The sequence below is a fragment of the Hippoglossus stenolepis genome, chromosome 2 (genome assembly GCF_022539355.2).
Source record: "Hippoglossus stenolepis isolate QCI-W04-F060 chromosome 2, HSTE1.2, whole genome shotgun sequence".
Taxonomy (NCBI): Eukaryota; Metazoa; Chordata; class Actinopteri; order Pleuronectiformes; family Pleuronectidae; genus Hippoglossus; species Hippoglossus stenolepis.
The window spans coordinates 23,740,551-23,882,704 of NC_061484.1; the positions used below are offsets into that span (position 1 = coordinate 23,740,551).

General features: G+C 42.8%; 8 protein-coding genes across 25 annotated transcripts in view; 6 read left to right on the forward strand and 2 right to left on the reverse strand.

Annotated features, from left to right (window-relative positions):
* The first annotated feature begins 48,412 nt into the window (after positions 1-48,412).
* frg1 (FSHD region gene 1) lies at positions 48,413-55,807 on the forward strand. The gene is made up of 9 exons (XM_035168479.2): positions 48,413-48,573; positions 49,666-49,733; positions 50,391-50,513; positions 52,395-52,452; positions 52,791-52,905; positions 53,960-54,064; positions 54,210-54,301; positions 55,076-55,186; positions 55,660-55,807. The coding sequence occupies exons 1-9, from the start codon at positions 48,515-48,517 to the stop codon at positions 55,694-55,696; spliced, it is 768 nt and encodes a 255-aa protein (XP_035024370.1). The 5' UTR covers positions 48,413-48,514; the 3' UTR covers positions 55,697-55,807.
* A 1,605-nt stretch (positions 55,808-57,412) lies between these two features.
* asah1b (N-acylsphingosine amidohydrolase (acid ceramidase) 1b) lies at positions 57,413-61,336 on the forward strand. Its single transcript, XM_035168468.2, has 14 exons — positions 57,413-57,565; positions 57,668-57,714; positions 58,298-58,388; positions 58,481-58,567; positions 58,656-58,734; positions 58,848-58,922; positions 59,012-59,057; positions 59,144-59,288; positions 59,379-59,433; positions 59,503-59,584; positions 59,810-59,941; positions 60,330-60,453; positions 60,560-60,616; positions 60,715-61,336. Exons 1-14 carry the CDS (start codon positions 57,497-57,499, stop codon positions 60,802-60,804), a joined length of 1,179 nt encoding a protein of 392 aa, XP_035024359.1. The 5' UTR covers positions 57,413-57,496; the 3' UTR covers positions 60,805-61,336.
* A 597-nt stretch (positions 61,337-61,933) lies between these two features.
* On the reverse strand, positions 61,934-82,365 carry pcm1 (pericentriolar material 1). 10 transcript variants are annotated; one of them, XM_035168398.2, is made up of 40 exons: positions 82,199-82,365; positions 80,425-80,532; positions 79,933-80,181; positions 78,471-78,797; positions 77,628-77,798; positions 77,025-77,144; positions 76,576-76,762; positions 75,339-75,448; positions 74,776-75,049; positions 74,546-74,696; positions 74,081-74,293; positions 73,781-73,947; positions 73,369-73,598; positions 73,003-73,145; positions 72,732-72,861; positions 72,221-72,391; positions 71,954-72,135; positions 71,531-71,755; positions 71,134-71,431; positions 70,834-70,979; positions 70,459-70,751; positions 70,035-70,215; positions 69,624-69,934; positions 69,213-69,374; positions 68,935-68,991; positions 68,609-68,781; positions 67,622-67,753; positions 66,870-66,996; positions 66,253-66,411; positions 66,032-66,129; positions 65,390-65,524; positions 65,095-65,298; positions 64,923-64,982; positions 64,686-64,824; positions 64,378-64,526; positions 64,225-64,288; positions 63,888-64,099; positions 63,684-63,776; positions 62,795-62,918; positions 61,934-62,606 (listed from the first exon to the last, which is right to left on the reverse strand). In XM_035168398.2, exons 2-40 carry the CDS (start codon positions 80,518-80,520, stop codon positions 62,581-62,583), a joined length of 6,489 nt encoding a protein of 2,162 aa, XP_035024289.2. In that variant the 5' UTR covers positions 80,521-80,532; positions 82,199-82,365; the 3' UTR covers positions 61,934-62,580. The 10 variants fall into 10 exon arrangements, with proteins under 10 accessions (XP_035024289.2, XP_035024314.2, XP_035024341.2 ...); XM_035168423.2 differs by having other exon boundaries at positions 71,954-72,132; positions 80,425-80,535; XM_035168450.2 differs by having other exon boundaries at positions 70,600-70,751; positions 80,425-80,535.
* A 1,274-nt stretch (positions 82,366-83,639) lies between these two features.
* On the forward strand, positions 83,640-86,453 carry sart1 (spliceosome associated factor 1, recruiter of U4/U6.U5 tri-snRNP). Its single transcript, XM_035176288.2, has 2 exons — positions 83,640-83,809; positions 83,963-86,453. Exon 2 carries the CDS (start codon positions 83,974-83,976, stop codon positions 86,311-86,313), a length of 2,340 nt encoding a protein of 779 aa, XP_035032179.1. The 5' UTR covers positions 83,640-83,809; positions 83,963-83,973; the 3' UTR covers positions 86,314-86,453.
* A 983-nt stretch (positions 86,454-87,436) lies between these two features.
* Positions 87,437-97,751, forward strand: LOC118119607 (oxysterol-binding protein 1). Of its 7 annotated transcripts, none has more exons than XM_047342194.1 (20): positions 87,437-87,713; positions 88,292-88,462; positions 88,696-88,904; positions 89,038-89,200; positions 89,324-89,435; positions 89,530-89,719; positions 89,847-89,961; positions 90,082-90,145; positions 90,256-90,423; positions 90,514-90,759; positions 91,021-91,141; positions 91,304-91,407; positions 91,526-91,621; positions 91,843-92,027; positions 92,118-92,347; positions 92,474-92,512; positions 92,701-92,748; positions 94,244-94,282; positions 94,411-94,443; positions 95,157-97,751. In XM_047342194.1, the coding sequence occupies exons 2-20, from the start codon at positions 88,329-88,331 to the stop codon at positions 95,297-95,299; spliced, it is 2,439 nt and encodes an 812-aa protein (XP_047198150.1). In that variant the 5' UTR covers positions 87,437-87,713; positions 88,292-88,328; the 3' UTR covers positions 95,300-97,751. The 7 variants fall into 7 exon arrangements, with proteins under 7 accessions (XP_047198150.1, XP_047198149.1, XP_047198153.1 ...); XM_047342193.1 differs by having other exon boundaries at positions 87,438-87,713; positions 89,530-89,728; XM_047342197.1 differs by lacking the exons at positions 94,244-94,282; positions 94,411-94,443 and having other exon boundaries at positions 87,441-87,713; positions 89,530-89,728.
* Positions 97,752-98,553: 802 nt separating this feature from the next.
* Positions 98,554-106,429, forward strand: casp3a (caspase 3, apoptosis-related cysteine peptidase a). The gene is made up of 6 exons (XM_035183811.2): positions 98,554-98,771; positions 100,697-100,830; positions 104,045-104,173; positions 104,265-104,440; positions 104,543-104,654; positions 104,750-106,429. Exons 1-6 carry the CDS (start codon positions 98,704-98,706, stop codon positions 104,977-104,979), a joined length of 849 nt encoding a protein of 282 aa, XP_035039702.1. The 5' UTR covers positions 98,554-98,703; the 3' UTR covers positions 104,980-106,429.
* A 1,790-nt stretch (positions 106,430-108,219) lies between these two features.
* Positions 108,220-125,607, forward strand: stox2a (storkhead box 2a). 3 transcript variants are annotated; one of them, XM_035145671.2, is made up of 4 exons: positions 108,220-108,776; positions 117,822-117,974; positions 120,300-122,823; positions 124,651-125,607. In XM_035145671.2, exons 1-4 carry the CDS (start codon positions 108,404-108,406, stop codon positions 124,850-124,852), a joined length of 3,252 nt encoding a protein of 1,083 aa, XP_035001562.2. In that variant the 5' UTR covers positions 108,220-108,403; the 3' UTR covers positions 124,853-125,607. The 3 variants fall into 3 exon arrangements, with proteins under 3 accessions (XP_035001562.2, XP_035001569.2, XP_035001579.2); XM_035145678.2 differs by lacking the exon at positions 108,220-108,776 and adding an exon at positions 115,101-116,427; XM_035145688.2 differs by lacking the exon at positions 108,220-108,776 and adding an exon at positions 115,101-116,143.
* A 3,207-nt stretch (positions 125,608-128,814) lies between these two features.
* Positions 128,815-142,154, reverse strand: part of tll1 (tolloid-like 1) — a 44,085-nt gene continuing 30,745 nt past the window's right edge. The window contains exons 18-22 of the mRNA XM_035181870.2: positions 139,153-139,278; positions 135,683-135,810; positions 133,548-133,761; positions 132,486-132,736; positions 128,815-130,732 (exon numbers count right to left, since the gene is read on the reverse strand). Coding sequence (XP_035037761.1) covers positions 130,598-130,732; positions 132,486-132,736; positions 133,548-133,761; positions 135,683-135,810; positions 139,153-139,278 — 854 coding nt within the window. The 3' untranslated portion in view covers positions 128,815-130,597. The remainder of the gene's footprint in view (positions 130,733-132,485; positions 132,737-133,547; positions 133,762-135,682; positions 135,811-139,152; positions 139,279-142,154) is intronic.

Consider the following 142,154-nt stretch of genomic DNA (forward strand, 5'->3'; position numbering starts at 1 on the left):
GATCAGATCCTGCAAGACGCATGTTAACGCCAGGTATGAACCACAGAGTGTATAAATGAACAGGGTCTTTCCATACTGAGCTCCCCAGTGTCGCATAGCTCGGGGCATTAGCAGTTGCGTTCAAGGACTAATCCCTAGAGGACGTGTTGTTATTCACGCTATTACTCTTATTATTTATGTGTTTTTAATATGCCTCTGTATCCGTGATGCATTATTTACATCACTCCAGTTATAAAGTGGATTCAATGGTCATGAACCACTGTCTCTGCAGCGTTAGGACTTGGACGTGGACGACAGCATGTACAGGAGAAATGATTTGAAATTAAATATTGAACATTGAGGAGGCATAAAAACGTGCGCCTGCCCATAACTGCAGAACGTGTGGCTGCTGGGCCCGGAGCGCCCGTATGGAAATCAGCCGCCGCCTCCAAGCCACAGACTAATGTAAACGGAGAAGCATGTGCAGAGTTAAAGACTGAAGCAGCCTCGGAGTCTGCACTGAGGTGAAGCCTATTTAAGGCGCAGACAGGCCGACTCCTGCAGGAACCAAGCAGACTAAATGACAGAGTAACACATCGGAGCGGAGAGCAAGACTCGCTCTGAGGAAAGAAGAGGAGGAAAGAAGAGGAGGAGGAGGAGGTGGAGAGAGAGGGAGCGGTTGGACTGAGCTGAACTCTTCAACCACACAGCCAGTCACAAGGAACTCCTGCTTACATCATCTCGTGAATGCTGGTGTTTACACTGTCTTTCTATAGGTACACAAAAAGGATACGAGTGCAGATGTGTTGAGAGCGGTGTGTGCGTGAAGGATGTATTCTGTGTGTGTGTGTGTGTGTGTGTGTGTGTGTGTGTTCACATGAGATGGAGGGTGGAAAAGCTGGAGTGAAGGCGAAAGAGTGTGAGTCAGAGTTTACACAGAGTTCAAAAGCAAAAGAAATAATGACTCCCCCTTAGACAGAGGAGTCCTGATATTTCACTTCCTTCGTCTGTGTGTGTGTGTGTGTGTGTGTGTGTGTGTGTGTGTGTGTGTGTGTGTGTGTGTGTGTGCACCCTCATATATCTCTCTTTGTGCTTTCGACCTTTAGAGTGAAAACATATTTGGAAAGTCGGGACATTTTGACTCTTCGTATCTTCTTCTCGAGGTTAAAGTGAGATAAAAACATTTTGTTCAGCACCAGTTATACATCAATACACAAAAGACAGTTTGGGGACATGGGGTTAGTAGCAAGGGATGATGGGAGTTGTTGTCCTGGTGGGATTCCTACAGGTTTAATTATTCTTTATTGTTAAAAATAAGTAGAACCAGCAGTAACTAATGTTCCTTGCGACTTCTGGAAACATAAGCGAGCTAAGAAATAACATTCATTCTCTAAAACACCATCTGAGAAGAAAAATTAAATACTCAACTCATACTATTTGCACTAATTTTAATGGACCTTTTGCACATTAGTGTCATCTGCACATCACAACATGTCCTTATATTTATCTACAAAGTTTTTTTCTACTGGCTCGTGCAATAATCCTGTTCCACTGTATTTTACTTATAAAGTTTCTATACAAACCACAACAGTTAAAGGTGTATATTATTTTTGATGTAATTTAAAATGTTTATCCCATTGCCTGTTTTTATATAGTTATTCTCTTGTCTGCCTCATTCTGACCTGCCTTCTGCCGTAACAACTGAATTTCCCGGGTGTGTGGATCAATAAAGTCTTATCTTATCTTATCTTATCTTATCTTATGATGCGACCCACCTAACAAGCATCCAGCAGCCGAGGAGCAACATTCATCTGGAGTCGTGTTCCCCGGCCTCCTGATGAGCGATGAAAGTTCAATATGCTGTCGGTTTCTAAAAACCCCTGAGGGAAGAGTTTGGCTCTGCAGCTGCTAAATGCTTCACCGTGTCCAGCAGTTAATTGTAAATTCCTTATCTGCCATTTGGTAATGGACAGGTAGCAGCGAGTGGATTCAAGAGAGACTTTCAGCCTCCAAACAGCTGCGTCTGGGAAATTACGCTGATGAGAGCGGCGAGTGGACGAAACAACAGCGAGGTCGCGAGCCAGAAACCAAACAACGAGCTAAAAGATGCCATTAGGCCCCGTAGAGCTGAGGGGGGGCTGGAGAGTGAAGTGATAATTGTCTTTTCAGTTCAACAATACAAGTGGCTCCTTTCACATAAAAACAGTCATGTGATTAGTTTTGACCGTAAAATAACTGAATCCAGCGAACGCATTATGTCAATGAAGGTCGGCATGAGCATAAAAGCACAAGCATGCGCCCCCCCCAGATTAAATCAAGCTCATTTGCAAACAAGGCTCAGTTTTCTCTGCTGCCGTTTGTCCACAACATCTGATATTTCACATAATTGGAAACCACATATGTATCTTTCATAGATTAGGTCCATAATTGCAACGTGGCCGTCGCACCACTGTCTGTTCTGGTTTGTTATGTGACAGCTGATGGTGGGTTTGAAAACGACGAGCTGAATTGTAATTTATCGTCCGTCAGAACAGGATGGACCATGTAAGTTGTTTCGTATACTTTGCATCTGAGAAATAAAGCAGAATTCACACGTCAGAGAAAGAACAAAGTGCAGCCTGGAAGCACAAATATATATAAAGTGTCTCCTCTGTTTTCCAGTTGCTCGCACGTTTTCCTGTGTTAAATGAGAAGGTGGTAAAACCGACACTTTGTGAGATGAGAATTATGTTGAATTTGGAAAAATTCCTCTGACACACTATTTGCACTTTTGTGTAAATGCTAACTTGACACCTCCGCTTGAGAAGAGAGGAGCTGATAAAAGCAGAGGCCAAACGTAGGTGAGTGGGTAAACACTGTGTGCGTCCTGCTGTACGGCGATGTGTTTCTTTCATTTACAATATCGTCCATCCAATAATCCTGTAGTTACCTTATGTCATTTTTTATTGAACAGTATTTTTGTTCTCTGTATCACTGCATCTGGACCATTTGATTATTTTAAAGTGCGTTTATTTTAATTCAAATTTGAATCTGTCATTTCTGAATTGATTTCATTGTTGTGTTTCATTTGTGTTTATTTTATGAATTTCCTCTTTAAACAGGATATTGACACAAATAGGAATCATTCACATCAATATCAGGATAGAAGAAGTAGATTTTAGTTTTGCTTACAACTGGATTAATTGGACTGATCCATCTGAATCCTGGAGCATTTTATCCCCTAAATGTGGTAAATGTTGTCAGGTGAACACCAGCATATTTACAGTTACTTTGCATGGCATTGGGTGAGAAGTGTATGATGCGATACATAATTTACTTACTGTATTTTTAGATATTGTTGTAACATACTAGTTACAGACATTTACAGTATAAACACCTTTATTCTCTATTCTTACTTTAGCCACAATCTTAAACAGAAAATCATGTCGTTGCTGTCAAACTTTAAATCAATTCTCCTGATTTCATTGATTCACTGCGACCCTCCTCCACCCCATTCACCTCCAGTCTCCATATTCAGATCCCTGGTCGAGCTCCTCTGAGTCCACTCATCTTCTCAGTCACATCCGCAGCATCTCTCCATCACTTCCATCAGTGTCCACGTCCCAGGGGGCGCTGCTGTACTTGCACATGCCGCTGGCGCCTCCGTTCACGAGGGGTCTGAACACGAATAAGACTCTTATTTATATCACTCTCTCTTCTTGAGCTCAGCAATACAATTTTGGTTAATGGTCAAAAGAAGTGTCTCCTGATTGAAATGTTGGTTTCTAATCTTCCGTCTGTCTCCGTCTCATCACTGGGGACACGTTGACCCTTCAGCTACCGGCCCTCTGCTCCTGTGGTTAAACTCCAGCCTCTGTGAGTTTTCGCTGTACACACCCGTGAATTATGCAGGAGCACGAATCCACAACAAGAGCCTTCCTGCACCCCCCCCCTCCCTGTAAAGTCTTATAGATATCTGAGGGAATAAATGCAAGGACATGGAGCTACACTGAGTCTCTTGTTGTCAGAGTCGTCTCTCTCTCACCAACACGGTCTGAGGCTCTTGATTCATTCCTCTCAACTATAATGACACCGTTTCCTCTCCCTCCACATTCATTTGCATTCTTCAGAATCACTGTGGCTCCTAATGGAGGCACAGTAATTAACTCAGAGGAATCAGCGTCCCCCCCATTGACACACTCTGTGTTATCTTTGTTGTTCGGATAAGTGGCCAATATAATGGAAATAAAAGCCCATTTGTTTATTTGGGCTAATGCCAGTGTAGCAAATTGCAAAATTCATGGGTCATACAACAGTCTATTGTTCAGCTTGATATAAGAAAAGAGGTAGACGGGTTATGTAAGATCGATAGCAGGTAAATAAATCTGCCGCGTGTCCTTCTCCTTATTTCCATAAAAGAAGAGCTTCAATAATAAGACGGTAAAATTGATTTATAATTCTCTGACGTCACTGAGCTGCTGCGGAAACCAGAGCAAAAGTGTAATTTACTGCAATCACACACGCACACACACACAAGCTCAGCGATGCAGAAACATGTCTACATGCAGAACAGATTACATATTAGTGAAACCTCTACATGCGTATACGGTCGGACGCGAACGCAGCCGGTAATTTAGATCCGTCCGACTGATCCTCCTCTGAGATTAGAAAACTCTGTTAAACCGATTCTCACAGTCTCCTCTGACGACGCCTCCAACTTGTTATTCCGGTCATTTTCCTTCGGAGCCGAGCGGCTGCAGGAGGTGTCTCCTCGGCTCCTCGGCTTGAATCAGGGGGAAATTTATGAAAAATATTGGTTTATCAGCCAATTTCTAAAACAACATTTAACGGTCACTCTGCCGTTTCCCTTTTTCTTAAATCAATTTTTCACACCTAAACGCAAACAAGAAACAAGCTCGGAGGCTGCAGGGGATTGTGGGTCATCTTCAAAGCAACATCAGCTGAAGTCATGAGGAGGGTTTGGTACTGAATTGGAACTGGATCCTACACGGGGGGGGTGATGATGAGATTAAAGCCGGAGGAGTTTGTATTTGGTTTTATTATCAATGGGATTTTGTTTAGAGTTCTGCACTCATTTATATTTGTATATTTAAAGTAAATGTGTTCAATTTCAACATCAAATTGGTTGTGGAGATAAAAGAGCTGCTGTTATTATCGACTGTCGTTTTGTGTTTTTATTAAAGAAAAGTGTTTCTAGCACCGTTTGGCCACCGGTACTGTTTTAAAAGTAATGATTTAGTATCAGAAAGAAAAACAATCCCATACTATGTAATGGTTATTTATAGATTATTAATTGTCACCAGAGCTGCACCTTGATTCTTTTAGCAGCTTGTGGGCAGACATGTGTCTTCATTGGGAAAACATCAGTCGCGTGTGTGAAATGAGAATCTTCATAATAACAAAACTTGTTTGAGAAAAAAGTGAAAAAAAGGGTTAAAGACTAAAATAAAGTCAATGGAAGCGGTGCAGGAATAACAGAAAGTGCAGCGAGTTGCCTTTACCCTGAAGTTAGTTTGGCTTGGCTGTGGCCTCTCCTCCTCTCGGAGCCTCCTGCTGCTGTGTGTCCACTAAACACTGACATTAGAGGACAGTGTCCTCCCTGCAGCCTCCTCCTCTGATACCTCCTCGATGTTTGAACCTGAGGTACAGTATCGTTGGAGCTCGGGCCGCTGGAGGAGAACTGCTGTTTAGCTGCGGATGTTATGGGGGAAGAGATCGAACGACGTCTCCCCCGTCTTTATTCTTCTCTGGGAGGAAAATGGATGTAGCACATTAAAGTTTGATGTGTGCGCTGGCATGTTTGTGAGTGTATGGTGCTTTCAGACACCGAGCTCCTATCACTGCATCTGCTGCCAGGCATTGTTGTTGTTGGTCTTTATTTTTGGAGGGGGCCACAGTAAGCACAGCTCTGCTGCCACAGCTACTGATGATCCCGTGATCCTGCCAGCAAATGTGTCAGAGGTTCCCAAAGCTCATAGCTCACTTTGTACCACAGGGTGAGTCGGGTGCTAATAAATACAATCGATGCTTAAATGTAGGTACAATGGTAGAAAAGTCTATGGAAGCAACACACGGACATTTTATGGGATAGAAGAAACACAAAGAGGCATAAAGTGAGAACAGCCATAATATCACAACTCAACAGACTCATATTTCTATACATGTGAACTTTATTCATGCTGGTATTGGGTATAAACATCATTACGCTGGTGGAAAAAGGTCCAGACCAGCCTTCGCCTCGGGCCACAATCTTCTGTCCGAGCCCGACTGAGCCCGAGAGAAAACCAACCGAGCCCGACAAGTATTCAGCCTTTTCTGTCTGAACCCAACATGAGTCCAACGAGGGCAAACGAAATGAATGGTGTAACCCAGACAACTGAACCCGACCCAACTGTCATCAAAACGTGTCTGAACCCTGAACACAGTCTGGCACCAACAGGACATGGACCCACATGTGAGAACTATTAGAATTATGTCCATGTAGATAAGGTTTTAATTGTTGTTTGTCTCATTGTTTATTTTATTATTTTATCGTTTGTCGGTTTGGCAGCAGAATTACGCTAAGACAACCAAACCAATTTCCAATTTACATTTTGTGGAAAGGTGGGACATGGCCCAAGAAAGAACTCATGAAATCATGGTTTGGATTTAGCCTGAGCGGTGTATGCACTCGATCAACTTCTAGTTTTGTGTGCATTTGTGAAGCTTGTGTTTGGTTTAACACTGCAGAAAGAAACCTTATATATGCACAAAATGTCATTTAGATTCCCAACATTAATTGAAGTTTAATGTTCAATTCCCTCTGTTTGCTGTGAGCGAGGAGAAAACTGTGAAACTGTCTTGTTTCATTGTAAACCTGCATGTTCTTCACGAGAGAGAGAGCGGTGGCTCACCTCCACATTTCACTCTGCTGGGACTTTGGTCGGCTGCCAACGGGTGTGAGCTTTTATGACATCCCTTCCTCATTTTTTAACTAACAACCAAAGATGATTGCTGTCACATTTTCAACAAAACCCCAGCGTTACGGTGGGGAGGGGGGGGCTTCTCCTTCGCCCGTCTGTCTGACAGTGAGCCGAGTCGTTCTGGTCCCGCTGTGCGGAGCCGGGCTTTTTATGCCAGGAGAGATTATAATCCAAGTCTGACACCATGAGCACAGCCCCGCCGCTGCCATATCTGCTGCAGTGTAAACACTCATGAGCAGCAGACAATGCAAATAATTATGCTGTAATGAGCAGAGAAAGCGCCAGAGTGAGATCCCACCAGGGAGCAGCAGAGAGAGGAACCCCGCTGCCAAACATTTGTTGCGTCTGTGATCACTTGGACTCGCTCCTCGCAGAATGGAGTCGTCCTCTTTCTTTTCCAGGAGACAAAACAAATAAATCAGGATTTTGATATTTTTCCAGAGCTTTTGTTTTTCAACATGGGTGTTGTTACCCAGTCCAGGGTTGACTGAGTGTTAATGAAGCAGAGTTAACCTACATGTCATTTAAAGACATCCAGCAGACTGGTATCGAGTAGCTTCAGTTTGTTTGTAAAGCATTTTTAACAATGCTCAAAGTTATACAATGTAAAAAATGTATTAAAGATTAGATTAAAACATTCAGATTTAGAGAATAATACATACTAAAGCAGTCTCTAATACAAAAGATGATAAAAGAAAGTTAAGATAAGACAAAATTGTAGTCAAATTGAATAAAATTATCATGATACCTACTTTTACATCTACTAACATGGAGGAGGCAGGGTTTATGACCAGTACTGCAGCCAGACACCAGGGGTCAATCAAGATGGGATGATGTGGCTCAGGAGGAAGAGCGGGTCGTCCTCTAACCAGTGGGTCTGGGGTTCGATCCCAGTCTTCCACATAAACACCTTCACTGTCAAAGCTCTTTGAGTGGTCATCAATTAATATGCTATGTCTTAATAGAACAGACAGGAGCGCTGCATCAAACTTCTCAAACTATTTGGAATCCTTTTGGAATCTTGGTGAATAGAAAACAAGCAATGGAATATGAATTGTCTGACATTTCATAAACTAAACAATAACAAAAAATGTTACCTACAAGTTTACATCTTGATCCGTTGAACCACAGCTGAGCAGCTCCAACATCTTGGTCTGAACTCTTTTCTGTTTTCGGTGAAGAGAGAATCTGAGAGCGCTGCGTTAGTGGGGTGAATCTGCTTCTTAGCGAGCTGCTTAGTAGGCACGGACCGGCTCACACGGCCGAGAGCAAAGAGTGGGCACAGATTAGGGCCTTGGCAGAGCCGAACCGCTCTCTTGTCAATGCGGGTGCTCCAGCGAGTTCAGGGAGTTCCCGGATTTCTGTCTAACACACTGACGAGTCAAAGTTCACACAGAGAAGTCAAGTTAAGTGGCAGACGTGGCTCTGTGAACTTCTCCTCTTCGGTTACATAGACTCATTAAAGATGTGTTCATCCGATTTGGTTGTTTTTGTGTTGGAAATACAAAGATTAAACAAGTGGAAAGCCATTTGCAGACAGGAGCTCCCGAAAGGTTTTGCTCGTACAGACGTTTCTCCCCAAGTGCTTATGAGGATCGAAAACCTCACTGTCCCTCCACTGACTACCTTCATCGCAGCTGTCTTCCATGTTTGTTTTCACCCTCACGCCCCTTCGCCTGTGCAAAATTATGAGGAATGCTGACTTAAAAATATGAACGTAACATATAAATTCAGCTGCAAGATATCACATGTCTTTGTTTACAGCACATTAATGTCTTTCCAAGTTCTCCAGAGTTTTTTATTCTCTTCGGATAGTTGTGGCAAATTTCGGGAGTTTCGTGCATGTCTGCAAACAGCCTCAGTATTTGGAAAAGACAGATTTTTGCTCTGCGCTTTTGTGCTGCCGACTTTCAGCTTTAATATGAGGCACTTTCAATCGAACCCTTGTCATTGATTCGCTCTGGGGTGCAAAAATTGAAGACCGTATATAAAAAACGATTTGAGAAAAAAAAAATCCCCAAGCTGCGAGTCAGCACTTTCACGTCGGTGTTATCGTTTCAAATCCAATGTGCTTTATTGGAAGAACCGAACCTGCAGCAAGCGAGCCACTGACCGAACACCCCCAGCCTCGCACTGTAGATAATAACAATATATAAAGTGTTATATTTAAGTTATTTCTAGAGTCCATTCAGTTGCTGTAATATCTCGCTCCACCTCAGGTGAGGACAAGGACGTCCCCTAATCTTTTCTCTCTCTCTCTCTCTCTCTGTTTGTGGAAGAGCGGCGCTAAATTCAACCAATTTTCCCTCAATAAACAGCATAAGACAGATGGAGTGCTTTCATCCAGTCAGCAAATCACGTTGGCCAAGATTGATGTTCCTTCGCTTTTCTCTCTCACACACACATTCGCGCACAATCCCTTTCTCATCTCTCTCTGGTCGTTGTGCGAGCGAGCGTGTGTGTGTGTGTCTGTGTCTGTGTGTGTGCGTGCATGTGGTCAGCAGCAGGCGCTCTAAATTGGCAATACAGAGAGAACTCTGCCACTCCCGGTTCCACAGCCGCCTTCTTATAATCACATTGTTGAGACACACAAAAACGAATATTGACGCAGTTTGAGGTAAGATGCCACTTCCCTGCTTCTTTCAGTTGTAATTGATGCTGTGATTATAAAGGACTGATTCATACAAAGAGGTTGAGTGAAACTTCATGACACAAATCATCTGACGGTTCCTTTAAATTCTGCACCGATTCTGTTCTATTTAGTTGGACATGAAACTACTGAAGATACATATAAACTGTTGATTCTCCTTTAAAATCCACATTATTACAGCTACACATTTGTGGTGATTACATGTTTGTAGCCCTATTTGTTATCCACACAAAATTTGCAAATATATATTAGCACTCTACACATGCCAGGTTTTTTCGTAAAGATCAAACAACAACGTGAAAGAAAGTAGAACATTTTGTTTAATATCTGCACCAAAACTCAATGGGTTCTTCCCTGATCCATAACTCATACTTCCACCAAATTCCGCGGTAATCTGTCCAGTAGGTTTTGAGTAATCCGGCTAACAAACAAACAAATGGACAGGGGGAAACATAATCTCTCTGGCGGAGGAAACAAGCGAACCTCAACTTCACAAAAGCAGCTGTTTGTCCGACCGAGCAAAATACATCATCTTCACGTCATCTTCCTTTATTTCTTTTGGTAAAAAATGATAACAAGCAGTTCACAGTTGATTCCTAAAGATTTTCGCGCTGTTCTGTAAATTCTGTTCACTGTCACAAGCAGGTATTCGGAGTAATGGCTGTAAAAATCCGTCTGCCGTTGTATTGTGGTGACAGCTTGTCAATAATCCCGGAGGCTTCCTCCTGTAGCTGCGGGCGTCTGTGATCCACACTCGTCTTCCACATTGTGGGTTTGGCAGCGAATTCACTCGAGGTCAAAACTCTTCCACTGTCGTTTTGTGCGCTGGCGGTGCTTTCCTGGTGAATGTGAGACGTCACGCTCCACAGAGGCTTTTAGACAAAACACTGGAACATCACCAGAGAAGGGAAAAGACGAGCAGCAGTTTTACAAAGTGACAAGAGTCTGCGTAAAAACACACGACTGCCATTTGTTTCCTTTGATGCAAACGTGGCTTTATTAAAACAGCACACTGTCCTGGAAAAAGAGCAGCTCGGTCAAAACAGTTAAAGAAGCTATTTACTGACCGAGCGCCTCACGCGATGCAGATTACGGCCTCGCCAGATGGCAGGGAGCTGATGGTAAACAGGAGGTCACGGCTCAAGGGAAGTGTTTGTAAACATTTGCAGTGGTAAGATGAATACAGAGTTATTACCGTAATGCACAATATATGTAAAATGCGTGTAATTCGCCCAGACTTAACCCCGAGTGGTGCCGGCGACCCCTTGCAGATCACCGCGACGAGAAATCACTCACTTCCAAATGCAAACGCGCAGAAAAAGGTCACAAGAATTCCAACAATTTACAACAGAGGCCGACTCTTTCCCTGAGGGAGACAATTAGCAGAAGCACAATCCTCCATTTCATCTCAGAAGAATCTCTTCTTAATCTCAGCAGTGTTTTCCGCCGGCGCCTCTGCCACGGCTTCATTCACATTCCGAGCAGCGCCGGATTTATCGCCGGCTGGATTTCTTGCGAAAACTTCAATATGGATCTGGGCTTTTGACTGACTTTGTACTCTGGAAGGTCACCGGCAGGTTGAGTCCGACAGCGTTCAGAAAAGAAAACCCTAGTTAACTTTAATCCACTATTACGCCGTCTTATTCTCAAATAAAAACCCCTGTGGCAGTTTTAGCATGAGGGCATTTTTAAGTGGACAGTTAAAGCACAAAAGCTCTGCCAGACTGAAATCAGGTGATGTGGATGTTTTTCGTTATTTATTAATGCGCTGAGAAATGACATGAAATAGATTTGCACACGTCTCAGGTGAGAGTGGGACATGCTGATGGGAAACAAAGAGCCTCGGGTGCATGTAGGTTTAAAGTTAAGACAGAGATTTTTTTGGAACCTTCCAAAAACTACTCAAATTAGAACATTTCCTGGTAGATTATTTTAATAAAAGTAAATAATTCTCAATCTCAGAGGCTTTTAACTGTTGTCTGATGATGAATTAGCAAATATTTGGGGGGGATTTGGTGTAAACAGCAGATATCTGACCGTGAGTGGAACATTTCTCCACACAAAACATGAGTGGCCTCTTCATAAATCGCCTCCAGTTTGCAGAATCTGTTTATAGAGATTATTAAATTCTAAACTTTTCTAGTAAATTCAAAGGAAATGTCATTTGGTGCCACTACAACAAAAGCAGGAAGTGCATCTATGAACCAGCGGATTATCAAGGTCAACCTTGATAATCTGTCATAATGCAAAACATCACCGCCAACACATGTATTCGATCGCCTTCTACAAAATTAGTTGACCCACAGAGGATTTGCGTGGAATTGGGTCTTTATTTCGACTAATCTTTTGGCAGATGACCCCTTTACGTCTTTGATCCGAATTTCTGAAAGTGAATATTTGCCAAACGTGAGTGCAGTTTCTTGCCAACGCAGCATAAATCCCCCCCCCAAGTCTCTTTAAAAGAGAGAAGTGCTGTGAAACAGTGCAAACGATAGTGGTGTGAAGAGGACCAGCGCTCAGTTCCCCCGAGCTTAGGAGGAACAGATAAAGCCAGTGAAAAGGCTTTGTGTCAGGCTCGATTAATCCGCGGCTGCGCTTAAGAACTGGTTGTTAAATCATCTGTGAGTGTGCAGTGAGGTGGCTTAGTGCTGATGTTGCACCTCATTCCACAAATGGGAAAAGACCTCCACAAGTTCCTCTGCAGCTTTTTTTATTCTCCAACTGCCAAGATCCACATTTACCTGCCCAGAAATATTAAAGCAAATAGTGGACGGACTGACATTAAATTCAAAGGCGATTAGGATGTTTCCTGATGACTTTGGTGATTCCCCCGGACTTTTCCTCTCACATCACGAGTGTCTCTACAGCTGATCAAACCTACTGTAGGCTGACATGCATGCTTTCTACATACAGGATGAATTGCAATAACAATAACATTTGTATTCGTCAAATTCTTTCTTAATGACCAAATAACTGAAAAACAACATTCCCATCGACCTCAGCTGTATGACTATGAGCAAATGTTAAAGCAACACTATGCAGCTTCTTTTTTTTTTACCCTAAAATAGCAGCTTCAAAAGTAGTTTGGTGGTTCACTGACTCGGAATGAGGTGAATGTTTCCTCTTTCGCTCCTCACTCCTCACCCTGAATACCTGCAACATACCTGCACCGATGAGGTTCGGATTTGTTTGATATTTAGCAGGACTGCACAAAAACTACTGAACCGATTTCCATTACAATCTGAGACGGGTGGGACGTGGCCCAAGAAGAAGAACCCATTACATGACGGAATGGATGCAAATTCGTTTATAAACTTTTTTGACGTAGGCAAGACTGGGCCTTCGCCTTGGTCGAGGTAAACACAGTCACAGTTCGCCTGTAGTTGCTCCGTGCAATCTCCTGTGAGAAGTTTGAGAACTGTCACAGGTGAAATTGTCAGAATCAGGTGAAGCAAAGGTCCAGTTCAAGAGTAGTGCTGAGGTGTAGATCAGACAAACAGACTTGAAAATCATTCAAAATCTGCTTTTATAGGAATATGAAAAAATATATATGTTTTAAAAGCATATGAGGTTCTCTTATAGTTCTCTCAACAATCCCATAATGCAATTGTGATGTATGTTACAGTGTGATTTTCGAGTGTGATCATTTTATTAGACATCCCCAGCCTTTCACTTTGGGGTTCAACGCACATCAACACACATTTAATAACCGGCTCCGAGCGCACCCCACCTCCCCACCCTCCTTTAATTAGGAGAAGAATTTAAATTTAGATGCATGGTGTGTGTGTGTGTGTGTGTGTGTGTGTGTGAGACAGAGGATTAAACCGATGTGTTGAATATCTTGTCACAGTTGCCATTCTGGGTGTCAAAAGTAAAAAAAGCCTGAGGACGGATAAATGACTCCACTCAGACTCTCCCCTCCTAATGGCGGCCGCACCGTGTGGCTGTAAAGAGGGAGAAGAGCCCGCGGGCCCCGACGGTGACGCTTCATGCAAACAGGAGCAGGAGCAGGATTCGAACTCACGACCCCCTGTCCCTCAGCGGCGCGCTCACGTGCCACTCATTTGAAACAAAAATCACTGTATTTAAAAATCAATACAAAACTCTCTCCGAGGGGCCCATTGTGCCTTATGAATCTATGAATGTGTAATTTGGAGGGAAACCTGCTCACAAATTAAGAGATGAATGGGTGATATTACGCCGCATTTGTGTGGTTTAAGAAAAAGGATCCGTCTGTGTTTATCTATCGGTAAAAAAAAAAGACTATTCACGTCTTTATTTAAAAGCCGGGGGAGTGGACATGAATAATTCATGGCTTCAACAATGAAATATCGGCCCAAGTGACACGACGCTGATTTTCCGTGGCAGTTATCACCTCGGAGGATTTGATAGGAGGCACAGCAGAGTAAATGAAAATATACATTTTAGATATAATACATTAATGCATGTGACATAAATGTGTCAACCTTATCAAAATAAATCTCAATGCAGCTCTGTCATATGTGGATTAACGTACAATGAAGAAATAGCTGCACAGCAACTCTGCTTTGTGACTTCTTTTCTTTCCTAACTTGATGAGACTGAGGATTATTTTTTCTTCGGGCCTTTTAAACATTCGTGATAAATATGAGTCACACTCTGTCACACTCAGAGCTGATATTTCTTTAGTCTGTAGAAAGGTTGGTTTGACCCGAGGTTTGTGTATTTGACTTTATCCGAACTTATTTAAATAGGGTGGAAGACGAACTGCAGTGGAAACTCTGGGTATTCTCCAGACACATCTTTGTCTGAGGCGGTGTTAGCATCCTGCTCTCTGTCCTCTGGGAAAGCCTCTGCAGCTGAGGGCAGATCACCTCTGCTTCAAACTCAATACTCAATCAAATATCCACACAAGGGTGTATAACTAATGAAACCAACATTTGAAGAGTGTCTTTAATGGAAGATGAAAGTGGACGAGGATTTCCATGACATGCCTACAGGTGACTGCAGGGCAAAGAAACACTCCTCCTTCCTATCTGTGGCCTAACACTTATTTATGGTCATGTCAAATCCACCTGACTGTGAATGCATGTGTCGTGTATCCTTCAGAATGTAAACTAGTGTTTCCCACTGTGGATTTCTGCCCTTCCATCACTTAGCGCACACGTCTACTCACCGTGTGGCCATGTGCGTACGGAGCTCGGGCTTAGAGGGAGGCAGGCAAGGTCATATTTCATTTAATAAATATGTTGCCTCCTCTGAAGGAACACTTAGAGTCAGGAAAGCACAGCAGAGAGAGAAACTTCAGGCTGGTTTTGTTAAGGGGGATAAAAGACTCCACACGCCAGCCGGGCGAGGATGGAGAATTATGGCCTCTGATGTGAGAGTGACAGTGTAAAATCCCAATGAGCAGAGTGAAAAAGCCACGACAGGCGAACTCCATAATATTCAGTTGTCAAAATGATGCCTCGAGATAAAGCCAATGTGTTCACGCAGCCGTGCACCAGCACATTAGCCTGGTTCCAGACCTCGGGAATCATTGCACACGTCTACATTTTGATTTACAGACATATCATTTAAAATCAGCACATTTCTTTTGTGATCCATATTTTGTATTAAAAGCAACACTTTGCAACGTTTTAAACTAGTGGCTTCAAAATTAATTTGATGGTTCACTGACTTGGAATGGTGCTGCGTTCAATCCCACTGTTCACAACCAAGAACCTGAGCAGGTACGGCCTTCTGTGAGAAAAGTGCAACCACAATCAGAAAATCAGGGAAAAGCTTACGGTCGTTTAAAAACGTGTTTATCTCCAATATTCAGCGAGGAAGCTTTTAAAAGTATAAAGAATTATAAACAGAGTTTGGTGCATTTGCTACAGCTGCAGCTCTTCTGGTTTCAGGAAGCCGGGGATCGTGGGTAATATCTGAACGGTTCCTGTTGTGTTTCAGTTCAGGGAGTGGGATGCTAGTTTCAGATGTGCATGCTCCAACTCCTTCTGGAATGAAATGAGGATACACATGTGTACTCATTTAAAGGTACGAATGGAACCGTGGGCGTATACATGTGACAGGAAGGAGTACGAAATTCTATAATCCCCACATGTGGCTGCAGGGGGCGCTGTTGCTCATTAAAAGTTACATACTGTTGCTTTAATTTTAGCTCAACTTCATGATACTACATGAGCAAAGTATATTAGCATCTTTCAGCTCATTGTTTTGGATTCACAGACCGTTCACTTTCCCTTTTCTTTTGTCGATCTCATCGTCCTGACTCCAGCCTGATAAACCCCCTCGACGCTGCCAACCCAGCCCCGAACATTAGACAGACAAATTTAACAACTGCACAAGGCGGAGCATTTAGATGCTGAAGAGCCGGATATTTCCCTCGAGGGTTTGGAGGAGAGAAAAACAGAAGAGGACCTAGAATGAATATTGGACTGAAATTGATCACGCGGCCTAAAACTGGGCTGCAGATGCATACTAATTTACTGGATGTGTAAATAGGAAGTTGTTTCCTCGTACGTTTGGCGTGACGAGTTTATAAAGTGATATGTGTCAGTGTTGTGTTTGCAGCTTGTTTCACTGCCTCAAAGGCTCCAGGAAACAATTAGAGTTTAAGTTTAGGTAAACGGCGCCCGGCACTGCAGCCGCGTCCGTGTGGACTGAAAATGATGTTGATGTCACTCATCCGTCGCTCCTGCCTCCTGAACAATTTGTTTTGAGCGAAATAACAAACCAGTTCCCTGAACGGGTTGCTGATCATGTACAGTGGAGAGAAAATGTGTTATATCGATGTCAGTGGATGGCAAAGCAACACCTACACGAAATAATAATAAAAAATACAAGTTCATATTCATGGTAGAATGTATGATGATTACAGTTAAAACATATTTTAAGTTCTAACCATAGTTATAACCGTTCATATAACTGTTCCCCATAAGTGAAGCCAAATCGTCTTGATCACCCCCTGGTGGCTGGCTGCAGTACAGGTCGTAAAACGCACCTCTTCCATGTTAGTGGATGGGACATGGGCCAAACTAAAAAGTCAAAGTACACAATGAAAAAGAAACGGGGTGAAAGGTCATGATTGACACACCACGGTCCCTAAAGTGCAAACTCTGGATATAAATAACCTCAAAAGTAAAAGATGGCAGCACCTCTAACCAGGATATTTTAGCTTCATTTTTGTAGGATGAGAGAAAGTGGAAATGCGTCGTCATCTTTATTTACAGTTTATGATCATAATAAACAGAATAAACTGGAGCAATTGTTTATCACAAAGTGAGTATAACATTGAATTTGCATTTGAGTTAATAAATGTGTTTCTAATCAAATTTACCTCCAGGTATCAGCATTTCCTCTCCTCTCATATTTACAGCTTTATTCATGGTTCTGACGATACTGCTTGTAATTAACGTTGCCTCACTTGTTCATGTGTAAGAAGCAGGATTACCTGAGATAGCTGATAACCAGCTTCATAGGTCAGACGAATGTTAGCTTCAGAGAATCTAGATAATGAAAAAACATATCCTGGGTATGTTGAGACCCGAGGTTTCATGCAGCCGAGAGAAGAAAGAAGGTCGGATCCTGATGTGTCCTTGTGGAGGCACGGCCACCATATCTCCTGAGTCCTTATTCTTTTAAGCGGCGGGATATTATGTCACGCGTTGAAAACATATCTAAAATTACATCGTGTTTATGTCCTTTATTTTAAAGTTTTCCTATGATTTCAAACTCCTCTTTCATTCATTCATTCAAACTCAAGGAAATGATGTTGAATTGTCGTCAGGGATTCATTTTGTCCCTCGTAATCTGAAATGTTGTTGCAGTTTGTGAAATCCCGTTATGCGTTGACCTTCAGGGCCACGGTATTCATCTCATCCCAAATAGTATCACATCCTCTCATTCAGTCCCGCGATTGCTCAGATTGCTGCGATACGGACAGAGGGTCGAACTATAATAAAACGAATGAGCGGTGAGCGACAGGTTTTTTTTTTTAGGCGTCCTCGGAGACACGCTGAACTTCTGGGGCAATAACGACCAAGATGAACCCCTGTGATTGAGGAGGAGGAAACCGCAGGCTGTCCTTCCGACGATAATTCAAGTTTAATCTGAGCTCTGCAGACGCTCACGCTCACACACACACACACACACACACACAAGGAGCTGTGATGTGCACCACTGCAGATTTACTCCCAGTAGTCTAATGTTATCAAACTGCAGCAAGTAAACACACACACACACACAGACACACACAGCTCTAAGAGAACTCTGGATATAACCTGAATTACTCTGATTGCCAAAGAACTTATGGTTGATAAGGGAGGAATTGCAAGGAAATTGTGTTTACATGCTGGGAGCTGATACAAGGAGCTATCTCCTGCAATACAGAGCGTGATACCGATCGCGTTCAGCCACCAGCACGTTTGAAAGAAGTGTTTCACAGACACTCCCCCCCCCGAAAGAAAAGTGGAGACTGGCAACATCGAAGTACAAAAGTGATGATAATTGTTACCATGGTGACACTGATTAAACTGACAGGCTGTGATTCTGCCATTGAGCTACAGGTCCAAACACATTTTAGATAAATACACGACACGATGAAAAAGAGATAAATCAGCTGCGCTTCGTTTTTCTGAGAAGTTTCTGTATCGTTTCCTCGGTGCACAAAAGGAAGTACAGTCTTTATTTTGTTACACAGGGAAAGAAACAGTCCACCCATGTTTATGTATTTCTGAAAAGGGAGAGAACAACAGCGTTGGTTGTGTAATGAAAAGACACACGGATGGGCAAATTAAAGAAAAACCCTGAATAATGCCCCACTCAGAGAAAACGTCCTTCCAAGAAAACTGAGAACATCAGTTCTTTCCATTCTCCCCCCCAAGAAAATGACTAGATGTTTACATTCAAGCCCAGAGGCAGCTGTAGTAATTATGAGTATTTTTGGGTACGAAGGAGGAAGTGAGTTGGTTTTATTTTATATTCCGCAGAAGAAGGAGGGTTGGGTCAACTCTTCATTTCCTGTTATCTCCCCCCGAAAGTCAATGTTTTCCTCTTTTCACCGCGACTGCAGTCGTTCCCAAAACGTACCCAAGTGGTTATTACTGTCCCCATGATGAAAAGGGGTCGCTTCTCAAAGTGGTCATTTTAATCCGACCAGACGTTAAATCATATTTGAGTCTGTGGCTTCACCAAAAGCAAAGTATGGTCAGAATACAGCGTTACAGTATGTTGTTGTTGTTCCAGAGAGCATGGACCGATAATTCACTGTGTTGTTTAATTCTCAAGGACCTGTTGACAATCCCATCATTTGTGGTCGATCTGAGTGGAACCACGAATGTGAACCAAGGCTCCACACTCTTCTTGGCAGGGTCAGATTCTGCCTGGATGGTGAACAGCCAACTCTGCTTGGGGTGGAGATTAATTCAATGATATTTAAATGTTAATTAAAAAAGGTATAAATAGCCCAATTTCATCATTATCACTTTTATTGTCATTGTTCACAAGGACAACGCTGCTCATTTCTGATATAGATCTCAAAGAGTGAGTGAAACTAAGAGGTGTTTACAGCGACTTTGACACATCCCCTCTCCTGTCAGACTCCAGACACTAAACTTCACTTTATCCATGTTGCTTTTTGAGATCACGTCCTAATTGGTTGATGTTGAAGCCCCGAGAGCTGTTTCAGTGTGTTTGCCCTTGGGTAATGTCGACTCTTTTGTCAACAGCAGTTGATATACCTTGAGTTATGCCCTGTCGAGCTGATTTGTCACATTTGGCAAGATGAATGATCACGGCAATATATTCATCCTCACTGTAGCAATCCATCAGGTGTCAGCGTTGTGAGGGGAGCGCAGTCTGCTGCAGGGCTGCAGGGAAGCACATGTGAGAGAGAGAGGGGGGGAAACAGCATGTGGATCACACATCAACAGTTGGGAGTTAGAGGAGTTTGTTCAACGTGGACTTAAACAACATGAAGGACACAATGAGATTTTAATCACGCACAACACGTTAAGCTGCTGATCCTCCACAGTTGAGACGTGTGGGCTAATTCAATGAACATAAAAAACGAAGGCGCTCCTGTCATGACAGAGAATTATTATCACACAGCTAACGAGTGGATTTATTGCCGCCTTCTGACCTACAAATCACCGGCGAACATTTTATGAATCGTGTCTCTTTGTGTCTTACTTGAAGAATATATGGGCACAAAGTTAATCATCCGTGTAGCGGAAAGTCCATCAAGCCACTCAGGTCTCTGCTGCTTCTCCTGTTACCACAGAGGAGTCCGAGACCACATTAGGGGAAAAGTGGCCCCAAAAGCCTGAGACCACTACCGAGTGTCTTCCTGAGAACTGGCTACAGGCAGTGTAAAGTGTTTGGGAGAGTGAAGGCCGTATTTTGTCCATTAAGGGAAACGGGTAGGAGGCAGCGTGGCTCGTTACTGTGATCAAACACAAAGCTTCAGAGTGAAGAATCAGGGCCGAGCTGCTGTTCACAGCCTTTTGATGGGGGAGTTGGAGGACAACTTTTTGTTTGGTCTAAAAACCCACCATCGACCATTCACTAACATCTGGCTTTGGTCTGTGGGAGGCTATGATGCACACTGACCATCCGGGCGTTGGCACAAAAATAGCCATGAACATTTAGTTCAGGGGCGTCTTAAAGAGACAGAAGCTAAAAACCAAGTGTTAGAGACAGAGGCTGAAGAGAGGAGCTACAGCAAATATCTGAGGGGGAAGTGATTTGTTTTCTGAACATTATTAAACGTTTTCACGCAGTAACACAATTAAAACAATGAACCTGAATATGAGATGATGTTTCTTTTATTGTGACATATCAAAAGAGGGAGACAGGCTGAAAAGAATTGAAATAGTAACAAATTAATTTAAGTCACTCGCTGTCACTGAAGAAGTCGGTGATAAGAGGAGTTTTGATAATTGGTTGTCTTTCACATTAAGTCTAAAAAAAACCTCTCTTTGTTTGTTTGTGGCTTTTATTTATTTTTCCTTCAGTGATGCAGATATTTAAGAATCAAATTATTCATTGAATTTAAATGGCAGCTCTATCAGCAGCAGTTCATTACTGAGCTTAGTTGACTGAGCTCTCAATTGCTTCTCAGAAATGCACAAAGCTAATGATTAAAAAATACTTTAAACTTTTTCAACAACAGGCAGGAATGAACAAAATATACTCTGCAGTTTTAGCTCAATTACTGTTGTTTTATAACCTAACGGAGAGAAGTTTAATTAAAGAAAACAGCATAAAGTGTCTCCGTCAGGTGCTGGTTTGGTTGGATTATTGAACTGGCCTAACTGGTAAAGTTCCCAGGAGCACAGAGGGCCACTGACTCCAGTCAGATCTGCCTCATTTAACAGAATTATTTAATCAGCGCGGTGACTAATTTGTGGCTATTTCAGTTTTTTACTTTTCTCTGCCTCCTCCTGGAGTAAAAAGTATTTACTATTGAAATGAAAGATAGCAATACCTGAATTGTCCTTAGATACGTCCCTCAGGTGCTGGCTGGAGATGTGGTGACTGCATTGACCATATGTTTCACATTAAAATCATCATTTTCATAAATAATTAAATTTCAAACCCTTCAGTGACTCCTCTTGTCCCTTGCATGGGGGTCAAGGTCACATGGGGTTGTTCAGCGTCTCTTAAATTATCATAATGTATTATCATAAATTATCATAGCATATTGTTTCTATTAAAGTTTCTGCATTCATTAGGTCTCTCCTGTGATGTCTCCGGGTTTCGCCTTTGATTCGTCTGAATCTGTTTGTCGTTGGAGACAAGTGCGATTTCAAACCCCGGACTTTAAACGTTTGTGCAGCTCACAGCAAAACACCAGTCAGGAACAATCAGGCCCCCGAGCGCCTGCAGGAGGTCTCAGTCTTTTCTAAAGTGCTTGGAACAAGGACGAGGTGAAGGTGACCCACAGTGTCAACACGACAAAAAGCAGGTTTGGGACAAACTTTGGAGAAACGAGTCACTCTTGGAGGAAGGAGTATTAGAGGAGAGTGTTATATAAGGATATCCTACAAGAACCTGGTGGGATGTGGGAAATATGTGCCGGGGTATTAGTTTAAAACTTCTTAAACCCCGTGGCAGGCAGCTCAGTGAGCACTATATCGGGAGGCTTACTTGACAAAATGTCAGGCTTACTTTCTTCCCCAGTGTAGTTGATCACTTCACGGCTCAGACTGTAAAACAGCAGTGTGTCGCTGCACTTGAGAGAGTTGTTATTCATGTGAAATGTTATTTGGAAGAATTCTCCACACTTCGTTTGAGGCAAAACCACATATAGGTTTTAAATATATGTTACCTGGAGTCTACAGGAACAAATTGTGTGATTGGAGAGCTTCTTCTGTTCAATACACTCAATGACATCACTAAGACACTAAGCAGAATTCTTTCAAAAATTGTTATTGATCTCATATTTTATTCTGCTTTTGAATATTTGATTTTGTTTTCTCCATTTTTTATTAATGCCATTTTTTATGCTCTTGTTTATCGCTTCATCTGTGGAGATTTTATTTGTCTCCTGAGCTTTGGCTTGTTTTGTTTGTTTTGATTTTAATTATTGTTAATTTAACAACCACTTACATTCCCCTAAAGAAGTTATGTTAATGAAGAAGAAGAAAAAAGTTACATTAACGAAGAAGTTATGTAACTTACACAGCTTTAAAGATAAATATAAATAAATAATAATAAATAATTTATGATTTTAGTACGAATGAAGTTGACTTGACTTGTCTGAATGAATGTGAATGAAGATACTTGATTTTAACATGTCAGTTTGAGATAAACAGATATTCAATTTTTTGCATGACTAACTCATACATGCATGTCTGTGAGATCAAATTAAATGCACATACTGTCAAAACAAATATCAGTAAAGAGCACAAACAAATAGCAGAAAATGTCGTCAGAAATGAGTTCAACAATGAGACCTGCAGAGGCAGAGCGTTCTGAGCTGTGTTCTCAATATATTCAGCCAGAATCCCATCCATCCTGACAGCTTATCCTCTTTTTAAGCTTTCATCACTCCTCACTTCCTCCTCAGTGAAGGCAGCGGTTGATAGACCTGCGAGCATTTCAGAGATCAGTGCCTGAATTGGACAAACTTTACTTCAGTTAAAGAGATAGAAGTGGAATTCAGGTGAAAAAAAAAATAATAAACCCCATTTCCAGTAAAGGGACCTGGGCTTCCATGAGAGAACGTCTTCACACACTTCATACTGGTGGATCTTCTTCTGAGAACTTTGGTTTGGAGGATGATGAGTTTTCTTGTTTCCTGCTTGTTTTGCAATAACTGACACTGTGACTGTGCATGTTTGGTGTTGAGAGTCTCAGTGTGTCCTTCATTCCACCAAAGTCAGACAAAGTGCTGCAGTAACAACAAGCAGAACTTTTAATCACAAGTACTATCGTTGTTTGGTCAGACCGGGTCAAAAGGGCAAAAATGTCCTGTTTGATATTTCAGAACTGTTCTCGCCCTCCAGCCTGTTGTAGGGATGATGTGTTATTTTCTGACTGTCTGACTGATATCTGAAGAACGCCTTGAGAGAATTTTTTCCAATTTGGTACAAACGCTCACTCAAGGTGGAACAGATTAGACATTGGTCTAATCTTATGAACGCAATATCTCAGGAAACACCTCGAGGGAATCCTCTAAAATGTGGTGCAAATGTTTGCATGAATTCACACATGGCCTGATTAGAATTTGGAGGTAAGGGTCAAGGTCACTGTGACCTCAATACACCCTTCTGTGCCTCGTGCACGTGTTATCTTAAGAACGCCTCGAGAGAATCCTTTCATACTTGGCACAAATGTTAATTTAGACTCAAGGATTGACTGATTCGATTTGGGCGAGCAAAGGTCAAGATCACAATGGCGGCATGTTTTTTGGTCTCTCGAACAGAATATCTAATTTCTTCAAATCTTGGCAAGTTGTCTCTTTGACTCAAAGATTAATAGATTAGATTTCAGTGGTCAAAGATCACAGTGACCTTATGTGAGTCTGGAAAAAACCTTATGTGGACTGAAAGAGCACTGGTTGGCGGAGACATACAACTGCAGTGTGGAAATTCATTTTTCAATATAAACCCCCTAAATAGGACCAAATAAAATACAGCTTTTATTCTCATTTGCTCTATCTATACATGCAGCCACAGTAGTTGGCATGAGGAATAACACTTTGGGTCATGTGAATTAAAAATATCGGCGTCTGGCTGCTGGAGGTTTTCACTCGATGTCCCCACTGTTCAGTTTGCCACCACCTTCTGTTTGGTTCATTTCTCCATATCAGTGAAATGTCTCCTCCATCATCCAGCGATTCTCCTCGGACCACAACAACAAAGTAACCAAATGTGTTATCTCTCTTAGAGCTGATTTCATGTGGAGCCCCAGATATCCCCTTGGGGGCTGTTCTGCACTTCCCATACAAGGGCATCAGATTTTGTTCCACGGAAATGTCTGTGGCGGGATCCAGACTGTTTTTGCCATCGCAGAGAAGTGTGCCAGTGACATTGGACTAAAAAGGAAAAAGGAAAGCACTGCTCTGACAGACAAAAGGTTGGTCGCAACCTCTCCGCGCCTCTCGCTGTTTGTTCGATTGCACTTTGATGTCGGTGGAAGACAAGGAGGCAGTTTGGGACACACGCAAAGAGTTTTTTTCCACACAGCACCTGCTTCATGTTCCATTAACTGTGCTTTATGTCAATCGTGCTTTGATTCTGAAAAACTGAGCCTCAAGGCACAGAAGCTCTTATAAATTCAATCTGTTTACAAACGCTGTCTTCCACGACAATATCTTAGGGAAAGACTAAATCGCGTATCCACAGACAGGATGGGATGGGAACTGGACCTTGGATATCTGACGTGAGCCTGTCGGGAGCTGAGTCAGGCCGAGTTCGGACAGAAGTCTTGAATGGTATTGGACCTTTTGGATTGGTCACGTTGGCCGAGCTATCTACTGGATTTTGTACGCTGCACATGCCTGTAATCGAGGAAAAGATTGGACTTGGGTTGGATTTGGACACAAAAAACTGAATTCCTGTCACGTTCTGTTCGGCGTCGGCTAATTTTCTCTCTGACTCTGTCGGCTGCAGACAGGAAAGAGGAACCCAGGTCTCGAGTGTGAGAGTCATATGCTTCGTATGCCCACCACCGAACCAGTGACGACTCCACTGCCTTTAATAAATGTAGTGCTTCAGTCATTCGAAACATCTGAACGAAGTCATCTGTCTATTTGTATTAACTTCTATATGTATAATATTAGGTATTTAGCAATAGCTTGAGGTTTTAAGTGTTTTTTTTGTTAATCCACAAGGACACGGTGAGGAATAAACAACTGAAGAACTGACGGGAGAATTAATTAGTTTCAGCAATGTCTGACATGATTCTCAGGATTGTCACTCTCCATTTTATCGTAGCTCGGAGGTGAATGTAAGAGTTTAAGTTAAATGTTGTTTTTTGCTCGATCTCACGCAGAGCATACATATCTCTTCAGTGAGATAATCACATTTTAGTATTTCTTTGTGCAGCACCACTTACTTTTCCAACCCACTCGAAAAATAAGTACATAGCCACTAACAGCACCTTGGCAGAAAAGGAAAAAGTGCTTAATTATAGTGCGAGGTTAAAAAACCAAAGACATTCTTAGGACAAACTTTTCACTATTGTTTCTGGGGGTAATTGCAATTCCAGTCTCCAGTTAATAGGGAAATATGGAACATTTAACCGCCTATAAAATAAATCTCCCTTAAGAAAAGCTCCACATTTTTTTTCCATCCCTTGGTGACTGGTATTAGACATCAAAGCAAAATCCAATTAAGAACTGTTGGGTGAATTAAATACCACCGCCTTCTCCTCCTGCCCCTTAATTCGTACCTCTTCAGTCCTGTTTTCGAAGCACCTCTCTTATGCTGTACTTAACTCTCAGCTTAGCTAAAGCCCAACACCACGCTGAAGTTGTTCACCGTTGTTTCTTTAGTGGGTCTGACTTTGGATGGCACACTCGGAACAGATCACAAAAATTGTAACCAGCTGTTTCACATAGTGGGAGAATAATCCATGGAAGCCTTTACCAGACCTGCATATGGTTTTTTTTTCACACTGCCAATAATACATTTCTGGTGGAGAAGTTTTTATTTGAAATTTTTAAAACATGAGGAAAAGTTCACTGCTCAGTCTGTTATCTCCATCCATTCATTATCTACACTGCTTGTCCTTTATGTGTCGCTGGGCTGGATCCAATCCTCGCTGGCATTGGGCGAGAGGCGGCGTACACCCTGGACAGGTCACCAGCGTATCACAGGGCCAATATACAGAGATTCACACAATTTAGAGTCTTATTAGCCTAACCCCAGTATGCATGTCTGTGGACTATTTGAGGAAGATGGAAAAACCCATGCAGGCACAGAATGGACCCGACCATGCCAGGATTCAAAGCAGGAACATTCTACTTAAACTTAACTAAACTAAACTATTTAACAGTACTAACCTCTGCACCATTGTTTTACCATCAGCCTGTAATGATACAAAACTATGTTACTTATACAGAATTTTCATCTGTTTAACTCACATTTGAAAACCACCAGCTTTTATTTTTTTATTCATACATATTTTTCGTTTGCCTGAAAGGAGGTCGATATTGGAATTTGTCTATAACTCAACCACGGGGTGCAGGGTATAATTATTAAAGACAATTCTTCACACAAATTTCTTAAAAACGACCAAACCTATGTTATATTTATATTTGTGTCGTACATTATACAAAATGTTTCCAACAATGTTTATACCCAGAGAAATCCACAATTTTAACCAAGGTAACGTGACGTTTCCTTTTGGTTGGTTTTATATTGCGTCAAATTGGCTTTGTCCATCTCTGCTGTAGCTCCCGAGGCATATGACGTGTGAGGAAGGAAAACCACACAGCTAGCCAGTTAGCTAGTCTGCTTTTTCCCCCTTGCGCTGTGAAGAATAGTTCAATACGTTACCTCATCTGTGAACATGATTCGCGCAATGGTAGTGAAGACAACAACTCCCATAATCCCTGCTTCACAACGTCATCAAACTATGTCTGTTGTTGTTGTTTTGGCCAAAGTTGCACATTGTTGTGACGTGTAATTACATTTGGCTGCTAAAAACAGTTCTAGAGGCGGCTACAGTGTTGAACAGTGATGATGCACCACGGGGGGAAAGAAATCACTTCTAATAAAAATCTGTTGGACATTTCTAAAATGTATTTGTATGAAAGATTTCATCAGTCGTCTGTTGTCTGACCTTGGTATCGTTGGTACTCTGTTACTCCTCTGACAGTTTTACAGCCTTCATAAAGTAAGACAGTGACATTATCAAAGCTTTATTTCACCAGCCCCCACTTCCAGCTCATCTCCCTGTGCAATGTTTAAACCCAGTGAAGAGACAACTTGACAAAGGCTGGATTAAAACAATAGTGAACAGCTGCTCAAGAATCACTGAGTGATCTTATACCTAATGCCTCTCAGCTGCCCCCCCACTGGAGGATAATTGGGCAGATTTTGGATTCGTTTCAGTCGCAGAGGTGTTTCAGATTCAAGGCTGGTCGGCCAACATCATTGTGCAGTGCTGAGGTGTGGATCCTCTCTCCTGACCTCCACACTAACCTCTCTTATGTGATGTCTGGAACTGCTTCCGTCTGGTGTCTGATGTCAGATGGTAGTGATGACGCTGATGATCAGCTGGTTTTCCAAGTTTGGAAAAGTCAGTCTTGAGCGCAACCAAGTCTTTACAATAGGCCAGATAGAAAAATGTGAAACGTCAAGCAGTGTTTTTTTTATATTTTATATTTCATATAGACTTTGTGTAACTAAACTACAGATCGCAAGCTTCTAGATCTTGAATTCCCCATAAGACTGATTCATGCTGTAGTTTTTCTAGTTTGTGCCTGGCCTTCAAATAAATCCACCATCCCAACTCACAGCATAATAATACAAATGATTCATATTGCACGTTTCCAAACACAGTTAAAGGTGCTTAACAAGTTAAAAAATGAAGAATTGAAGCCAAACAATAGAGAACAATTGAGAGAAATGTGAAGATCACACAGCATTAGAACACAAATCTAAGAATAAAAATGATACAGTTGATTTACTTATATATATATTTTATCATATTATACTTTAAGTCCTCACATATACGGTTACTGGACCTTTGGATTAACATTGTATTCTCTAGTTTTGGACACGGAAAGAAGAACAGAGTGTTTTCTCTCTGTGCAGCGGTGGGCTCCCACTCTGACAGGCCCACACCACTCTCCCAGGAATCTCATGAATATATTTTGGCCTATTAAACCATTTTTAAACAGCTATTTTGCATGCATACAGTCTAATCATTACAATGCAAATGGGACCGGTGGGATGGTAAATAAGGTGTGAATGGGAAAAAATGATAAGGAAAAACCGTGTGGATGCACATCTGTGGGAGCAGAGATATTTGTTTGGATGCCGCATTTCAGACAACTTTTATTTGTGTTTTTGTTATTTTGATGTCAAGCTGCATATATTTACGCACTGTAATTTTCTATAACAACACAACCTACCTGTGTATATACGCTTGTGTCACACACTGAACAATGCTGCACGCTGTCCTTTGCATTTGCTATTAGCTCTATTTGAGAAAATAGAAAGAAATCAACGACCGTGAAAATGAGAAACGTCCTATTAGAAATGGAGGTGACGTTTGTCACTGCAGCAGCGTGTGGTCGTGATCTGCTGGGAGGGGAGACGGGCCTGTGAAGAGACGCCTAAACTCATCATCCTTATAAACCACCGGGGGTCCTGCCACACAACCTACACACTCAAACAATGAGGAGGAGCTGCGCACAAATGTTGTCATCCATCTTATTTTACAAACACGACTCGTGTGTGTGTTGGCGGTGATGGGGGTGGGGGTACAAAGCCATATAAAAGATGTGGGCTAAAAATAGCAGACCAATAAAACTCTCAGGAAGAGGTCATGAAAAATGTGTCTTCGATAAGGAGATTTTTAACAAATGACAGAAATAAACTAAAGAATCTGGTGCAAATAAAAATACCTTAATTTTGAGATTATAACCATGTTTCTTTTTCAGCAAAGTTCCAGGCAGTGTCAGCATTATAGACGGCTCTACCTGCCGAGGTTGTGGCGTGTGTCAACGCCCTGGCCTCTGCACATTAGAGACAATTTTTGGATTCAACTGTGAAAAACTCCCATCATGGACTTGATTCTGCAGTTGTGGAATCAGAATGTATTGTTGTGAAGCTGTCAGAAGGCTCCTGTCTGTGCAGCACAAAGTGATAAAGGTCACGTCGAGTGTCTCATTAACTTTTTGTCACATTTGTTGCGTCTGCCACCACGTGTGGAAATTCATTCTCTAAAGAACGTTCTGACCGATCACAGACGTGCAACAGCTTCTGCAACTTGTCTTTGGGTATTATGTGATGAGGATATTCAGTGAGATACATTCAGAAAGCGTATCTGCTGCACTGATTGTTTATTAAAAAAGTGTGGCATTGTTTGTTCTGACGTTATCGTAGCCATAGTTTGTATTGTTGCAATAATCCACACTGAGTCTTGGTGTTGCTCAGAGGACGTCGTTTTAAAGATGGCGATTTCATTAACTTAATACAAGCTATGTGAGGTGAACAAACTGATAGTCCGTCCGTTCCCTGCAGAGTTGGATCAGGAGATACAGTATCTGTTAAATTAATTAGTCAGGAGACCTTAAAATGTTAGGATTCGACCTTTTGCCCTATTTTCCCTTGTGTCTCCTTTCCCCCCTGCCTCTCTCCTCATGTGTCATTCGTCCTCGTCTGTGTATACGTGTGTGGAGCCGGACGGACAGAGCGTTCTGTCCCCAATTCCCTTCAAAATCATCTGCACACCTGATCTGCATTCATCAGCCGAGCAACAAGACTCCTCCACATCGTCTTTCTGACTTTGCGGTCAGACGCTCTGCAGCTGCGTCTCAGTCTTTCACTTTGAAGTTTTTTTATTTTTTTGTACTCTGCTTTTCATCTGCCTCACTTGCTAATACCTGTTTTTGTCTGTGCCCGGGATGCCCCCTGTTCACCTCAGCGATATCCGCTAAGCCCACCTCGCTCTGCCCTTTTCTCTCAGTTTCGACTTCTGCTTGGTTCCATGGCTGCTTCCCTCAGTTGGAACTCGAACCTGTCAACCTGGCTGCCGGCTCACATTTTCATCCTGTTATCAGTATTTTTTTTTATTCAACTCTTTAAAAAGCTCCTCTTTTGTCTCTGCATCCTGGTTCATGCACGTACAGAGTCCAGCCACAAACCTGGATCTTAGCATAAAATCGACCGAATATTGACAGAAACCTTCGATCCTCAATGCTGCAGACACATTTCAGTTGGCACTCACTGGGTGTTGAGGTTGAACTGAAGGTTTTGAAACAGCCTCAATGTTGGGCAACAGAATTTACAGATTAATTCATTGAATAAATAAAACATGAAAAGGACAAGGACGCATCGCCTCCAGTGTATCTGATATCCCGGTGACGACCATGAATCCAGTTCGGGGGCAATAACTACAATAGAATAAGTCTCATAATATCATAATCTATTTCTTAATTGATCTGTAAATCCGAAACTCCATCAAGACAGATCCTGGACTAAATGCTAAATAATAGTGCAAACACTGGATGGGCGATAATTGGTTCTTCGGCCCCGCTCGGTGTAAAGATTACACTGCTTGGCAGCATCTATAACAGGGAGCTATACTATTAGATATGTGATATATCATGTGTCAGTGCGGAAACAGATTCCGGCGATAAATCAGGGCGACAAGGTTCCCTGCTCCATTCGCCCAGGACGTCATTAATTAACACTCGTCTGCATAACATCAAGCCAGTGATCTTTGCCTCTTTATGAACACCTATTTTAATTAAAAGGAAATACTGCCCGCGTGCGTAGATTAGCCACTTCCTTCACTCTAACCTCTTCAATTAATCTTACTCTACACATTGGGAGTCATTACAAATTGCTTTGGTCCATTTGTTTTGATCATCTGTCCACACTTAGATGTGTCCAGCTTTAATTTATGAACATGTCCTCTTTCTCTATGTGGCATACGAAATGGCTTAAGGTTATGTCCGTACATCCATTATCCGTACCGCTTATCCTTTGGCTCAATTCCCTTGTGTCCCGCGATCTCAAAACCTGGTACACAGGGGACGCTGTCGGGGAACTAACGAAACAAAACAAAACGGGTCCTATAAGGTAACGGTGGGAATATAGTTCCCAACCGTCACCCACCAAATCTATCAAAAGGATAGAATAACAGAAGAATTGGACATAAACCAAAAGATAGTGGGAGTCACAGAGAAAAGGGGGAGTTTAAATTTAAAAAAAGGGCACATGACAAACTCTTAGAATAAGCACGACCAACAACACAAACTCAGAGAAGCAGCTGAAGGCGTTGACCCTCTGACAGCAAACATCCTTATAAACCCTCCCAGCCTCTGATTGCCACCAGCGGAGGGAGGTCCCAGGTGCATCCCATTGCTCCAGATGAGCTGAGGAGCCTGTGACCTGGACTCTGATCTCCATAAGATCTCCATGGACGCAACACTACTCACCACTGGGGTGAAGCAGAGGGTGGGTGAAGTGTTTGAGTCCACAAAACACTTCAGGGGTAAACAGTGTTGCGGCCAAATCCAATAGAGCTGAAGTAAATGGTGACAGATTCTTTAAACGTAAAAAAAAAAAAAAATGCCTCCATTCTGCTCCTGTGGTGTCATCCAAGTGTCTGGAAGCCCCGAAATTCATATTCTACTTGAAACTGTGTCATTTACACCATGTTTTTAGCCTTAATGTCCAATGTGATGCTCTGGAGCCACGTTCGCGTGTGGATCATCTACCTCATCTACTCTGAAAGTACTCAAATATTGAATATTGAATATGAAGTGTGTAAACCTGACATGTCTACTGTAGGTCAAACTGCTGGATGTTGACAATGGACAGTGTGGAAAAACATGTTCACTGTTTTCCCCGTCAAATTTTGGATAATCTGTATTATTATATATGGTTGACTGAATCGTGGTGGATGGATACTCATACCCGGGTTATTAAAAAAAAAAAATCCCTGCTCACTGTGCAGGAGCATGTCAAGCTCAGAATGAAGAGCAGAATACATGACAGGCTCATTAAACGACCTGTCTCCAGGTTTCCTGCAGGTGAGCGCAAAACAAACTTAAATGATTAATGCTAATTAGGTAAATAATGCAGGAACCACAAACAGAAACCTGCCTCTCTGGCACTGAACCTGTTCTCTGCCCCCTCGGAGGTCTGAGGCCCTGGGACAGTTCCTGGCTTGACATGATCCAGCTTTTGTGTTGTGAGCTGAAAATAAACACGAGAGGGCAAAGAGATTTGAAACCGTCTTTTATACACTGATCCGGTTCACGTGTAGCCGTTAAGAAGACTCCTCATCATGCTGCTCCTCTTCGCCTGCTCACACTAAACCAAACAAATGGGCAGCGAGTGTGTGTGATTTTTAAATCGCGTGCCTGCGCTCTGGAGCCGGGACATGCGGCACAGTAGCGTGCTACAGTGAGGCGGAATAAAGGCAGATATTCCTGCCGTGAACAGGCTGTGTAAATGAGGCTTTAGAGGGTCCCAGGGGAGATGGAGCCGATCTCCTCAGACATTGGGTCAGAGGCCGGGTGGACGGGTAGCCGGCCCATCACAGGGTCAACTTAACCATAAGAAGTCCTGACATTTTCTTCAAATTTTCTTAAAAAAAGAATGCAAATATTAGAGTCCAGGCATTTTCCAGAATTATACCCGGCTGCCTCCTTGTAAGATGCCCAGAAAATGTTCATGTGAACCCATGTGAGAAAACAGCAGGAAGCATTCACCTCTAGTGAGTGGGCATGTTGATGATGAGGGACGCAAAAACCGGACGAATGCAAACGTCTCAGGATGAAAAAGAGGTGCCATTGACCTAGAGGACACCGACACAGATATCAACGAGATTCAAGAGCTTTTGTCGGACATGACGGATTAATCCCGCTGTGTTTTTGTTTACAGCGCATCAACAAAAAGCGCCACCCCCTCGCCTGAATGTATCGGACAATTTCCTGTTCTCCTAAACGCGTCTGACCCAGACAATCTCCTGCTACGTCCTTCATATGTGAAAGACAAACACATGTCCGGACCCAATTTAGCGTCTCTGAATAACCTAACCCACGATCTGCACGTTTTTGGATTGTGGGACAAAGCTTTTAGTTAAATGTAGGAATTGTCCAAGCAGGTGACATTTTAAATGGTAAGAAACACTCATCGACCCTGGGCAGGCTCCTGAAACTCAGAAAATAACCCAGTGTCTCAATATATCATTGTCTGTAGCTGATGGCACTGAATTCATTTAATTTTATCACTTGATGGACCGAGTGATCAAATAATGGCCATTAATGGATGTTTTGTTTTCCAGTTATTTTCCTTCTCCAGCTCTGATGTGCTGCCTGATTCCCTCAGAGCGCCGGGCTGGTTAGAGTATATTAATATGAAGTTATGCAAAAAGCCCGTCCCCACGTACAGAACTAACCCAGAAACAGGCCCAGTCGCCTCCGTCACCTCCACGCTCTCCCCTCTCCCTCACTCAGAGATGACTGCTCGTCTCCGGCCCCCCTTTAGCATCTCCTCACACCCGAGTCTTGAGATGATTTGGCCCCATCAAACGAGTCAGAGTCATTCACTCTGTTGTCTGTGGGATTGTTCTGCAAAACCACATCCGCTGCGTGATTGAATTCCCCTACTACACACCCGTCTCCTCTCCTAATGTCACTCGCACCTCACTAACGCAACGCTGCCATCGTACGTTAGCCAGTTCAGTATCCCCCTTATCGTTATCTCGTCAAACTCGAGAAAGAAAAAGGGAAAAACGAAGTAAGGGAATATTCTCCTTGTTATTTTCAGTCGGCAGCGAAGAAAAGGTTTTTTTGTTGTTTTGTTGACAGAAATACTGAGTGGCCTTCCTCTGCAGGGAGTCGACTGTCATCGCATTTTTTGATACGGCCACAGTCGCATTAATGATCGGCGTATCAAACTGCCGGCAATCGTCAATTACGTTGCATCACTCAACAACAGCAGAGGCTTATTCGCTCTCCGGGGGAACACTCGGAATGAAGTGCGTGTTCAGTTAGTGTTGCTCTCTAATGGCCGTACCTGCAAAAACCTACTTTTCTCTCTCTGACGCTGGAGTGTGTTCAAGAGTGCACGTGTTTTATGTGTCGGCGTGTGGGAGGTGGATTTATACTGTATACAACCCAAACTGAGGACCCACTAAAATGATCAATAAACTCAAATTCTATCCGTTGAATGTGGTTTTATTTGTTTGTAAGAAGAAAGAGGAAATATTTGACTTCTAAAACTACGCTTAAAGGTCAACGCTGAAGAGCTGCAGCAACGGGGAAAGTCTCCGCTCCCTTCATTAGTCAGATTCCACGCGTCTACCTTGTATCTTTGATGACACGCTCCGTCCTCCTGGGCAGGGATGACACCTGTCTCGTTCAAATCTGCGGAGAGATGTTCTGACATTCTTCACAGATGGTTCTTTCAGCCGCTCTCTTTGCTGGAGGGGGTTTGTTGCTCTGCACCTTCTGCTTTAATACTCCAAAGGTGTTGTGCTGGATTCAAGTCAGCGGGACATGCCTGGTCAGGTGTGAGTTTTTCCTTTTTTGAGAAAGCTGCTGCTCGCGGGTTCTTTTATGATCGTACTCGTGATGTTATTCCAAAATCACAGGTGTACTTACCTCTGTTGCGTGGGCGTTGTATACTTCAGGGCTGGTTTTTTTTTTCAGTGTAACCTATTTGTTTTTAGTCGTACATTAAAATAAATACGCTTTGACTTAAAAGGAATGGGCTGTGGCTCAGGGGGAAGAGCGGGTCGTCCACTAATCAGAAGGTCAAGAGGTTCGATCCCCGTCGCCCCCCCATCACAATGCTTTGTGAAGTTGTTGAAGTCTGCTACTTGTCAAAGTAAATCCACCCAAAAAATCCCTCTGGCAGACTGGTGTCCTTGTTACACTACTTTTTGTGTTGAGTAATAATAATAGTAATAATCCTCGTGCGAACACGCGATTATTTGTGAGGATTATTTTTAGTAAACTCAGGCGTCTTTGTCTCAGAAGCACTGGTGTGAATTCAGAGTGGAGACACTGACCTTTTGTCTTTGACATAACTTTGGGCTGTTTGGCTTCGCACCTGCATATTCATCACAACTTCAAACGGAAGGTGCAGCGACGCCTCATGAAACACCGGCTCCTGGAGGGATGAAGACGAGCGGTGGAGAGGACCAGGGGAAATATTCCACACGCATGAGTGTACATTCACTTACTCTTCGTATGTAAAACGTACTTTTCTTCTCTTCCCGTCTCTTCTGTCCTCAAACATTCGTAGTTTATCCCTGTCCTCTTTACTTACTCTCCCTCTTCTTCTTCGTTCCTCCTTCTCCCATCTCTAATCTGGGTCTGTCTAATGCCTTGCCAATCAGCGAGGCCCCATCAGCATACTGAGAGGCTTCGGAAGAGACAGAAGACAGAAGCAGGCAGGAGACATCTGGAGGGTGGTTACTAATTCATTCGCACATGATAAATGACTGATTGTGTGTTTTGTAATGGCCGAGAGAACTGGAGACGAACAAGAAATGGATTTTCTCAAATTGCGTAGAGGGATGGTGGAAATCTTTGTCTGTCCTCCAAGACATTTGATCCCATTGATTGAGTTTAAGAATCTGTAAGAGGTAAATTAGAGACGGATTCAGGCTGAGAGGAAAGGCTCAGCAAATGGAGAATATGCTCACGGTAAATTGACTTAATTCATATCATCATATTGTAGTACAATTATCCTAAGTATCAGGATATCAGTGACCCTGTCTTTGTCTGCACCTTGGCTGCTCCTCTTTCTTCCTCTGTGTGTGTGTGTGTGTGTGTGTGTGTGTGTGTGTGTGTGGGTGTGTGTGTGTGTGTGTGTGTGTGTGTGTGTGTGTGTGTGTGTGTGTGTGTGTGTGTGTGTGTGTGTGTGGCCCAGAATCATCACAGTAGCCTGTTCAGAAACTTTACATTCAATCTTTTATTATACAAGATTGGCAGTATTGGTTCCTAATCAAAATCACAGTGCACAATGCAAAGTAAGTCATTTGGAAGTTTGAGCCAACTCATTATACCTCGTTTGTTTTCAATATTACAGATTTGTTTGGTTATTTGGTTGAGAATGAGGCTGTTTCCCTTTTGTTTCCAGTCTGTTTGCTAAGTTCAGCTAATCAGCTGCAGGATGACGCCTCAAGTCTGTTTGTTGAAACTATTCCTCCAGAGTCTCCACCTTGCAAAATGGAAACGGTTCAACTGTGACTCCTCACTGCATTTTTAGGTCTGATAGAGTTTTTTTAAAATATGTCTTAAAATCGATTCTGCTGTAAAAGTGTCTCAGTTTTCCACTGTGACCCATTTCGTTTTAATTTAAGCTGCGCTACCCTCCTGGACACGGTGGAATCTTTCCCTTTTTAAATGCAGCAGACTTGAAGTTGTAAAGAGCGGCAGACTGCAATGGAATGACTAAGCAACCTGTGGCCTGTGACATGTCTCTCCTCAGTGGATGGGGAATGGATAAAATACGCCCTGCATCATAATCACCGCTGACCCTCATCATCCTAAGACTTGATTGGCTCCTCCCGTGGCCCCCTGGGTGTCCTCCGAGCAAGGAGCAAGGTCCTGACCGGCCAATGGTAAGAGACCTGATGAGAATATTCACGAGCGAGTGTGTTTGAAAGCTATAGGAGGCGCACATTGATCCGTCCTAACCCTGCCATGGGCGGACGCCAAGACGAAGACAACAAGTCTGATGAGTGTGAAAGTGAGAACATTCTGTACGAACCTCACAAATTCAAGGGCTGTTTGGGGGATTATGGTTTAGCTTGTGTTGGAGGTGTGTGTGTGTCAAGTTATATTTAAGTAGGGGCTACTGTAGGGAATGCATTTCGTGTAATGTGTGTTGTTTTAAAGATAAAACTACACAAATTTAATTTCTGAGGTCCTGGTTAAGTTTAGGGGGAAGATGTGAATGGTGGTTATAGGTTAAGGTTTGGGTAAGGCAGGAATTGGTCATGGTTAAGGTTCGGGGAAAGGTTTTGGTCAGGCTTTCCCTTAATGATTAGAAGTCAGTAACTTGGCAGAACTGCTTTTAGTTTCCTTGCAGCTACTGCCTGGAACTCAAAATGAACCCTTGAGTCCCCCTCAGGGAATTTAAATCCTTGCTTTAGAGCCATTGAGCTTTATCTTTAGTATGTATGGGTTTTACCTGATGCTTCATGTTTATATACTGTGTTAATGTACTCACTATATCTGTATTTTATCGTGTCCTGTCACTTGACATATTTGTAAATGAGGGTTTTCCTCAAGGAATCTTCGGGTGTAAATAAAGGTGAATAATAATAAAATAAACATTGCAGAGTCCTCACAGGGATAGCTGTGTGTGTGTGTGTGTGTGTGTGTGTGCGTGTGTGCGTGTGTGCTGTGTGTGTGTGTGTGTGAGCGTTCACTTGTCCATAAATATGCTCCCATACATCTCTGTGTATTTACCTGTATTTAAGCAATCATTAATACTCTGTGCTGAATATGGGTCATCACCATATTTTACAGACACTGGTTATTTATCTCTCTTCTAATAAACATGGTAGCGAACAACATTACTCACATTTTCTGGAGTTAAATACAACACCGCCACTTTGAAATCCCCACCACTGTTACTGCGTTTGTTGTACTGTGCTGAATACAGATGCCCTGTGTCTGGTGCCCGTGGAGCTGCCGTGAACCAGAACAAGAACTGCACGTCCACACTACGTTTTGAATTTGTACGTCTGTCAGAGTTCACACTCAGGGTCATTTTTACACTGTGGCTTTTTTTTTTTTATTACGGAGGCAATTAAAAAGCAGTTATGTGTTGATTAGTGTAAAGCCACGCTCTATGTAAAGCTACGACATCAATATTTTATATTAACAATGGAGCAAATTGATATGTGGAATGTGTGAGGGGGCCCTCGCAGGGACAGACCCACAGAGAGTTAAAGGAAACCAGAGACGTCCTGACCTGCATCTATTTGTCAGGAAGCAGCATCACAGTGGTGATCTTATCATTTTATCAGGGGTTGGTCCACTGATAAACACATTCCAGGGATCCGTGCTTCAGCAACCTACAGAAATAAGAGGCTCTGTGCTGTTTACATGTATTCTCGTAAAAAAATGTTTCATAAAAACTATTAAAAATTCATTTGTGTGATGTGAAGTGTTGCTCATTGTAATAAACTCATAGAGCAGAGTCTTTGATTTAGCCAAGGGGGGGGGCGTCTGGCTAGAACATAGCATCCAGGATAGAAATGTCATCAACACACCCGTCACCCACTCAAGGCAATCTTCTGCCCTATTCACACACACACACAGACACACACTCACAATCAGATAATACACACACCAGGAATCTGGCAGTTACTGATTCAATCACTGAAATCAGCTTAAATTAGAAATTAGCATCTGTAATAGTGGCAAATTTAGCAGAAAGAGATGTTTTTATCTCATCAGTGGATTGAGGCCAAATCAGAGCTTAAAGGACAGAGAATATTAGACTCACTTTTTTCAGTTTTGTTTAATACTGTGAAACGATTGGCAAGATTGTGTTGCATTATATGTGTGTCCTTGTGTAAAAGAAGTTTGAAAAAAAAAAAACTACACAAGGTATCACTAACAAGGTGATAATATGTGTGTTGTGGCCCTAAGGATAAAAACACAACAAAGTTTCAGCAAACACAATAACGTTCATGAAATATGTAGTCGTCTTTTGACCCAAAATACGCAGCTGCAGCTTTAAATCAAAGGCGAAACTTAATTCGATCTGGCTCTCCGCTGTGATTGGTCAGTCTTCACACACACACACACACACACACACACTTCCATTGTTTCCCACAGCAGTAATAAGAGCTCAGCATCTCCAGTTGCCCACAATTGCATCAGTTATCAGACCTTTACTATCGTCAACAAGTCTGACAAACAGTGTGGACGTAGCGGGAAAGGAAGGAGGAGAAGTTTGTGTTTGAACAGCTCTGCCAAGCAAACACCGGCTGTGTTCAGTATTGTGCTGATTGATGATGTTAACTCAGAACACCAGATATAGATTTGTTCAGACAGGTCAAAGACACAATCATTTCTGTTTTCACACATCATTAACTCCTGGTTCATCCACACACGTGTCTGACTAACTGACCCAGACACAAGATTTGTTCATTTAACACATTGCGTTCGTGTTTTTTTTCTTGATTTAAATAAAACTGATTGATAGAAAGAAGAAAGCGAGACAGACAAAGCGACAGCGGCGGCGGCGGCGACATAACTTGTAACTCTTTGTTTGTGTCACTTAGATCTGTGGCTCTCACAAGCTCGCAGCGGATGAACAAACTGTGCTTACAGAATCCCGAGGACACCTGTCTTTACCTCAGCGAGCGTTTCAAGAAAAACAGCAACTTCTCGAGCAGCTGCTTTTAAGCATTTCAGTCCGGAATCGCTGTAATTTGTCATTTTCTTCCTTACGTTCACGCACATTGTGTTGCCGATGTGTTGGAATCCGGCAGGGTGTCGTCTGTGGGTTACCGGCACACAGAACACCAACACTCAATTCTCTCTCTCCACGCCTGGAATGCAAATGAGCGCATTTGATCTAGTGGCTGTTGTTCACAAGACATTCTAGAGGCAAGGAGATTGGCTACTGAAGTTGATAATTGAAATAGAAAAAAACTCTTCCCTCCACTTCCCACATTTATCAGCAACAGAGCAAATTCCTCCCAGCGAGAAATTATCTGTAGCGGCAGACAGACAGATGAGTAATGTGTGGTAGTTAAAAGCAGAGGCAGCCACGCGTCGGTTTAGTGGATGTCAGAACAAGATGGTGGCTTTCTGCATGCCTCCATTACAAGGCTTTTCTAATCCAAACATGCAAATCTGTGTCTAAAAAGCGCCTTTTGTGCATAATCCTAACGCAGTTTCTATGGGATTAAAATGGGGGCAAGAAGAAGAGGAGTGGATGCCAATACAGTATCAGTCAGTGCTCAAAAAATAATGTAGCATATAGCTGAACACAGAGAAGCACATTTTGAGTTTATTTATCTTTTATGTGTGTGTGTGTGGGGGTAGAAAACTATTCAAGTGTGATGAACTGGCTTTAATTTCTGCGAATAGTTTAACTAAATTGTATTTTCACAATGAGCTGAGTCATTATCACAGTGAGTCCCACGTTTACTGGCTCGGAGAGTGGTGGTTAGTAAGCTCCAAAAATCTTTTTACATTGATTTCCCACTTGAACTGTGTCAGTGGAGCTGATTATTTTCTAACAGCGGTTTGTCTAATTGAAAGGAACGACGTGACATCTCTCCGGCTCCCGTCAATACTTCAGTCGTCTATAACAAACATGCAGCAGCTTTTATTTAACCAGCGAGTTCCCCCCCGCGGCATCCAGGATGTTTGAAGACGCAGTTTGTGAATAAAGACTTAGTGAGTTTATATTTACATAAATAACTAAATGTATGAACCTGTTGTGCTTTTGTTTTTATGCCCCTGCATCCATCTGTTTGTGAACATGATATCTCAAGGTCTCTTTGAAAGAATTTCTTCAAATTCGGTACAAATGTTCCGTTTATCGTAAGGATGAATTGATTAGATTTTAGTGGACAAAGGGTCAAAGGTCAAGCTGCCAGCGAATCCTTTCAAATTTTAATTCACTTGGACTCACAGATAAACTGATGACGTCACCGTGACTTTAAAAATCGTTTCATTGTTTCCTTATGAACGTGATATCTCAGGAGCACCTGAGTGAAATGATGAACTCAAACATGAGCTGATTCGATGTTGGTGGTTGAGGGTCAAAGGTCGAGATCACAGTGACCTCATGTTTTTGTGAACATCATACATGAGGAGCCCCTGTTGTGAATTTAATTTCATCTGCCATCTACATTCAGCTGAACTCGTGGATTAACTGTTTAGATTTGTGTGGTCAAAGGTCAAAGGTCACGTTGGCCGAACAAAACATGTTTTTGTCGGTGCAGACATAAAACCGCAGGGCTCTAGAATATGTTTATGTGGAACAGCATTTCAAAACCCACAACCCCAAATGCACGTCTCTTTATTTCCCTTTGATAGCAGCTTGAATCCCTCTCACCCCCTTTCCCGTAAGCTACATTAAAATGCAACTCATTTGCAACATGAACTTCCATTCATTGCTAATTGCAATTAATTTCTGCAGGGGAAACCAAAGGTCTGGTGGTGGGATGGAGCACCATTAAAAAAAAAACAAAGCCCTGAGTTTACATCCTGTCTCCTCCCTCTCGTATTGTAAGTCAGTTTTAATACTAAACTGTAAACACGATCTTAACCTCATCCAAGTGGTTTTACTTACCTAAACATAACCGTAAATACTCTCGGTGTTGAAAGCAGCTGCTCACACAGCTGCGCATGAGATTTAATAAATACATGAACCTATTAAGAATACTGGCACGTCGCCTCGCAGTGTGCCGCGATTCACTTTTGATTTTGATGTATGAGTCCAGTTTTCGTCGGCACCTGGGGAAGTAATCTTGTGAATGTTGTGCGGAAAGCAATCCCACCTTGTTGATAGCCATAAATGTCCTAATTGGGCTTCAGCTGCCACAACAGGAGGCTGTGAGGGAGGAAAAATGGTCGGAATGAATTGCTCTGCAAAAAAAATATGAAATACACAAGTTCATCCTGAAGGTTTTGTCAGTATGTTGATGGGGGAAAAAAGATAATGAACAATCACATGTTGGTTGCACACGTCCACTTTATTCTTTCTAATACATATTGTTAATGTATAAATAACAGGCTGTTGTGTGCCGCAAGAAATTGAAAAATTGCTTATTTATTATCAGTGACATTTTCAAAGAGAGATGTAAGCCTGTGTGTGTGTGTGTGTGTGTGTGTGTGTGTGTGTGTGTGTGTGTGTGTGTGTGTGTGTGTGTGTGTGTGCGTGCCAACGCCGCCACAATATGAACACTCCCACTGCAATATGTTAGGGAGAACACCTTGCAGAGAGCTCAGCAGACAACAGTTCATTATTGCATGATTACCATATGCTTGGGAGACTGTGGGTTCAAACCTGGTTCAGATCCAGCTGGTGATTCATGTCCCTCACTCCGCCTCGTGCTGCGTACCAGTGCACACCGCCTAATAATCAGAGGTGGAGTAATTACAGAGACACGCTGTCTTTAAATCTCACAAATAACTTAATATGAATAATCAAAATACAATTTCTCTGCAACTGGTCACTTTGTCCGATTGAAAGCCGCTGATGGATTCCTGCCTGTTTGGTCGCAGGTGATGTCAAACCGAGTTACTTCGTTCTGTGAGAAAGAGGAGAGGAAAAACACAAGGCCATCTGTGCTCGTGTTGAGAAATGAAAACAGGCTTACACATCTCACACTTTTTTCAGAAGTGTGTGTGTTTGTGTGTGTGCGTGTGTGTTTGTGCGAGTGCATCCGATGTATTCGCTAACTGGCAGTGATTCACCGGTAAAAGCCTACAGAGACGGGCAGACGCTAAAAGATTAACAGCATGTCAGTGTCATATGATTCTCTGCATTATAAATGTAAGGATGAGTTTAAAAATACACAAGACTGTGAATTATTCAGCCACTCCCCTCACATTCTGAGAGGCTTTTCCGACTCGATGCTGCACAGCCACAACCGGCGAAAAGGGCAAATTACTGCGGAGAGCGCGTCAGAGATGTTATACTGGAGGTGCCATGTTTGATGTGAAACAGCATTTATCATCAAGTGCTACAAAACCTTCAGCCGGGTTTAATTGGAAACAGAAAAGGGTGCAATCAGTTTATTGAGAGAAGTGGAATAATTAGAGGGAGAGAATGCACCACCCATGGAGTGTGTAAATGAGGTTGTTTATTTGCCATCGCACGGCTAAACTCCAGAATAATCTGATTTATTTCACCTAAAGCTAGATAATTTGCGGGGATTGGAGACACTTCCAGTTGAATTTTTGCAAAGAAAACCAAGTTCCTCGAGGAAAAATGAACCCTTCCCATACGTCTGCTTTGTTCATCTGACCCATACATATATGCATGGGTCCAAAAATATCTAATTTTGACTCAATACAGGGTGCTGCCTGAAATCCACATTGGCAAACTGTGATCAGTGGGGAGCATGTCACGCTGGCCCTCAGGTGGCTTCCTGCCTGACTGCATGGAGGGAGCGACGTGTGAACACTGCCACCCAGTGAAGACGTGCAGAACTCCAGCACCAGAGTGAGTCATTAATGCAGCCTGACTGCCTTCCTCCATCGGCCCTGCTGCAGAGGGACCCGGGTTGGATAATAAATTAGTCTCTTTTAACATTCACAACTGATGGAAGGCAATCTCAAGGTCTGTGAAGATGGAGTTGAAAAGAGTGTTTGGACGGCGAGCGCAGGGTGGAAAGACAGGGGAGAGGAAGAGGGGGGTGACAGACGGAGTGGAGCAGGGATTTGGGGAAGCTCTGAAGCAAGAACAAGACTGCGTAAGCCAGCAGAGCAGAGCCACAGATGCTAACCACTCAGAGCAAATACCACAGCCACTGTCACTGGTGCAGAGACAGCAAGAGAGAGAGGAGGGGGGGGGGGCAGATGTATGCAGGTCATCATTTAAACTGGGAAAACATGCACGCTCGCTGCAACCCTGCAATGCTATATGGAGAAGAAGGTTTCCAACCCCCGCCAAAAAAGAAAAAGCTGAATTCACTGGCTCACAAAATGACTGGTTTCAGGGAGTTTATAATTAGACAGGAGCCCGCGTGCTTTTTATAAAAACCTGGCACTGAGCACAGTCATCAAGGGCAACAGGCTGTAAAAGGCTGTAAAAGTGTCCAACATCTTTTTATTTCCTCCATAACCTTGACGAGAAACATGTGTTGGAAAGACGTCATTGATAGCACGATGGTTTATGATTCTTGATCTCGTTCACAGATCTCTTCAGGATCTCGTGCTTTATTTACTGTTCAGGAGGATATTTAGCTCGGGCTTGTGGCGAGGAGGTAGAAGCGGATCGGAGGCATCATTCAGAAGCGATTCCAGAGCCAGGTTGTCAGTAAACATCACATTCAGTGCAGAGAGATTTAAGAGAAAGCATTAAATACGGGGTGGAGTGGATTCTGTTTCTGCAGGGGAAATGTCACAGGTGTTTATCCGTCCTCTGAACTCCCCTCGTCCATATCCTGCAGCAAAATTGCCATAAGACCTCTAAGTGACTGTAGACTGTAGTCAATTTCCAGGCCCAGAGCTCCATGAAGTCGAGTAATACTGCAGCCCAGTCCAGCATGAAATGTATTTAGGCGGGCGCTCCGTTCATCCGAGGATAAATAGCTCTCCTAGCACCTCTCAAGTTAATCTTTTTAATTGTGTCTTGTGATGTTAATAAATGCTTTTGCGCCCCTTCATTTAATAAATGCAGGAGTAAATATGTGCGTTCGCTGCTTTCTCCTCCGAAACATCCTTCCTTTTCACTTTGTGTTCAATCACAATATTCCATCACGTAATTACCGTGTGACAAAGTCCTTTTTATTCAAGGGAAGCTTCATCGCTGCAACCTTCATGATATTATTTTTTTATACAAAACAACTTGAGGGAGGATGAATACGATTTAATAACTGTCATTTATTAAGCTCTTACATGGACCTTTATGTGCGGTGATTTGTCAATTTGGTGAAATGTAGAGTGAAAATATAACCACACATCACACAGGCTGAGTGGCTTAAACAGGCCACACATTTAAATTCCCCACCTGTCCGACATCTCCGTCTCCTCCCCAGCGTCACTCTCAGTCAGGAAATTACATCATTACGACCTTTTTTAACGAGGAGGCCCCCGGGGGGCACGGAGCTGCACGATCCATCTTCATCTGCCTCCCACGCTCAGATGTCCACATCATAAAACCGAGGACAAAACCTGCAAGAAACACGCGTCAGGAACAAGCAGGAGAAAACACGATGTGAAGGAGCGGTGACATTGACAAAGTGAGAGTGCGGCCATAGTGCAATGTAACAGCAAGCTGCCACTTCTAAAAAACACCTGCTTCACACTGTCAGCAACTTAACCCCCCATCACCTAAATCCCCGGAGGAGGATTATAAGTGACAGATGTGGGAGGGCAGGGGGTCAGGGGGGGCGGGAGGGTGAGAGGGGTGAGGTGAGCAGAGGGGAGACGTCGTGAGTAAAAGTTTTTTAGAGAAGGGTGAAAATAGAGAAACTACAGAAAGGAGGAGAGAGGAGAGACAACGAACAACCGAGAGAAGTAATTAGACGATGTGGGAGAGGACGTCGAAAGACACTTCATTAGCTCGTGCAACATAACGACAAGCAGGAGCCATTTAATGATACTTTCCTGAAGATGGCTTTGGCTCCTCTGTTGTGATGCCAATTAAAGATTCCCACTGTGTGAGGCTGTGAAGTTATCGCTCCTTCATCCCTCAGACAAGGCAAAGTTTATCTGTGTGGCACATCTCAACAACAAGACAATTTAAAAGTGCTTCACATAAAATACAAAAGGGCACCAGGACAAATTGTAAAAGCAACAGGAGACGATGCAAAAAGAAGCATTTAAAAAGAAATTAGAATAGTTAATTACAGAATTAATAAAATCAATGAAGAGCCGTTGTTTATAACGTAGCAGGAGACCCGAAATATATTTTGGCCCTAAACAATTCAGCGCTTTATAAACCAACAGCAGGATTTTGAAGTCAATTCCTTGACGGACAGGGAGCCAGGGTAAATTTCTCAGAACCGGAGAGATACGATCCACTTTCTCTGTGTCGGTGAGGACTCGAGCGGCAGCCTTTTGAATTAGCTGCAGCTTTCCGATCGATTGCGTTTGAGAGACCTGTCAAAACAACATTACAATAGTCAAGTCGGCTGAAGATAGATGCAAGTTTTTCTAAATCCCGCTGAGACAAACGTCCTTTTCTCCTCGATACGTTCTGAAGGTGGTGATGAGATGACTTTGTTAATGTGGCTGTTATAGTTATAATAGTTATAATGATTTCTGACTTGGTTTGTGGTTTGTTGCTTAAAAGATTCAAGCTGAGCACTGACTCTTTCATCAGGCTATCTTTACCTCTTATTCTTTGAGGGTCGCCTTGGGGCTGGAGCCCATCAGAGCTGACATGGAGCGAGAAGTGAGGTAGGATCCTGGACAGGTATCGCGGAGCTGACGTCCAGTTAACCCAACCTGCATGTCTCTGGATTGTATGGGAACTGGAGTACCTGCAGATACAGGGAAACAAGATGTAACAGCTGCTACTTAACGTTCATGCATTTTTCATTTGTCACTTCCTGTTTTATTGTGTTCTTCCCTCCGTTCGTGGACTCCAGCTTCACTTCCTGTCAAGTCGGCAGTTTCTCACCACACCTTCACCTCATCACCAATCAGTCACAGTGTATGAATACACCTGCTCACACACCTCTTCTTCACCAGATCGTCTTGTGTTGCCTCTGTGATCTAAGCTCGCTCGTGTGTTTCCCAGTGTTTCTTCTGAGTAGGTGACTAAGTGTCAAAGATTAGTGATTATGGCCATTCAGAAACGTCACCCTCTCATATTTTGACCCGACACCAAACTTGTCTTAAAACAAAATCCTTCGCAGAAACAACTCCTGTTTGTGTTGTGTTCCTATGTGTGCTCCAATTCAAGTTTTCAATTATCAAGATTGGCCTCAAAAATCCATTATATGGACATTAATTATGATCAATCACTCAAAACCAAGGTGAAAAAAAGACTGATTCACTATATGAATTGGGATGTATCCTCTAAAAACCATGAATGGCTCCAGGCAATCTTTGTCATGATATTGTGCACTGGACCAATGGGCCGATTTAAAAAGTATGACCTCAAACAGAAAATAAAACTTGACTTTGTCATCATTTGTACGCAGGTTTCTGGACAAAACAAACAAGAGGAAGATTTCACCTCCACGAGAATGAGTTAATTCCTTGTCAGCGCCGGTCGGGGCTTTTGTACTTTGTGTGCATAAGGATGATAGATGTGCTTTTTCACAGTTGAGAGGCAGCTAATGGAGCGGGCAGACTTGTTAGACAAAAAGCACTTTAACAAGGACATGAGAGACACAAAGGACATGGGAGTGTTCCTGGATTAACTCATCCTTCACCGGATGACAGATCTAACATTCAGACCGCGGGTAATACTGTTCCATCATGATTTGCATCACTTGTCTCGTCCCACGTGTTTTGCGAGGAGGATTTTCAGTCCATCAAACTTTTCTTTGTTGGGTTCGATGTTGTGATGCATCTGTGATAAATTTATGACAGGAGGTACAGTGTAGGCGATGGCTGATTTTAATTTTCTGTCAAAATATTGTTTTTCTGAATTGTTATTCTAATTGGACATTTAATTCAGGCTGTCACTTTTATTGGACGTTCGACACGTGAACAGATACTTGGATCTTGTTTATATTGTCACCAAGAACAACTTGTTAATTAATTACCACCAACCACGAACCTTCTGGAAAAGAGCCGATAAAAGGTTCTATAACAGAAAGTAGTGTGTAGATATTAAAAGCCTGAAGAAAGATGCTGCTGTAGCTTCTCTGCATCAGGTGCTGTGTGAGTTACACCACTTTGCTTGACACTGGCTTCCTTCAGCTCCTCCTAAATACTTATGGGCTTAGCCACTCAGCTTCCTTGGAACAAGTTACGACTGCTAAATCCCATCAACAACCGGGATTGCTGTCAAAGCATCATTGAATTTGACAAACGACCGGCGCACAAATACAGCTCAGGGGGAAAAAAATGTTGAATCATGACTTCTAAACACCCCACTGGCCAACTTCCTCAAAGCTCCCAGGACTTTCTCTGACCAGATTAAGCTTCCGAACTCCCTGACTCAAACTTTCTCTTTCTCCGGGGACGGCAGCATCAGGACTCTCGCTGAGGTATTACTGTAGTTTCCCTCCTGCGTCAGTCATGACGTGCTCTGTTGTGGTGAATCTGCCTGGTTTTGAGCAGCTCTCATCAGGTTTTCATCACTCACGCAGTTTCCTCTCCTCTCTGTCAGATGATGGAGTTCTTACCAGGTGAGTTTTACTGCAGTGGGCAGAAAACACAAGCCACTGTCCAATTTGTTTTACTTCTTGACAGTGTCTTCAAATGATTTATCGCCTCCTGTCGCAGGGCCCTGATTGGGCCATTCCTGTTTAATGAGGCAATATTAGCATCAACAGTTATATGAGGACACCACTCTTCAGGTCCCCCCCTGTCTACCTTACTTGAGGTGACTGTTTTTGAGGGAGGGGTGTGTGTGTGTTTGTGTGTGTGTGTGTGTGTGTGTGTGTGTGTGTGTGTGTGAGAAAAAGCCACCTCTTTAGACCCTGGAGTCGTGAATCTGACATATGGAGGATGGACGAAATGTATTCAATGTGATGCAGATGACGCTGAACGACAGCACAGATTATTATATTCTTAGTTAACGTGACTATACGGCAACAAAGGTCACACAAAGGTGCAGATTATAAACCATTATGGTTGTGAAATTCATGTGGACTGGGGAGGACTCTGGGTTTTTACTGTCTTGACTTTGAGGGTTAAAAAATAAGGAAAGTAAGGAAAACTAAGAACACTTAAGACTAAGAACACTTAAGAATGTTATCCCTTTACATTTACTAAGGCAGTACCTGTAATAGAGTATATATGTATAAGTACTTCTACTGTATCCTTGTTATGAAATCGCCTTCTGGTGAACTGGTTTGGTGGTTTGGACTTTGAATGTCCCTCTGCCGCCACCGTAGTAGCACTCGTTGTTTGCTAGCTGTGCTAAGTTGCTAACCTCCGGGCTAGCTGCAGAAAATGGCTGAATATTCACGCGTGAAATCAACCAAACTGGTTTTGAAAGGTCTCAGCAAAGGGTAAGTTCCTCTCTCGCGTAGCAGCACACGTCCCTGCAGCCTACATTACTTTATTATGAGCTAACCGAGTGGATTCTCTACAACCTGTGCTAACTAGCTACTGTAGCAGAGGCGAGAACGAGGAGGCTTTGATCTTTGCTTCTCTGTCTGTGATCAGTAACTTAGTTAAAAGATCAAACCGTTAACAGCTAAATATGAACACGGTGTTGGTTCAAATGTTTTCACAGGCTGTCGAGCTCAGTCTGCATTTCGAGGCGAGCTAACACATGGACACTATTTATGCTAACAGCTAACATCTCAACCATCCTTCAGTTTGGTGCAATCAAACAATGCTTTGTCCTTAAAATGTTGAATGGCACATTGTTATGTTATTATTGTTTGTGTTATTACTAGTGGTATAAGTGTCCATTTATATTTCCGAGGTAAAATATGATCACAGAGAAATAACTGCCTAGAAAACCTATACGTTATAGGATAGCAGAATATTATCACAGCAGACTCTATAATTATAAATACTAGAAGAATTAAGTATTTGTTCTTCTTATATAAGCCTCTTTTTTATACTTATTGTGCTAGTAAACATTTATAAATTGTATTTATTCATAAATATATAGGAGCCACTTTGACAAAAATATCCAAACTTAGATGTTTTATTTTGAGGCACTTCTGTGTCATTCTGCAAATAATGACATGCAATTGTTCAAGTAGTCGTTATTTTCATATAAATGCATAAACTCGAGGATATTATTTTTATGCATCACCCAAAAAAATCAAACTTTCAATTTACACCGTAGCTCCACAACATGCATTAAGAGTCCTAAGAGTCTTTTTTCTGGAGGCTCTGCAGCTCAGGTCATAAAACTTTCATTCATGATGAAACTTGAATGATAACTCCTTGATCAGGTTTCGATATTCAGAGCCTTGGAGTTGCATTTCAAGAAAAATATATTCACCTCTCCCAGAATCAGCAGCTCCCAGAGTCTGAATGTTTGCTTATGTTTTACAAGGTCAACCCGTGTAGTTAAACATTTAACAGCCACATCTTCAATTAGCATTTGACGTGATTGCAATTTTGTATTTTTTTCCTCACAGGAAAAAGAAGAAGCACAAGGATAAGAAAAGAAAAGCGACAGACGATGAACAAAAACCTGATGTAGTCGGTGTGTTTATCTACTTTATTTATAAACTGTAAAAGCCACCTAGAGACGATATGACATCACCATTAAGCTGCGTGCAGGTGGCTGAGATGTTAAGGATTGGACAGTTTAGCATAGTTTCCTCCTCAAGACACTTAATTGTATGAATCAGAATTTGTTTTTATTTATACTGTTGCGGATAATTGGAGAAAACCTTGCCCACATGTTATTCGTGTGCAAAAATCTGCCCATATTACCATTCAGATTTTTTACGACCACATAACTTACGATTTATTTAAATGTGTGTAATGGAAAAGTTTGCAATATTAACAGAGAAACAATTTCATAGTCATAAACTGTTAGTATTTATAGATGTGTGCCTGATACCAAACTTCTAGGGGCTATATTATAATATTTGCTCACAGTTTGTCACAAAAATGAGAAGAACCAGCTACAAGTAATCCGCTACCCTGAGGTAAACACATTTTTAGCTGAGGAAGCATCCAAATCAAGATTTTCATAAACTCTAATCCTAAACACAGCTAATGCCTTACATCAGCACAGTTTACTGCAAAAAAAAAGAGAGAGTGGAGTTTCAACCTTTGTGTTTCTGTGACTTTAAAGCAAACAGTGATGACGTGTGTTATTGCATATTCTGACCTGGGTGTTTCTGCTCACCAGACGGGTGGTGGTCCGTCACCAACTTTGGAGAAATTACGGGTTCCGTTGCCCTAGAAATGCAGAACAACGCCTACATCCATGCCATGGATACCGGACTTTTCACAGTCGGTGCACCACACAAAGGTGAGCAGGTCATTTCGCAGAAGAGTCGTCTCCTTCACACGGGCCTCGTAGCTTGTATCAGCACTGTAGAAAATGTATATATTGTTGAGGATACCTGACATAACATACGGTGTAATCACAGAATGAAAGAGATATTTCTGAGCTTCATACTAAGTTTCCCACGAATGTTTTGTGCTTTAATAACAACATCAACTACTTTAAGAGTTATTATTCGTCTCACTGATGCATAGTATTATACAAACGCCATTCTCCTTTATTAGTAATTCCATTTCTACACAAATTCCTTGAGCTTATATAGTGTAATGTCTCAGACATCACTACCTGGGGAGAGACTTGTCCATCACATTCTAGTGGAATTGTATTGTGTTTGATAGAATCATGTTGTGTTACCATTAAAGAAAAAAAATGTTGTCCAGGTAATGACTCAAAACAAATTCTAATTAAAAACTAACCATCACTCTTTAGGGTCTTAGTTTATTAAGGGAGATAAAATAAAACAAGATGATTTTAATTCATCGCCCCCGGGCTGTGGAGAATTTTTCAATATTTCTTGACATGTTATAGACAAAGCAATTAATGGAGAAAGTAATTACCATCCGTAGAGCATCCGTCTTTCTAAAGCCAAAGCATGTCCGTGCGAGTAAAGATGATCATCTAACAATGTACATTGTGAGTGGTGCAGTTCTACTAGGTCACAGCATTTAATTGTTTTCTGCAAAGTGAATGACATATTGGATAATGTGTATAATTAAAACAGTTAGGACAATATTGTAAACAACACCCTGAGGCTTCAGGTGATTGGGGGGGGAGTGGGGGGTTTACATTCAGTCCAAAAAGCTAAAAGTATTTAAGCAGGAAATCCAGACAGAAAAGCAGGGGTTGACTTGAGGGGAAGGGCAGAGCTAACTAAGTGTTTTCACCCACGTCTGAGGGAGCGTTGCTGCGTTCACGTTGCACCTGTCTGCCCGGGAAGGAGAGACGCTATTCACAATTAATTCAGCCCACGTTTTTTGTGAGAACCAGTGAAAACGGTTCGGAGACTGAAGCATCCCAACTCCCTTAGTGGGCCCTCGTCATCTGCATGCACATAGGCTTGTTTCTAGGAGATGAAAGGGAACGTGAGCCAGCAGTATAGAAAGAGAGATTATAGATTTTCCGCACCAGCAGCACAGTGTGTATGATGCAGCCTTTTGGAAAGCTGCAAAAAATGTTGCCATTCACCTGCAGGTCAAAGGAAACATGCTGATGGTCTCTCAGCCAAACCTGAGGGTCATACTCTGATATAAACAAGAGATAATAAGCCTTTTGAAAAAGCAGCTTATATCGTATTTTACTCTTTTTAATGCTTCTTGTGTTGATGTCTAGTCGACTCTGCTCCTCCTCGACCAGATGCCCGTATCACGCTCTGATGCATCGTAAAAAGACAGGAAGTGACCTGATCGCAGGCGGGTCACAGTTCTATGAAATCACAGGGCGCCCAGGAGACCTCGGTGTTTAAAACAAAGCATTTAAATGCAACACAGCAGTTCCTTCCATATCATGCACTGGTCTGAGATCTGCACAGCGCTCCACAGCCAGAGGGTTTGAATGTATAAGACAAATATGGGATTTGTCTGAAGGATAATCTTGATCTGAAAATAAATTATGCACATTTTCAGTATATGATTCTTGCACAGTGAATAATTCAACACTGCATTATCTGTTTTGTGTGGCATTTCCGTCACAACTGACAAATCAGGGTTGAGTAACAAGTCAAAGATCTTGCGTCAGAGAATATTTTATTTAACTTTTTTGTCATCTTAACAACATCTGTTTTCGTAGCAATTTGAAAAGTAACACTAACAAAGATTTAAAAGGTCAAACTTGTTCTATGTATTTCAGATGATGAAGGACCAGACCCTCCAGAGCAGTTCACTGCCATCAAGTTCTCCGATTCACGGTGAATACACACAAACTGCTCCTCGTGTTTGCATCCACAGATAATCCTCCACCCACAGAATTATTACCCTACTTATGCATTTTATATGAAGGATTTGTTTGTGTTGTCTTGATGTAGAACAGTAATTTATGCTTCCACCAGCAGCATCTCCTTGCAGAGGTTCTGTCTGTTAGAGATCTATTTCTCATGTGGTGGTTTCACCTTTCCTGTCGTAAAGAAAAACAATCTGCAGGAAAAGCTAATGATGTCGTGAACATTAGATTAGCATCGTTTGTGTTGCCTCCTCCGGTGCCAGGGGAAAATTGTGATCTTTTTTGTTGTTGTTGTTGTTGTTGCAGAATAGCCTTGAAGTCTGGATACGGCAAATACCTGGGAATAAACTCTGAGGGTTTGGTGGTGGGCCGCTCGGATGCCATCGGCGCCAGGGAACAATGGGAACCAGTCTTCCAGGATGTGAGTGAATCTTGTCTGTTCTGATCTAATGAGGCCATCGGTTAAAGTAACACTATGTAACATGTATTGAGCAACAGCGCCCTCTGTCACCACATGTGGGGATGAATCTGTTGGGCTCCGTGTCTGAGAGGTTAATTGGATTTCATGTAGAGAAAGAAACAGTTTGTGTGTTTGTGACTGTAGCTGTGACTGTGTCGTCCCACTCACTGAACTGAAACACAAGTGAACGGGGGATATTACCCATCATCCCCAGCTTTCTGAACCAGAAGAGCTGCTGCTGTAACAAATACACCAAACTAGAACTCTTCATATTTTCTCGCTGAATATAGGAGATAAATGCAAATATTTAACGCAGTGAGATTAAATACAAAGTCAAGGCAAAGATGCAAATTTCCCGAAAGATGTTTTATCTGTGTTAAGTTGAATTTGTTGTAATACTTAAAACCAGAATCAAAATTATTGGCCAAGTATGTTGATGAATTTAAGGAATTTGATTTTACTCTCTGACTCACACTGAAATTGATTTTATTATATAACCAAGATTGTGATTTAATGATAATTAACATATAAACACACAGGCTGTGCAACATACAGGACAGGGTCTATATATAGGTCACATGTTACAAATGTTTATCCATAAATACTTTACTTAATGAAGTGTATTTGTGTTTAAAAAGGTTTAATTTGTGTGAACGCCCATGTGACCAGTGATTGATGTTTGACATCTGAATAAGTACAAATGTTTTATATTTGTGACATCATGTAAGTGCTCCCCTGCCTTTCACAGCTCGCCTCATGCTGGACTGGAGTTCAGCCTGTGAGACACTTTGCTGTAGCCATGAGAAGCTACTTCACTATGCCTCTGCCTTAACACTGTGGCACGTTGCTCCCCTTGTTGCTTTGTTGAACCTATAAACAACCTGCCTGGCACAACCCTGAGCCTCTTTTACATCAAATATCAGGCAACATTTCACGCCTGTCACAACAACCAATCCCACTGCAATTCTATCTAATCTACTGCCTTCTCCTCTGTTTTCTCTCTGCTCTGCCTCAGGGCAAAATGGCTCTCATGGCAGCAAATAGCTGTTTCATCTCCTACAGTGACATCGGGGACATTGTTGCCAAGAACAAGACGGCGGGGGACGGCGAGATGTTGAAGGTGATGTGTAAATCGTGTTCTTCCGCTAGGTTGCATGTTAATCCGAAGAGGAAGAGGGGACATGTTTGCGACCCCTCACTTCAGGGGACTGCAGGTATTGAAATTTAATCTCTTTCTGTATTTTTATTCGTCCTCCTCTCTCCAGGTCCGATCAAGTGCGGACCGAGACGTCAAGCGTAAAGATGACATTGCAGACGAGGACCAGGGCAATGTGAAGTCGTGTGAGATCAATTATGTGTGAGTAACGTCGCGCTGACTCATTACACAGGCAGCACAGTCACAAACATGAGGGACACCCATGTTGGAACTCTTATTCTCTAATAAAGCAGTAAATCCTTACACAGATATGACCAATTTAATTGATGGAGTGTTGTTTGAGTGGAATGAGGAAGCAAACATTACCACAGTTTAGCTTCTGATGCTGTTGGTGCTTTTATATACGACCCGTCTGTAACCGATCCAGTTCCAGGCAATAAATCTGAAGCTGTTATGTTGTTTTTTTTCGCTCTGCGTGCTTTGGCTTGCGCTCCCGCTCTATTATTTGTTTGAGATGAATGCTGGGGAAATGGACTCGTCATGTTGACATGTTGATAATGGCTGCCCTTGAGCCTGTGTCTTGATGTAGTGTTTAGCGTCTGAAATGCCTTTCAGGATGGAGTGCAGCCGGGGAATCATAAAACACAGACAGGCGAACTAACTATCCAAGAAGTTTCTGACAAGGTGCCTCGGTTGTTTTATAGCAAGATATTTAATAAAGTTTAATTTTGAAGCTGTTCAAGGCGTATTTAAAAGAAACAGCATTCATGGAGGAATAAGTCTTTACAGCCTGTGACGGTGCAGTGTTACCTTGAGACTTTAGTGTTTCTGGGGATATCAGTTGTGTACGTGTTGTTTTGTCGCAGCTAGCAGGCTTAGCCGCTGTCAACATTTAAGTACTCTGTGGTTTCTAACCATTTTCCTTTTGTACGAGCATTGGTATTTGTCGTATTAATGTTGCCGTGTGAATTACAGGAAGAAGTTTCAGAGTTTTCAAGATCGGCGGCTCAGGGTCAACGAGGGCGACGCCGTCACGTTAAAGAAAGCCAGGACGGACGGGAAGTTCCATGAGTCTCTGCTCGACAGGTGTGAAAACAAGATCATCGTATATTTATTGTAAAATGTCTGCTGTCATTCTGCTTTTTGATAATTCTCCTTTTTAAATGTTCTTTTCTCAGAAAATTAAATTCATACAAAAGGTTAACTTCCGAGTGTTTCCACAGATGCATGATGCTTATCAGTGTATCCATATGCAAAGCAAGCCAAATCAACAGGTTGACATTCAAGATCAATTCATGTCTGTTCCAAGATCCAAATTATAAACCTTAAATAAAGTATGAAAGTAAAGAAGTGCACTTTTCACTATGTTCTTGATGTCCAGTGTCAAAAGAAGCAATAAACAAAGCTGCAATTTCACTTAATGTTCAAACTGTTAAAAACTAAATTATCTGTTTTTTACTTTATGATACAATAAAGTCAAAGAGTCATAATTTGGGAAATGATGATGAAATAATTGTTTGCATACTTTGAGTTTAACCTGATCTTTCTTTTCATTACAGGAGAAGCAAGATGAAAGCAGACAGGTACTGCAAGTGAAGATTCAACTCTGCTGCCATGTCTTTGTAAATGTCACCTTTTCATTATTGTGGTCTTTTAATCTCAGATTAGATGTTATTTTTTAATAATAATAAACATTACAAGGTCAAATCTGTTTTGTCTGGGCAATTATTCTACTCTGCAGCAAGTTGGATTCACCAGTGTGGTGACCTTTCTACACGTCAGCTGATCCACAGTGTAAAGAATCATCTATCGTTTCACTTTGCTATGAATCAACTGGATGTCTGTTCATTTTTGTATTTGTTTGTTTGAATGAGGATTAGAAAAACACAATAAAAAAATGGTCATAAGTCCTGCACGTCAACACAAAATTACGACATAATACATCAACAGTAAAAGTGCTAGTTATACAGAAAATGTCTACCTTGAAATACATACATGTAATATATTACTGGGCTACTATGAGTGATGCTTCATTGTGTAAACAACTACTTTTATTGTTGGTTGAGACACCAAATATTAGATATTCTGCAAAACCATCAATCTCATGAACACATTTTAGTACTTACATTACGTGGAAAGAATTAATGTTTTTAATCAGTGTTTACTTTTAAATCAATGTGCTTGAAAAACTGCTTGGAAGAGGAGAAGTAAATCTGCTGCACAAGAAAAAGGAAAAATTAAGCTGCATTAGAAATCTTCAAAATCTTTACTGCACTGTCTTTCCCCCTTAATATCTGATGACTTGAACAAGAAGAATCAAATGAATTCTTACCAGGAGAAGTAACTAGATAGATGTCATGGAGTAAAATGAACATTTACCTCTGAAATCAAGTGAAGCAGAAGTATAAAGTGAAATAAAAAATAAATAAAAATCTCCCTGAAGTGCAGTGTTTGAGTAAATGTGCTTCGTTACTTTACAGACTGTGGAACCAAATGTGATACACTGATGAAGGTTTGGTCTTGTTTTCTTCAAAAAAGACTAAACACAGAAAGACACAATGTTTGTATGATTAACCTTCTTATAATATAAATAAATTCCATATATTAATAAATGTAAAGTCACTGGTAGGAAATTGTGCTTTGCTGCATTCATCTGATTCTAATCAAAATTCTACAAAACTAAAATCTATCAAAACTATAACTGCTTGTAACATTTTTAATTAGCATTATAATGCATTCTCAATTCATTTTATTTTTGTATATTTTGATTGATTATTTTATATTTTACATTGTATTATTTTCTGTATTTTTTTGCCATATTTACTTACTTTATTGTAAACAATGACTACAAGTACAAACATTTAAGGCTTATGTCATCATTGCAAAGCTTTTACTGGTGTCGATAAAGTATTAGGAACAAAATAACCCAATAAAAATAGCACAATAATATAAATAATTTTAAAGAATAGAGAATTCCAGTAAAATAAAGTAGTCTTATTGTAGAGAGATGTTTTTCTGTGTATTTGTACCTTGATGTTATTGTTTCTGTTCTTGTCTCTGTTGTGAGTAATAAAGAATAAAAAAAAAGTGGTCATGTAATTTTACTTCCGTGTGGAATGGACGAATGTGCGTCGAGGGGTGTTCGTTATCCCCGTGTTAATTATATTCATCGAGTTTTTCACTTTTATGGAAAAACCACATAAATAATATCGTTTAATATTACGATTAATGGTTAATTATTTTAACTTGTGCCTTTTTATTGGTTCAGACGGTGTTTTATTCCTCCTCGGTGACTTCCGCTTCCCCCTGTGTCACAGTCATTTCCGCTCGCCGTCACCTGATATACTTCACGCCGTGAACGGAGCACAAACAGTTTTGGTCGAAACCTCGTGAAAAATGTCTCCGTGTGTTTTCCTGCTTTCTGTGACTTTCCTCTCAGTCGCTGCGGCTCAGTTTGTTCCTCCGGTGAGTTCCTGTTCACTCGTGTAAACTCGTCAACAGCAGGAAACACACGAACTGGGTCGAGTTGATGCTTTTACCCTGAACTTGTTGTTGTATTTCCCACAGTTCACTGAGGACTGCCGCTCCGACATGTATCCGCCCAACGGACCCACGTAAGTAGCGTAACACTCCCGAAGCTAACGTGAAGATATTAACGTTTGTATCGTTAACAGATAGAGAATCTCTGTTTCTTTACGTAACTCGTGTTTGGTAACGCCTGAGCGCTGCTGCCTTCACTTACCCCTCGTTAATGTCCACGTTCAAATTCCGCACCTTGTACCTGATGGTTTCTGGTTAAATTCCGCACCTTGTACCTGATGGTTTCTGGTTAAATTCCGCACCTTGTACCTGATGGTTTTTGGGTTAAATTCCGCTGCTTGTAAAAAATAACGTTTGTTTACTAGTGGTGGAAAACTGCCATAAAACAAACAAAATATTGAGTCGTTTTTTGTTTTGTTCTACTTCATATTTTTATTTTACTATAGTTAAAAGAAAAATGTACTTTTTACTCTGCTCCATAAATCTAACTCTAAGTTTGAGTTACTCTTTTAAAACAGTTTATTGATCATGTACAATTAGCCTTCATGGCCTCAAACTGATCAATATTAATCCCGTTAAATGAGTGATGCTGCGATCGGATGTTTTCTTTGACGTTGTTCTGCTGGAGTCATTTTACATCCGTTTCCTTCTCACCAGGTTCCGGGGACCGGTCAGCTGGTACACAGTGGACCTCGACTTGCCCCCCGGGAAGAGGTGGAGCGCTCTGATCGCCGACAAGAAAAATGATGTAGGTGAACTGCAGAGTACTTGACAGTAATTTACCCTAAAGTCTCTCAGAGTTTCTCCTTTTTATACTCGTGGTGTTTTTCTGTTTTTAAGCTGGTGACCATGATGCAGGCCGTCAAAGACCTGGCTAATGCCTTCATGCCCAGTGGAAGACTGATCGAGCTGGTCGACGTCACACTGGTGAGTCTCGCTTCTCCTGGGAACGGGTGTCATGTCTGTATTGTCACAAAAGTTCTTATGACTGAAGCGTTTTCTCAATTTTCTGCAGCCTTTGATGGCGAAGACTCTCCCAAAGCCGTTCGGTGAGGAGATGAAAGGAATTGCTGATGTTTCGGGGATTCCTCTTGGTGAGAATGCAAATGTTCAAATGTTTTTGAACTCTTTAAAAAGTCTTAAACTTAACTTAGTCTCCCTGTTTTGTTCATTGAATTTTCTTCTTCTCTTCATTTTGATCATGTAGGTGAGGTCGTCTTGTTCAACATCTTTTACGAGGTGTTCACCGTGTGCACATCAGTCGTCGCCGAAGATGATAAAGGTGGTTCATCGTCCGAGACATGTTGAATAATGAACTTTAAAGAGATGCTACATCAGCGCTGAAAGGTTTTTGTCTCTGTGCTTTCTCAGGTAACCTCATTCATGGCAGAAATCTGGATTTTGGATTATTTATGGGGTGAGAATTTCAGTTTTTAAGCTTGATCGTACTCAGGATGAAACAAAACAAGACATCTCATGACATGAATTTGTCCCTCCTCACAGCTGGGATGTGAAGAACAAGTCGTGGATCATTAGCGAGAAGCTGAAGCCTCTGGTGGTGAACCTCGATTTCAAGAGAAACAACAAGACCGTCTTCAAATCCACAAACTTCGCTGGATACGTCGGCATGTTGACCGGCATCAAACCGGTGAGATATTTACTCTTAAACATTATCTAACATCACATGATGGAGTTTCCACATGTCAGAAACTTAATGACTTTCTCAATTTCCTCTTAGCAAACATTCACTCTGACTATGAATGAACGCTTCAGCCTTGATGGAGGATACATCGGTGAGTAAAACCCGCTCAGCTCCGCAGTTTGCACTGATTCATGATTAATGACGACTCTCATCAATGCAGGAATCCTGGAGTGGGTCCTGGGCCAGAGAGACGGGATGTGGATGAGTTTTCTCACTCGCTCTGTGCTCGAAAACGCAAACAGGTATTATTTTCTGATACTTTTACCTGGAAAAATCAAATGCAAATACTCGAAGTTATTAAGAAAAATTCAAAAGGACACACTAGCAATTTAATTTAATAAAATCCAGTAGCAGACATCATTTCTATGACTTTAGTTCTAAATGTTTTGTATAAAACCCGAATGGTGTCGCTCCATGTCATGTCTCTGTCCCCCCCCAAAAAATAAATGTCTCTTCTGTCCCCTCAGCTATGAGGAGGCCAAAACCCGCCTGGCTACGACAAAGCTGCTCGCTCCTGCCTACTTCATCCTCGGGGGAAACCAGACGGGGCAGGGCTGCATCATCACCCGCTCCAGAGAGCTCAATATCGACTTGTTGGAGTAAGAACTGGAGCATTTAATCCCAACAACACACAGTATTTGTGTTCTTGGATCTCAAGTTGAGATTCCAAAGGCCTCTTCTGTTAAATTCTGTCTGTAAAATCACTGTTTAAATTGACTTTATATAGTAAAAGTCAGTCCTGGGTGTAAAACAATCTAATGTAATCTAGTGAATGGCAGCAGTAGAGGAGGTGGATCACAGGTCACCATGACTCGGCATTCCTCGTGTTTGTCTTGTGAAACATTAAACTGCTTCCTTAACCAGGAACTGATGACAGCTCTGGTTTCAGATCAGCTGATTTGATCCTGTTTCACAAACCTTTTCTTCATGTGGAGCAGCTGCATGTCACATGTCACACGTCAATGTTTTTTCATCTGATTCCTTCAGGCTCGACCTGAAGCAGGACCGGTGGTACGTCCTGGAGACAAACTACGACCACTGGGAGGAGCCTCTGTTCCTGGACGATCGCAGGACCCCCGCCATGAAGTGCATGAACCAGATCACACAGAAGGTGAATATCCCGACGACACCTACTTCCTGTCAAGAGCTGGACCAACGTTTGTCTCTGATTAGAGGACGTGATACAATCATGTGACTTTGTTTATCTCTTGGTGTAGAACATCTCTTCAAAGACCATCTACGACGTTCTCTCCACCAAACCTGTGTTAAATAAGGTGAGTCTGTCCTTTGATCTACACTTCAAAGCTATTTAAATGATTTCAGATTAAATAACATTTTTGCTTGTCATTTGTCCCCGTGTGTCTTTTTCCAGTTGACCACTTACACGACACTGATGCAAGTGTCTAAAGGGAGCCTGGAGTCGTACATCCGGGACTGCCCCAACCCCTGCATGCCCTGGTGATCATCTGAACTCTGATCAGTTTGTAAACGCTGAGCCGTCGACAGAAGCACCGATTGAGACGAGCTCAGCTGATCTGGAGACAAAACCACAGATTGTCTCTTGGAGCACACAAACCCAATCTCCCAGACCAAAGTTTGTTTGTCTCGCTGATGTCACTTTGATGTTTGTCTTCCCTGTTTCAGACAATTCAGGAATAACTTTGACGAAAATACTAAATATGGCTTTTTCTGTTCATGAGGGAAACTGGTACGAAAGTGAATTAAATGTGTAAATGTCTTTCTATTTTTACTGTGATCCTACATTGTTGCACATGTGTATTATTAAATTAAAAATTTTAATGCTTTATATGGTAATTGTCTCTAATGCTGCCCATGCTCACCATCTTTTAGTGCCTGATCACTCTGAGTGTTAGGTCAGCTCAGTTCCAGGAACAGTCCTATCACATGACTACTGATGACGTAACACTGATAAATGTACCTCATTGCTGAACATGCTTTTTTAAAGATTGTTATTAAAAGAATGTACACAATTACAGTTGGTGATTTTTATTTATGAATGTGTTGATTATTGGTGTTGGGAGATTTCTCAGTTCTTGTATAGTCGTATTAATCATGGCTGACATTAACTTAAAACCATAGCCTGTATAAAGATGGATGACATGACTGCTCCACTAAAGTGAAGCCAAAACGTGGTGCTCTTTGAACCCTGCCCCCTCCATGTTAGTGGAAGGGACATAAACCAAACTAAAGTCTCAGGTCAAATACATTTTTTCAAAGATTGTTTTTATCCTTTTAGATGGATCTGATCAGTTATTTTTTCAGATATGATTAGTTATTTAATGCTGTAACAGCTGAGGCTGACTCATTGGTCGAGCGGGTGTATCAGAGGGGCCTCGCGTCGTCCATCTTAAGTCTGTTGCAAACCAACCGGTCCTGCTGAGCTTGATACTTATTACAACATTGTAATGTTAATATTGCACATACAGTGGACCTGCCTTGTTAATGTAACCCTTATGACCGTAACATTTTGAGAGCAGCAGATACGTACGAATGACACACAGGGTAGTAGCTCCACTTCTAAAGAAGAAAGGCGTGATATTGAATCAGCATTAGAAAGACTCACACCATCATTTGAAGGTTCCAGTATTTTATTAATTAAAACTTATGACAGTAGTCAACGAATTAATTACAGGGAAAAATAACTCACTGGAGACTAAACATTGACAGAACAAAAACAGGGATAAAAGTAAAGTCTGAGCTCGTTAGGGAACAAGTGTTGAAGCTGGAGAAACGAGACCGGCTGCATCTGAACTCCCATCACACCCTAATCTCTTTATAACTAGAAATCAAGTGCAGAAACGACAACTGTACAAGAGTAAGGCGACACAAATAAAACATTTTAAAAAACTGAAATCGCAACTCATGTCAAACTGATCCCAGAAACCGAGGAGGAGACTTCAGATCAAACGGAGACTTAACCGTCAGAAATCAGCAGCTTAGAAACAAACCTAGTAACAGTAAATGACATAAAGCAACCATGAATAAAATGAGCTAAGTGTTGACGATGTTTAGGTTTATTTAGTGTGTGTGTGTGTGTGTGTGTGAGTGTGTGTGTGTGAGTGAGTCAGCTAACTTGTGACCAGTATTTAGAGCTGTTTCTCTTTTTTTTTAAACTAGCAGAATAAAGAATCAACAATCATAAAACCGGAACAGATTAATGGTGAAATCATAGTGTTGCTAAAAACAGTAGACTTTGAGACGTCGCCTTTGTGTTTCCTCACACACTCTCTGCATCGACAGTGTCTGGAAAAAAAAGACGAAAAAGAGAACACAACATTTACTCAAGGAGCGGCAGGAACACCGTGTCAGCTCAGGCCCGTGTGGATGTAACCATGGCACCAAGATACGGTGGCTTGGCTTTTGTAAAAAAAAGTGTTTAGCAACAGCACAAACAAACTGTAATCCTGACCGACAGGGACTGTAAGCCATACCTGGTTTCTTCAGCGCCTGAGCGTTCCCCACCAGCACCGTCAGCGACTCCGTGTTCCTGCTGAGGATCTCCACAGACAGGTTGTTGTTCTGCTGCTCCTCCACGATCCTCTTCTGGAGCTCCTCCTAACATCAAAGCACACACACACAACATCCATTGGATTAAAGAAATGGTTTTTCACATGGCTGTTAAAAAAGATGCACATTAATTACCTCGACCACTAAGGAGGTTTTACTTTCACCCCCGTCAGAAATACTCAAAAACTACAGAATGGATTTCTATGAAACTCGGTGGAAGGACGGGATGTGAGCCAAGAAAGAATCCATTCAATTTTGGCGAAGATCTCAACAAAGGGGTCGATCCAGGAATTGTTCTTTTGTCTCTCTTTAACATTGTGAGATTGTTTATTGACATTTTCATGGATCTTGATGAAATCTAGAAATACCTCACTGGGGTTACACAACAGAAACCAGTGCAGTTTCAGTCTACAGACTTTTATCCAGAATCATGTGGTCACCGTGACCTTTGACCACTCAAATCTAATCCAGTAATCTTTGAGTCCGAGTGACAACTGTTCGAAATTTGAAGACATCAACTAAAGGCAGATTAGAGATATCATACTCAAGAGGCCAGACACATGATTGGTGAGGTCACCGTGACCTTTGGCCGTCCAAATCTAAGCAGTTCATTTGTGAGTCTAAGGGAACATTTGTGCCAAATTTGAAAGGATTCTCTCGAGACCTTAAAGTTTTTATGAAATCACAGCGACCTTGATTAAATTAAAATCATATGAGGCATAATTAGAGAACTGATGCATCTTTATTGGATTTAAGGAGAGTGCTGAGCCTGATGCAGAGGTGTGTGTGTGTGTTTGTGTAGACGTTACACACCTCACACATCACTGAGAGCTGCATTGGTAAATCGTCCAGCTTGACAAAATCTTCCTCATCAGACTTCTGACTTGTGTTTCCTGACCCCATCTCCTGCATTGATAATAAAGAAATTAATACAGAACAACAAGAAGAAAAGAAGAGACTTTACTTTCAAACTATTTCAGTAACGATAGGACGACCACAAATATAAAATGGACTCACGTCTACGTTGACCATGACGGGGGAGTCAGAGTCGGGGCTGCTCGTAGTGGACGACTTCTTGGGGACATCCTGACCATCACAGACTGTGGTATTTTCTTCTGAAGCAGCAGCTGCCTCCTCCTCCTCCTCCTCTTCCTCCTCAGGACTCTGGCACTCCGCTGTGCTACATTCATCCACTGTGCAATTCATATTCTCAACTGTTTCATTAACTTCTGCAAGACAAAGATTTGGGATAAAAGGTATTAGGGGTAAACAACTGGTGTGAATTGGATTGACCCAGTTTCAAAGTTTACAAGTTGGAGATTTCCCTCTAAAAAAAACATCCAGAGGGCCTCACCGTCATCGTTCTCTGAAGTCCACTGTCCAGGTTTCGTCTCCCGGGTTTCACCGGCCGTTGTCCCCTAGAACACGACACAGTTACACAGATCAGACTGAGACACTTTTTCTAATGTGCTTGTTTATGGAAAAACAAATGAACGGTGGCTCTCACCTCCTGCTCCACTTGTCCGTCAGCAGAAGCCTGCAGCGAGGTTTGGACATCAACAGGTCCGGCCTCGAACTCCTCCATTTCCTCCTCCTCGTTCTCATCCTCGCCGCTGCCGTAGTTTGTCAGAGCCTGAGTCTCTGCTTTGGAAAGACCTGCAAAAAAACAAAACAAAATGCACGACTGACATTTTTTTCATTTATTGGATATTCAAAGTTTGATTTTGAAGAGAAAAGGTAGGAAAGAGAAATCCAGTAAGACACTGTTTCCTGTGTAATCTCAGGGGCTCTTGACATAAAGTAAACGTCTCTCACTGATTGACAGAGGGATTCCCTGTCCCGCTCCTTCATCTTCGTCTTCGGCCTCCGAGGCTTCACTGCTCCTGTTGTTCTTCATCCCTGTCTGCAGGTAAAACTGTGTAGAATCAATTTCCTGCTCGGCTTCATCCTGGTCCTGGAAGTAAAAAGAAAAAAAGAGAGATATTTCCACCACAGTTCACTGACGCATCACTTGTTACTGATAATGTCATTGTCAGAATTAAAGAGACTCACCTTGTCTTCATCTGAGTAGACAGGAGAAACTGATTTATCACCACCAGCTGCTGTATTTTCCTAATTCAGGGAATAATTTAACAAGAGTCCAATTAGTTTCATTCAAAATTAGTTCGGTGTAAATTTTAATCATATTGTTAAAGAGTGGAAACAGACAAAACAAACAACTGACCTTGAGACGGTGCTTCTCTTTACTCGGCTGCTCCGTCCTCTTCTTATTTTTCTGTTTGGTTGCCGAGGCGACGACGCTGCCGTTGTCCAGATCCTGCATGAGCCTGAAGAAAGCCAGTTCGTTGAAGAGGATCTCAGAGATCTCCACCAGAAGGTCCTCTCCGCAGTCCTTCAGAGTGCGGCCCACGAACTTACTGAGAGAGTCCTGGTGCCGGAAACAAAATAAAAAGAACTGTCAGAAAGACGTCCTTCACACGCACGTCACAGGGGTTTGAGGAATGCGACGGCGGTTGTACCTGCAGGATTCCTCCCAGCTGTCTGTGGAAAAAGCGAACAAACTCCTTGCTTTCGTCGTTTTGCTGCGTGAGAGCAAGGACCATGCGCCGCACAGACGTCAACAGCTGCAGGGAACACACCTCGTCCATGTTCTCCTGGTTAAAGGAAAAAGAAAGCAATATAAGAACTGTTCACATTCGCAGTATAAACTCATTATTGATATAAGATCAAATCTCCTACAGGAAATTTTGATATCTATTTTTGAAAATGATCAAAATTCAATATTTAATCTGAGCCTTAAAGCAACACTGTGCAAAATAGCAGCTTCAAGATGAGTTTGATGTTTGACTAACAGTGAGAATGTTTCCTCTTTCATTCCCACGCCTCATCCTGAACATTCTTGCTCTATGTGACTTTGGTGAGTGGGTACGATCTCCTGTGAGAAGTGTAGAACTGACTGATCGTCTTTAATTGCGTTTATCTCCAATATTCAGTCAGGAATCTTTTAAAATATGAATAATTATAAAACAGAGTTTGGTGGCTTTGTTACAGCAGCAGCTCGTCTGTAAACAAGTAAACGTTACAAAGTGTTGCATTAAAAAATTAGTTAGGTATAAGAGATTCAGAGTTTCTCCTGCAGCTGCCTGTGTTGGTGACTCTACCTTAAGGAAGGGAATGACTTCTGTCATGATGGCTTTAATCTGACGATCCAATTGCTGCGTGTCGATCTGGGGACAGCGCATGTCACCAGCTGCTGCTCCTGCTCACACACAAAATGTCACCTTTAATAAGAATTTTCGAAATCAGCTAAATCAAAGAGCACAGTGTTCTACAGTCGCTACAGTTCTTTGCACATGTTGCAGGCGGGCAGGGGATCGGGTACCTTCCACGGGTCGAGCAGGGTTAGCAGAAGGATGTTCAGCATGTGAGACTTCAGAGCCACCTGCACCTGCAGCGCCGGGGTTAAATTCAGCTTTTAGCTTCATGCGCTCATACTCCCTAATCCTGGCCAGAGCTTTGTCTAAATGAATCACCGTGTTGCCTATCGGAGCAGCATAGAGAGGAAGGAGAGCAGGGAGAAACAGAAATGGGATATGAATATTTCAAAAATCAATGCAGCAAGAGGAGAGAGAAGACAGTGATGGCTATTAATGCACCTGCAGAACAACCAGGCTGACACTAGAGGATCAAACACAGTATCCCAGGCCTCGCTTGTTAATATGATACTGATATTCCGCAAATTTGAGAGTCTGCCATTCAGTCCTCTTCTGAAAGGATATATTCTTAAATTTGGCAGAGTAGAGTTGATCCTGTGTGTAAAAACTGATTGTTCACCCAGAGAAGCTCTGCTGGAAAAACTGGGAAGGGGGAACCTCAGTCAAAAGGCAAAAGGCAAAGCAAATCAGCTCAGCTCAACACGGAGATGTGGAAAGTCACAGATTCCTCAGCTTTGAACCCTCGCTTTCCAAAATCAGAAGCTTTACACATGCAGAACCATACCCAGGTCGTCACTGGCGAATGGTTCCAGGTTGGAGGAGGTTGACATGGTGCTGTCGTTGTCCACCGACTCTCCATCATCCCGCTTCTTCATCCTGTTCTGTGTGTTCACATTCTTCTCCACCACCTCCTGCAAAAGACAAGCGTTCTGTTCTGAGGTTGTTTTCAATATAAGACAATGGATGATTCACAGATCCACTTAATAATCAGCACCCTAAGAAGTCACAGTGTGTATGATAAACAACAGCCATGGTAGCGTCTCCTGCTGTTCTACAAATGTGGAGAATGAGACATTTCATCCGTGACTCCTGAACAAAGGCATTATTTAGACAGGAAAAAGGCCTGGCTACCAATTAGCAGAACTCTGGGGACCTTGGCCCAGAACAAAGGATTTGTGTCTGATCTGGGAAACAGAGACATGGAGAGATGAGGGTCACTTTCTCTACAGACAGGCGTCTGAAGCTTCGCTGTCAAGTTGAATTCAAAGACAATGAAAATGGGGTGAGGGAAAATTCAAATCAGAGAATTGAGAGAGACGTGGATGGACGACAAGAGACAAGGCAGAGACAGATGAAAGGTGACAAGTCTGAGAGAGAGACTGATCAAAGATGTAAATGTAGAATGGATAGAAAGTTTAAAAAAGGGTAAGTGAAACAATAGATTGCAGAACAGGCTTCAGCTTAAACAGAAAATAAGAGAAAAGAGGAAACATGATGGAGGAATCTCATGCTGGGAGGCGATGACGCGTCTCTTACTGCATCACTGGTAGCCAGACTCTCACTGGGCGTCAGCTCGGAGTGGGAGCCTGCGGCCCACACCACAGGGCCGAGGGGGGGCAGCCGGTCTTCAGCTGCACTCTTCTCTGCCAGGTGCCGAGTCACTATATCCTGAGACAGACACAGACAGACGCTTGTAACCATGGACTGAAGTTAGCAATGACAGATCTGAGGCCAGGGTCAGATCCCATGTGATTCTAATATCAAAGTCAGATTATATCACACAAGCAAAGACACAGTTTGGATTAAATCAAATATTAAAAATAAAAGATAATCTTATCCAAACCACCTGTGCAGGATTTGGATTCTCTACATCTCCCTCAGATTCAAACTAGCATCTTACATTATTGCCAAAGCTAAATATAGTATCACTGAATTATTAGATTTACCAAGAAAACAGATATAATCTGATTTAAAAAGCACAATTCATTAGAACACGTTTACATTTAAACAAAATGCCTGAACTAATTGGAAGGGAGTGCGTTTTATTTTTGTGATTCACTCATTTCCTCTTTATCTCTATGGTTTCAGACACGTTACCCAAAATAGTTCGAGGCCGCCAGCTTTACTCTACATTTGTCCTTAAATCCCAGTCTGCCATTTAAAAAAATACCCATTCTCCTAATTGTCTGTGGCCGTTGTCTCCTGAAGGTCTGTTCTGCACAGACAGCACAGACTGTCCAATATGACCAGAGGCTCACAATTATGATGGCAGCCCTAAGAGGAGAAATCTAAATCTTCTGTGTAACCACTGCCAGATATTCTGTCATAAAAAAACTCTTCTGACCTAGAATCTGATGAATAATTATCTTAAATGGCAAATCAAGGGATAAATCAGCTGGGATATTATATTATTATATTAGATAATTAGAACCCAGTATTAAGAATATATTCAGATTAGATTCAAAAAACAGTTTTTTTCTCCACACAGAGGAGCAGTAGGCAGATGCATGTGTCTCTGCTCACCTGGAGGGAGTAGAGCGCCCTCTGCCGTAAGTAGTCGGTGTTGAGCAGCTGCAGCTCATGAAAGAGCTCGATGAGGAAGTGGGGCCGGGACTCATTCTGGGAAATCAAGGTCGCCACCTCAGAGTAGATGGTTTCCCTCAGAGCCTCGAACAGAGAGAAGTCGCTGCTCGCATCTAGGTTCAAGAGGAATTAACGGTCATCTACAGAATCTCCCCCACGGGTGAAAACAGTCCTCGCACTTAGAAGCTTTAGTTTTAGATTTGCATGCATGTGATGTTTAGGTGACACAGAACTGAACAATGGTTGGATTTGCACTGTGACTTTACCTGGTGCTTCTGTGCATGCAATTCTGTTAGAGAGGAAGGGTGTCCTCCAAGCATAGGCTGTGAGTAAGATAAATTAAAAGTGACAAAGTAATTTGACCCAGAATTAAAATAAACATGTGACAAATGAGCAAAGAAAATAAAAAATGATGTAAAATGACAAGATGAATTAATTACATTTAAAAAAACATTTTGATGTAAAAATAAGCCAAATGTGGATATTAAAGAAAGATTTGACAGACAAATGAGTGCAGGTGCAGTAGGGATATTTCTATCCATACCAGAGGAGAGGTCATTTCTTTTATTCCCAGGCTTCGTCTTGCTGTTCAGTTTCTCTTGAGTCAGCTTGTCGAGCAAACTCTGATTCTGGTTCTTCTGACGAGTCGGGGCCGCCCTCTCCTGGATAAAGTCCACAGTGCTGCTGACGCTGTCGCTGTCACGGTCTGAGGAGCACACAACAAAATTAAACAAAACCACGAGTGAGAGCACATTGACACCTGCGTCGGCCATCACCAGGGTGACATCGCTAAAAACTCTCATCTTCTTTGGTTTGTTTTTTTAGTTTTGCGTCTGTTCTGTGTTAGAAACATCATCACTTGAGGTGAAATGTCCAAACAGCTTTTACCAGGTGACTCTGTGATTTGCATTCTCACCTACAGCCCCGCCGGATAATTTCAATTCCATTCTCCTACCGTCGCTGTTCTTCTTGTGCCCTTTATTCCACCTGCGACGACTCTTGGAGTTGGGAGTCTTGCTTCGGGAGGCCAGGTTGGCTTGTGCCGAGGCCTTACGCCCAGCCTTGAAAGTCTTGGTTATAGTGGTGGGGTCAAAAGGATCGGGCATGCTGGAGAAGCTCTCCAGTGATGCCTGGTCAAAGTCTTGTGGTCTGGAGAGGAGGTTCCCAAAAGTGGGAGAGGAGGGGGGCGACTCTTGGGGTCGATTCTTAGACGGGTGAGGCTGGACGGTGTTGTTTGCGTAGGAGGTGTTGAGCCAGCCAGAAGCTCTAAAAGATGTAGATCATGGAGAAAAATAAATATTCAGACCACAATTTTAGATTATTAAATTTTAAAAATGTCTTTTAAGGCAAAGTATGGCGGACATACCCTCTTTCTGGTGTCTTGTTAAGAGGAGAGCGCTGCAGCGGAGGAGGGAAACTCATGTACTCTGTTTTGATTGAAGTGTTGGGGTCTAATTGCTGCTTCTGGTGGTCGGACGCAGCGTGACCTGCTGCGTCCTGAGGGAACTCAGCCATGGGAGCTGGGAACAGTGGATACAAGTTGAAGCCTGTAGAATGAATGAAAAAAAAAAACTGTATTAGCTTCTGCTGGTGCATTAATGATCCAAAAAAGCTATTAAATCATGACAGTAGGACATTTGGACTGAGTCACTTTAAAATATATTCATGACTTATACTGTATTTTTAGCGAAGAGGGTTATTGGAACTCTACACTACATCCAATCCAAAAACCATCTATGGCTGGTCTGTCAAAAAAGCATTTGTTTTAGAATGAAATGCGTGTGCCATACTGGGAGGGAACAGGGATAAGGCAGCTGTAGACATGTTGTTGGTATTAGGATGCAGGGCAGAGGAGAAGGGGAAGACGCCAGGAGATGCCGAGGGAGCAGAGCTGGATTCCTGGGATGAACTCTGCTTCTGTGTCTGCCAACCTGCTGTTGAAGAGGACGGCTGCTGCTGCTGCTGCTGCTGCTGCTGCTGTTGTTGTTGTTGTTGTTGTTGTTGCTGCTGCTGCTGCTGTTGTTGTTGTTGTTGTTGTTGCTGCTGCTGCTGGCGAAGGAGGTCGTTCAGGACCTGCTTTAGTCTGGAGGAGAAGTTTGACATTGAAAAAGATGTACCACTTGTTACAAATAAAGTGGTGTGTGTATGTAGGCTATTGCTTTCACCTTTGTATGTTGTTTTGCTGCCAAGCCAGCTGTGTGTAGCACTGGTTGAGCTGGTGCATGACCAGGTGGACCTGTGGCGATGGCAGGTTGTTTGGCAACGCGCTGTACTGACTCGTCAGCAGGGTTTGCAACATGTAGGACAGGGTCTGTGGACAGAGAAAAACACAAAAGGTTAATTACTTTTTGTTTTATTTTGGAAGAGAAAGAAAATCCACTGAAACTTCCAACTAAGAAAATGCAGACTTGTGTCCATTAACCATTCATTGACTGGGTGTGTATGGACTTGTTCAGTGCACCAACCTGCTGGTCCTGCAGGAGAGTCTGACACATGCCGGTGCTGAAATCCAGCTGTCTCTGCAGCTGGCTGATCTGATCCTGCCAGGGACACGAGCCTTCAGCAAAGGACAGCTCTGAAGCCCAGCGGAGGTTTTCCTGCCGCCGCGCACCTCCATGTTGGTTTGCAGACTGGTTCAAACTCCTTGACGGCGGCTGCGGCTGCTGCTGCTGCTGCTGCTGCTGCTGCTGCTGCTTGACCTTCGTCTTGTTGTGAAGATTTCCACCACACTCACCTGAGAAAGCTGGTGGAGGCTTTAGGTTACTGGAGACACAGAAAAGCAAGCACCTGGTTTTAAAATACATATTACAGATATCAGAACTGGAAAGTGACATCATTCATACTGGCTCCAGTGTATCTCACCTTCCTTGATTATTCCTGTTACTGTATGAACACTGGTTCCTGCTCGAAAGGTAGATGTGGATGTCGTCATCAGAGGTGCTGTCTGCACATGCTTCCTGCTCGTCTTCCTCCTCTGCACCTATCTCCGTGTGATATTCATCATCATCATCATCGTCGTCATCATCATCATCATCATCATCATCACCATCGAGGTGGCACGGAGAGGAACCCCAGGTTGCCATTGTCCTAATGACACATCAACAAAATGGTACAAAATTTAGCCGTTTGTGGACGACTGATAAGTTCAAATTCCTTTATCAGTTAAATAAAATGATGAGTGAGAAGTGCTCTACAAAAAGAAAGAAATACCAATACTGAAATAAAGCTAACAACTCTTAGCTTGGACATTTATGAGACGAGCCCCTGGAACAATATGCCTCATACCTTTCATCCCTGCTGACAGTTTGCGAGGGCGTAGCAAGGCTGTCTTGGTCGTCGGTCCGGCGAGGAGAATCCCCGACGCCACTACGCCTCTGGTGTTCAGCCATCAAGGACTCTAAGTGCTTCCTGCGCTGGCGCAGTTCTTCCCGCAGGATCTGGTGGCGACGCATCTCTGACCAAAGCTGCTGGCGAGGCAAGAACAAAGGGGAGTGAATTCTGAACATGCAGATCCCATTTTGACCATTGACTCGGTGTGGTCGAGGGTGTTACCTCATTGTCAGTGACTGAAGACGTAGCTGCTTCTGGAGCAGTGGGTTTGAGGACACCCGAGTTGGTTTTTAGTCCGGATGATGAAGAAGTCTGGATAGTGGCCGGAGTGGAAACTGCAACTGGGACCTTCTTCAGCAAACCCTGCTGACTCACCGTGCTGGACACAGATGACTAGAAAGATACGGATATTTACAGTATAAATTACAAATACATAACCCACAGGTTTAAACAACAGGTTTACACAGAGTTGCCAGATTATTAAGTCCACTTAGCTCAAACTAAAGCAGTGCAATAATCGTACAATGAATCCAAAGATTAAGTCCAAACTGAGGTGTTGATTTTATTTCATGATTATTTCAGAACCTGCAGTGGGGTCTGCCATAACTGCTTCAAATGAGGTGGACGATTCAAAAACATAATCTAATATCAGTTCTACTTACTGATTCCAACTATTCTGAAATCCTAGTTGAGTCCCATGGAGTATGACAGGAAACCTGTGTGTGTGAAATACCTGGAGGTCGGGACAAGCCCACTGGAGGTCGTGGATCTTGCCTTGAATTTCAGTGAGTCTCTGACGCTCCTCGTGGAGCTGCTTCAACTCGTGTTTCTGCTGAAGCAGCTTCTCCTCATACAACTTCTCCCTGTGTCCAGAGTAGTTTTAAATGCAATGTGAATTAACCAACTTTAAAACACAATGACAAGAAATAAAACAGAATATACTGAAAATAATGTTTTGGAACAAGTGTCAAACAGGCTTTTTTCAGATCTTTCATAAGCTGTACCTGGCCTTGCTGGAGAGAGTCAGGTCTCTGGAATTCTGTTTGGATCCAGATCCCAGTGGTCTCGCTGCAGTAGCTCTGGTATTATTCGGCTGTTGGTGTAAAACCTCATCCTCGTTAGCTGTTGTAGCATCTGTGTCATCACTCTGATGGAGGCAAAAACACACACTTTAAATACGGGTTTGCAAATCTGTTTGTCCTCTATTGAACATGAATGCAGCATCTGTTTGATGGTATAAACAGGAGTCAACAAAGTCAGGAATGTTCACATCCTACACTTTATACTACCACTTTATACACTACGCTTTACCTTGATTTAGAAAACCCACAACCACACTACAGGGACAGGATACAGTACATTAGTCTCACCTGAACCATGGCAACCAGTTCCTGCAGCTGCCGGAGTTTCTGCTTCGCCGTCTGACGATGGACCTTCTGGGAAAATCCTCCATTGTTCCCCAGGCTGCTCCTCCGACTGGACCCCGATGCTTCGCTGTCCGGAGCCACAGCCTGTGCCCCGGTGTCTTGATCGAGACTTTCCTCGTCTTCAACCTCGTGGTTCACCTGATTATAAGGAGTGTCCCTGTTGTACTGGCACTCTAAATAGGAGCAAAGTTACAGAAATGTTTAGATTCGGTTGGTCTGTAAAGTCATGTCATGTAAAAACGTGTTGCTTGCTCCCTTTAAACTTTGAATTCAGGGTTTGTTTTCATGCAAACACTCATGTGTATATTTAAACACACACCAGATGTGAAAGTAGTCAGTGTGTCCATGTGAGTACCTATGGCTGAGGGAAGTTTGAAGCTGCGGAGGTTGGCTGCCGACCGGTTGTTGATCTCACACTCAGTGTTGAGTCTGCCGTCCCGGTTGTTGGTACCACTGCTCCTGACACTGCGCCCGTTGCTCAGGCTGTTCAGGTCTGTCCAGTTCCCTCTGCGCTGCGGGTTTCTAAAGATCACATGCAGCATCTTTTACGGTTACATGCCAGTAGTGGAATCATGCACATCAGATTGTAATCCGAGTTTGTTGATAACTTTTTCTCCTCTGACATTTAAACTAATTCATGTATTTACACACTCACCTGATATTAGTCACAGGCTGGCGGTTCTCCTGCTCAGAGTCAAACATGCCTTCAAATAGGGAACCGTCGTCCGTTTCATCTTCCTCATCTTCCTCATCATCATCCTCTTTCACATTCTCATTGACCGCATCCACCATCATATCAGATGTCTGCTCGTAGTACTGAACTAACTCCCGCAGCTCATTCAAACGCTTGTGGACCTCCTTCAGCTTCCTGTGGGGGGTGGAAAATTGGAACCCAAAATATGTGAATGAAATTAATGTATAAACATTTCAGATTTTGTGAAGCAAACCCGAGCAATGTCTCTATTAACAGGGGGCACAATGTAACACAATGTAGGTTTTGTTGCTACCAGGTTACAGGTGCAGCACCCTGTGTTACACACCAGGCAACCTACAACACAATGCTGCTAATACACAACATTCCAATTAAACTGCTAGAAGCTGGGAGTAGTTTTGAGCGTACCTGAGCTTGTCTGTGGAGTTGGCGCTGTCCTGGTGTTGTGCGAGGGAAGGATGAAAGGAAGTGGAAGCCGAGGCCCCATTAGTGCACAGAGCAGCTGCACCATCTGAAGATCCTCCAATACTCAGGCTGAACTGTGCCGACAGGCCACGACCTGCAGGGAGCCATGCGATGCTCATCAACAATTTACAGGAAGAGATGTTACAGAATGTTCTAATAAGCAATATTCTTACTTGAGTTATTGTTGAGAGTCTGGTCTCTCAGTGAATGCAGCTCCTGCAGGATCTTGTCCATAGTTTGCTTTTTGTCGTGGAGTTCTTGGAGCTTGGTGAGTTTGGCAGTGGCAGCTGTTGCTCCAGTGTCAAGTCCAGTGTGTGGGCCGGAGGCCGAGTGGAGCAGTGGCCTGTGTTGAGGTGGGCCGACAGCCTGGGGAGCCCTGGACCAGCACAGCTCCCTGGAGAGGGAAAGACTCTGCGCCTGGCGACGGTTGTCTGGCACCGCTTTAGTCTACAGGACACAGATAATGAAAGTCTTAAACTATAACTTCCTTATTAAATTCAACAGTTACCTTATATTTTTTGATAAAATAAAGATTGTGAAAGCACCAACAAGACTTGTCAGAGGGAAGAGACGGACTGTGGCTGTTCATGCCAACATCATAAACAAGGGTCTTTACAAAATTGTACAAAATGCATTTCTTTTTTAAACTGCAGCACATTACTGTATGAAATATTTCATAAATGACATAATGGTATTATTCATGGAGAATATGGCCGCCCAGCTGTGTCTACTATACCTGAGAGTCATGTAGCTGGTTGTGGAACCTCTGGATCAAATCGTTTAATTCATCATTCAGTTCTGATGTGATGCTCAGGCCGGATACACTGCCTGTGGTTTCTGTGACAACTAGTGACAAGAACAAAAAGTACAAAAGGAATCAAACACAGAAAAGCATAATTAAACACACAGTCAAGTTCAGACATATTTGAATAGTTACAATATTTGTTCTATAGGCTTTGAGCCTCAGCACTTTTGAAATAAAATAATGGGTACTTGATTAAAGTTCCAGGTCTCAGCTTTAATTTGAATAGATTTATATCAATATAGAAAGACCTGTGTGAGAGATTTTGGCCTTTAAACACGTAGCGGCTAAATGATAGGATTTCAAAAGTAACTGGACACTTGGCTACTGCAGGTTTCTTGGGCAGTTTTCTGTTGTTTTAATGTTAGTCCATAGATGTGCCTCAGAGTTGAGAGCTGCCATTTACACTGAGACAGAGATGTCTGTCAAAATGAGGAATGATTGTTTTGCCAAACTAATGAGGGTACACTCCTGAGAAATGCATGAAAATGGCAAACAGCTGTTAGACAAAGGAACATCTTGTGGATGAGCAGCTGTGTGGTGAAGAAAAGAATGCTCTCCCGGATGTTGGCGTAAACAGAATGCGTCCTTGTCACCGATCAAGAGAAGGCCTCATGACCGTAGCCGCAGAGGATCCACCACAAGGCACAAGTCCTCAGTTAACCTCAAAAACAGAGAGACCAGGCTGCAGCTCTGTGGACCGATGAAACAAAAATCCACCTCATGGAAAGAGGAAATTGTGAAGAATTGGACATGTACGGCTGCCCAAAGGACAAGGACACTTCTATTTATTGATGACTAATAACAAAATCTGTGATGTGAAACTACTTTATCACGGAACTTTACTTTTAAATAGGTTTTGCATGTTATAAATGTGCCTTTGTGTCAGAGCACAGAAAGATGGACATAAAAACTTTCCTGTATTTATTCTTAGGATTTCACTGATGATCAAAGCAACATTTTGAGCATTTTGAGATGATGGAGGTGCTATAAAATTTACATTTTGGGTTATTATATCATATATATGTTAAAAGGATTCCAGTTACTGATGCATTCCCACCTGCAATAAAGGTAGTGTGTATTTTGTTTGGGTGTGAATGATCTTCCTCAACGCAACACATAACATTAGCCTGTGACCAAGTCAGTGACTGTTAGTTAGTGTGTATCTCACCAGTGTCTTCAATCACAGCCAGTGCCTGCTCTGCGCTGTGCTGCATGGCCATCAGAGCTTCCTGGCGGCCCTGCAGGGCCCTGAGCTGCTCCTGCTGCTCCAGCATCTTCTTCAGCAGCTCGTGTTGCTTACGCAGATTCTCCAACTCCTCCTTCTGGTCAGCACGCACCACTTCTGACCTACCGCCCTACGAAAATGTACACCCACACACCATTAAAACACTGAGTCTACCAAAACCCGCAAGAGCCACACTGCAGAAATGGTAGAAGAGAATAGTCAGGTATTGACAAAGCAAATAAGCAGAGAACACGTGCAGTGAAAAGGGCAAAGCAGGGACATGGCGCTTTGGTTCCATTTCCTCATGTCAGAATTTAAAGACAACATGGAATTACAATCGTAATAATACTGGCAACAGAGCATTACCATCAGTCCATAACAAATATACACACCATAGCATTTGAGGCATCGGAAGAGCGAACCTCAATGTTAAGAGAAGTGCTCTCTACCAGGGAACCTGAGCCCACTGCAGAATCCAGGGTCCCTACGTCGTCCTCTTCATTCTCCCGTGCCTAAAGACAAAGAACAGCCTCACTCAAACAAAGCTACACAGGCACGTATACAACAAAATATGTCTGCCTAGTATAGAGATGGAGAAGAGCCAGTGAATTTTAGTCTTACAATTGTGGTAAAAATTACTATATATGTATATTTCAGATAAATGCTTAACTCCAGTTACAGTGATCATAAAAAGATATCCCACAGCAAAACAAGGTGCTATGCTACGTCCCAAATCTATCATCCCATGAAACATGACTCCCCTGCTGGACTGTTTCAGGCCACAGAGAAAGACAGTCATTAAAAATACATGTGTGGCAGGCTGCCTGGAAACGAAGAATAACAGGTTGCACTTGAGCTATTAGTTAGATAATAAACATAGTTTGCACATGACACAGCACATTTAGCCAAATTTAAATAGTTTTGTCTGATAGTCAGTAGTAAGGCACAAAAGTAGATTATCTAAAGGAAACCAGCTTTTAAGTTGATAAGCTTACCAGCATTTTCTGCAGGAACCGTAAATAAGACTTCTCCTGCTCCTTGAGGTGGTCGATGAGGTGAGAGAGACGCTCCACGTTGGCCGGCACATCATTCTTCTCCACCAGGTCGTCCCGCATGGAGCTGGCCTTGCTGATGTACTCCCGGATCTGGATCAGCTTGCTCACCACCTGAGACCATGCAAAGAAAGGTGGGCGGTGTATGGGTGTGGGTTTCAGAGGAGCACATGAAGAGAGGACAAAGACGGACGTGAGGGAAAGTGAGCGAGCATCTGTAGCGACGGCTCAGACTCGGCTAAACAAGGGCAGAGAGGGGGTTGGGCGCAAAACTCACTGGGCACCGAGGGTGGCATATTTATAAATTGCCCTAAATACAGCCAAGTTTCAGCTGCACCAGCTCTCGCTCACATTTATCCTAGTTCTGGTTTCACAGTAGAAGTCTGAGAGCAGTGATACACAGGCTTACACCATATGTACATACAAAAAAATATTATTTTCAATTATAATCACTAATATTTTGTTTAGTCTTTGTACAAAATTACAGGGGGTTCATCAATGTCAGTTACCTACTGCACTTCATTAACAGACTAGCCCACTATGTATATTTGCTGATGTTGCACATCTCCAGACCCCCTGAACTAGCCAGCTCTTTCTCAGGAACTATTAAAGCTTTATATAGCTAATATCTATATGTATTGTCTGTTATGTGTGAGTGCACATGTGGATTGCTAGCGACAACATTGGTCAACAATTGTGCATTTTGAAGACAAACATAGTTCCACGGAATCCTCAGACAACAAGACATTAAAACCAAGCTTTAGAAACCACAGCACACAATATTACCTGGCTGCTGTCTACTTGTGGCTCCCCTCTCCCATATGCTATGTGCACCAAGGGCCCTCTCTCGGCACCACCGAGGCTGAGCCTGGGAGTTTCCTTGGTAGGAATCACAGGGGTTAACGTATCCCTGAGTCCTGGGCTCTGCTTCTTGGTTTCCTTGCTGATGGCTGGAGTGGCTGGGGCGGAGGAGGAGGGAGGCAGCAGCTCCTTGCTCTTGTTAGTGTTGACATGCAGAGGTAGGAAGTTGTAGGGCTTCTTGTTCTCTCCAGCTAACTGCCGCTGGTTGTTGGCAGCTGTGACACGCCCCTGGGAGTCACTGCCGATGCTCCTCTGAGTAAGAATAGAAGATGATTCAGACAAATCACAACTTACAATTCTCAGATACTGTGATTATTCCTGTAATTATTATGGTTTTTCTACAGTTGTTTTTCTGTACCAGAACTCTACAATTTATTTAAGTGATTGCATTTTAATAGATTTTAAGCCAAAATGAGAAAGATTGAATTCTGTTTGTTGAAGGTCCGGTGTGTGGGATTTAGTGGCATCTAGTGGTGAAGTTGAATATTGCAACAAACTGTTCACTACACCTCACCATCTACTTCCAAGCCTGAAGGAGAACTACAGTGGCCTTGATGTGTGCTACAAACAATATTGTTTTGTTTTCCATCGAAACATATGCAGGTAAACATTAAATAACTAGTCCAGTAAAAAATAATGAAAAGACAATGAACTGATTGAAAAAGTCCCCTGACTCCAGCTTTATCCATCAAGGAGGAAGCTTAAATATTCTGTAATAGATTCACTGTTTTGTTCTCCTCTCAGCAAAGTTTGCATATCCTTCAATTCTTGCACTGCTCTGTCCGCTCTGTCTGCTATTCTTCAACTGCTGGGACAGAACAAGGTCAAATACACAACTCTGTACTAAACTATGAAAAACATCCTGATATCACTTCCTCCACTGGCTGCTGGAGGAACACAGCAGTGCATTGGCATTTATTTGCTGAAAAATAACTACAATTATATTTAGTAGTGTAATAAGATTTTTAGCGATCTGCAGACGGTAGGAATGAGCGTTGTGTTATACACTATCGCTTGTGGAGTGCAGGTGTGTTCTTCTACACTTGCTGGTACATTAATACAGTTTAGATCAGGACGTGCTCATTAAAACGTTGCCCTACAGTGTTTTAGTCGAAAACTACACCGATTTAATTTCTAATTATACACCCAACAAGGGCACACATTTTTATTTGTGTTGTGTTACTGCACTGACTGTCAACAGTCAACAGCAGCAAATGAGCCAGTCATCATGAGTCATGAGGACACAGATGACGATAGAAGATAAAGCTACATGTAAGTTCCTCAAGCATATGTGTGTCAAATAAAAATCTCTTTCTGTATCCTGGGACATAAATTTACCACAATGAACTAAACAAAGTACTTCTAATGGGATACATCAGATGTTTACCTCATCCAGGTCTGTGAAATTGATCCGCTGACGCAGCTTGTCTAGCTCAGCTTGGTCCGGGACAGACATCTGCGTAGTGTATTTGATGTGTGGGAAAGAATGAGGAGTGCGGGCTCTCCTGCGACCGGCCCCGGGGGTGGACTCGGGGGAAATATCATTAGTCAACCGGCTCTCCACCACTGTAGCCGACAGCTTCTTCTTGTTCTTCTCTGAGGAGCGGTTGGCTTTCTTCTGCTGCACACCCCAGTCCTGAACAACAACAAAAAAAGGAAATGCATAGTTTATTATAATTTGTGTTTACTTTAATTGGGACAAAATGTGTTTACTGTTCTTTTCAGACATATTGTGGCATCAATAAGCTATGACAGCCAGAGCTCCAGTAATAATGGCTTTGTAATAAAAGCTGAGAGTGTTGAGGAGTCCCAACCGTGTGAAAGTTTGTAAAAACTGCCATTTGTTAATAGTTTCTACGAAGGTCTATCAGGTCCTCACCATGTTGTTGAGTCTGTCTTCCAGACTGCCATTGGTTACCGTCCAGTTGTGTAGCTCTTCTGAACTGTCATCGAAAGGGGCGCCTCCGGTTGCCATGACGCACAGTTACTGCTGGGAATTCACAACAAAAAAAGCACAGTGGTCAACTAACACAGAAAGGACAGAACACACGACAACTTTTACAAGTGCGCATTAAAAAACATTAGACAAAAGAAGGACGTTGTGTGAGTGCACATGCGGACTGTTACTAATTTGTGTTGTACTTTGTTGTGCAATGACAATAAAGAAACCTGTCCGTCTGCTTCGCAAGATAGTTCTTGTTTGCTGAGGCAATTAAAAAACATTTTACAACCCGACACCCAACCTGGGATTAATCCATTAATCTGCAATGCATTTACTCTCCAACACTACTCTCTCCTTATACCTCATCTTGCTCTCCTCTTACGGATCTGATTTCACTTGTGATGCAGATTCTTGTCTTTTTTGTGTTGTTCTAGAAATGCCTGCTCACGGTGCTCTATTTTTTTCCAAAAGATGTTGCTATAGAGACACACGTTACCCAATGCACCTTTAAATTTGTAAATATGCAGCAAGACTTATTCTTTTACTTATAAAAGTAAGTAACAACTTAGTAAAACATCTCAGCATCTGCTTGATGGACTGGTGCAAACTTTGGTCAACAATTTGAGACAAACAGCTCAGACTGCAGCTCAGGAAACTGTTTGGACCACTCAAGCTGGAAATAAAGAAACAATGAGAGGGAAACACTTCACTGTCACTGAAACAAGCAACATTAAATAAGGTTTATCTCATCTTGACGCAGTTACGTTTTCATATACTGCAGTTTGAGCTAATGCAATCACTTCAGATCAGGTTTAAAGTGCTCGTGAAAGCATCATTTCTTACCGACAGCCAACGTTGACACTGCAGAGAAACAACCTCTCACTCGCGTTGATCGTGTAACTCACTAGTTTCCCTGTGAGCTGATCGTTAGCAGGCGTTACGGTTGTGTTGTTGTTGTGTGTGTGTGTGTGTTGTGTGTGTGTATGTGTGTGTGTGTGTGTGTGTGTGTGTGTGTGTGGCCCGCTGAGGTTCCCGGGTGTGAACACAAACAATGACCCGTTCCCTCCACCACGCAGCGGGGTTATTTACCCCTGTAACAGACGCAGGCTAACCGCTAGCTTACCTGTCAGGGGGTGCAGCCGCAAGCTGGGGTCAACCCGCGGTTACTAGTGAAGTTGTCTCTTCGGGAAAACTTTAAACTGGCTTAGCAACTCCATCCAGAGCCTAACCCGGGTCACACAATCGCCATGGCAAGGACTCAACCCCGATGAGCTAGTCCACTGGTTAACGCCACTGTGATCATCAACCGATTACCCCCACCCGCGACAACAATATCGATCAACGCAACTAATCAATGTCAACAACCTTCATGCTAACGAGTCGCCAAAGTTGCGGAGCCTGTTTGCGTAGCCGGGGCTAACGCTACTTAGCTCGCTAACAGCCGCTCGGTGCTAACTTTAAACGTGACGGTAAAAAGTTGACGCAAACCCCAGCATCTCGGCTAATTTACCGCGGCTCCGATTAGCGCGGCGGTCGCGCCAAAGCTGCGAGGGACCAACTATCCGTGACTAAGCAGCGTTAGCATCGCGTAGCTAACGACAAACGCAGCAGGTTGATGAAAATACAGCCTTTTAGTGGCGTTATTACAAAAAAATAAATACGCGCTAGCTAAGTTAGCTTGGTTTAAGTCAGAAAAGGGGGTCGGTGTTACCATTCAGAGGAAGGGGAGCAAACACCGTCGGCTAGCGGGTCACAAACAGCGGTCGAGGCTTCACAAATTCCCGCAGAGTCAGGTTGGAGACATCGGATAAATAAAAAACGTCCGATCGGTCCCCAAAGGAGAGACAGCGAGCTCGAGTCGTGGCAGCGGCAGCTCGCAAGAGGCACTTCCGGTGGCAGCAGAAACTGCCACTGATTTGTAAAGGCAGCTGTCAGTTGCCACAGCTGTCTGGGGGGCAACTACCTCTGTTTGTGACTTATTCCCTGAGGTGTATATGTAGTTTATGAATCTTTATCCGCGTGTTGCTGTCCTGAGCACCGAGAATAATTGATTTGTATTTCTAGAAAATGTCTTTCCTTCACTTGTCTTGAGTGTAGCAGCTTTAGGTCTTGCGATAGAGACAATTTAACAGTTGTGTTAGCCTATAGTGTTTTGTACTACAAATGCAAAGTCAGTTGTACTTTTCCGATCCACAGAACAGTCTCGGGGGAAATCATGTCAAGACTGCCAATGTGATGTAACCAGTTTCTGATGCCAATGGGAATTCTGTGTAATGACCTTTATCCAGACATCATTTTTAATATCAGTACATTTCCCTTAATTTTAACAGGATAAGCCAGCCTGTATCAATATTGCTGTCCATGGAGTAAATACTGAAGACATGAGAATAAAACTTGGTTAAAAAGTAGTAGGTCAGCAGCTGCTTGTTGTGTACAGCTTCGTTTGTCATTTGCCTAGTACATGCACTGATGCTTTTACACCATAGAGGTTTATAACTCATAAAAATGTTTTGAAGTAGTAACAATAAGTCTATTTAAAATGTTCTTATGAATGTTAGTGTATTTAAACTAAGAGTCCTTGGAGAATGCCTATGAGATCCCGTCATGAGAAAAACATTTGGGCCAAAGTCAACTTCTGAGAGTAAATCCAACTGTAAATGGTTTATATGCAATTGGAAAGTAACACTTTGTGAGTCTCTATTTGCTGTCTTGTAACACAAAAAGACTGAATACATCTATTCAGCCTAAAGAGAATAAATACAAATGGACAGTGTGCCTGGTCCTACCGTTAGTAAAAACGTTGTTCCTTCGTGGTATTTTAAGATGAAGGAAATCCTTTTATTAGTTATTTCGTCTTCTTTGGTTACAGTTGCAGTCAATACATTGCTACATGAGCAGTGGCAACTCTGTGCATCACTATTATTATTAACCCTATTATGGAGTTATTCAGTGACAACCGCCCCCTAACACTCAACGGCAGCTGCCTTTGAGCAGTGTGGCACCAACGGCAGCTGCCTGGAAGTTTCTGTTGACACCGGAAGTGCCTCTGCGAGCTGCCGCGGACACGATTTGCCCAAAATGCAAGCAACTCCGGGATATAACGACTCCCGTCCGGCAGGTGGCGCTACGCGTTATCCGCTTGCGAAATTCTCCTCCAGCCGGAAGGAAACTGTGTTATTGTCGTAAGCAGTGCGTTCGTCGAAGTGTCCAACTTGCGCACTTCTACGCGGAGGACGTGGGGGGGTTTAAAGTGGAGCGAAGAAAGCAAACAGCCGAGCCACTTCACCCACATCGTTTCACGCACTCGATTAATAACTGGATTGTGAGTTCGAGTTTTCGTTTTGAGCGTCAGTTAGCCTCTTAGCCTCCAAAGCTAATGAGAGCTAGTTAGCAAAGGGAAGCTAACGATATCCAATCAAGGAGATATCTATTTTTTCTTCTAAACCGTGTTTTGGTTTTTTGTTGTTGTGACCAGCCGGGGACACAATGGGGTCCTCGAAGAAACACAAGGAAAAGAGCCGCGACAAGGACACGGAGGACCGGCGCCGTGAACACAAGAAACATCGCCACAAGGAGCGAGACGCCTCGGAGCGGGACGCCACCCGGGCCAAGGACAAGCGGAAGCGCTCCAGGTCCAGAGATAGGAGCGGACGAGAGGGTCGCAGCAAAGGGGACAAGGGCAGCGGTGAGCCCCGGGTGAAGAAGGAGAAGGAGGACGCTGCATACGAGGAGAGCCATGCAGAAGTGCAGCCTCAGTCTGCGAGCGGAGACGCGTCCCTCAGCATCGAGGACACGAACAAACTCAGGGCCAAGCTGGGTCTGAAGCCTCTGGAGATGAACGAGAACAAGAAGGAGCTCGGTACCAAGGAGGACCCGATGGTGGCCGCGACCATCAACCCAGTCCTCATCAAGAAGCAGAAGGACATGAGAGAGAAGCTCGCCGCTTTGAAGGAAAAACGCATCCTGAACAAGAAATTGGGGAAAGTGAAGACCCTGGCTGAGGAAGACTGGGTGGATGACACGTCTGCTTGGGTGGAGAGAAGCAGAAACATGGCAAAGGAAAAAGAATTGGCGGATAAAAGAGCCAAACTTCTGGAGGAGATGGACCAGGAGTTCGGTGTGAGCAGCCTGGTAGAGGAGGATTTCGCTCAAAGCAAGAATGACTCCTACACGTGTCGAGATTTGAAGGGACTCAAGGTGCAGCACAAGGTGGAGTCCTTCACCGAGGGTCAGACCATCGTCCTGACCTTACAGGACAAAGGTGTGCTTGAGGAGGAAGAAGATACTCTCGTGAACGTTGGGCTGGTGGACAAGGAAAGGGCAGATAGGAACGTGGAATTGAAAAAGAAAAAGCCAGAATACAAGCCTTATGAAGAAGATGAGAGCGTGGATGACATGATTACGTTAAAGTCTCACTCTGTTCTTTCAAAGTATGACGAGGAAATTGATGGCGAAAAGAAAAAGAGCTTCCGGTTGAATACTGGGGGCTTTGCTGACGGGGAACGAGAGCGGGAGATCCAGGCCATGAGAGAGACTCTGCGAAACCAGGCCCAGACCTTGGAAATGCCTGCCCTCGCCATCGCCTCAGAGTATTACACACCTCAGGAAATGGTGGGCTTCAAAAAGATAAAATCCAGAGTGAGGAAGATCAGGAAGAAGGAAAAGCAGACAGCTGCAGATGAACTTCGCATCGACGACACCCGCAGTACTGACTTTGGCTCCAGATCACGGGGTCGGGGCCGCAGAAAGGTGGATATTGATGGCGAGGAAATAAAGGAGGAGGAGGGGGAGGAGAAGGAGAAAGAGGAGAGCAAACCGCCACACATTATCCCCCTGTTGTCCGATGACATCAGAATGGCAGAAATGGAGATGAGCGATGATGATGATTTCACACCCCCCGAGCCAGCTGTAATTGAGGAGGACGAGGCCGAGCTGGAGCTGCAGAAACAACTGGAGAAGCAGAGGAAGCTGAGGCAAAAGCAGCTCCTCAAAGACTCTGGGGAGAAGGTGGCAGAGCAGATCAAAGAGCTTGATAAAGGCGAGAGTGACAATGATCCTGAAAGGAAGAACAACATTGTTTTCAACGCAACCTCAGAGTTCTGCAGAACTCTGGGAGATATTCCAACTTATGGACTGTCCGGTAACAGAGAGGACCAAGAAGAAATTATGGACTTCGAACAGGAGGAAGAGAAGGATGATGCTGGAGGCTCGGACTCAGAAATTGATGAAAATATTGGATGGAGCACAGTTAACTTGGATGAGGAGATAAAACAACCCGACTTCGCCACAGCCTCTGCCACCATTTTAGATGAAGAGCCCATTGTCAACTCCGGCCTTGCTGCTGCCTTGCATTTGTGCAAGAACAAAGGTCTGCTGGACACTCAAATGCAGAAGGTGGCCCGCGTCAAAGCAACAAAGGGCGCCCTGCCCAATGACAACTACTGCATCGAGGACAAAATGGGCTTTGATGACAAGTACAGTCGCCGAGAAGAATACAGAGGCTTCACACAAGATTTCAAGGAGAAGGATAAGTACAGGCCTGATGTTAAGATTGAGTATGTGGACGAGTCTGGGCGGAGACTCACTCCAAAAGAAGCTTTCCGGCAACTTTCTCACCGATTCCACGGGAAAGGGTCTGGAAAGATGAAGACGGAGAGGAGGATGAAGAAACTTGAGGAGGAGGCCCTGCTGAAGAAGATGAGCAGCAGTGACACTCCTCTGGGGACCGTGGCTCTGCTTCAAGAGAAACAGAAATCTCAGAAAACACCATATATTGTGCTAAGTGGGAGTGGGAAAAGTATGAACGCAAACACCATCACTAAATAAGTAAATGGGGATGAGTCAATCATTTTAAGTGCAAACACACATTTTCACACACAGGATCTTTTAAGTAAAGTAACTGCATGTTCTAGTTCATGCAAGCTTTGTTGTTGTGCAAAATTGTTGAATAAAATCAATACAAATGAGAGAAATGTCTTTTCCTTTTGTGTTTGAAATGTTGTCAACTTTATAGAAATTGTGTAATTTCTTTAAAAAAATACCGATAATACAACTAATTTTAACTTTTCCACTTTTGTAGTTTCATCACAACTTAAATTATACATTTAATAAACACTATGTGAGGCAATCTTTCACAGGAAGTAATCATGTTTTCTGAATCAGGTTCAATATTGTAATCCACAGGCTTTTAACTGACAAAACAACCCAATAATAAAAACCTTCATGCTACAAATGTTTACAGTTTCACTTCATAAAAGTAGGGTGGGGGTTTTTTTTATCCAACAGAGCAGCCTTGTTATAACTCAAGATGGCTCATGATTACACATGCAAATAGAAAATAACACGAGCTAATTAAGAAAACAACTTAACTTTCTGAAGTTGTTTTCTTAATTGGCTCGTGTTATTTTCTTTTGTAGTGACTTTGTTGAACTTCAGTGAGTCTTTGATGCCTTTGATGCCACACTGTTCAAACTACTTTCAAAGTTTCCCTTTTATTTTACGTGATATTATTATAAAAAATAAGCATTAAATTCATCTGAAATTTAGTTAATTAGATCATCTGCACGCACCCAGTATGCAATGCACTTGATTTTTCTTTAATGCAATCAAAGATATTCTCACAGATTATTAGAATAACCAATAAAGCTGATACTATGAGAATGACTTATATTAAGTGATATGATAACAATGATAATAATTGTATTCATTATTGTTATTATTAGCTGCGAGCTGCGTAATATTAATTTTATTCCGTTTCAGCGGAACTAAAGTTGACGGCTAAGGGGGCGGGTCGACCGCTATTCCGTTGCACAGCCAAAGTAGCTAGCACCCAAGCTAAAAGCTAGCGAGCTAAGGGCCGCTTCCTCCGACGCGACATGCTCAGCTGAAGTCTCGCACGGAAAAGGTGAGTTTCCGGGAGTAACACGAACGCATGTGACGTTTATTTTAATCTCGGTGCAAAAACCCAACAGACGAAGAGAAAGTCGCGCAGTTAAAAAAAACCGTTTGTTTCGCTTCGTCCTCGACGTGTCATCTCGTTTGACAGCTTCCTGTTGTTTAGCTAGCACAGCAGCGAGCTTAGCCACGGACGGCGTTAGCAGCTCTCTAAGGTTGGAAATGTCTTCTTGTTCCTCCTCGTGATATCCAGGCTGCGACGCGGACATGAAACCAGTGGCATCAGTTCACTGGTCTCGTTCCTGAGTGGTCTCTGTTTTGAGGGGTTTTCGGTAAGACGCATTTGAAACGCTAGCTAAAACAGCTCAGAGTCATTCGTGCTCTTCATCGTTTGTTTTGGTTTTATTTGAAGACTGGAACTTAAATCCGAGATGAGAACCACGATAGAGACATTATGAACATGGCTTAATGCTAATCTCATAACCTTTATAGTTATTCATGTTGTTTTACGTAACCTCCAGAGCTGTGACGTTAAGTAAACAACAGTTGTCAAGCTTCAGTCTAACATTTGTACTATAAATTCTTCTGATTGCTGCAAACAGTACGTGGTTAGCTTTTAATACGAATTAAAGTTTGCTGACATTTGCTATTTTCTTCAAAAATCTACCAGCTGACACGACATTATTCCTTGTTTTGCTAATGATTGATTCATGCTATGATAAGATGACATTAATGACCTTGTCAGTCAAGTCAAATAGCTTTCGTTAGTAATGAGCCAATTTCCTTATAGATGCATGTGTCATCAGACCGGTTTGTTCACACATTCCATGTATGAGACGGAGCAGTATGTTTAACGATCAAATCTGAATGTGATCTTATGGGTCGTTTGTTTTGTTTTTTTCTCCTTCAGGCTGTAAACTCACCAAGTGAAACCACCGGCTGCTGTGATGTCAGAGCCGAAGCCCCCGACTCCAACCCCTGGAGACACGTACAAGGGTTGGCTCTTCAAATGGACTAACTACATAAAAGGTTATCAGAGACGCTGGTTTGTTTTGAGCAATGGACTGCTGTCGTATTATAGGTAAGTTGTATCAGCCTACTTGTGAGATGGCGTTGGTGAATTTTCACAGCTATAACTTGCAATTCGCAACTATAAACTCTATTTAAACAGCACTAGACTCCCCTAAATTAATCACATTTTCAGAAGCCTTAAGAAAATGAAATGGTTTGATAATATTGCTGATTTCACAAACCAGTTATTTAGATCTCTGTGTTTTACTGTCCTTCATTCATTCATCACTCGTGTGTCTTCAGGACCCAGGCAGAGATGGGCCACACATGCAGAGGCACCATTAACTTGGCCACAGCCAATATTACTGTGGAGGACTCGTGCAATTTTGTCATTTCCAACGGCGGAGCGCAAACCTACCACCTGAAGGCCAGCTCTGAGGTGGAGCGGCAGCGATGGATCACGGCGCTGGAGCTGGCCAAAGCAAAGGCCGTCCGTATGCAGGCCGAATCTGGTGAGAGAGCAGAAACGTTGATGGGAGACATAATATGAAAACCCTGTTCAGCTTATGAAGCAGCATCTATATCGGGCACAGTGTGTGATTTCTCTGTGTGCAAAATTCGTCATTTTATCTTCCTCTTCCTCAGACGACTCCGGGGACGATTGTCCCACAGCTCCACCCAGCGCAGGACAGGGTGGCGGCTGCCGTAACTCAGAAATCCAGTCCACACTGCGAACAATGGGCAGCAAGGTGGAGGACCTCACCACCTGCAACGATCTCATTGTCAAGCATGGGTCTGCCCTTCAAAGGTATCCGTTATCTTAGCAGTTTGACCACTTTAGAAAGGATTATTCAACAGAAAGAGGAGTGACAGTAATTTAAATATTTTATGTGCATGTCCCTTCATTTATTCCTCTCTTCTAAACACACAGGTCTTTGTCAGAACTGGAGGGGATTCGTGTTGGAGGCGACATGGGGGAAAAGATCAGACAAGTCACAGAGAGGGCCACACTGTTCCGAATCACCTCTAATGCCATGATTAATGTATGTTGCCCCAGCGTGAATCATGTAGGAACACACTACACTGTTGTTGGCTCTTTCCCTAACATGTTACTGTTGTGTTTGCATGCTCCCCAAGGCGTGTCGAGACTTCCTCTCTCTGGCCCAGAACCACAGCAAGCGCTGGCAAAAGGCCTTGACGACCGAAAGAGACCAGAGGATACGGCTGGAGGAGACTCTGGAGCAACTGGCCAAACAGCACAACCATTTGGAACGAGCTTTCAGAGGAGCTACGGTTCTCCCCTCTTCATTCAGCAATCCCGCCTTAGGTAACAAAGGTAGGGTGCTCTACCCCAGCTGAACTTTTGTATTTGGACAATGACATGCACCTCTGCCATTCCAAGACCAATTTGGCCTTAAAGTTATTCATTCTGTCACCGTCTGTCTTCACTTCAGGCGGTGTTTCAGGAAAGGGAGATGCCAGTGACGAGGATGACGACAATGAGTTCTTTGATGCTATGGAAGATCCTGCAGAGTTTATTACTGTCCCTGCCGACCCCAAGTATCACAGGTTATTTACTTTCTTTAATTTTTCAAATCTCAGTGATTTTGTTTATCTAAAAACTTCTCTGTATGTTATATTTCTTTTTAGTTTTTAAAATATCTGTTGTCTTGTTTCTCTGTTCCACAGGAGATCTAACAGTAATCTTAGTGGGTTCAGCAGTGAGACCGGGATTGACGATCAGTCTGTAAATGTGCGTTAAGTTTGATTTTACAAGCAAGTTTGGATTTGTTTTCACTTCTCTGCTTGTCATCATGTCAAAGTTACCTTGCCCTCAACAATGTTTTCCTTTTCTTCCTTCAGTTTGATGAACTGTCTATGGCATCTAATCCGGAGTCTCCCCAGACTCTGGAGCTAGAACCAGTTCGACAAAGACGGACTCATATTCCTGACAAGCCCAACTATTACCTCAATCTGTGGAGCATCATGAAGAATTGCATTGGAAAGGAGCTCTCAAAGATACCAATGCCTGTAAGAAACATGTACACTTTTTTACAGACAAGTCTTTTCTTTGAGTAATAGCAGAAGTAACCAAACTCTGTGTGGTCCTGCACCTGCCAGGTAAATTTCAACGAGCCCCTCTCCATGCTGCAACGTCTGTCCGAAGACCTGGAGTACTACGAGCTGCTGGACAAGGGTGCTAAATGTCAGAGTTCTCTAGAGCAGATGTGCTACGTCGCCGCTTTCACAGTCTCCTCCTACTCCACGACTGTCCACCGCACAGGGAAACCCTTCAATCCACTGCTGGGAGAAACTTTTGAGCTCGATCGACTCAGAGAGTGCGGCTACCGCTCCCTATGTGAACAGGTATGATGAAATAATACTACTAACCAAGAAACACAGTTAGAGTTAACAAGCTATCTCTGCCGTTTCTAACTGTTTCAATTGAGATTTAAAGTCTTGAATAGTTCCGTGAACAAGACCACATTCATGTTTAACCATAATCCGCCTCTGAAAAATAAACATGGTTGTAGTGTTTAAACAGGCATGTTTGTTTTCGTGACTAGGTTCAAGCCTTTGACTGACTTTGTTACGTCTTGTCTCACTTCACTCTTCGCCTCTTCTCAGGTGAGTCACCACCCACCTGCTGCAGCTCATCATGCCCTCTCTGAAAAGGGCTGGACACTCAGACAGGAAATAAGTCTGGCCAGCAAGTTTAGAGGAAAATATCTCTCGATCATGCCCCTGGGTGAGTTAATGTGATCAACTGTTTATTAGTCAGTGTCACTGTGTACATCTTAAAATAATTTTCATATGTCTGTGAAGTCTCATTTAAAAGCTCATACCTTCAGTTTGTAGTTATACCGGAAAAACACCTTCTGATGTAACGTTGTTCCATCTCTGTTCCCAGGTTCTATCCAGTGTTTGTTTGATAAGAGCAACAATCACTACTCTTGGAAAAAAGTAACTACAACAGTCCACAACATTATTGTGGGGAAACTGTGGATCGATCAGGTAATTCAAAAATTATTTAAAAACAACTAAATGATATAGATGCCTTCATGCACCACAATGTTTTACTTAAGTCGTCAGACAGCAAAACATTTTGTCCCTTTCCGCTCTGTGCCTCCAGTCAGGGGAGATAGATGTCGTGAACCACAAGACAGGAGATCGCTGCCACCTCAAGTTTGCTCCCTACAGTTACTTCTCCAGAGATGTACCAAGAAAGGTGGGTTTTCACATGTGTTTTGTCTTTTTTCTTTTACGGTATAGAACTTCCTGTATGTAAAACCAGAGTTTAGAAGAAAATAGAAATACGAAAAGTTAGATATTACTACGTTTTTGCTCAGAAACTATTGAGCTACCCTGATAGTAAGCACGTCATGCGCTGCTCTCTGTCAAATTTTTTTAATATTACATTTATAACTGACGGCTGTGTTTTTCTCTCAGGTAACCGGAGTAGTAACGGATAAGGATGGAAAGGCCCACTACGTGCTCTCAGGAACATGGGACGAGAAGATGGAGTTTTCCCGGGTAATGCAGAGCAGTAAAGGGGAGAACGGCACAGAGGGCAAACAGAGGACTGTGTATCAGACCCTCAAAGCCAAAGAAATCTGGAAAAAGAACCCTTTACCGTAAGTTTCTGGTTTTAGTTGTGCTTTTAACCAAATGGAGCTGTAGGTTGGCTTTGTGCATCTGATCGTTTTATTGTTTTGACTTTCCAGAGAGGGAGCGGAGAGCATGTACTTCTTCTCCACACTGGCCTTGACTCTCAATGAACTTGAGGAGGGAGTGGCGCCAACAGACAGTCGACGACGCCCTGACCAGCGCTTAATGGAGGACGGCCGCTGGGACGAGGCTAACGCGGAGAAACAGAGGCTAGAAGAAAAGCAGCGCACGGTCCGTAGAGAACGGGAGAGGGAAGCTGTTAAAGCCGTCTGCTCACCTGAGGAAGGTAGGAAAAGAAAGATGGCCGCTTGGGTTTGTTTGGTGTTGTCCAATGTTGTTCTGTCCATTCATCTTTTGTCCACTTTGTCTGTCTCGGTATATTTTGTCTGCTTGTCTCTGTCTCAACCCTAAGCTGTCAATGAGGATTCAATCAATGACTCACCCTTGAAAAGCAAGTACTCTTGGCTTAGTCTTTCCCCACCCTAGCTCTACACTTCACGTTTATTCTAGAATCTTAAACACACACGCACCTGTTTGTGTGTCTGTGTGATGTAAGAAGGTGCTATGGTTAATATCTTCGCCATGTCTGTAACTTCTCATTCACATGTTACTGTCCCTTCATTCGTTTGTTTCATTTAGCTGATGCACAGGAGACTGGCACAGAAGCAAGTGAGGTTTCTGATGAAAGCAAGTATCACCACGGTTAAACATAACATGTACATTTTAACAGTGCTCCTAGTGGCATTTTAACAACACTGTGAGAAAGAAATGACCTCAGTATATCCACAGACACCTGATTCTCTGTTCTAAAGACGCGATAGCTACTCAAACAAGAAGCAAGTCGCTATTTGGAGCAGCAACACAGTCAGGAATATTTAACTGTTCTTCTTCATGGTGGACTGAGTTATGTTACATATCGACAGAGGTCATCGGCCATTTTATATCATTAAATTTATACTTCCTTCAAACATCCAAGGGCAGCACTGAACAGCGTTTGCAGTTACATTGGTTTCTACATTACTTCTTATCTAAGTCAGATTAGATAAAACTGTCTATTAGTTTTATGACATCTTGAATAGCACTAGTGCATACATCTGCCAGTCCCCATATGAAACCACATTTAGATTCACTAGATCTGGATCTTTATCAGGATCTGCACACACTCATAGATGTTGTTGTTGTTTCTTGAATCAAGATCCACAACTTATTCTCAGAGAAATCAACGAAAATGTTAAAAACGCCCCATCTGACACTGTTACAGAAAGTGAAATCAAATTTAATGGGCTCTGTGATGGAAATTCATCTTGAGATTTGAAATAATGAAATTCTCAGACTGGAGTTGCCTTTGAGTCTTTATAATAGTAAGCTCTGCAGAGGTTACACAACAAGCACGGGTGCTCAAAATGGAACTGGACGCAAGTTCACAAAAGCCAGAACTTATACAAAGAGGCGTTACATAGAACATAATATGAAAAAAAGACATGAGATCATCATCTGTGCCTGTCCGTCCGCTGTAGCAGTTGGAAGAAAAACATCACCAAATAAGGGCATGCACCCTGTTGATCAAGGTCATAGCAGTGAGACACCGCCCAATAAGGGTTCCATCCTGTCAGGTAGACAGTATCACAGCTGTGAGACACCTGGTCAGGGGGATTTCCAATACCTTAGACACTGGTCAGTTGAATTTTCCACTACAGGCTCCATCTTGGGTCAAGCTCCACCTCTCCATGAAATTTCATCTGTAGAGTAGTTTTTTTTTTTGTTGCATAATCCTACTTATTAACAAACAAATGCAGAAAAAAACACAACCTCATTGATGCAGATTAAAAGGTATTGTATGACGGTACAAATGGGCGAAGGGCTGGTCAGTATAAACAGAAGTTACAAAAAACTTGAACAGGAGAAGTGAAGTTACACTTTGTGGCACAATTAATGTGAAGTGGGGCCTTTTATTTGAGAGAAACGGTACAAATGTCGTTGTTGCATGAGGTGAAGATCAAAAACTTGCTTTGTTATGGTCCAAATAACTGTTACAGATCAGTCGACTCATCACAAACATGTCTTCTGTGCTTAAGATGCCACGAACAGCACTTTCAAAATGTACACGAACAACAAATTGGTGTGGATTTAATTCTGTTGAGTTGTGGAATTTACATTTTCTTTTTGTGCTGGTGTTGCTCAGCTGACACAGAGGACTCTCCCCCTCTTACACCTGTTGCATGCAAGTAGCCCCTTACATTTTCACTGGCTGTTTAACTTTGTGTCATTGCTCATTTGCCGATCGTAGCCACTCTTTTTATTTCCGTAACTTCCAAACATTCATTCCTTCATCCTTCGTTCTTTTTTCAGCCCCTCATGGACCATCACTCCTCCCCTTTTTAAGCAAGTATTCTGGTCGTGATATTACATACAGTGCAGCTATCTTAGACTTTCTAGTGATTTAGTAGAATCCAGATTTTTATTTATCAATAGATCGTTCATCCTCCCTCATTTCCTCCTTACACCCTTTGCAACTGACTCTCTCTTAGTGGAAGGCAAGGACGGTGCTAATGGAGCTCCAGTCAAAAGCAAGTAACATTAGTCCCGATCCCCGTTGTCCCTCTTTTGTTCCTTTTTGTTTTGTAAGCGTCTATCAATGGAGACTAGATGTCACTAATGGTAGACTATGTAGAATAAACCAAGCTTTGTAATACTGTAATTTAGAGTAGTAACCTATTAGACACTGATCACAATACCCTGGTCCCGGGAGGTTAGTGCAATAGTTGTGAGCCCCGCTCTCTCCGCATGATGCCAAGTGCAAACTAGAGCCCAGCTGATATGGATCTTTTGCGGCCTGTTCAGTAAAATAAAAGTTTCCATATTGGCAAACAAATGCTCATGCAGATACTATCGGCCGACTTGTATATCTGTTGGGCTCTAGTGCAAACCAGTTTTGCCTCCTGTGTTTGCTTTAAATAAGGTGCATCTGAAGACTTGTTCATCGCTATTTGTTATTGAACCATCTGAGAGCATATCGGCTTCTTTTAGGCTGTGATATGTTGCCTTGGCTCAGTGGCTGCCTTCCATCTTGTTAAAAGACATTTCTCTTCCTTCAGGTGCCCATCAAGACAACCACCAAGCACTGTGGTTTGAGAAGATCGATGACCCTGTATCCGGAGAGACCTTGCACATCTACAAGGGGGGTTACTGGGAGGCGAAGGAGCAAGGCGGTTGGGACATTTGCCCCGACATCTTCTAATCGCCGCAGAATTGGCCCGTTTTCCCTCAGCGGTGTTCAAATGAGAAGGTGGTAAGAAGAGACCTACCTGACATCGGCTGAAAGTGTGGAATCGAGTCTGACGTCGAACTTTCTTTAATGTCTGTAGCTTCAACCGATCACCTCAATGTAGACACACTGCACATTGAGCTTTGTAGTAACATTGCATCTGGTCAGTCAGTGCTCAGAAACCCTTCTCACTGCCTCTCAAACACTCTCCTTATCTTTGTCTTCTTCTGCTACTTGTTCTCAGTCCACGGGCCTCTAAGGGTTCAGTGTTTCCTCAGAAGCACTAATGTCAGGCATCATTCATCCAGACGGCATTACTATTTATAAGGTTTGCTTAGACAGAGTGAGCCACTACCTAACATCTATTAAATGTGTTTCTGTTTGTTGTGCATTCCTTACGTTTGTCCTAACGTAGAATTTATTGCATATTCCCCAGCACAGCACCACCGGGAGTCAAAGTTCAATCCCACTCCGACATCTTTAATAGTTCACACAGTGGATATTCCCCGACACCAGATTCCGACCACATCTGGATTGAAATGCTTCGGTGGTTCTGACAAAGAGTGATTTTGTTTTCCAAAGGATGTAGATTTGTCATATTTCAACAATAATGTAACAGGGTTTGCCTTTGACTATATGGGGAATTGTGGTGCTACAGCTCTAGATGGTAAACGACATGTACACATCGCTCGCTGAGTAATAAGTGTAAAAGACATGACAGTGGTTGAGAGACGTGAAAGTCGCTCATGACGATAATGCCCCTGCTCTCACGGTAATTTGGCCCGATAAAGTCTGGTTTGTTTGTTTTAAGAATCCTTTATTCTGAGTCTTTATTGGCTTTAGATTTCATTCTATATGCAGGTTTTTTTTTTTACCTTTTTGAAGAGTAATTCATTGAATAATAATTATTCTTTATTTGTTGTTTTAAATACCATATAAATTAATATAATTGTTGTGTAATCATGCTAATTTGTATTGGTACCAATGAAAAATTTAATATTTGCAAGAAATTGGGGGGGGGGAGGAGTTTCAGCCCTGTTGTTTTTGTTTGTTTTTATTGTTTTGTTTTTTTTGCCTAGCTGTTAACGATCTCCATAAATGCACCAGCCTCATCGTATTGTCTCATAAAATGTATTCGATTTACCCTCTAATCCTTAATGTTTAGGATCAAGCGTGTTAACAAGTCGGCTTCTTGCTAATAACAGAATCAACCGTTTCATTTCTGCTCTTCAAAGTAAATGTCGACGCTCACAATTTGAATGTTAGGTGATTAAATTCAGCGCTAACACCGAGCCGTGTGCTTGATGATTCGTGAAGTGATGTGAAATATGAGGCAAACGTCTTTGGTCCTCCTGGTTTTCCGTCAAACTTATCGATCACAGCTTTAATCTTGATATTTTAGCGTTTTGTGTGTGAAGATGTTGAACAGACAGCAATAACAGTGCCTCAGTGCATTGATACACTCATAATGGCACAAAATGAAATATGAGGACAGTGTGAAGGTAAAAAAACAAACTCAAACTTCAAATTCTGAATTCTGTTTTTGTGTCTGCTGCTGTTTGTCACTGGAGTGGAAGGACTGTCTGGTGGATGAAAATCTGAATTTCATTTTATATTCAAGTGTACTTAAAAAGGAGGAACACTCAAAATGAAGATCACAAATCATGATGTTGCAAATATTTATGTGTATATATGAAATAGTAAAGTAACTGTGATATTAACTGGTTTTGTTGATAGAGAATCTAAGGGCAGTGATGCACTTTTAATTTGTTTTCTTTTGTCATTTTTATTTACTCGGATCCGGATACAGTTTCTTTTTCTGAGCTTTGCAACACATTACCACAAATCATCCTTTTCCACATAGGATAGCTTTATATATTTATATTTTTAACTTTGGCTTTACTCAAAATTGAAGTAGATATCCTGATTCTACATTATGTCCCTTCAATTATAGAGATTATGGTTTCTTTTCAGTCTTCTTTTGATACAATATAATCTTAATTTTTAACCATTGGTCTTAATTGTTTAGCCCTGTTATCACATTCTATGTTTTAACTCTTAAGTTTCTACCTTTTTTTTTCATTCTTGCTATTGTTTCCAGTCATTTTTTCCCGCACACAAAAGAGACTGAAGGTGTTATTGCACTTTAGTACAGTACAGGAGCTACTTAATATGCCCCAATTGATTTAACTGAGAAACAGTCAGCTGTTGGTGTCCGCTAATGAAGACTTTGTGAGTTTGTTTCAGAAACTTTTTCCTAAACCGTGTGCAGTAGTTCAAAACATATGTTCATAAGTAAAAAAATATATATACATATGTATTGAAAGGCATTGATTTCACCCTTTTTCTGTCCATTAATTGAGTTTTTAGCAGGATTGTGTTAGAGGTTGACAATATTAAAGTCTGTTTGGAGATGAAGTGCAAATCTCTGGTTCTGTCGTTTTTGTTTATTTAAATGTATCACAAAACAGCTCATGTGAGTTAATGGGATTCATAAAGCAGATGTTACCTGTTTATATATTTTGAACTAGTGTATAGCTGGGATTAACCCTTTTTGTCTATGGTTTAACCACATTGAAGTCCTACAATGTAATTCACTTGTTACAGCAGCAGATGGTCAAAAAGAAGAAGACAAAAGAGCAAGTTAAAAGTAAAATATAAAAACAAATGATATGCACCTTTTTGTGCATATTTATAAGGAAACATGAACATTTATGAATATACTGATATAAGTAACGGGGCAGGTATAGTTTCTCCAACTCTTGTTAGACGAAAAGTTTGTAGGACAACATCTGATTTGTAATGTTATCACATGAGATTTACGACCATGCATCATAAACACTAGAGTGGGATTCATTTGAGTTTATTCAGGGGAGAGTGAAAAAGAAAAAAGGATATTCCCCATTAGAATATCAGTAAACATCAGGGACATCTGACCATTTCCTCTGGGACTTTTGGGGGATTTCTTGTCAAAATAAAACTGAAACACGTTGGGGGTTTGTTTTCAGTATTGCGAGTTGAGTTTGATTTCCCCCACTTGTGTTAGATTAAATAAAAATAAAATTAGAACAACATCTATTGTTAGCTAACTGAACACACGAACTATAAGAAGAAACAAAGACATATCTGAACTCAGTGTTTGAGACACCCTACCAGTGGGGTGGAGTTAGTGCTGAGTCAGTCTCCTCTCGCACGGGGAGGCGTGGGTGTGATAAACAAGCGCGTCGTGTTCTCTGCTCTTGACGCCATCATCTTTTGTTTACACGCCGGGCGGAGCTGCCTCCTCCTCCTTCTCCTCCGTCTCCAGGAACACAGACTGTTTGAAAACCGCAAACACGGGAGTTCACCTCAGTGTCTGATTCCGATAGCGAGGAAACATGTCGGCGAATGGAGCAGGACGAGCGGGACAAGACTCCACGGACGCGAAGACAAGCGACGGGCAGAGGTGAGCTCGTTTAGCCACTTAGCTGTTTGTCTATTGTTAGCAGAGGAAGCTAATATGAGACCATATGTTACGGCTCATCTTGTTATTGTCACCGCGTTTCACCTCCTTCCAGCTGCTGTGTGCGAGCCTGCAAACCGGTTAGAGCTCCAGTGTGTAGGACTATGGATCTATTGGATATGACATAATCCTACTGATGTGTATTAATCATTTAAAGGGGACATAGCATGCCCATTTTACCACAAGTTGATATGGTTCCTTGGGGTCTTAATGAAATGTCTGTAACATACTTTGGTCAAAATACCACAAGGATCATATAAAACAGCACCCTTTTACCCTGTATAAAACAGCCCTCCACAGAGCGACCTGTTTTGACTGCCTGTTCCTTTAAATGCTAATGAGCCAGCTCCTCCCCCTCTCCCCATGATTTTAAACGATATAAATTACATATTTTATATGATATAAATTATCAAATATGCATCCCATACTTTGTATTCCCTTGTTGTCCTGGAGTTTTAATTTTCCCAATCACATAATTAAATGTCCCCTCTGCCCATCCACTACAAGCACACAAGCAGACAGACAGAGAGAGAAAGAGAGGGGGTGGGGGGCTATGAAGACCATCATTTACCCCGAACCCCGACATTCAACGGGTACAACAACAAGCGGAGAAAGCAGAATCGCGGGCTGACCTTATATGTTCAGCTTGGGGCTGACCAGCGGAGAAATGCTCCTGCCCCTGAACAGCCAGGCGGCTGCGCGCTGGAGAACGGCGCTGCGCTGCCTCGCAGCGGCACTTCCGCGTCCGGTGTACTCCGGGTAACTACTGTAACCCGGCGGAACTACTGTAACCCGGCGGAACTACTGTAACCCGGCATACAGTAGAGCTGAACACTGCGGAAGTCTTCCACACAGCTGGCAGTGTGGAAGACCGCGCGAGGCAGCGCAGCGCTGCTTCAAGCGCGCAGCCGCCTGGCTGTTCACATCGGACGAGCATTTCTCCGCTGGTCAGCCCCATAGACTGTACATATAAGGTCAGCCCGCGATTCTGCTTTCTCCGCTTGTTGTTGTACCCGTTGAATGTCGGGTTCGGGGTTACAGTAGCGCTGAACACTGGAAGTCCTCCACACTGTTGGCTGTGTGGCGCTGACACAAATTCCAGCTCACGCACGGGAGAGCGAGCGGTCGCTCCCGAGCAGCTGCTGCAGCCTCCCAGTCCCAACGATCCAGACAAATGCCACATGTGAGTGAATCGGGCTGACCAGCGGAGAAATGCTCGTCCCGTGTGAACAGCCCGGCTGCGCGCTTGGGAACGGCGCTGCGCCTCGCAGCCTCCGTGTAAACCCGAAGTAACGAGTGTGGGGGAGGGACGGGGGCCAAGACCATGTAGGAGACTTCCAGTGTATTGTTACGACACAATACCCAGGAAGCGCAATCGAGTCGCTCAAGCATGACGTTTCTGACTTAGAGGAACTATAACAAAACGCGAGTGTTTTTTCCCAGAGTTTTTGGGTTGGTAGACATGCCAGATACCCACATTAACCTGTAGAAGCACTAACAAAGTGGAATTTGCATGCTATGTCCCCTTTAAATTGTACGAATTGTTGTTTTCTTCACCCTAGAAGGAGCCCCTTTCATTCACATCTGGAGCCTCTACGGAGGCCGCCATGTTTTGTACAGTAGCCCAAACTGGACAAACTAAACACATTTTATCGCAGAATTCACTAAACCTTAGTTACACATTATTGCTTTTCACACTAGGGTGAATTCAGGTTATCTTGGACATTGTTTTGCAATTTTGTCTGTGTAATTATTTGATTTAATAAAAGGCAGTGCAGGCAAACAGGAAAGTCTCATGGGAGATGTGGGTCCTACACTTGTTGTCTGAAACTGATTGTGTAACCACTGGTGGGTTTGTTGTCCCTCAGGTCAGAGGCGTCTTCGTCGGCTCCGGAGGAAGTGGACGCCAAGGCCCAACCCCACAGCTTCAGATACAGCCTCGATTTCCCCAGCATCGGCCAGTGCATCATCATCAACAACAAGAACTTCGATAGGGGAACAGGTGATTACTGAGGTTTGGTGCTGACTCTGGCAGAGCTGTGGTTAGTTTTCTTTTCAGATGAATGGCACTAGGAAGAGCACATACGTCCACCAGGGCCCAACGGTCCTTTAAATTCCAGACAAAATAAGCCATTGTGAGACACAAGGTTCGGTTCTCATGATTGTTATGATTGTTATTTTTATGATCTAAATCGTCAGTATCGAAAATGTTAAACATCAATAAAAATTCAGGTTAATTTCTTGTATTTCCCCTTAGATTTTTTCATTCTCCCTTTATTTTGGGTTCAGGGTTTGTTTCAATCCAGAATAAGACACACTGAGGCTTTAGAAAGTTCCATTTTGAAATGCTAGTCTTAAGTGACAAGTCAGCCTAAGCTAATGGGTCAAGGGCCTCAAATGTGCACTGTTTAAACTTTGAGTAGCAGTGAGGTGTTCGCTGTCACTAGACGTTCCTGTGTTGCCTCTGTTGTAGCGTCTCCAGTTTCCAGTTTGTGTACATGAGCGTCTCCCACTCGGTCTCCTAGATATGGTGGATTAGTTTGGTGCGAGCACTTCCAAGTCAGAAAGCCGTGGTGTCATTGGCTCTTAACTGTGCAGGTTGTTGATTAGCAAGTTCTCGGTTAGGTTGAACACCAGGGTTCAGTCTCTGGGCAGTGGGTGGGTCACTGTAGTTGAGGAGACGAACCTGTAATCATTTGTAATGTTTATCTCTCCTTCAGCAACTATTTGCTCCAACACTACTGTATTTACCAGGACCCAACAAACATGGTCTTGACTTGTGTGAGTTCCATTACAGCTTTCTTTCCAGATATCTTTTGGGCAACATGGCCTTTATTGATAGGACAGAATTTGAGAGAGAGAGAGAGAGAGAGAGAGAGAGAGAGAGAGAGAGAGAGAGAGAGAGAGAGAGAGAGAGAGAGAGAGAGAGAGAGAGAGAGAGAGAGAGAGAGAGAGAGAGAGAGAGAGAGAGAGAGAGAGAGAGAGAGAGAGAGAGAGAGAGAGAGAGAGAGAGAGAGAGAGAGAGAGAGAGAGAGAGAGAGAGAGTGAGGGAAGATACACAGCAAAGTGTCAGAACTGAACCTGTGGCCCCTGACATCTTGGTCTGAAAGCCCAGCTGCTACACTCACTATCTCAATGGGACCAATGTTCAACTGAGACCAGTGGCAGTAAAGTCTGTAGTAGAGAATGACAACAAGCAGGCAGTTGCAACATAATTCTTGTGTTTCATCTTTTTTTTTTTTTTACAACACAATACACTTCAATAACTTAGGCTGTGAACTTACAGTATCAGATAAGGAAGTTGAGGTTTCACAAATGACTTGCAGTCACATATCTGTGGTTTATTTGGTTCCTCTTCAAAGTCTGATGTCGTTGCTTTAAGATGACGGTGTACAGGTAGAAGTCCGTGACATGTATTGTTATGTTCATAATCTTTTTGTGAAGAAAGACCATGTCTGCCTCTGCCTCCTGAGGGACTGTAGAAGGGGAGTGTTTGTGCCGAGCAGCAGGACACAGTGTGAAACCTTGAGTCCTTGTCTACTCTAAACAGGAACATTCTGCGACCTGAGCTCAAAGAGCCGTGTCTGCTCATACTGAAAGAGGCTGTAACGTCTGGCTGAGAAGACCTTGGGTTTCAGTTCAAGTAAACACAGCTTCAGTCTGTCCTCAGTGTTTAGAGCATCAGAGCTGTGTTTAACAAACTCGCTTAGCAGGACAAACTGTACACACATGACTGCTTGTTCAACAACAGTCAGTTTGATGTTCTAAGAGGAAGAACATATGAACGGGGGAAATATCAGCCTGTCAGGTTCTTTTCATTCTTTCTAGCTGATCACCCAGAAAAGGTTATTGCCTTAATTGAGTTTTGCATACTCAGAATTCCCCTGGTCGTCTTTCCAAGAGCTACACAGAATTTATTTGAACAGCTAAAAATATTCGTGTGACAGGCTAGTTAGTTGTTCCACAGCCTCACTCCCACAGACAGGGCAGGTGATCACAGCTACTGTACACGACATATTAGAAATGTTCAATCCCCCGACACACAGTGGCCTGGAAGCAATGGTTTGTTTATAATACAGCAGTGTTGGGCTTTAAATAAAAGTCACATCCAGGAAGTAGACAGTATGCTATGAGTTTTGACTAATAATATATCATGTTATTAAAGTTAATTATTAATTACTTGTGTCTGTGGATTGTCAAGTAATAGTATATCATGTAATGAGGATTAGTATGTTATTAGTGTTAACTAATACATCATAAATTATGTACTGTTAGCATAAGTGTGTTATTAACTAATTACATAACAGTGACTCAAGTATGTCGTGACAGTGAAGCAGCAAATGGAATTCAACCATCACTAATTCTGTTATTTACACCTGTGTTGGTGTTTTCACTTTTTCTGGCCGATCAGGTCGAAGTCATGTGTGTTGTCACCAGAAGTTATGTACTTATCAGAATGAACCCAGCTGCAGGTGGGGTTTGCTTTTCACTTCACAAAACACAGACACTAGACCTGTGAGTCTGTGCAATGACAAAATACCCTGCCCGACAGCAGCAATTTAACAAATAGATAATGAATCTATTATATAAAGTAATTCATGCACTAGTCTTCTTTAGACTGGACGACTGTAACGCCCTCTTCTCGGGCGTAATCCAAAAGTCACTCTCCTGCCTCCAATTAATTCAGAACGCAGCAGCTCGGCTTCTCACTCGTCTTAAAAGGCAACGTCACATCTCCCCCATCCTTGCTCCTCTCCCTGACTGTTTTAGAATTGATTTGAAGATTTTACTGATCACTTTTAAAGCAGGTCGGGGTCTGGCCCCAAGCAACATCACAGAATTGTTGACCCTTTATCTGCCTGCACGCAGCCTTAGATCCTCAGGTGGATCCTGCTGGCTGTTCCAAAGTCGATGATGACCGTGCTTTTGCCATCAGGACCCGATCATTACGATCATTTGACGGGCAGTCAGTGGTTCCGATTTCATTTATCCCACCTGTGAATCTAAGATGACTCCCACAGAGAGATCAGCAAAGTCTAATTAGCCCAAATATTTTTTTAATTGACTGTTGTACAATAGGTGTGCATGGCCTTTAATATTATGGAAAAATACATCAATATCTGCTTTGTATTTAACTGCCTACATTAGCATTTTCTTTGTAAATGTGTTTTCATTGTATTTGTAAGTAAACAGAACAATGTCTTTTTTTACATCAGGCATGAATCAGCGGAATGGGACAGACGTAGATGCAGCCAACGCGATGAAAGCCTTTGCCAAGTTGGGATATAAAGCGAAGGTTTACAACGACCAGACAGTCGAGCAGCTGAAGCAGGTTTTACTTGCTGGTAAGTACATATGCTCTACATACATCATTTACCTTTTTCACGTCAGCTTTTTTCAAAATAAATTGAATGTTGTGCATGTTTTGGATGACAGTATCAAAGGAAGATCACAGCTCCTCGGCCTCGCTCGTGTGTGTCCTGCTGAGTCACGGAGACGAGGGCGTGTTCTTCGGTACCGACGGCTCAGTGGAGCTCAAGTACCTCACGTCGCTTTTCCGAGGCGACCGCGTCAAATCGCTGGTGGGAAAACCCAAACTCTTCTTCATACAGGTATTTTAATTGTTCCTGCTTTCGTCTCCTCTCAGCTTCCCTCCGGCTTTAAGTGTGTAACCTGTAACCGGTTCTTGTTGTGTTGGTGTGTACGTGGAGTAGGCTTGCAGAGGCACTGATCTGGATGGAGGGATTGAAACAGACAGTGTAGACGATGGTGTGATCAAGATCCCCGTGGAAGCTGACTTCCTCTACGCCTTCTCCACAGCCCCAGGTGAACACTCACACACTCACACACGAATCTTTTTGCACATGTATTGTCTCCTTTTTTAAAAATATTGATATCTTCCATCTCTCATCTCTCTCCAGGCTACTACTCGTGGAGGAACACCACGACCGGCTCCTGGTTCATGCAGTCGCTGTGCGAAATGATCAGCAAGTACGGAAAGGAGTTGGAGCTCCAGCACATCATGACACGAGTGAACCACAAGGTGGCAGTAGAGTTTGAGTCCGTCTCCAATTCACCAGGTTTTAATGCAAAGAAACAGATCCCGTGCATCATGTCAATGCTGACGAAAGAGATGTATTTTTCCCGCTGATGTCGTCTCCTCACCACAGAGCTTCATCGGGCTTCAGGGTTGTGCTTGTGAAGTTTACACATTCTGACTGAAAATCTCTTGAAACCTCCGTTTACATAAATCTGTCAGAGCAGAAGTGATGCTAAATTGCTTTTACTCAACAAACTTGGGATTACAAGGTTCTTACTGCACTTTTCTAAAAACACAGAATTTGAAAGTTTTTCTCAGCAGCACGGTTTTTTTTTTTTACACATTTAAGCTTGAAATATCATTTTTAAAACAATAATGTAATAAAAACATTTGAATTCCTTTTAAAAATCGTGAAAATTTGCAGGTAATAAGACAATTGGCCGTGTAATTCCCAGTTTGTTACCAGTAGATGCCTCTTTGCTGTTTACACTGTACAACATTTCAGGGAATTAATATCTGGAGCCAGTTTGATAGGAAGTTTGACTTTTTATATCTGTTTAATCATGAACGTACATTAGGTCAGTCATTTGGGGTCATTTCTGTGGAATCTCATTTTCTTTCCAAGTTTATATCTTTGCGGTGTCTTCTACATGAATGGCTCCTCTTTTTCATACTGAGATATTTGTATTCCTCCAGTTTTACATCCATTAGAGTTTTCCGGACATTTACTGCTGTATCGCAGGAACATTTCTGGAAAATGTCTGGAGCAACTGACACGGACATTTGCATTCTCACATTACAGCCTCGCAAAGAAAACTTTTCAGGTCATGTCTGGCTGTGTGGAGCCTGAACGAAGGCATCACTTGCACTCCATAGGTACATTAAATGATAAAGTTGTGTGGCACATTCAGGAGCACCCAGTAAGCTATCACATGTGTGTGTGTGTTATTTTTTTTTTAGTGTTAAGGCTTAAGATTGCAATTCTTAATATTATTCATTATCTATTTTCTGAAACATGGATTTCTTTGAACAGTTGCCTGTGATTGTCCTTTCATATGGGGACACAAGCTTCTTCGTAGCAAACATGAGTAAAGCCAGTCGACCTCCCAGATGCTGTTATATGATGAGTAATTGATACTTATTTCATTACTTAGTCAGGTGCGTTTTATTTATTTCTTGTGGGGGGTTTTTTTTATACTTTATGGCAAATTGGATACTTTCTGACTTCTTCAAAATAATTTCCAGTGGACTGTTGTAAAACTGAGTCAAACTTTTATATGTAACCATCAGGATTGAGTGACTGTATAACTGGGCACAATTTGATCTAAGTTGTCATCGAGGTCCTGCTCATTTTTTTAAACTGAAATCACAGTTTTTAATGCAGCAAACAATCAGGAAAACTCTTGTGCATTTAAATAATATTCCAGTGCTATTAGACAATCCAATCCTTTGAATTTACTTTAGTTTGCAATGAATCTCACTCTTCTTCTTTTTATGTAATATCACTGCTGTGTGGTTGGTGTTTTGTTTTTCCTGAAGAATAAAGACCACTTTTCATCGACCTTTGTTACTATAAGAAATACTTACATTATTTAAGTTAAAGTGAATGTCAGGGGTGTTTTGTTTGTATATTTTTTCAGGCTTAACCTTCACAAACACTGCAAAGGGTCTATTTGTGTACACAAGTGCAAACAGGCGGGATTACTCCAGATTTGGCATAGAACTGGGCCACCAGGTCCTGAGGCCCAGGGCCAAATAAAACTGGGCCTCGGATTCCTTCACTGCACCGAAGCTCTTTACCTCAACCTGCCTCCACAAACAAGCCACTTACTACACGTTGGATAGACCTGAACACAAAGAATCACAGCTGACACCTCGGTGGTCAACACACATACAACCAATTAAAAAGACATTTCCACTCAGAACCAAATATGAGCGTGACATGCATTCATTTTCTTCACCCCTATTCATGCTGAGAATATAATCTAGATACAATCTGCATCACACACAATCACAAGTATATCATGTCCAGCTGACCTGATTATATTAACGATATTGTGTGATAGTTGTTTGTATGAGGAGATATAATGTTACTTTAATTGGTGGATTTATCTATAGACCACCTGTGGCACGGTGGCAACTGATATTTAAACTAGAGTGTTTATTTACCGGAGCGAACACTGACCTGGTTCGAACCACGCTGAAGAAACCCCTCTTTGAATCTCATGTCCAATACTTTACATAACTACTTACTTCATTGTTATTGTGTATTTTCAAATGTACTTTCTTATCCAACTATTTGACAGTTTTTCAATATTAATCCCATGCTCTTATTTGTATACTTATATTGCAGTTTATGCATTTCTCAACTAGACTGTGAAATATTCGGAAACAGGGAAAATGCTCATCATAATAATCTAGAATCTATGCATTGAATATTTTCCCGAAACTTAAAATTATTCAATGCACAATAATGTGAGAACCAGAAAAAACAGATCTAATAACCTCAAATATATATCAGCTATAAAATAATGTAATTTTTGCAAAAAATAAATAAAGAGTGACTTTGTTGATTTGATTAATTGATGATCAAAATAATAAAGTTTCACTCACTCGACAATTGACTAATAGTTGGTGCTCTGTAGTCTGTGATCGAGTTTACTATGTGGTTAATGTGTGAGTTCTTCCAGCTGGAGGCGCTAATGAGCTGACACAGATTTGACTTCATGTAAACACTTTATGTCACTTGATTTCTGCCAATTAACAGTCATGGAATAAATAACAATAATAAATAGATAGGTAGGTGAAATTCGAATTATACAATTTAAAGATAGATATATATTATATATTACGTGTGTGTGTGTGTGTGTGTTTATGATACACACTATACATGCAATGCATCACAGTATTTGCAGAAAACTTCCAATCCCTGTAGCTATTAGGGCTTTAGGACAACAACCATAAAATATCCGACTCTATGTTGTTATCACGTTTTATTTATTGATTGATTTAATTGGGACAGAGCATGTTGATGAACATCAGTGTAATAACACAACAAGAGTATGTTTTACACTCTGTGCAGTTAAGTTTCTCCTCTGGGACAAAGTTGATGTTTCATTGCATCATGCAGGTGTTTCTACATTTATTTCTACATATCAGTGTTGACACAACCCTCTGAGTTTTTGAACTTACTGTTGCATTTAGATTCTGACAGAAAAAATAGGCTGACTTTGGTGGAAAGTGGGAGTTTACCAGTGACACGTGAACGCAGCACTGTTGAGTGTTTTGCAGCAGGTCTGGATCCTGGTTCTCTCTCCTCTCTCTCGTGTCATGTTTCCCACTTCTCTCTCTTCTCTGTCTTCACGCATCGCACCTGACGCTGGAGACGTCGCGCTGCACGGTTCGGATCACTTTGTTTTGACCTGCTTCTCTGTTCCTGAAGTTTTACTCAGATCAGGTTCAGTGTTTGGATTAAATAAAAAGTATCTGCGCCCTCCTGAAGGACCAGGATCCATGTGTAAACTCTGACGCGTTCATGGAGAAGTTCCTGCAGATCGCTCCTCACTCCCTGGCTCTGGTGCTGTCTCGGGTCTGCAGGGGTGATGAAGAGGAGAATAAAGATGAAGAGGACTCGCCATCATCATCATCATCATCATCATCACCACCGCTCTCGGTTACTTCACAGCATCGCACCGGCTACGAGGTCTTCGCCAGTTTCAAGGCCGTGAACATGCAGCATTTCTGGAACCAGGCTCTGACGCGCGCCCTCTCTGAGATCCTGTTCCTCGGCTGGATGGACGAACATGTGCTGCTGGTGCAGGGCAGAGAGGCTCATCTGCAGGTGCTCAGGAACGGCTGGACCAGGAGGACGCTGAGGCCCCCACTGGGCTTTGACATCAAGTGCATGGGTGGGTATGTGTGGGAATAACAACAGCACCAGTACAACCAACTGGGACAAGGGTAAGAGTGTGAAGTTGCACAGGCATTGAGGAAAAGTTCAAGAAGTTTGTTTAGAGGCCATGATGGAAGCTGTGTGGGTGATACAGGCTGAACTCTGAGACCTGGACAAGTCTGACTTGTTCTCAGGATGGAGGCAAAGTTTAGTTTTTCTATTTTGTTGAGTTTAGAGATTCAGAATGAGTCAAAGGTCAAAATCAAACAAAAGTCAAAATTCAGTCAAAATTAGTAGATCTTTGCCTCTGTGTGTGCAGTATGTTAAAAGATATGATCAGGTTACATGACCGTGATATCTGTAGGGAATAGACTAAATAATTGAGGCAACATACTGTATCAACTCTGGTCACTGTCGAGCCAGCTCATTCTCTGGATATAATGTCTCCGGCTGTAGGTTTGACTCTTGACTTATATGAGACTAGTAATCGAATTTGAAGGTCTTATTTCTGACCCTGAAAAGTCCTATAAAGGAACAATGAAAACAGCATCACTGAGTGAATTATCTACTTCTTATTCCTGTGCATTGATGGACTTTCTGCAGTACGTCCAAAACATCAGAAACACAGACTTGTAAGAAGAGCTTTACAATAATGTGACACGAACATCGGGCTAATGACTTTCATCTTACTCATGAAGACGAGTCATGAACCAAGATATTTATAAACAGTATCTGTCACTAAGAGATGCTCAGATCCAACCTTTTCTCCTCCAATACCTCAAATCAAAATATCAATATGGACTATAGATAGAGTAACTGCATGCTTTTTTCAAATTTATAATCTGGATACCTCGTTGGAATCATTTTCAGGTGCAATCGACAATCTGCCAAGAACTAATTAATGCCATTTAAAGTGGAAACGCGATAATTTACACTGACACTGATTTAAAAAACAGTTTCTAGGGTGGATTTTTCAATTGATGCAGATCTGGTGTCCATCAGAACCTTGTTTTAACAGTTTGAACATGTGACCACTGTTCTTATTCCTGCAGTTTCTCATTGTTAAACCCCCAAAACACACAGCTCAAGGTCCACTCACTTGGTTATTGTGGAGCTTTCAAGCACAGGCCTCAGCTATGGATGTTCTAAGCTCATCACATTTCATCCTTGCTGACTTTTTCTGTCATAGTTTGTGATGCTGTTGTGTTTGATAATCTCAACTCCTTCTTTTGACGTATTTAGTTTGTGTTTCCCGAGAGTTCTGCTGGTTGATTCATGCCACAGCACCTCTTTAATTGTTGGTTAACTCTGGTGATCCACACTAGACCTTATGTGACACACCGGAGGTTTTCTTTTTATATAATATCCCGTGTCTGTTGGTGATTACAGGAGTCCCTCTGATGATGATAGGAGTTCAGGCAGCATCCAACCTTTTAATCTCACCCACTTGGTTCAAGGTCTTGATCTGAGTTCTAATGCAAGTTCAACATTCCCACGATCCTACTCATCCTCTTCTGACAAGGCCGTAATTCATCGTATGTGCTCGTACAGGTTTGGACAACCTGAGTCTGTCAGCGAGTTTAACCGCTGCACTCGTCATACTGGCCTCACAACTTTCTGTATCTGTGTGTGTGTGTGTGAAAGAGGCGTGCAGATGTCATGGATCATAGATCACATCTTATTTATATCTGTTTCACAATATGATTTCAGATTAGATCATCTATTAATACAGTAGGGATGATGATGATGATGAAGATGAGGGAGTCAAACACTTGTTATTCTTATTTGTTCAGTCTATTGATCATTGTACGAAGCTGACTGACACACTGCATTCAAACAAAAGCGCCCTGCTTTTGTATCATTAATGCATTAGCCCCACATTTGGAGGGGACAAAAGTAAAATTGCTGGGATTTTTTAGCAGGACAGTTCTAGGTTATTTCATGCAGCAAGTGCAGTATACATGTACTATATAAAATGCCTGTGTTAATATTAACAATGGGTTTAGGGTGTAGTGTGTTGCTTGTTGTGGCAGAGTCACAGAGAATCATACCCGAACTCTGCATTTTAGCATCTTTCAGCTCATCGTTTTGTTTGTTCGTGGGTCCGCTGCTGTTTCTGGCAGCAGCAGGAAGTTTTTGTTTCTTAGCGACGAGCTGGTAAACTCAGTAGAGCGTTCAGCAGCTGAAGTTCATTCTCATAAGAGTTGGCGCAGACCAAAACTGAGCAAAAAGGAAAGTTTATGTTGGTCTTGCATCGCTCCAAATAAAAACCACAAGAACTTTATAATGAGTGATTGTGTGTCAGTGTTGTGTTGAAGACACATCGCACTGCAAACAGGTGAAGTGCTGTTACACATCTATAAATAATTCAAACTGATTACTCTCAAGCAGGAATTTTAGATTTGACAGTTTGGACTTGTGTCTCCGTCTGCGAAGGCAAAACATGGTGCACACTCCTAAACTCTTCTATGGCTCTGTGTACATTATCATATGTCCTCCTCTGAGCTGCTAGATGCTGATGTATAGAGAAGCTGCTCTACCTTATGGTCTGTTATAGTCCAAAGTGAATCTTAAAACAGATTGTGATGGTGTGAAGCAGATTTTCTCTGTGTCGATCCATCAGAGGAGGTGGCGTCGCTTCACAGACACTACTGAAGCAAACACCGATAAGCTCTGGAATGTTTGTCTTATAGCTAATAACTCACCAGACTCTATAATGCCTAAACCAACACAGCTTATATGCTGTTGTGTTTTTTTTTTCCACAAGTAGGTCCATAACCTTGTATAGATATTAGCTCAGAAATCTGCTTGGATCAGAAGCAATATTGAAAAGTGGTTTTGTTGTGTTGCATTGCATGTACCAGCCAGGAGGTGTTTTTCATACTCACTTGTGCGGCGACCAGGTTGGGTAATAAATCTTTAGTTTATTAGTAACTTGTGTGAATTTAACTGGCAGTTACATTTGAACCATTTTGCCTCCTTGAAATCACCTGTTTGTCAGATCGCTGTGGATTTCGTTCAGCTTAAAGCATCAAGAAGTCTCATGTTTTCAGTTTTTATTCTTATGATAAATATGTTCTTGAGAATTGATAAAAGTTTGCACATGAAATCCATTACTGCGTGGAAGTTGTGTGGATAATTGTCTTAGCTGTGGTGTCAAAATGTAGTTTGCACACATAGCACAAGAGCTGCAGTTTCACTTCGTCCGGATTATCCACCAAACCGCCAGAGAATGTTAGATCCGGGCTGAGACCCCCCCAAAAAAACTAGCTGGATTAATACATTTACACACAAGTTGAGGATTTTCAACTGTGTGGAAACAAAGTGTGTGTTTTTAATACTGACAATTCAATCTGATTAACTGAGGGACTTTGTATCCGCTGGGCAGCCGATAAACAAAGGACTGGGAGGAGTGTGTGCTCCCGAGGAAGGAAAAGTGGGACATTTGTGCAGGAAAACACTTCTGCATCGCATTCCCTGCCATAGCTGACTGCTCCACTGGACGGAAAGGGAGGGCCCCAGCAGAGAATCGGGGGAAATGTTAGACACAGCGGAGAGATTTGTTGCCGTATATCTTAATGTCAGATCAGGATGTGTTATAGTCGGCTTGTTGTGCTTTTGTCTTTCCGCTCAGTGTCTGGCCTTCTGGCCTGGAGAGGTGTGTTTTCAGAGATGTTCCACTGGAGGGCAGACCACCAGCAGAGAGTGGAGGTTGGCTGAGGTTGTTACAGGTCACACATCCGTTAGTGCTGGACTGCTCATAGTGGCTAACTGCACACACAGCAGGATATTATTACCCTGATGTCCTTATGTTCATATATTCAGCTGTATTCCAGTACAGGTCCACATCACTATCAAAATAGAATAAAACTAAGAATATAACAAAATACGGAACAATATAAAACAAAAAACACACTTTAGAATTTGTTGTGTGTGACTTGTCCGTCTCAGAAGCTGGAACAGAGTATAATAGATGTATAAATAATATATAGGATTTATCATGCATGCAGGGTTTACTTTCATATTTTTTTCCGAAATAAAGGTTCTGACCGGTAATAGTAAGCTAAATTCGTAGGCTACGTCATAATGTTCTGTTCGCATACATCCAACCTGCTTTAGATTTTACTCCGAGCTGATGTACTGCACCCGAAAGACATTTGTTGAACACAACATGAAGACAACACAATGTTGTTTTTGCGTCATCAATGTCAGCTAGTGGTGTGGCACTGTATGCCAATTAGCAGACGTTAGCATGCTAACACGTTGGTATTTGTATCATCAAAAGATTGCAAGCTAGTAGAATGACGATAAGATGAACTGCCATTACATTTTGTACTTGATGAATCCTACCAGCTATAGTCGTCCTCTGACTTTTCCAGCTTCAAGTTTAAGATCAAAATACTTCTATGACTACTGACATTCCCATTAGCCTCAGCTACATGTTGTGTTTATTGCTATATTAGCAAATGTTAGCATGCTTGAACCTGCTAACACATCAGCAGGTGTGAGCGTGTTAGCATGCCCGTGTTAGCGTTTAGCTCGAATCCCAGCTGCGGCCAGGTACAGAGCTGCAGCTACACACTCGGTCTCGTTCCTAACTAGGTCATGGACTCTTAAGACCGTGACGCTTGGTAAACCGAAGCAACGCGGAGCACATCAATAATAAATCGTATTAATCTCCTCCAGGGCTACAACGTACAAATTATATTTAGCATCAGGTTAATTGCTGGATATTTTTCTCAAATGATCAAGGAGCGTTAAAGATTATAGTGAAAAATTTAAGCTATAGGTCCCCGACAGCGATGTCGTCAAATATGATGAACAGTTTAAAAACTCCGACATTTCATTCACTGCCACGTGTGTCAAGGAAAAGCTGCAGATTTATTCATTTGAGAAGGTGAAACCAGTGAATGGAAAATGACTGAAACGCTCGATCAATTATTTAAATGCTTGCTGATTCATTTTCTGCCGATTGTTGACTCAATGAATAAGCTAATCGTATATATCCGCTCTAAATGCCTCACATTTAACGTAACCAGGACTTTTCAAGCAGCAAATATTGAATTGTGGTCCCCGTACACCGATGGCCTACATGTACGTATATCTTTTGAAGCCTCTCCACTATCAGGACGCGATGCTCGTTTCCCTCTGTTGGCGTACTTGTATTTTAACGGAGCGCGTCGGAGAGGCGTCAGATTTCCAGCGGTGCCGGAGCGTTTCCTCCGTCCGTGCAGCAGACGGTCCGTCCTCGTCTGTGTGGCGTCTGTCTGCTCTCCCGTCCCCGGCAGCGGGCTCTTTAAGGGGAACGGGCACTCGGAGGTAATGGCTATGAGATCATCGGCTTGCGTCGTCATGGCAACAAAGGATGTTGCAGCACTACTGAGAAATAAAATGGCCGGCGCGGTGTCGCTCTCTCTCTCTCCCTCCCTCCCTCCCTCTCTCGTCCTCACCCCTCCTCCCCCCTCTCTTTCTCTTTGGTATCAGTGAACTGGAGCAGATTGGTTGTGACACCGTGCCCCCCCCACCCCCCCTCCTCCTCCGCCCGTGCCCCCGTCCTGCCCTCTCACTTTGCCCCATTATTCTGTCCCTGCAACTGTCCATTCACACTCCACACATGTGAGTCAGCAGGAGTCTGCGGCGGCTGCCACTCCGGACACGATTCAGGGTGATGCTTTTTGGGGGTCTTTCCTTTCCTGCTGGGAGTTCAGCCGCCGTCCACACAGGGAAGTTACAGGGAATCAACCGGGGAAGCACTGATGATGAAGGAAAGCACAGTTTCATAACGGGTCCCCTCGGATGTGGCTTTAGATTGGGTCAGGTGAGACACAAAGGAGGAAGGATGCTGGTTCGAGGGCCTCCTCATCCCTCACTGGAGCAGGGAGGGTGAGGAGGGGTGAGGAGGGGTGAGGAGGGGTGAGGATGGAGATTTGGCCACAGACTCAGACCTCTTCCATGAACAATCCATTCAGGGCTGGATTTTATTATTTATCCAAGTGTGTGTGTGTGTGTGTGTGAGCTGATATCTGCTCTCCTCTCTCTGCCTTATGCATGTCCTCGATCTCTCTCACTCTCACCCCCCCCACCAACTCCCCCAGCCTCAATCACCCAGACACAGACGCATGCATGCTCACGCAGGATCGCGCGCAGCAGGCGGGTGCGCGCATACACACACTCTCTCTCCCTCTCCTTCTCTCTCTCTCTCTCACTACACACACATACTCACACACACCCTTCCTGGAGGTGCTGGGAGCAGCTGCAGCATTAGCGTTGAGAAAGAGGAGTTTGCATCCCCGCCACCCCGCCACCACCTCCCCCCCGCCCTCCCTCTGTGTTAATGAATGGATGCTACGGCGATCGGCGCGGGAGCTGCGTCCGTCGGATCGCGGGAAACGGTGGATATCTATTCTTGAATTTATTTATTTATTTATTTATTTTCTACGCTCTCTCCATTTTTTCTCCTCCTCCTCCTCCTCCTCCCTCTCCCTCTCCTCCTCCTCCTCCTCCTCCCCACCCCTCTCCTGGCGTGCTGTTGTCGAAAAGGACGATGGGGTCTTGCGCTTGAAATCGGATAAAGATGGAGGTGAACGTGGCGGCTCCGGAGCTCGGCGTACTACGGAGGTTCCGCCGCACATGAGGGCGGATGGAGCTGTGATTTCTGGGGGGGGGTTTTCACAAGCGGGATCTTTTGTATTTTTTTTCCCGGGGATCGGGCCGAGCTCTCCTGTGGTGAATTGAGCTATTGTCGAGGACTGGGCCTCTGAAGCTTTTTTTTTTTTTACATCTTTGACCATCCGTCCATCCCCCTCCTCCTCCTCCTCCTCCTCCCGCCATTCCTCCCCCTCCTCCTCCCTCCTCCTCCTCCCCCCTGCTGCTTTCCACTCAAAAAGGAACAAGTGGATCCCTAAACTGAAATCTCCCCTCGCCGTCCTCCTTCACTCCCAATGCCCCATTTCCCTCATCTCTACCCCTGCTGCCCCCACCTCCTCCTCCTCCTCCTCCACCACCACCACACTCTCCTCCTCCCTCCTCCCACATCAGAGCGGCTACGTAATGTGCCTCCCTACGCATGCAAATGGGGATGCTACAAATGGTGGCTGGGACTGATGCCGATGAAAGGGTGATGCCTCGCGCAATCACCTCCACCTCCTCCTCCTCCTCCTCCTCCACCACCACCACCACCACCTCCGCCGCAGATCAGCCTGGGAGAAGAGCCCAGCAGCCGAGGACCACCGCCCGCAGTGTGCACACGCTCGTTTGCAGCTCGCAGCCCGTGGATGTGGATGAGACGCGTGCGTGAAGGTGCACACTGGTTCCTGCCATGTCCGGTGTGTGATCGCTCTACCGGGACGTTCTTACTGATGCGGGGGAGGCACTGAGCCTGAGGTGGGTCGACCTCCCCCTGCACACCCCCCCCCTTCCCTTCCCTCCCCACCTCCCGCCTCCCTCTCCACCTTACCCCCGGAAGCCCCCCCAGGGTAAAGGGGTCACGATGAAGAAGACCCGCAGCAGCACTGTGCGGCGGGCCTGGCCCAGCTCGGAGCTCGCCGAGCGGCCGCCGGAGCACAACCTCTCCCGGAGCGAGAAAGACATCCGTGTGCAGAAGCAGCATCTTCCTCCCCCTCCTCCTCCTCACTTCTCTCCGTCCCCGCCGAGCTATCGTGTGCCAGGTGAGTCAGACACGCCCACCCGGACAGGCTCCGCCCTCGCCACGCAACACAACCCAGGTTGCGGTGACACGCTTTGATTCCTGGGGTCAAAGGGCAGAGTTCAGAGTGGACGATATTTACTGGTCTCTCTGATTTCAGGACATGTTTCTCCATCGACCCACGTTACCCGGGATAAACCCACTTGTTCGTGCATGTAGATTTCTGCCATTTACACGTTTTTGTACGATTTGTAATGTTTTCCTGAATTCCCGAAAGGCCAGTAGTATTTCATTTTCCACGTTTGTGTTTGTTGAGATTGCAAAATCGCTTTGAGGCCATCTCATATCAGGAATGGTCCATTTTATTATCCGTATTCCGTCTTTCTTGCTTCATTGTACCACTGCAACCCCATTCCTACACTCCATGGAGATTTGTACACTCCAGAAAAAAAAAAGAGAAAAAAACATAGTAGGGGTAGTATTATTTTCTTCTCTACCGATGCGCTGGCAGATTTAGCTTTTTTTTCATGTTTACCAGGAACCAAGCAAAGCCTTGTAAAGCCACATAAAGCTTAAACGGCTGTGATACTAAGCAGAGATAACGTCATCGTGTTGCTTAACCGACCATTCAGCTGAGAGCGGTGAGGAGGCAGGGCCCTGCACACGCAGCACAGGTGAAAGGGCCCACAGCACTAATGGGCAAGAGAACTTTCAGATGAATTCTGTTCAACTGCTGCCGAATACTAGAAAACACGAGCAATTAGAATTACTGACAGATGCAAATCAAGAAATGGAAGACAGGTAGTCAGAGTTTGTGCTCGGTGTTGTGTGGTTCTCTGCCGATCACCAGATTTAGGTCAAAGGAGAGGGTGACTACTGCACAGATGCTGCAGCGGTGGATTCAGTGCGTTGCCTCACAACCTTTCAGTGGGGCAGATGTTTCCTCTCAGAGGGGCTTGAAGCCGGGCCGGCTGGTTGTAGGATGATCTCACTTCTCACTACTGCTGACAGTAAAGCCAGCTTAATTCAACAAAGGCTACAGAGCATTTCTGCGTGTAAGCTCTGAGCATGGAGCCAAAGTCGCTCATATTCTGTTTCATTTCAAACACTCTGACTCGCGTGAGCGTCCGTTCTCCTGTTTGTCAGATGAGATCACGTGAGTGGGGAGGAAGATTCAGGTGATCTCACACTACGGCTGCTGCAGCAGCTGCCTTGTTTTGCTAACCTACGAGAAACGGGAGGAACGAGAGGCTAAGGAAGCAGGGGGAGGAGGGGTGGAGCCGTTCCAGGCGGCGTGCAAACTGCTGCTGTTTGACCATTACATCATAGCTTCACACGCTGCACCTGCTGTTCATTCATGATCTAACAGTTCTCCTCCTCCTCCTCCTCCTCCTCCTCCTCCTCCTCCTCCTGCAGGTGACGTGTCTCCGATCAGTATGTCACCCATCAGCCAGTCACAGTTCATCCCGCTGGGGGAGATCTTGTGCCTGGCCATCTCTGCTATGAACTCTGCCCACAAGCCCGTCAACCAGGAGGCTCTGGTGGAGCACCTCACTGCCAGCTTCCCAGGTACAACCCTCTCTCCCTCTTCCTCACACGGGACAAAACGCAAACATGCAGAACATTGTGGGGTTTTAGCAGCTTCAATAAAGTTAATACAAGCTATTGTTGTGTATCTTAACTTGGTTTGTTTACCAGCTTTTTAATAATCGCCCCTTTACTAAATTCTCCAAGCAAAGAATGTGCACAGTTATGTTTTATATTTTAAACACATCTACTGGAGAGACCAGCTCCAAAGAGCAAAGTCAAGATCTGTCTCATTTAATCGCTTCCTGTTTCAGAGATTAATCAGGAATTGAGATTTATTAGTGCGTTAATCTTACAAACAACATTAGAATGTTTCAGGAGGAATAGAGCTGAAACGTTTAGTCAAATAATCAATGAATCGATCAACAACTATTTTAAAAAGCAGCGCTGCCTCTTGCTTTCTTCTCTAATCATGTGTTAAGCTGTTGGTTGAATAAAACAATCACTGTTTTTTGACATTTACAAGACAAACGATTAATCAATTGAAGCCCTGAATGATGGGATGTTGAATCCTCAAAACAATGTTGGTGAAACAAACTCAAATGTACTAACACACAGTGAACATCCTTGACTCACTGTCTGATCTTCCTCTACGATTTTCTAACTTTAAATTCCATTCTGTTTGTTCATTTTCTTCACAATTGACTTATAAATGTGGATTTATGCGACACTGACTTTGATACAAATATTTATGATTCTCTACGTGGATGATCCAAACCTTTATCAGTTTTTCTACACTAAACAAAAACAACCAGAGCAGCATTAATTGTTCAATTATCCAAACCGTCCTTTAGTTGTTATTATCACATTATCGCTCATAGAGAAGCTGAGGTTTTTTTTTAAAACCTCACCAGACCTTTGTGATCACAGATCTCACAAAGTGCAAGATGAATATTTCTCTTTTTTCTTTAGTTTTTTAGGATCTGGGCTTTTTTTTTATTGTCTTCAAATTGTTGCTATATTAAACAAAATGTCCACAATGTGAACTTATAGGTTGCATCATTCCTGTGTAAAAAAAAAAAAAAACCTTACACAGGGGTGATGTAATGTCAGGCAACACATGGCCTCACAAGACTGGTTATGAATGGTGTTGAGTTAATTTACAGGACATGAACTACGTCTGAAACTGGACTGATTGGTTTATCTATTCCAACACGGATGAAATCTTAGATCATGTCCTGATGTCGGTGTAACCCTAGATAAACAAACACACATGGTCGTATGGGTGCGAGGGGGGGCTGAGGTAGAGGTCAATCAGAGAGAAGGAAAAACCTACTGATGTTGTAAAATATGCACAAATCAGATTTTTGATAATAATTTTCTAGTGGATTATAAAACAATTTAAAGGACAATTTAAAGATTAAAAAATTCACTTAAGAGCTTTTAATAAGATCCCCACCAATGTGTTTTATCTGTGTCATGGTTGCACAGCCGAGCTATGTTTAAACAAACTGAAGTTTACTTTAAATTATGATATAAGCGAGAAAGAAGGCACTAATGTACCTTTTATACAGATGTCCCTGAAACATGTATTTCAGAAAGAAGGTAGCATGAGATATCTAGAATATTTCAATGCTGGTGCATCAATAAAAACGTGGCAGCTTTGTTTTGGAAATTTACTTCAGGGTTGGCATCGTTTGGCTTCAATTCAAATATTGGAATAGAAGATGTGTTTATGTATTTATACAGTTTGTGATACCATCATACAGTTTGTTCCTGTGTTAGTCAGAGGAAATGTGACAGGTAAATATACAGGGACTTTGTTTTTGATGTTAAACAATACGACAGAAAAGCTGCTCATCAGAAGGATTTTACCTCTATTTCCATGAAAGATCTGATTTGTCAGGTTATTTATACTCTGATCTTTTAAATCCTCTAATGATCTTTTAATAATCTGCCAAAAGCTTCTTATTCACATTATAGTAACTTATACTAGAAGTTATATTCCCATAATAACCTGAAAGAATCAAGGAATTCCTTACTTCACCCTCTCTCACGCTGAAATAAAGTGTGAGAGTAATTTTAATATTCTCCACCAGGTCTTATTTACTTAAAATAACCAAACAGTCATTAATTGTTAAAATAAAATGACTTTTTTCATATTTGAAAGATTGTTTATGACTTTTTCTTACAATCTTTTTGAAATGTTTGTTTGAGGATCAGCCATCTCTTTTTATTTTTATCTCCTAATTCTTCCAAGGCAGCAACAAATTTGTCAAAAATCCCTGTAATGAAACTGTTATATTATAAATCTCACTGTCGTAAGATAAGTTTATAAAACTGTGCGTGAATGTGTGTGTCCTGCAGGCGTGCCTACACCCAGCTCTGAGGTTCTGCGACATACCCTGAACATGCTGGTGCGAGAGCGGAAGATCTACCCAACTCCAGAGGGCTACTTCATCGTCACTCCCCAGACCTACTTTATCACCCCCTCCCTCATCAGAACCAACAACAAGTGGTATCACCTGGACGATCGGCTGCAAGAGCGCCAACCGCAGCAGCAGCAGCAGCAGCAGCAGCAGCAACCTCAGCAGTGCACTTCGCCTCCGTCTGGCAACGTCACGCCATCCACTCACCTGAGAGAGAGGCCTCCTCGGAAGAGCCACGGTGACTCATACAACTCGTACCGCGACGAGCCCACCAGACTTCACGCCTCTGCGCTCCAGAGTAAGTCACCGAAGGAGCACAGGGGAGATTCGTATCAAAGTAAGCCACCCAAGGACCACGGCGGCGGGGAACCTCAACCGAGCACGACGGCCAAGGAGCACCGAGGAGAACCGCCTTCGTACCCCCACCCCCCACTCCCCTCCCCTCCTGTCCAGCAGAAATCGCCACCTCAAGAGCCAGCCGACAAGAGCAAAAGCATCACTTCTTTCGCTTATAAAACTGACACTCTGACCAAAAAGAAAGAAGGAAGTGGTGGCAGCGGAACTGGCGAGAAGCAATCCAAGAGGTTTGGACTCAGACTCTTCAGACTGAGTTTCAAGAAGGACAAAATGCGGCAGCTGGCCACCTTCTCAGCCCAGTTCCCCCCGGAGGAGTGGCCTCTTCGTGACGAGGAAGTGCCAACCACGCCCATTCCCCGCGAGGTGGAGATGGAGATTATCCGCCGAATCAACCCTGACCTAACAGTGGAGAATGTGGCAAGGCACACGGCCGTGATGAAGAGGCTGGAGGAAGAGCGTACGCAGAAGAACAAGGTGGGGTCGTCGGCCCAGCACAGTGCGCGCAGCAGGAGAGGGAGGGGCCACCGGAGGGCTCCACACGGTAAGTCCCGCTCTCATAGCAAACCCCGGACCTCTAGGGGGGACCCGTCTGAGGGTTCAAACTGGGACCTCGTGTTCATGGAAAGAGATTACCGCTTCTTCAGCCACTCGCTCGTCCGCTCGCCTCGGGAGGCCATGTACACGTTGGAGCGCAGGCGGAGTGGTGGCGCAACGTATCTGGTCCACAGCAACCCCAACATTACTGAATCGTCCTGCCCTGTTACCCCTGAGTGGGACGTGTCTGGGGAGCTGGCCAAGAGACGGACGGAGATGCCCTTCCCCGAACCGTCGCGCGGGACGTGCCAGTCCAGAGTGCAGAGAAGTCACAGTCACAATCAGGACAGGAAGTCGCGTCACGAGAGGTCCGATCAAGCTAAAGAGCGATCTCGGTCAATGGACAACTCCCTCAAGGGCCTGTCGCTGGGTGCGCCTGAAGACTTCGACCCCAGTCTGGAGGAGCGTAGTCACTACTACACTGATGATGGCACCCTGCGGGCCACACAGAAGTCCTCCCACTACTCAAGGATCATGTTCTCTGCTGCTAAGTTCCACTCTGACTTTAATGTGCCTGATATGGGGAAGGGGAGTTTGGACGAGTCAAGGATTCGGAGTACAATAGAAAGGAACAAAAGCAGAGACAGCTTGCCTACGTACAATGAGCTAATGGGACTTTCTCCTAAGCCCTCAACAGATGAGTACTTCCAGTGCAATACGTCAAACGAAACAATCCTAACTGCCCCTTCGCCTCAGGCAAAATCAGAATATGACACATTAACCTCATCAGGGGGACTCCGCAAGGGCTCTCCGGCTGACCGCCAAACGCCTCACCTCACCTCTCCTCACACGATGGAGTACAAAGAGGACTTGTCGGCAGCGAAAGGACAGAACGGCTCGGTGCGACTGACGCCGAGCCAGACGCCGGAGCCCGTGCAAAATGCCCGTTTGACGCCACACCAACACAACGTGGATCCCGGAGGGGGAGGAGGCAGCATGGTAATCAAGAGGAAGGAGATCTTCAGCAAGGACACTTTGTTCAAACCTCCACACAATGCCTTGTCCACAGGCTACGTGGACAGCAGCTACACCAAGTCCGGCACATTGCGGAAAGCCTCACATGCCAAATCAACAGAGGCCCTAGACAATCCTGAGCCCCAGCAGCCTTCCAATTCAGCCACTTCCTCCGCGTCACCCGCAGTTTTACAGGGCTGCTTAGAGCCAATCGTCCCCTCCGCCTCCTTTGACTATTATAATGTATCGGACGATGAGGAAGAGGAAGAGGCAGAGGAGGACTCGCACAAAGAGTTGGCGACGACGGAGGACAACAAGGACCACGGGGAAGGGGGTGGGAACGGCGGTGGCGGCGGCGGCGTTGGGGAGGGAACCATGCAGTGGCTCCTGGAGCGTGAGAAGGACCACGACCTGCAGCGGAAACTGGAGACCAATCTGACCTTACTCAGCCCCAAGGAGACGGAGAACAGCAGCAGTCAGAAGTCGGCCCACTCTGCCCGTCTGGACAGCATGGACAGCAGCAGCGTCACGGTGGACAGTGGATTCAACTCCCCCAGGTACGAACAGAAAGAAATCACCTGTGTAATCACATAAAACTGCAACTTATGGTGTGTTTTAAATAGATCAGTTATAAATATTGCCGTCAGACCAGGTATTTACACACACGTGTCAAGGCCAAATAATCAATTTCATATTTTATCCACCTATTGAGCTGAAGTTTCTTCACTGTGGCTGCTGATGCTCCCAAAGTGGAACGATAGACCCGCCCATCACAAAGGAGGATAAAGAGGCAGATTTGTGTATTTACAGTCCAATTCAGGTCATGATTACATAAATCAATTCTTTGATCAGTTTAAATCCATGATCACAAATCATAAAACTTCTGTTTGTACCTGTAAAATATTTGTCTTTCATATCTGCCTCATATATCTTAAATTAACTGTAATTATGTAGTTGTTTCAATGGATTGTTTTCTTTATCCCTGTATCTTATATATCTTTTAATTTTCTTTTGTCATTTCAAAGTGTAGGAGCCATGTTTTTTTTAGTTGTATTATTATGATTATTAATAACCTGTCTTGATGTCTTATGTTACATATTCCTGATTTGAACACTGAATAATTAGTTTTACTCTGGATATCATGACTTATTTTTGAAGAGCGTCTTTTAAAGGCTTTTTCCAGTTGTACTATTTAATCACATAAAAAGCAGGTGAATCTCTGCTGAGCAAACATGTCCTGAAATAACAATATCCAAATGTCCATGGTTCAACTCCACCCGGGGACCATTTTACATGTCACCACCTCCTCCCATGTTTCCTGTCCACTTCCTGTCCACTCTTCTCTTTCCATAGAGGTACTGGTTTCATCCTTAAACCACAGTCCAATAATAGTTCTGACAGCAAAGTCCACCTCACGTCTCCACTTCCAGTTTCTTGTTTTCAGTAAATGCTGTGCAGCAGTTTTATGCTCACACTCCACAGCACCAGTTTCGAAAGAACACAACCAAGACTGTCAATTTAATTGTGCTAATTGTCACAATCTGATTCACAGATTATACTTTTATTACAAAGATTAAAGCCTTAAAAAATCAGATTCAAGATGCAAAGTAATAAATCTGCAGCCAAACAATTTAGTGACCAGAGAAGAGTGCAGATCTACCCCCCCCCCACGGTCCAGCGGCCACATTCAAATTCACTAGATACAGATTTTTATTTGGATCTGCTTCAAATTGCTCATAGATATCAGTCCAAACATGCAGGACTTATTTTGATCACGATTCCTCAATTATTCTCTGAGAAATCAAGGAAAAGTTTGGAGAAAATGGCATCATCATCTCACAATGTTAGAGAAAACGTGAAAACGATTTAGGATCTGCAGCAAATTCAATGGGTTCTTCCCTGAGCCCCCAAGTCTCATGGAATCCGTTCTGTAGTTTTTTAAATCCTGCTGACAAACAAAGAAAGAAAGAAAGAAACGGACAGGGGGGTAAACATAACGTCCGTGGTGGATGTAACGGCATCAAATCTGTTGGCCGCTCTAGAACAGAAAGTTAAAAAGTTACTTGAGTTGTGACAAATGAATGAAAATGCTGCTCTGAAGCTGCTGGATGTGTAAATATGTCACTGTTTGTGTTCATATGCTGTTTATGCTGCCACCAAGTGACAATTCCATGGTATTGAAGGTGCTGTTATCTAGTTTTCTTTTAAAAGCGTTTTATTATTCTTAGTAAAAGTTCTTTCCTTTGCCAAAATCTGTTTTAACATCATTTTAATGCATTTTAGTGGGTTTATTTCTTTCCTGCCAAGCTCCACTTACGAATTTCAGAGGCTATTATTAATTCATGGTGTGTTTTAAAAACCTTTATTTCATCTATGTCGTGCAGGACACGCGAAAGCCTTGCATCCAACACATCCAGCATCGTGGAAAGCAATAGACGGCAGAATCCGGCACTGAGCCCCGGCCACATCGGCACCAGTGGTATCGGACTGCCATTCAGCTTTCGCGCCATCCCAGAGCCCCCCACCACGCAGCCTGAGAAACTCCAGAAGTCGTCGAACTGCCTGGCCTCCATCACCAGCGTCTGACGGGCAGCGCAGACTGAGACCGGGGAGGTGGTGGAGGAGAGAGGGAGCGAGGGCGTGGGGGGGTTTCACCATTCTGACCCTCGCTGTCCTCAACCAACACACACACACACACACACACACGAGCATACACATTGAAGAAAAAACACGCACTCATGCTCTCACACACACACACACACACACACACACACACACACACACACACACACACACACACACACACACATCTTCAGACTCCTGAGAATCCATTTACTGGGACTGTTACAAAAACAGGCATGGCTTCAAGAGACTGTTCCCACAGCTTCAAGAACTTTAACTGCAAAAAAAAGAGACGAAATACGACAGAATATCAAGACCACAGTGGGTGAGGACACCTGCCTGAAGTACTTTGAGTTTGGTGACATGGACTCTAGTTCGGCTTATATCAAGATTCTTGATTATTGGTATTGGAAAGTAGTAGACTATAGGATTCAAGTTACATTTGGAAATATCAAAAAAACTTTTTATATTACTTAACAATACATGTCCAATTAAATGTTCTCCTTCCTGAAATAGCGTCGAGTTCTTCAGGACGATTCAATGTATCAGCACAAATGTCCAGACAATAACAGTTGATCCTGAGAACAACGAATGACAGATATAAAAACATAAATCAGCTCAGATTTGTGTACCGCAATGCAAATGATGTATGTATACTCGATACTTTTGATATCCTAATTATTATAATGGTGGTATTAAAGATGCTATGTGACCAAAAACTGATGGTTTGGACAGAATGAGCTGCACCTCACGTCTGCACACGTGCATCACAGAACATCTCAGCACCAGGTCGAACTGGTCTGGAGCTTTTCGTCAAGTCCAGTGATCTTCCTCAGCAGGTTGAGTCTTCTCGGTTGTCGTGGTGATGCCGATGTTAAACTACTGTTTCCAAGGAACTTTTCAATTAGTTGTCTCTGATTGATTTCAAACTATGAACAGGTTTCATTGAGTCTCAAGCGTCGTATCCATATAAACATTTTGGTTTTAAATTGGTAATTCTGAGCTCTGAGCCTCTGTAGTGTAGACGAGGTGAATTATGGGAACTGTAGGCAGCTGTTAGTTCATCCAGTTGTTACAGCTGCAGTTAGAGAGGTTTCTGTTTCTATTTCCATTAGTTAATTGATCCTAAGGAAAATTGCGAAAGCTAAATACAGATACAGATGTGTCATATTTTCAGGTTTTTAAGTAATTATTTTTGTTCGCTTCAGCCATGGTGCACTATGGGTATTGTAGGCAGATGAGTAAACTGTGTCTACAGTTCCTGCAAAAGCACTTTAAAAGCTCAGATCGATGTAAAGTCATTTGTAATGATAGTAATTAAATTTCCATTTCATTTTATACATTAGTGGAAATAGTTTACTGATGAACTGTTGACACTGGGGGTTTGTGCATTAACCACAGTGACCAGGATGTTGTTTCCAGGATGTTTTAGTGTGAAAACGAGGAGTGACTCAACAGAAGATTTATCTTTCACACAGAAAAGCCAGAAATGTCCTGGATCTTGATTCTCAGTGTGAAGATTTGCTGCTTTTCTATGTCATCACATAAATTACATACATTTGCATTTTGAACACACCAAGACATTTGAAAGTCAACTCGGGTTAGGAGACATTATGATTCACACTTGAACTATTCTATTCTACTATTCTAGTCTTTTCTCTCATACGGCTAAAACACTGACTTAAAATTATTGCTGCAATCATTTGGTAAATATAAATATAAGCGACTACACACTAGTGCTCTGAAGGCCTCCAACAAAGGAGCAAACTTCATGCACTTGTGGATTAGAGTGGGAACAATGGGACATTTCCAATGAGAAGCTTTTATTTCAAGACATATTTCAAGTAGATGAACAACTGTTTTCATACGACATCAAGTTTAATTTTGTTTAACATTGCTCCTACTCTAAATACAGGTAAGAACTTTTGTTTTTGTTCATTGAAAACACTTTGAGCAGCACAAACAAGGTTTTGTTCTCCTCAGTTGTTTGGGGTCGATGGTGGAAGTCCCACTGGTGTTGATCTCAAGATACAAAACTAAACTATGCCTAAAGATAGATACAATTATAGGTGAAGTGAGATTGTTTTTGTAGTTTGGGTGAAGTGGCCCTTTACTGAGTGCAGTTCTCCGGACGACCTGTGTGTGGAGACAAAGTTAAAACACTGAAGTTGATCAAATTCAAAAACAGGGTTTGAATTCTAAAAAGTTACACAACATAAACTCCACAATACTTTCTCTAATAATAAACACTTATCAGTAGTATTAAACAAACCTTTAGGAATGTTACACACGCTCAGTTTGGGTTTTCTGTTCATCTCAGCGAAACTCATCTTCTCATGAAGAACCTACCATCGTTAATCGTAAGTAAAGTTACTTGTAAATATAATACTAAAGTTTTATAGTTTTTTAGGGGTAACTTTATATATATATCTACGGAGACCCTGAAGTCTCAAAAGATGATATTTTTTAAAATCTTGTGTGAACAAAATACAAAAGTTGTGTTAATAGTAGTAAAGACGTGACTGATGCTTTGAAGACAACACTAAGTTGCATTTATAGCTTTTAGAAAATAAAACTTGATCATCTGAATTTTCTCGATGCTTTAGTAGAAATCTGGTTCATAAAACACAAACATCTTCTTAAAATAAATATCTTAAGTGCACAAGATAAAAAAAATATAATCTTTTGGGACTTCAGGGACTTCGTACATAGCACTGACCTTTGAAAAGCGCAAACGTGGCGCCCTCTTGTGGGTAACTGATGGTATGACCGTGGCCTGTGAATGTGTGTGTGTGTGTGTGTGTGTGTGACAACTGAAGCTCATCACTCTGATCCTATAGAGGTAAGTGGTTTGTCGTCTGTGTTCACATTGAGTTTCAAATTCGACAACATCAGAGAAAACAGATCAAGACGATAAAAATGAGAAGCGATATAATATAGTTTAATATTTGTCAGTGGAGATTTTACTTCTAATTAACCGGGATTGAAACAGAATAAATCTTGATAGTCTTGAATTTATCAGAAAATTATCATAAAATCTGTCAAAAGGTACAATAGTGTGAGAAAAGTGTGGTTTTATATGAAATAATAAAATAATGACTCTGGAAGATCTGATTGGACGATGTTCACATGGTGTCAGACCATGAGCTGCTCCTGCTGCTGATCTGTGTGTTTAATATTCTGCTTTAAAACCAAATGTGTTTAAATTACAAAGAGCAAAGAGCAAAGAGCTGTATCTCATCGAAGTTGAAGCTTTTATGTGAAAACTGGAAACAAATGACCTGTCAGCTGGAATATGACAGAAACATGTCAATGACAAAACAAAAACATAACATCTGAAAGCTAATAAATGTTTAGTTTTTTAATTTGTGGCACATACATTTCAGAGGTAAGGATTATTTCACAATAAATCAACCTTTTTTTAAGAAAACGTGGAGAAGCAGAACATTTTAAAATCCATAATAACTTTAGGCAAACTCCATCTGCTGAAGAAGATCATGTGACAGGATCAAAAGGTCCAGAACTTTTTTGAGGAGGGTGAAAAGTTTGATGATTAAAATGTATCTTGCAAGTCCATTTAATTTTTTTATTTTAAACTATGAAAACAGAAACATTATTTGGAATAGTTGATGATTGAAAAAATTAAGAATGATATTATAGTTTTTTTCTAAATGTTAAATTTATAACCGTTTATTACTTTATTATTTAATTCTTCTTGATACAGGTGAACAAATATTACAGATGCCACCTCAACACTTCATAGACTCAAAGAACTACTGTGTTGTGAAATTGAATCCAGGTTTCATCAATGTGTTTAAAAGCCAGGATTTGAATCACGGACCAACCGCGGACACTCGTGTTTTCTCATTTAAACCCGTAACACAACATGAAATGTAGAAACAACATAAGACACAGGTTCCAGTTTATTTTTTTACCTGTGTGTATTTTATTGACTGATGCAGAGGACGTCTGCTCAGCGTCTCTGAGCTACAGACACAGAGGTGGAATGATGAAACAGAAAACTACAGTGGGTCAGGGGTCACCTGGAGCTTGGCACGTACAGCAGTGAATGAGTCAACTTATTAACATGCAGCTTACACACACACACAAACTCACACACACACATACACACACACACACATTCACACATTGTTTCTCTACGATCTCCTACAACACACACTTACACATAATGAAGTCAACACAGAGACGATGCATCTGACACTCCTTTAACTTTACAACACTTTTGCTTACACAGGGGAGAAGTGTGCGTTCAGATACCAGGTGGGAAATGCACAAAGAAAAAAAATGACTTTTGTGTATTTGTGTGCATGTAAGCAACGTGTGTGTGTGTGTGTGTCTGAAATTAGCTACAAAAAAATGACATGAACACACATGCACCGTTAAAACACACTATCTCACACACTACACTTCCCATGTATTTCTCTTTTTTTATTTTTGTATTTGTCACGATGAAACCATTCAAGATCTTCACACAAATGAAACACGCTGCCGAACAACCTGGAGAAAAGTCTCCGCTGACGCAGCACGGCCTCGGCCAGCAGACGTTTGGTTCTAAGGCAAAGTTGTAGTTCCACAGGACTAGTGCTGTTGGTGCAGTGCAGTGGCCGTCTCCATTGGAAAGCCTTCATTCAGTCAGTCAGTGTGTTTTTTTGTATTATTTTAGCACCACGGGAATCTCTTCTTCCATCAGACTCCTGTCAGACAGCTGAGAAAAAATATTCCCTTTCCGATATATCCACTTGAAAAACTAAGAATCGTATGGTTACTGGGGTCGACGAGGGAAACATCCATGAAAAACATCCATGAAAAATCAAAAAAAGCAGGACACACGACACAAAGCAAGGCTCACCGTTAACATCACAGATCACTTAGAAAGTCTCCATTTACAGTTTTTTAATCTTTTGTTTCTTTTCCGTTGCACGACGGTCGTCTGGGGTTTTTTTTTAAGCTTTAAGCATAAAAAGGGCAAAGGATGGACCCCGGCCTTTTTTGTTTGTTCTTTTCTCTGCACACACACACACAGACACACACACACACACAGACACACACACACACATACAGTAAACACAGTAGGCTTATACAATAAGACATGACGTAAAATCATCTGCAGCCATTTTTTGAGCTGGGTTCGACGAGACCAGTTCCCAAGGCAAAAAAATAAAAACATCTGTTTTTCCGTCACTGAGGCTGATGAGTCTGATCACAGTACGTCGCACAGTTCAAGGATCGAGGAGCCGGAGGAGACTCCAGGTTCAGCATCCGCAGTTCAAACCTCTGAATATGGATCTAGTGTGTGTGCGTGTGTGTGTGTGTGTGTGTGTGTTTGTAGTCTCCTGTTGTGCAAAGAGAATCTCAGCAAACTGATTGTCTGCGACCCTCTGAACAAAGGTTCGCCTGATGTGCAGTCGTGAAAAGCACATTTCCCCCCCATTTGGAGAAACTCGTATTGATCATCGTTTTGCGTTTTCCTGTTGCGATGACCTGCCGCGCACCCCCGGGTGGAAACACACGTTCATGGAAGTATTGTTTTTCTTCCCCACAAAACGTCCACGTCTCCACAAAAAAAAAAAAACGTCCACGGAAGAGAGGGGGGGACAGGCTGTACTTTTCTCGTTGCCATGGCGAAGGTCAGGGTAACAGTGGCGGGGCTGCGCAGAGGTCAGAGGAGGTCACGGGCCCCGTGTGACATCACTTCCTGGTGTGGAGGCTCTCCTGGAACTTGGTGCTGGTGTAGCGGATGTGGAAGCCCTTCTTGCTGATGGTGTCGTCGCTGTGGAAACGGATCAGCATGGCGTCCCCGGGCGAGTAAATCCCCTCCCTGGGCTGAGGACGGGAGGAGAGAGAGACGTGAGAAGCAGTTTCTCGGACACTTGAAGGTTCACACATCACAGTTTTAACCCATTTTCTACATTTGACATCACAGGAAGATATTCTGCAAAACATTCTGCTGCGTTTGAGATATTTGAAAAATATTTCCCCTCCTTCCAAAACAGCCCTTATTCTCTACTCAGCCATGCATAATGTTATCAGCACTTTATTATAACTTTATGAACTTTAGAATTTGCTTGAGTCGTGTAACTTCACACACATTACATGTTAGAAACAAGACACTAGTATTTCACACCGGTCAGTCGATCTACAGGCGGCGGTAACGCTTCAAAACTAAGAAGAAAAAAAGGGAAGAAGAAGAAGAAGACTGCCGATAAACATGGATGTAAACAATGTACGTTTCAAAATTAAACTTTATGACGATGGAAATGCACTGAATCTGTTCCGATGGGCTTCAGTTATACACAATATGTCTTTTATTGAATGTTTTTCTGAGTCATAAAGCTCCATAGGTCTCATTTACACTGCATTTCAAACACCCCCCACACTGTAACGGACACATATCAGTTAATAATCTGTATTTATATGGAGACATAGCACTCAAAGGGCTTTAAGGTAAAGTTTTGACGTCCACGCAGTGCATCTATGTGCAGAATGTTTTTTACATCATGTTGTGGCACACAGAATGGAGGAGCCGGGGATTGAACCACCGACCATCTGGTTAGTGGACGACCCGCTCTGCCTCCTGATCCACAGCCGCCCAAATAATATAAAGTTTATAAATGTTAAATGTTTCAAATTCCTTGGAAACACAAAAACTCACACAACTTTTTAACAGTTTAGATTTTCATATCAAATTTAAATGGAGAGAAACAAACAGTTGCCTGGAATGACAGGAAGAAACAAACAACATCTAAACGTGTAGAGAAAAATGATTAACAACAAGATTTTTTAGTTGAAAAGTGAAGCTGCTGTTATTCAACATTTTCCTTATTGTCACGGATACCATGAAAAGACCAAGAACCAACAACGACCAACTTCTCCACCCAGTCTGCGGCAAGACGCTCTTTTATTGCCCCAATTTAATATCTGACGTGTGTGTGTGTGTGTGTGTGTGTGTGTGTGTGTGTGTGTGTGTGTGTGTGTGTGTGTGTGTGTGTGTGTGCATGGGACGGAAACTGAGCTACAGTCTTTTTCATATAAGACGGAACATATCAACCAGTGCAGTGAGGATCATGACTGTGTTTGGAACAAAGAAGCTCGATCACACAGAGAAATAAGACACATCAGGCTTATTAGTGGAATCACGTTATTACTGTTTTTGTGTTTTACAGGAAATGTGAAAAATATTAAATAATATGAGCCAAATGTTTTAGAAGTCTGCAAACAGATTTTCATACAGAATGTAAATGATGGGAAACTGAAATACACAGAAATACATCCAAGAAGCTAAAACTGCACGTCATGCATTCGACAATGGTCAGAAAAGATGTTTAGCATACACCCTGTGTGTATACTATTGTATTTGTATACACTTTAATTGTGTATTTCTTTAATTTGACTCATTTTGATTAATGATTACTTGACATTTTAACTGTTTTAAATGCATTTGTCATTGTTTTGAAAAGCGTTATGATAAGGTTTTTATTATTAATATTATTGAATTTAAAGATCTAAAACAAAGAATACACTCTGGCTCTTTGCATATGTTAAAGATTCCGCCCTGAGGGAAGTGATGGATTCTTACCCCTGAGCCACAGAAGCGTCCGAGTCGATGGGAGTTGGCGTCGTACCCGTTGTACAGCTCGATGTAGTCATACCCACAGTCGGCCTCCTCCTCTACCTCGAAGGTGATGAAGCTGAGCTCGATGCCGTAGCCCTGCTCTGCCGTCAGCAGCCACTCGCAGTCGGTGTGACCGGGGTAATTGTTGTCTCCGAACTGGGAGTGGGAGTAGAGGTTCTTCTGACGGGCGTCTGCTTTCAGACGACCTCCGCACTCTGCACACAGACAGACGGGGGGGGAAAGGGTTGTTAGATATATAGATAGATAGATAAATAGATAGATATATACTCATTTATTGATCCCCAGGGAAATGTAGGCTTCCAGTATCAAACAAAACAGTCAAACACAAGAGAATAAGAATAATAAAAGGTCAAAATGAAATAAGAATAAGTTCACTGCAGTGAGATGAAAGTCTCGCCACCAGAACTACTACGAAGCTGTCACTGTGAAGAAATATGTGCTGATGGAGACATTGACAATACAAATATTTTAAGTACAAGGTGATTGAAAGACACATGTAACTGTAACATGTAACACATGTAACTGAGGCAGAGTATTGAAGCCAAATATAAATACAGATTTAAAGATAAATAACTGAAGCCATACAAAGTTGTGCATTAGACAAACACAGCCTGTGAAATGATGTTGCAAGAGTAAAACATAAAATACAAGACTCGAGATATAAGAAATATAAAATCAAATAAACACAGGCAGTAGTGGCGACAGTCTGGCAGCCCAGTGACGTGTTCCATGCGTTAATCATTAATTTCTCTGTATCTGGGAGGAGTTGAACAGTTTTTGCAAGTTATGCAAAAAATGTGACCTGAAACAATCAGACTTCATGTGTTTCCATCATGTGTTTGCTGCCCATCACCACCAGAGGGAAGTATTGCTCCTGCAAATCTAGTCAAACTGGAGCAAATCCAACTTCATGACACAAAAACTCACACACACACACACAACTACACAAAGTCATTTAACGTGAACAACAATGTACACAATCTTCACACACACACACACACACACCTGTGGAGTGTGTAGCTTGGAAGCCCTTGCGTTGCACTGAGGCGTCAGAGATGAAGCGCAGGTACATCTTGTTCCCGGTGGAGACCAGCGGCTCCGGGACCTTGCTGCCGCACAGCCGGCCCAAGATGGCGGCCGTGTCGGTGTCCCCGTCGAAGGCCTCCAGGTGGTCGTACGCACACTCCTGATGCTGCTCGATCTCGAACTCACTGAAGCTCTGTAGAGACGGACAGGGGTGAGACGTGAGAGGGAGCGCTGAGACAAGAACGTCCCATCAGTCTCGTCGTGTCTCTGGTAGAGAGAGACGATCCAGTAGAAACCTTTGAGTTTAAGGGTCTGTGAATCGTCCAGAGTTGGTTTCCTACTGTTTTAATCTCTTACTCTGACATGACAGCAGAATTCTCCTGATGAGTGTCCTTTATTTTGTATTTTGTGTGAACTGACCCTTTAAAACGAGGACACACACACACACACACACACACACACACACACCTAACATTCACATGTCGTTATAAATTAGTGTAGAAATGGTAATGAGGTAGAAAAAGTTAATTTCCACCATCATCACTAATTCTTCATTTAAAGTCAATTTCGTGCAAATTCCAGTTTTTCTCTCAGCATTGGAACAATTTACATTGACTTGGTTCGATAGTTGTTTAAAAAATAGAAATATGTTTCCAGCTCATGTCTTTAAATACATCAGAGGAGAACCCCCCCTCCCCCGCCTGGACTTTACACACTGACACGGTTTGTACAAAGTGTCACGATTCATAATCTCATCAAGTCACCGGGAGCTGAGTCATCGCACCTCGCAGGCCTCTCTCCCACACACACACACACTCACACACACACACACTCACTCACCCCTGTGACTGTTACCTGAGCCGAACTCTGTCACGCCAACGCAAACCAACACACAATTCAACACAAACCAACACAACGCACTATTTATACAACCCAGACGGAAGGAGACAGGAGAGTGAGGGTGGGCAGAGGTGAGGATGCTGGTTTCCAGATGTTTTGTGAGTGTGGCTGAGGTGAGACTGGTTTTGGATCTGTGTGTGTGTGTGTGTGTGTGTGTGTGTGTGTGTGTGTGTGTGTGTGTGTGTGTGTGTGTGTGTGTGTGTGTCACAGAGTTAGGAAGCAATAACAGAATGACCTTCGAGGCTACGTTCAGATTACTGGTATTAAACTTGTGATGTCATTACTGAGGATATAGAGACTCACACTAATCTAAACACACACACACACACAAAGTACACATTTCCAAATGTGTGTATAACTCACATATATAGTCACAATCAAAAGAGGAGTGACCACATGGTGCTTATTGGTATTATTATTATGTATGTATGGTATCTTGAAAGGCATTATATAAATCAAAGTTATTATTATTAGTATAACTGTGATTTATATAATGCCTTTCAAGTACCCCTTACAGAGTTAGGAAAAATTAAATATAACCTGTGATTTCTTTTATTAAGATTCACGGATAATTCTCTGAGAATCAAAGGAAGATGTTGAAAAACAGCCGATCTCACGACGATAAAGAAAGTGAAAATAAAAATCCCGGGGTTCTTCCCTGACTCACATCCTTCCACCAACTTTCATGGAAATATGGTTTTATGGTTTGAAACACAAACCTCCTCGCCTGAGTTTCTCTATGAGACTCAAAACTCTTCTTTGAACCTTAATTCCAACTGTTTCTGGTTTGGATTAAAAGATGAATCAGAAAATGAGCAGACAACGATTTGTGTCATCATATAAATGCTTACACACATACAAACGTACCCGTGTGTATGTGTGTGTGCAGCCTTCCCACACACACACACACATAAAGACACAGATGGCCATTGCCCAAGGCCTCTTACTAATGCATGAGCAGCACACGCTTGTAGTTAACCCGAATATATGAACACGCACGTCCGCCCCCGTCCCCCGTCCCCCCGTCCCCATTCACATTTGGGTTTCATATGTAGAACATGGGAAAGAGCGATCACTGTGGCAGCCTGAAGCTTTTTAATACAATGTGACCCCACAGACAGAATAATGCATTGCTACGAGGGAGAGAGATGCCAAAAGGTTCTACACAGGGAGACAGAAAAACTCAGTGGATGCATCATTTGAGTCAAACTCACGATCTTGACTCGGTGGCCCGGCGTGGCCGTGATGTCCCAGGTGCACTCCTTGCGGCTGGGATACTTGTCTGGCCAGTTGGGGCTGCTCAGGGTCCCACTGGGGCTGTGGATCTTATGCTCACACTCAGCTGGACACACACACACACGCAGAGACACACAAGCACACACACACGGAGGGGAAGTTAAAATCGTGGCTGCACAGGAAAAGGTCAGAGGAAATGGAAAGGGAACAGGAAGGAGAGAAACGAGAGAACCCAACCAGAGAGAGGAGATCTCAAAGAAACACATCCTGGTGACGGGTTCAGTATGAATTTCACACGCACGCACACTTTGCACGAAGACTCTGCTGCTGTGAGGTCGTTTGGTGCCAACATTGTGCACAAAGAAATAAAAAATAGATAGAAATGTTCAATTTCTCCATTTCCAACGTGTTTTTTTCATTATAATTAGTCACAGAAACAGAATAACTCATTATTCATAATTCATGTATACGTCAGCAAGTCCCAAAATAAACTGTTTCAATAGAGTTTCATGCCTTTTTATTGAACGTTATGCAAACTTTGAAAGCTTCCTGCATTAGTAGAAGCAACAATCTATAATATTCACCAATTATAGAGCAACAAAAGTTGTTTTTAACTCTTCCCTCAAACACAATATGTGCTGCAAACACCACAAACTGCAGCCGGAGTGAATTTAGGATTTGGTTCTGTCTAAAATTAAATTAACTTCATCATAATCAGTTCCATACAGAGGTGTGGACAAAGACTATAAATAGAGATGGACGACATGACGGCTGCACAATAGTGAAGCCAAAGTGTCTCGATCGCCCCCTGGTGCCTGGCTGCAGTACAGATCATAAATCCCGCCTCCTCCATGTTAATGGCTGGAACATGGACCAAACTAACTTTTTTCTGTCGTGGCCAAGTGCAATTTTTCTTCGGTAAGTTTGGGTTTTAAAAACAAGGTCATGACTGGCTGAGCGCGTGTATCGGTGGGACCTTGATACTGCAGCACAATCGCTACTGCACAGACTTCAGAACTCCCACTCGGAAGTTGAAACAGTCGTGAAACATGTAGTTTTTACTGTTTAGTAGGACTACTGTTACATTTCTCGTACACATAGTACTGTCCAATTACTGTGTATTATTCGTTTGTTATGAACTGGTTTTACTAACAATGGCGAGCCGGATAACGTAAACATTGTTCCTGTGCAACTGGAACGCCATCAACTCAGGTAATTCGGGGCTGACGTCATTCCGAGGTGTAATGGAACGCTCTATAAGACTCCTGCTAACTCTCCTCCTCAGGAGTTGTTGTCAGATGCTAATATGCAGGAGCGTTCAAGACAGAGACGGAACATGTGCACCAGTCTGGATGTGTGGTGTGAGATGAATGAGGTGGCCCAGTGAGGTGATGGGAGGCATTTACAAGACAACAAGATGTGTTCCAGAGCCACACTTTTTATTTGGAGTCAGACAAACCGGACCCACGTACAGAGTGAGATGGATTTACAAGAACAAACGTATGAATGTGAAGGAGAATGTCACAGAGTCATTCATCACAAACTACTGAGACTTTAAAAAGACACACGGTTAAAAAAAAAGTAACTGAGCTCTGACATTAAATTCAAACTCTAGTCTGACAAAGCACCACAAGTAAACTTCTCTTCACAATATCGAGTGAGTGTCAGTAACAGGAAGTGGAAGGATGTCACAATTTAACAGTTCATTCATCAACTTTAACATTTCATGAAAAGGAAACAACTGGATCTTTCCGACCACAGTGATTTTATACGTTTTTCTTTACACACAACACACACACACACACACACACACACACACACACACGAGATGTTACACACCTCTGCCAAGTATCACTTAATAACACATGTCAGTCTCTCCTCGTGTTGAAACTACAGTACACACACAGAGGCACTCACACACAGTATGTATGTACATAACCACACACAGCTGTGTGATGGGAGGATGGATTTGCATGATTCTGTAAACTCACTGGGTCACACACACGCACACACACAGACACACAAACCACACACAGGAAGACGGAGCGACATGTGAAACCTTCGGGCTCCCAGATGTTGGAAACTTGAGTGTTTTTATGAGCAGCCTTTAGTGTGGTGTGTGTGTGTGTGTGTGTGTGTGTGTGTGTGTGTGTGTGTGTGTGTGTGTGTGTGTGTGTGTGTGTGTGTGTGTGTGTGAGTAAATGTTCAAAAGTTCAACTTCAAAGACCTAAGTATAATATTTCATGTGTGTGTGTGTGTGTGTGTGTGTGAACATGGTAATGTGTTAATGGCTTTTAATAAATAATGTTTACTGTCTGACGAAGACCTTTCCCCCGTCACAGCGAGCGCAGTGCTGGTGACTTACAACCAGAGCTGTTTGTCTTTTGAAGCGAGTTCGAGTCAAACCACGAGTGATGTGAGAGTTAAGTGGTTCAGAGGGAAGAGTCGGGTCTTGTAACGCGCTGGTTTCAAACCTCCGTGCTGGAAACCACCACTGACCAGCATGGGGCAGCCAATGAGTGCCTCTACGGCCCCCGGAGGAAGGATATGTTTCAGCAGGAGCGTTGTTTAACGATGTTATTGCATATGGGTCTAATGATGAATATGTTGCAAGGCCTGTCTGATTTTAAAAACTTCAAAAGTCAAAACTTGAGATTTGAATGGTTTTGCTTTCACGTATCGACTTGAATCACATCTACAAGTCGAAGTCGAACAACAGTCAAGTCGTAGTCATATGTCAGGTTTAAATCATTTTTTTATGTTTTCACTCCTGTCCCTTTTGTTTGTCAACTGAATTACGCAAAAACGACAGAACGTATTTCCACCACACTTGGCGAAAGGATACGGTGAGGGAAAGAACCCATTACATTTTGGTGCAGATCCGGGTCCTGGGGCAAATCCAGGAATTTTTTAAAACTTGTTTTCACCTTTTTCCCGGGGAATCATTTATGGATCTTGATGGGAAAAAAACAAGCATATTTAGGGAACGGATATCTATGAGCTTGTGAACTTTTGTGCAGCTCTATTGAATTTAAAGGGACTGTTGAGGAGTCAAAAATTAAGATATACGCTGACGACTTGCCAGCATTTTGCTTTCAAGTCTCAAAATCAATCAAATCTACATCCGGTCCGATCTCAAAGTTCAAGTCCCACATCAGTCGAGTCAAAGTCAAGTATCAGACATTTTGTGACTTGCGTCCAAAGCCTCAAGCCTCCAGCTCTGTGCACAGGTTCAAACTGTGGAAATACACGTATGTACAAACCACTCAAATGGGGAGGGCCATCCTGTTGTCATGGGGACGCTGATGTGGCTGGACAGAGTAGGGACCGTACGATGGACGATGGCCGTTCTCGTGAATGTCCGCGTGCTTGTGTGGATGTGTGAAGACGTGCATGTGCGTCCCAGTGTTTTTGTGCCAGTGCGGATGTGAGTGTACGTGGAACCCACCTTCCTTACAGTCATGTTTGTTCTCATGCAGCACAAAGCCGTGGCGACACTGACAAACGTACGAGCCCACTGTGTTGATGCACTCGTGCTGGCAGCCGCCGTTGTCCTTGCTGCACTCATCCTTGTCTGTGAGAGACACACATGCAACACGTCACTCATGTGGAAACAGCAAAGAGACAGAGGCAGGAGGTCAGGCGGGGGGGGAGTGGAGGGAGTGGAGACATTAAGGACAGGGAGGAGAAAGCAAAGATAAGTGAAGGAAGGAGGCAGCAACAAACAGAGATAAACGTGATGAACAGAAACAAACAGGAGTCTTAACTAGAGCTCAACCGATGTTTGGGAGCCAATAATGATTCCAATATCGCTATATTTAAATTAAAAATAATAGTCAATGATTCCCAAGATGTGGTTATCAAACTGTCATGACAAAGAAATGACATTTTGACTTGATATTCTACAGTTGAACCATAAAGTTTTATAAGTTTTGAAATTTCCAACAAAGTCCATTAGAGCTGATGCATATCAAATACATTAATTGAAAAAAAAATATTTATCAAACCCTTACGATAAAGACAGGATTGATATTTTACAATTTATAAACCATAAACCTTATTGTAAGTAGATGAAAATTATAGATAAAAAAACTATAAAATAAAAAGAATATAATCGTATTGACTGACTTTTGTCAAACCTGTAAAAAGCTTGAGCTCTAGTTTAAACTAACATGTTCACACAGAACTGAAGTCATGTGTCAAGTTGAAGTTTTTGTTTACAGGTCTGAGATTTAAAGCCTGAGGAGATGGTGGCGAACGCGGAACCATCCCAGCTTTAAAACACCGTCTGCAGCTCACATTGTTACCATGCCAACATCTGAAGCTTTTCTAAAAGACGGGCTGCAGGAAAAAGAAGGTCTGATGATAGAAATTACCTCAAACTGTGAAACACTAGCATTCATGTGCAGTGAAACAATTCAGAAAGACAAAAGACAGCTTAACGAAGATTTAAGTTAATGTGTGTGTTTCTGGTTCAGTTGGCCTGCATCCCTGTCTCCGGGCTGCTCCTCAGGGTCGTGGCTGCTCTGTGGCTAAAAACTTTGGCTGTGACACTAACAGCTGTTTTCAGATCAGCTGTTTTCAGATCATCTCTAAATCAGTCCGATGTGTTCACGCTGCCAAAACCTGCAGACGAAGCTTCAGAATCCTGAGGAGAGCTTCACATTTGATCCCATCAACCTCGTGTCACGAATGTGGGATGAAATATTCGCCTTGAGGCTCAAAATATGTCTTTTATCGTAGAAAAGGAACAAGGGGGCATGTTGACATGTTTAAAATCTTGATTATTACCAGAGGAGGACTTTAAAATGACATTGCACGCTATCTATCTGACATAGCACATGTCCTGGACCAGCTCATTGAAGATCAACATTCAACAATCATATCTCTGCAGAGTTGCTTCTTTTGGGAGATTGACCAAAGCATGACTATAAGATGATTGATTGAGTTATGTAGACAACAAAAGATGTTTTCTCGCTTCTCCCTCATTTTCTCCCCCTCATCCTCTGGTTTGTGACTTTTCTTCCCGACCACATGGCTCCTCCTCAGGACGGCTGGGTGACGACAAAGCCTTATGGTGAGGCCCGAACACTGGGGGAAACAGAGCGGCTCACCGGGTGGAGGTGGAAGGAGCCGGACAGACTCCTCTCTGTGTGGGACCGCCACGTTTTTTACAACGGTGACGGTTTAAAGGACAGAGGAGATGGACACATGACCACACAGGAAGACTGAGGAGTGTGTGTGTGTGTGTGTGTGTGAGTGTGTGAGCGCGGGATAGATTCCTATAAAGAGATGTGAGATTAGACACAGACGCCGAGTCTCACCTCAAGTCAAGAGCTTGAGAATCAAACAAGATCTGCTTTTAATGAAACCACTAAATCCTTCTGTGTGTGTGTGTGTGTGTGTGTGTGTGTGTGTGTGTGTGTGTGTGTGTGTGTGTGTGTGTGTGTGTGTGTGTGTGTGTGTGTGTGTGTGTGTGTGTCTGTGTCTGATGTGGTATTACAGTGCTATTGTGGGCTCAGTCTCACCCTATCACAGGCTAAGAAGCTTTGCGGTTGATGCTACGCAGTATTCATTGAAGCTTTCTTCAGGTCAAGCGCACACAATCCACGTGCACGCATACACACACACACACACAGACTCACACACACATGGATTAGTAGTATGTGGGAGGCTGAAGGGACCTCCCCAAAGCTGTTGGCTTGTCACCAACCAAAAGCTTTCCCCCGGAAGTTTCTGGCAATAGCTGAGTCACTCGACTTTTACTGTAAAGACAGAAACACGTTATCTGTGTCTGAGTGAGAAGTTTTTGCAGGTAGAGGGATTTTGACAGTTGCTCTACTTCCTCTGATGCAGGACGAAGTAGCCGAATAGTCGAGGTGAAGTTGTCCGAGCTGATCAGTTTCAGCAGAGAGAAGCCGAAAACTAGATCTTCTCTTCAGGACAGCTTCTTAAAAAAAGTGTTATTGTCCGACGTCGACATCCAACAAATTCATCCCTGTTGCGACGAGATGGAGACATTTGTTGTGTTTTTAGTAGGGAAATCAAAGCTGTGTCCAAATTCCACTCCATGTACTAATTGTTCTAAATTAAATGATATAATATCCACACTACGTTTGCTGCGTGTCTCTCCCAATTCCTTTCTTACTATCCTGTCAATACAATGCAATGCACAAGAGAAAAGCTTCTTACAGCCGAAAACAAATAGTTTCTGAAGCATCACAAAAATAGTATTTTTCTTTCAAGTAAGGACGATTGTGATGATTTTATATCGTGGTCGGGCTTGAAGATGTCGATGGTGGACGTTTTACAACATTTACGCTCGGCCTATGTCCTAATAACGTTGATCCACGCTGTTCATACAGGTGATGTACGATTTCTCTTTTGTATTTTTCTTGTACGAGCACAGTGCCTGTTTAAAATGGGCCTGACTGCTCGGCCTTAATTCTT

Bases quoted from the DNA above. Each gene is read 5' to 3' on its own strand.
- frg1 (XM_035168479.2), top strand. From the start codon at position 48,515: ATGGCTGAATATTCACGCGTGAAATCAACCAAACTGGTTTTGAAAGGT. The intron at 49,734-50,390 runs GTGTGTTTATCT...TCTGCTCACCAG, and splicing joins ACAAAAACCTGATGTAGTCG to ACGGGTGGTGGTCCGTCACC. The intron at 52,453-52,790 runs GTGAATACACAC...TTGTTGTTGCAG, and splicing joins ATCAAGTTCTCCGATTCACG to AATAGCCTTGAAGTCTGGAT.
- asah1b (XM_035168468.2), top strand. From the start codon at position 57,497: ATGTCTCCGTGTGTTTTCCTGCTTTCTGTGACTTTCCTCTCAGTCGCT. The intron at 57,566-57,667 runs GTGAGTTCCTGT...TATTTCCCACAG, and splicing joins CGGCTCAGTTTGTTCCTCCG to TTCACTGAGGACTGCCGCTC. The intron at 60,454-60,559 runs GTGAATATCCCG...CTCTTGGTGTAG, and splicing joins TGAACCAGATCACACAGAAG to AACATCTCTTCAAAGACCAT.
- pcm1 (XM_035168398.2), bottom strand. From the start codon at position 80,520: ATGGCAACCGGAGGCGCCCCTTTCGATGACAGTTCAGAAGAGCTACAC. The intron at 72,392-72,731 runs GTATTTCACACA...GTATCTTTCTAG, and splicing joins GGGCTTGTCCCGACCTCCAG to TCATCTGTGTCCAGCACGGT. The intron at 67,754-68,608 runs GTGAGCAGAGAC...TGTCTGTCTCAG, and splicing joins GGGCGCTCTACTCCCTCCAG to GATATAGTGACTCGGCACCT.
- sart1 (XM_035176288.2), top strand. From the start codon at position 83,974: ATGGGGTCCTCGAAGAAACACAAGGAAAAGAGCCGCGACAAGGACACG.
- LOC118119607 (XM_047342193.1), top strand. From the start codon at position 88,329: ATGTCAGAGCCGAAGCCCCCGACTCCAACCCCTGGAGACACGTACAAG. The intron at 92,513-92,700 runs GCAAGTACTCTT...TGTTTCATTTAG, and splicing joins CAATGACTCACCCTTGAAAA to CTGATGCACAGGAGACTGGC. The intron at 92,749-94,243 runs GCAAGTATCACC...GGTGTTGCTCAG, and splicing joins AAGTGAGGTTTCTGATGAAA to CTGACACAGAGGACTCTCCC.
- casp3a (XM_035183811.2), top strand. From the start codon at position 98,704: ATGTCGGCGAATGGAGCAGGACGAGCGGGACAAGACTCCACGGACGCG. The intron at 98,772-100,696 runs GTGAGCTCGTTT...GTTGTCCCTCAG, and splicing joins AAGACAAGCGACGGGCAGAG to GTCAGAGGCGTCTTCGTCGG. The intron at 104,174-104,264 runs GTAAGTACATAT...TTTGGATGACAG, and splicing joins GAAGCAGGTTTTACTTGCTG to TATCAAAGGAAGATCACAGC.
- stox2a (XM_035145671.2), top strand. From the start codon at position 108,404: ATGGAGAAGTTCCTGCAGATCGCTCCTCACTCCCTGGCTCTGGTGCTG. The intron at 108,777-117,821 runs GTGGGTATGTGT...CTCCTCCTGCAG, and splicing joins CTTTGACATCAAGTGCATGG to GTGACGTGTCTCCGATCAGT. The intron at 117,975-120,299 runs GTACAACCCTCT...TGTGTCCTGCAG, and splicing joins CCTCACTGCCAGCTTCCCAG to GCGTGCCTACACCCAGCTCT.